Source organism: Schistocerca cancellata, chromosome 8 (assembly GCF_023864275.1).
Source record: "Schistocerca cancellata isolate TAMUIC-IGC-003103 chromosome 8, iqSchCanc2.1, whole genome shotgun sequence".
NCBI lineage: Eukaryota > Metazoa > Arthropoda > Insecta > Orthoptera > Acrididae > Schistocerca > Schistocerca cancellata.
In genome coordinates, this window is record NC_064633.1 from 240,608,235 (window position 1) to 240,723,736 (window position 115,502).

At 45.0% G+C, this 115,502-nt stretch overlaps 1 protein-coding gene across 1 annotated transcript; it reads left to right on the forward strand.

Moving 5' to 3' along the window:
- Positions 1 to 586: 586 nt before the first annotated feature.
- On the forward strand, positions 587 to 68,186 carry LOC126095098 (myrosinase 1-like). The gene is made up of 11 exons (XM_049909794.1): positions 587 to 732; positions 953 to 1,083; positions 12,260 to 12,394; positions 25,336 to 25,458; positions 25,542 to 25,722; positions 38,759 to 38,853; positions 39,017 to 39,164; positions 48,669 to 48,784; positions 63,482 to 63,616; positions 63,705 to 63,811; positions 67,930 to 68,186. The coding sequence occupies exons 1-11, from the start codon at positions 597 to 599 to the stop codon at positions 68,054 to 68,056; spliced, it is 1,434 nt and encodes a 477-aa protein (XP_049765751.1). The 5' UTR covers positions 587 to 596; the 3' UTR covers positions 68,057 to 68,186.
- Positions 68,187 to 115,502: the final 47,316 nt, after the last annotated feature.

Consider the following 115,502-nt stretch of genomic DNA (forward strand, 5'->3'; position numbering starts at 1 on the left):
ACACTCAAGATTCCTTAGGAGAAAAAATTTCAGTTAGAATATTACTACACAAAAGTGTCCAATTTATAAAAAAATAATGGTTCCTTATTAAGTTACAATTTGTTTTTGATGAGAGTTTATTTATTTTTAGGATCGTTCCAAAACATGTAAACAATTACTGTTTTTGTAATTTGGAGTTAGTGTTTAGCTAAGCGATGAGTCACTTCATTGTAATGGACGACGATTGTCCTTTCCTCCAGGACCGACTTGGCTAAACATCGGACTCATGCGATTACAGAACCGTCGAGGTGTAACTCACCCGAGTATCCAAACGCAACTGATAAGAAAGCCTGTACTGATATCACTGCAAATCACAGAGATACGAGTTTTTCTCCAGAAATCTTCGATAACTTCAGCGAGAAGCACTTGTATGTCACGTCATGGTCTATTCCTAAAGCGATCTTTTAATTAAATGATGAGTACAGAAATCAAACAGATTTAATCTATTTCGTGATTTGCGACGTCTTACGAAACTACAACTTAATCACATTATATATATATATGTGTGTGTGTGTGGCTCATGGTAGCTCACGATCAGGCACTGAAAATTTCCAGTAATGAGTTTGCTGATCGCCTTCACGGCTGTATTGGCCGTAGCTTCGGCACAGACAGTCACTAATAGATTCCCTGATGACTTTCTGTTTGGAGCTGTAACATCCGCATATCAGGTAGAAGGAGCCTGGAATGAAGATGGTAAGTTTAGAAACATTAATTGTACTCCGTAGCAAAGTAGCAAAGGACAAAAGAAAACTGTGTATTCAAAGACGTTAAATTATATTTATTGTTTATAATAATATACGCGTTCAGTATCTTCCATATTGTTGTTTTCCCAATACAAAATCAATAACAAATTTCCATGAGAATAATTAATAGGTTTCGTCAAATACCACGACGTTCTTGCCTGTCTGTACAGGCAAAGGAGAGAGCATTCAGGACTACTTTTTCCACAATCATCCGGAATATACCACAGGAGACACCGGGGACGTCGCCTGCGATTCTTACCACAAGTACCAGGAAGACGTGCAGATGTTGAAGGCACTCAATGTAAGTACACTTTCCAAAGCGGAAAAGACTAATTTCTGCTTATGAGTACTTCAACTCAGCATCTACCTTATTTTCTCTTCAAGTCATTCGACATAAAATGGTCATATTTTAGTTACCCATTTTGCTTGGGGTACAAAGTGCTCTAAAACGTCCGTTTAGTTTCAAGCATAATTTGCTTTGGGTAAACATCTAAGAGCAAATCAAAGGGTTAACCACAGTTACGCGGAAATTGGTTAAATCTAGGATTTGGGGAGACAACAGTGACAGACTGACGTAGCGTTCTCTCGAGCTACAGAAGAATGAATGTGTCCGTCTTAGCCAACAATTAGACGAATCAAATAAAATACAACGAACATTCCAGCAGCAGATGAAGAACAAAGTATAAGAATTTCGGGAATATAAAAAAGAAAGGAAGGGAGAGTACTGTATAAAGTCCCATCAATGAGACGTTCATTATACATGGAAATAAGACCCGAAACAGACAAGATGAAGTCGTATAACTTCGATGTTGCTTGCATTGAAATCTCTCTATGATTCGAGTTAATACACTCCTGGAAATGGAAAAAAGAACACATTGACACCGGTGTGTCAGACCCACCATACTTGCTCCGGACACTGCGAGAGGGCTGTACAAGCAATGATCACACGCACGGCACAGCGGACACACCAGGAACCGCGGTGTTGGCCGTCGAATGGCGCTAGCTGCGCAGCATTTGTGCACCGCCGCCGTCAGTGTCAGTCAGTTTGCCGTGGCATACGAAGCTCCATCGCAGTCTTTAACACTGGTAGCATGCCGCGACAGCGTGGACGTGAACCGTATGTGCAGTTGACGGACTTTGAGCGAGGGCGTATAGTGGGCATGCGGGAGGCCGGGTGGACGTACCGCCGAATTGCTCAACACGTAGGGCGTGAGGTCTCCACAGTACATCGATGTTGTCGCCAGTGGTCGGCGGAAGGTGCACGTGCCCGTCGACCTGGGACCGGACCACAGCGACGCACGGATGCACGCCAAGACCGTAGGATCCTACGCAGTGCCGTAGGGGACCGCACCGCCACTTCCCAGCAAATTAGGGACACTGTTGCTCCTGGGGTATCGGCGAGGACCATTCGCAACCGTCTCCATGAAGCTGGGCTACGGTCCCGCACACCGTTAGGCCGTCTTCCGCTCACGCCCCAACATCGTGCAGCCCGCCTCCAGAGGTGTCGCGACAGGCGTGAATGGAGGGACGAATGGAGACGTGTCGTCTTCAGCGATGAGAGTCGCTTCTGCCTTGGTGCCAATGATGGTCGTATGCGCCGTGCAGGTGAGCGCCACAATCAGGACTGCATACGACCGAGGCACACAGGGCCAACACCCGGCATCATGGTGTGGGGAGCGATCTCCTACACTGGCCGTACACCACTGGTGATCGTCGAGGTGACACTGAATAGTGCACGGTACATCCAAACCGTCATCGAACCCATCGTTCTACCATTCCTAGACCGGCAAGGGAACTTGCTGTTCCAACAGGACAATACACGTCCGCATGTATCCTGTGCCACCCAACGTGCCCTAGAAGGTGTAAGTCAACTACCCTGGCCAGCAAGATCTCCGGATCTGTGCCCCATTGAGCATGTTTGGGACTGGATGAAGCGTCGTCTCACGCGGTCTGCACGTCCAGCACGAACGCTGGTCCAACTGAGGCGCCAGGTGGAAATGGCATGGCAAGCCGTTCCACAGGACTACATCCAGCATCTCTACGATCGTCTCCATGGGAGAATAGCAGCCTGCATTGCTGCGAAAGGTGGATATACACTGTACTAGTGCCGACATTGTGCATGCTCTGTTGCCTGTGTCTATGTGCCTGTGGTTCTGTCAGTGTGATCATGTGATGTATCTGACCCCAGAAATGTGACAATAAAGTTTCCCCTTCCTGGGACAATGAATTCACGGTGTTCTTATTTCAATTTCCAGAAGTGTAGATTTAGGAAAACCAGGGAAAACACTATTGTGATCTAAGGTCATCTGAGCCTCGCTCTTCCCATATGCGTGTCAGTGGTTTAAGCAGTTATCCACATACAAAATTGTTGAGGCTTTCGTGGCCACTTGTTGACAAACTGCCTATTGGCTTCCGTCTCGGGTTCTTCGGCCGACGTTCATCTAATGATTTTTCTGACGTTTCGCCAGCACGAGTGGCTGGCATTGTCAAAGCTTCACCCTCCATTGCCGGTGGTGAACTGGAGGCGAGCTCGCGGCCGCAGACTATATGTACCTGGCGCGCCAACGTCCGAGGGCTTCTCCACGGTCATTTCCGGTGCGGTTCTCCTCTTGCTACCTGCGACGGTCGTTCGCTGCAGTACGGGAAGCCAGGATCCGTTTACCTTAAGGCTTTCCTCCTTCTTGTTGAAACTGTTCGCGTGTTTTTGGATTTCTACAGCTTCTCTGAACAAGCGCGTGTGATAGTGCTTCTCTACAGCCAGAACTTCCGTGTCGGCGAATTTTATTGCGTGGTCGGTCTCATTCAGTGCGTGCTCTGCCACGGCCGATTTCTCCACCTGCCCCAACCTGCAATGTCGCTTATGCTCTTTGATCCTGGTGTTAATGGATCGTCCAGTCATTCCGACATAAACTTTTCCGCATGTGCAAGGTATACGGTATATTCCCGACATTGCAAGTGGGTCTCTTTTCTCCTTCGCCGATCTAAGACACTCTTTGATCTTCCTTGTCGGTTTGAAAATCGTCTTTACGCCGTGTTTGCGCAATATACGGCCGATTCTGTCCGTCACTCTGGGAATGTATGGCAGAAAGGCCGTACCCGACATTTCTTTTTCTGGTTCCTTACTTCGCCGAGTGTTTGGCTCTGTTACACTTCTAATGTAATTTGTGGAGTACCCATTGCTCCTCAGAACAGTTTCCAGGTGTTGCATTTCTCGTTTGAGGTGTTGAGGCTCACATATTCGTCCTGCTCTCTTTACGAGCGTACTAATCATGCCTCTTTTCTGGCTCGGGTGGTGGTTTGACAGTTTGTGCAGGTATCGGTCCGTGTGTGTCGGTTTTCGATACACGCTGTGTCCCAGGTTTTCGCCGTCCCTTGTGACCAGCACATCTAGAAATGGCAGTTTCTTGTCCTTTTCTACTTCCATGGTAAATGTTATGTTGGCATGGAGGCTGTTCAAGTGTCTCAGGAATTCACCGAGCTGTTCTTCACCATGGCTCCACACCACGAAAGTATCATCGACGTACCTGTACCACACCTTAGGTTTGCAAGTCGCCGAGTCCAGTGCCTGTGCTTCGAATTGTTCCATGAAGAAGTTGGCCACCACTGGACTGAGAGGACTACCCATGGCGACGCCTTCCAGCTGTTCGTAGAAATCGCCATTCCACGTGAAATAGCTCGTGGTGAGACATGCATGGAAGAGCTTTTTGATGTCTTGCGGGAACATGGAACCGATGTGCTCCAGAGCGTCGCTGAGTGGCACTTTCGTAAATAACGAAACAACATCAAAACTGACCAGGATGTCGTTTGGCGCAAGTTTCAGTTTCTTCAGCTTCTCAATGAAGTGTCCTGAGTCCTTAATGTATGTGTCGGTCTTTCCCACGTGTGGCTGGAGCAGAGAGGCCGAGTGTTTCGCCAGTTTATACGTTGGTGAGCCAGGAGCGCTAACGATCGGTCTCAGTGGAACGTTGTTCTTATGGATCTTGGGTAATCCATACAGCCGAGGTGGTAGGGCTTCTGTGTTGCGCAGGTTTCTCTGTATGTCCGCCGGCAGAGAAGACGCCTTGATTAATCGATTCGTATTCCGAGTGATACGCTGCGTCGGATCTGCGCTTAGTTTTCGGTACGTCGTCGGATCTAATAGGTCTCGGATCTTTTGCTCATAATCTTCGGTCTTCATTACGACGGTCGCATTCCCCTTATCGGCAGGCAGTACCAATATACTCTTGTCGGCGTTGAGCTTCTTAATGGCTTGTACCTCTTCTTTCTTCAGGTTGCAAGCTGGTGGTTTTGCTCGGCGCAGTATCCTGGATGTTTCAGTGCGTATTTCCTCTGCCCTTTCACAAGGAAGGGTCCGAATGGCTGCTTCGGTGTTGGCAATGATGTCCTCCATAGGTATAGTTCTCGGAATGATAGCGAAATTCCCTCCTTTTTGAAGAACAGACACTTCCTCTTCGGTAAGTTGTCGTTCAGTGAGGTTGACCACTGTGTGTGACATGTCGGGAATCGCCTTGTCGGTCTGCTTCCGGCATCTTTCAAACTTTTTCTTTTGCCGCTCGGTGCAGCGCTCGAGTTCGTTCTGCATGCTCCTGTGAGTGATGCTGTCGATCTTGTACCAGTCGTCTCGATGCATTCTGCTACTTAGTTGATAGAAAATGTCCAGAAGTTCCTGATCCGTTCTTGCCAAGTCTCTCCGTGTTGTATGTATTCGCTCACGAAGAAAAGCTCGTTCCATATGTGAGCCTCAACACCTCAAACGAGAAATGCAACACCTGGAAACTGTTCTGAGGAGCAATGGGTACTCCACAAATTACATTAGAAGTGTAACAGAGCCAAACACTCGGCGAAGTAAGGAACCAGAAAAAGAAATGTCGGGTACGGCCTTTCTGCCATACATTCCCAGAGTGACGGACAGAATCGGCCGTATATTGCGCAAACACGGCGTAAAGACGATTTTCAAACCGACAAGGAAGATCAAAGAGTGTCTTAGATCGGCGAAGGAGAAAAGAGACCCACTTGCAATGTCGGGAATATACCGTATACCTTGCACATGCGGAAAAGTTTATGTCGGAATGACTGGACGATCCATTAACACCAGGATCAAAGAGCATAAGCGACATTGCAGGTTGGGGCAGGTGGAGAAATCGGCCGTGGCAGAGCACGCACTGAATGAGACCGACCACGCAATAAAATTCGCCGACACGGAAGTTCTGGCTGTAGAGAAGCACTATCACACGCGCTTGTTCAGAGAAGCTGTAGAAATCCAAAAACACGCGAACAGTTTCAACAAGAAGGAGGAAAGCCTTAAGGTAAACGGATCCTGGCTTCCCGTACTGCAGCGTACGACCGTCGCAGGTAGCAAGAGGAGAACCGCACCGGAAATGACCGTGGAGAAGCCCTCGGACGTTGGCGCGCCAGGTACATATAGTCTGCGGCCGCGAGCTCGCCTCCAGTTCACCACCGGCAATGGAGGGTGAAGCTTTGACAATGCCAGCCACTCGTGCTGGCGAAACGTCAGAAAAATCATTAGATGAACGTCGGCCGAAGAACCCGAGACGGAAGCCAATAGGCAGTTTGTCAGTTATCCACATGTCCTTTCTTCCGCTACTTGTCACTTATTTTCATAGGTATTAATGTAATGTACAGAAACATGGGTATACAATGTATCTCTGTTCCTCTGTTGATCACAAGTGTCTTTGTGGCGAGACAGTCACAGTGCTGAGAGCTTGTAGGGATTCTTGGTGTGACCGTGATATTACGGACGACTGTGGAAATGAAGAAAAGAGAGCCGAATAAATCCAACACAGCCGCATAGCTTGCTTTTATTCCATACAGTCGAAAAACCTTACGATAGTAACTTTTCCGTGTGAATGTTATACGCCACAGGGGTCTACTGGCAAAAACTCACCAAATTAAAAAGAAAATGCTTCCATAGGAAACGAATTCAAGACAGCCGTTCATATCAGAAAGTTATTCGAACACAGAATTTCTTTTGAGGCGTTAAGGTAACTTGTTTTCGCGAAGAGAGAAATTTATTCTGAATGTATTCAATAATACATGAGAAGAGGTAGTTTTATAGTCAACAAATTTCAGCAGTGTGCCTGAAACGGATTGGGAGATTGACGAATGTTGATTTTTCAGGAATAACGTGAATGCCAAGAGCCAGCCTTGGAGTAACAAGCGCGAAGACAGTAATTGCAGACGATTTCCTGTGATTCTGTTTATTCTGAGATCAAGCACTAAAATATAGTTTTAAAGCTACTATCAGAATTTCTGTCCGCTAATGCTTACCTTAACAATATGAAAAGACCTAATAGAACTATAATTAGTATTATACAGGTATACCGAAACACCCATTTACACTGATCAGCCAGAACATTATGACCACCGACATACTATCGATATAAACCCGCTCAGGCAATAGCAGCGTCACCTGACAAGCAATGACTGCTGATCAGCCACGGGAACGGCACATGTAGTATCAGTAAGCGTGTTGTCTGTGGATAGAATGGGAAAGGCGAGTGATCTATATGAGTTTGACTGAGGGCAGATTGTGATGGCCCAGAGGCTCGGCAACAGCATTTTGGAAACTGCACGACTTGTCAGGTGATCGAGGAGTGCTGCGGTGGGTGTCTTCAACGCGTGGTGAAACCGAAGTGAAACCACATCCAGACGTCTTGGCGTTCGGCGGCCAACCCTCATTTACAGACGCCGGCCGTTGTAGGCCGGGCAGACTGGAAAAACGGGACAGGCGGCGAAATGTGGGAGAATTAACATCAGACTTTAATGCTGGACAGAGTACAAGTGTGTCTAAAGACACATGGCCCCTTGCGCTCTTAACGATAGGACTCCTCAGCTATTAACACACAACATCGGAAACGACGACCGAAATGGGCACTGACTATCGGCACTGGACATTCACAGTAGCAGAGCGTGGCGTAGTCTTACAATCCCGACACATTCTTCATTATGCCGACGGGACGTCGCGAATACGTCGGCTTCCGAGAGAACAGCTCGTTGACACCTGTTTTGCGGGACGAAGACAAGCTTGAGGCGGCTCGTTATGCTCTGGGGAACGCTCACGTGGGCATCCATGGTTCCAGTGGAGCTCGTGAAGGGAACCATGACGGACATATAGTATTGTAAACCGGTTGCATATTTCAACAAGATAACGGGTCACGTTTCAAGGTCAGGAGTGTGATGGAGTAGTTCGAGGAACACAGTGGCGTATTCTAATTGATGTACTGCCCCCCCCCCCCCCAACTTTCTAGATCTGAGCACGATCGAATACATCTAGGATGTGTTTGAACGTGGCGTCAGAGATCATCATCTCCGAATTTACTGGAATTACGTGACTTCTGTGTGCAGATGTGGTAACAGTGCCTTCCAGCGACCTACCGAGGCCGCATTGCTTCCACGCCACGATGCGTAGCCGCTGTTATCCGCGCTAAAGGTGGACTTACCGGCTATTAGGCAAGTGGTCATAATGTTCTGCCTGATCAGTGTAAATTCATTAGGTCTATAAACTGAAACACCTACTTACACGATTTAACTGCCAAATATGCAAATTAATTCTTCATCCTCTTTTCGGCATAATCATCATAGTAGGCTGCACAAAATTTCACGTTCTTATTACCTTGTAGTTCCTTTCAAATTAGTGTTGGTCGTCCGTCCTGTTGACCTTCGTCCATCGTACGATACTTACAGTTCTTTTGGAGATCACGAGGGAGATGCATTCTACATAATAAAAATTATTCATTTTCTTCTGTAGCTGTGTATGTGTTCTAGCGGCATTAATATTTTTGTGTGTATTTTCAGAGATAACTGTAACCAGTCACCTTTTGAGATAGTTCAGATTTTAGAAACTGATCTATCACAGAACGAGACTGGTTGCAGTTATCTCTGGAAACCTCTACTCATCACATTCATAGTGTTTCACATTAATAATGGATAAAGTTAGGTTACGTTTGTACCTGCAGTCCGGCCCTTTCCCCGTTTCTTCCGACTATCACACATTCCTGTGTCTTCCCCTGGAATCAAAATCTCACTTTTTACAGCATGATATGACTAGTCATTACTTTGTCCAGTTTCATAATAGCCTTGCTTCTCACTTAACTTTACAAATGTGAGCAAAGTGTTTCATTAAGCAACTAGATCACATTATTTTATTTCCAAAGTGAGTTTTTTCCCAGAAAAGTAAATTTTACGCCAGAAAGTTCAATGAATTTACCTATTTCGCTTATTTCCACTTACTACGTTTCGCCAAATTAGTTCTCGTTCTCTAGCTAACATGTTTGGGTTACGTTTGTCGAAACAGCAACAGGTACTCTGAACAATATTCTTCTTCTATTGGAACCGGTTGACGAGTTATAGTGTCGGTAGTACTACGTGATTTGTGTGTGCAGAACAGAAGATGTACTTCAGTTGGTCATTGAAAAAATAAAGTACAAAGTTATTCGGTGAAATTCACGAATACAGAAGAAATACCAGTCACTTGTGGATGAAGTAAATGTGAAGTGCAGGGAAGTTTAAGACGAAATGGTTGCGTAAGAAATGTGAAGAAATCACGAAAGAAATGACCGTCGGAAGGACTGGCTCAGAATGTTGAATAGTCAAAACAACATTCGATGAAATTAAAAGCAAGGCTGGTAACAACAGTCCAATGAGATTTCCACAGCTAAATGCAGAAGTGAGAGCGGACAGGTGGAAAGAGTACACTGAGGGCCCATTTGAGGGGGACCACTTGTCCGATGACGTGATAGAAGAAGAAACAAGAGTCGGTAAACAAGAGGTAGGGCATCCAGTATTAGAATCAGAATTTGAAGGAGATTCGGAAGCCTTAAAATCGAATAACACAGAAGGAGTAGATAACCTAAAATCATTGGGGGAAATGGCAAAAAAAACAACTATTTACGTTGGTGTAGAGATTCTATGAATCTGGCTGTATACCATCTAACTTTCAGGATAACATCATCTACACAATACCGAACATTGCACGAGCCGACAGATGAGAGAATTATTGAACAGTCACCTTAACAGCGCATGCATCCAAGTTGCTGACAAGAATAATAAACAGAAAAACGGAAAAGAAAATTGAGGATCGGTTAGTTGACAACCAGTTTGGCTTTAGGAAAGATAAAGGCATCCGACAGGCAGTTCTGACGTTGCGTTTAATAATGGAAGCCAAGTTCATAGGATTTGTCGACCTGGAAAAAGCGCTAGACAATGTAGAACGGGGCACGGCATTCTAAGTTTTGAGAAAAATAGGGATAAGCCATAAGGGAAAACTACGAATATACACTCCTGGAAATTGAAATAAGAACACAGTGAATTCATTGTCCCAGGAAGGGGAAACTTTATTGACACATTCCTGGGGTCAGATACATCACATGATCACACTGACAGAACCACAGGCACATAGACACAGGCAACAGAGCATGCACAATGTCGGCACTAGTACAGTGTATATCCACCTTTCGCAGCAATGCAGGCTGCTATTCTCCCATGGAGACGATCGTAGAGATGCTGGATGTAGTCCTGTGGAACGGCTTGCCATGCCATTTCCACCTGGCGCCTCAGTTGGACCAGCGTTCGTGCTGGACGTGCATACCGCGTGAGACGACGCTTCATCCAGTCCCAAACATGCTCAATGGGGGACAGATCCGGAGATCTTGCTGGCCAGGGTAGTTGACTTACACCTTCTAGAGCACGTTGGGTGGCACGGGATACATGCGGACGTGCATTGTCCTGTTGGAACAGCAAGTTCCCTTGCCGGTCTAGGAATGGTAGAACGATGGGTTCGATGACGGTTTGGATGTACCGTGCACTATTCAGTGTCCCCTCGACGATCATCAGTGGTGTACGGCCAGTGTAGGAGATTGCTCCCCACACCATGATGCCGGGTGTTGGCCCTGTGTGCCTCGGTCGTATGCAGTCCTGATTGTGGCGCTCACCTGCACGGCGCCAAACACGCATACGACCATCATTGGCACCAAGGCAGAAGCGACTCTCAACCCTGAAGACGACACGTCTCCATTCGCCTCTCCATTCACGCCTGTCGCGACACCACTGGAGGCGGGCTGCACGATGTTGGGGCGTGAGCGGAAGACGGCCTAATGGTGTGCGGGACCGTAGCCCAGCTTCATGGGGACGGTTGCGAATGGTCCTCGCCGATACCCCAGGAGCAACAGTGTCCCTAATTTGCTGGGAAGTGGCGGTGCGGTCCCCTACGGCACTGCGTAGGATCCTACGGTCTTGGCGTGCATCCGTGCGTCGCTGCGGTCCGGTCCCAGGTCGACGGGCACGTGCACCTTCCGCCGACCACTGGCGATAACATCCATGTACTGTGGAGACCTCACGCCCCACGTGTTGAGCAATTCGGCGGTACGTCCACCCGGCCTCCCGCATGCCCACTATACGCCCTCGCTCAAAGTCCGTCAACTGCACATACGGCTCACGTCCACGCTGTCGCGGCATGCTACCAGTGTTAAAGACTGCGATGGAGCTCCGTATGCCACGGCAAACTGGCTGACAGTGACGGCGGCGGTGCACAAATGCTGCGCAGCTAGCGCCATTCGACGGCCAACACCGCGGTTCCTGGTTTGTCCGCTGTGCCGTGCGTGTGATCATTGCTTGTACAGCCCTCTCGCAGTGTCCGGAGCAAGTATGGTGGGTCTGACACACCGGTGTCAATGTGTTCTTTTTTCCATTTCCAGGAGTGTACAATATGTACAAGAGCGAAGACAGAATAATAAGTGTGGAAGACCAAGAATTAAGTGCTCGCATTAAAAAGGGTGTAAAACGGGAGGTACTAGAGGGAGCTGTGGAGGGTAGAAACTGTAGAGGAAAACAGAGATTAAATACATCCAGCAAATAATGGAAGACGTAGTTTGCAAATGCCACTCTGGGAGGAAGAGAATGACGCAAGAGAGGAATTCGTGGCGGGTTGCATCAAACCCGTCAGGAGATTGGTGGCTCAAAAAATAAAAAAAAGGAAAACAGTTCTTAATTTTTAATGTCTGCTGTCGTATCCAGTCATCTGCCTAAGAAAATGCGAGGTCGTCTTGTTTCTCATTACAGAAATTTCCCTCTCGCATCCTTCGTACCTGTCATTGTCTATTTCTAAATATCTATTCATTGTACTTTTAACTTTTCAGAAGTGAAATAAATAATTTCAGCATCGTTTCCCACAGTATTTTCTTGTATTTTCCAAAGACAAGGTGGTTCAATTTTAAATATTCTCATTTTTTGATTTGTTAGTCAGAACGTAAAACTATTTATCTAATAATAGCCATCATCTGTGATACATTGTTTGATCTTCTATCAAGTGTCTTGTAATATACTGGCCAGTCAGGTGATTATAGCTTTAAATGTATATATCATTCTCTGAGTTCTGCATTACTACATAAATTGAAAACCAAATATCAGGTATCAGTCCCCAACCCTTTTGTTGCAACTGTTAATACTTCGTTGTCGAACAGGCGGACATGTATCGATTTTCGATTTCCTGGTCACGTGTACTGCCTACCGGGGACCTCGATGTTATCAACCAGGCTGGTATCGATTATTACAACAACCTCATCAATGAACTACTCGCCAACGGAATTCAGCCTCTGGTAAGTATTCACAGGTTTTTTCCTCTCGTACAGTAAATGTCTCTCATATTTGAAACACCTATAAATAAAATATGGGTTCCTTGGGAATTATGTCAAGATGAAAAAATATACAACACTGCTTTTGCGGAACTATAATTAAATTAGTTGTTCGTTCCTAACATATCAGAAAAGTGTGCGAATTTTCCACTAGTATTGTATAGGTATTATTGACCGAAACTCCTTATCGAGTCGGATTACCTAGTTGACTGCCAAACTGACCATAGCCCATACACAGTTCATTTGTTTCAAATGAATACCGACGAACGATAGTTTTGATCGTGATATTTCAGGCAGTCCGAACCATACATTGTGAAGGGAACACCCCACAAATGTGAACTGGGTCATGGTAGAAATTAAGGGCTACTGTGGCCTAAACTAATCCGAGAAGCTAATATTTCTGCGCGTGTTTGGCAGTACGACGGGCATAGTGTCCAGGGAGACAAGGAAAGGCATTACAAATGATTTATCTATGCGATTGTGTGTTCCTTTCTCTGTACATCTACATCTACGTGATTACTCTGCTATTTACAATAAAGTGCCTGGCAGAGGGTTCAATGAACCTCCTTCAAGCTGTCTCTCTGCCGTTCCACTCTCGAAGTGCCTCAGTGGTTAGCACACTGGACTCGCATTCGGGAGGACGACGGTTCAATCCCGCGTCCGGCCATTCTGATTTAGGTTTTCCGTGATTTCCCTAAATGTCTTGGCAAATGCCGGGATGGTTCCTTTGAAAACGGCACGGCCGACTTCCTTACCCATCCTTCCCTAATCCGATGAGACCGATGACCTCGCAGTTTGGTCTCCTCCCCCAAAGCAACCCAACCCAGCCACTGTCGAACGGCGCGCGGGAAAAACTTAAATTTCTCTGTGCGAGCCTTGATTTCTCTTATTTTATCGTGATGATCATTTCTCACTATGTAAGTGGGTGCCAACAGAATGTTTTCGCAATCGGAGGAGAAAACTGGTGATTGAAATTTTACGAGAAGATTTCGTCACAACGAAGAACGCCTTTCTTTTAATGATTGCCACTCCAATTCACGTATCATGTCTGTGGCACTATCTCCCCTATGTCGCGATAATACAAAACGAGCTACCCTTCTTTGTACTCAACGTTCCGTGAAGAACTGAATTGAATGCATATGAGGTTGGCTGATAGCGGAGAAAACCATAACTAAATACAGAATTGTGTTAGAGTGGTATCAAAAAAGTAATTTATGTGAAGGTGCAGACGTTCGTACGCTATAACGAAACGTCTCTGAGTAGCAGTACTGTATTAAAGGGCATTGCTGCTGACTGGTTTAGTCTCAGGAAAAAAACGACCAGCAAAATTCTATACACATTAGACCCAGAAGGTAGCGACGCGCACAGTTAGTTAACAATGAGACGAAGCAAAATTGATGGTACACTGTACGTTAGGTATCGTCGACGTCGAGATGTGTACAGATAGAACACGAGATTTAAGTAAGGTAGGATTGCGAAAGAAATCCCCTCTATCCTTTTCAATCGAATAAATCAGTATTGATGATTTAGGGAAACGCCGCAAATTTAAATCTGGATAACCTAAAGGAGAGTTGTATCTCTGTCTTGCATCCTGAATCCGGTATCTTAAGCAGTGTGCCACTTCCCACGGCAAGAGACAAAGCAGTGTTAACAGTAAGACAAATATTACTAGTTCCATAATGGGTGTGAGAGGTCAATAGTTGTTCTGCAATAGTAGGAAATATATTTATGTAATATGAGTCGTAATATCAAACAAGCAGTAATAATTAAGATACACAAAAATATGGTATTACTAGTTTATCATCTGCTGCTTCGCTCGATTGTATTGTCTGCACAGATTTTTTCTTTTTTTAATCTTTTTTTATATTTTTCACAAATTTTCAACACCTTCTAAGCTTTTCGCCCTAATTAACACAAGAGGCATGGTCTTCTCTGAAAGTACATCTGTCCAAAAATCCTTTCTGATAGCCAGAGTTCAGGGATTTTGTTAATCATGCCGTTTGCGTTCTTCTGGTGATATTTCTACAGAAACATTTTCCCCTAACACATATTTCGTTACATTTAACCAAGAAGTGAAAATCCAGTTTTCTTAGATGTCACTTCAAAAATTTTTTGATATTAGGAAATATTTTCTTAAAAATTTTAACACCTATTTCACTCCGTAGGGGTTGAATTTCCAAAAACAGTGGAAGATGTGTCTTTCTACTCCTAACAAAAGAGCAAAATACGAATTTCAATGATTGGCTTTAAAAATGCTTTCATAAATAAATAATTTCCTAAAATGTTTCATCTTGTTTTTCAGTTTGAATTTCCAAAGACACTGAAACATGTATTTCTTTCTACATCTACATCTACATCTATACTCCGCGAGCCACCTTACGGTGTGTGGCGGAGGGTACTTATTGTACCACTATCTGATCCCCCCTTCCCTGTTCCATTCACGAATTGTGCGTGGGAAGAACGACTGCTTGTAAGTCTCCGTATTTGCTCTAATTTCTCGGATCTTTTCGTTGTGATCATTACGCGAGATATATGTGGGCGGTAGTAATATGTTGCCCATCTCTTCCCGGAATGTGCTCTCTCGTAATTTCGATAATAAACCTCTCCGTATTGCGTAACGCCTTTCTTGAAGTGTCCGCCACTGGAGCTTGTTCAGCATCTCCGTAACGCTCTCGCGCTGACTAAATGTCCCCATGACGAATCGCGCTGCTTTTCGCTGGATCATGTCTATCTCTTCTATTAATCCAACCTGGTAAGGGTCCCATACTGATGAGCAATACTCAAGAATCGGACGAACAAGCGTTTTGTAAGCCACCTCTTTCGTCGATTTTATTTCTAAGCGAGAAGTCAAATATCAGTTTTCATAGATGTACCATTAAAAATGTTTTAGTGGTACTTCAATAATGCTTTATTTTCAAAAACCCTTTCACTCATTACTTTACCCCATTAGTAGTCGAATCTCAAATCCGAGGTTTTTTTTTATTTCTGACTTAGAAGCCAGACATCGGTCTTCGTAGTTCTGACTTCAAAATTTTCTTAATAGCAACATATTTTCAAAAAGCTTTAATCCCCTGTTTCATCCCTCGGGAGTAGAAGTCCGAAAAGTCCCTTCATAAACTATGCCTGCAGTATAAGATCAACAGCCTCTACAAATTTCAAGTTTGGTTTGGACTCAGTGATGATGTGTAAGTGAATCAGTCTTGGCCTATTTTACCCTCTTATCGCCTGAATTTTCTACAGAACTGCAGCGTGTATTTTTTATTGAAATATTTCAATAACAACTTTTATCCATTATTTCCCTCATCTAGGGCCTGAGTTTCCACTTTCCAGTTAATACTTCTAACAGCGAAGCCTAATTCAAAGTTTTATAGATTTAGATTTAAAAATGCTGTCATAATAGAAATTATAGAGATGTATACATACTCTATACCCACCTTCCACTGTGGAAGTGAAACTGAACTTGAGATAGTTATTGGTAGTCTGGTCAAAGCAATACACCAACACTTCTTCTCCCATTCTGGCCAATCGTGAATTTTACAAATTTCTTCCACAGTTAAATTCCAACAGAAACCCCTGTTCGACTACAGAACATAACCTCCATCCAGTCTGTGGAGACCAGAGACTATAATCGAACCAAGAGTTCTTGGTACCTGTTACCTGGTCTTCACATTGTTAGAAATCATCCGGAAAGAATAGTGAAAAATGTTAGAAATAGAGCTAATATTACATATTCTGGATATGACCTGTAAGTCGACCAGCGAATACTTCGATTCTGAAACATGTATACTATAGCGACACTAGGGCAAATTTCACTTTTGACCATGGGTTGTCTACATTCTGGTGAAGGCTAAATGATCTTTGACCTCTGACCTTGATCTTCACTCATCCTTATTACTGACATTATCAAGCAATAAAATCAAACAATGAACAAAATAAATAAAATAGTATTAAAAATCCAACTAGGTCAGTTGTGTATCATATTCCTCAGCGCCATCTGTCAGCAACGGATAAGTAGATAACATTGAAATGGGAAAATATATGGAGTAAAAATTTCTTAACCTTCATTTGAAATCGAAAATATTTGTTATTTCCGTAAAACCGAAAGATATTTATTATTTCCTAGAGATATTTAGTTACTTCCGCTGTTATATTAAAATGATGCATAAAAATTAAATTAATTTGGAAACAATGCATAATGTAGGGCTTCATTTCGTCTCCTCTAATGAAAGCCTGTGTTTTATTCGCCATTGGAAAGAAACAACCGATTACAGTGTAGCACCATATTGACTTTATTCAGAAGTATTCGAACGACCTGAATTTTTGTCAAAAATTACGTGTCTCACTTAAAACATTATCAGAACTGCACAATGAACGGAAAGGTTGACAGCTATGTTTTCATTAATGATTTCAAAAATCAATTGTGGACTGACTCACCAGTCACATTGGTGAATTTCATCAGAAGCTGTGTTGTATCATTCGCTATAGAATATTGAAGTAATTATTTAACAAACACTTCATAAATGGTTAAAAATCAAATTTAACTATGAATTGTAATTAAAAAATTAGAAAAATATATATGTTGAACATGAGTTTTATTTTAAATACTATTATGCAAATCCTGAAAAATGGGACATCACTGAACTGCTGATTTATGTGCCAGTTGTATACTGTCAACAGCACAAGTCTGCACTGCTAAAAACATTAGAAGTTCGATCTCTGTAACACCCTTGGTGTATAATACAATAGAACTACAAGTAAACTAATTTCCACATTTCTGGTTCTTGTCAAATATCACAGTATTCTTTCCCAGTCTGTAAAAATGCATCAACAATCGAAAAAAGTGCATCTCAAATTGATGTCAAAACCATGGACTTTAAAGTAAGTACCCCAACACTATTTTCATGCTGAATCATATATGACCTGCTAAACAGGCTAGTGAACTTTTTAATGAAATATGAGGACGAGTATAAACCAGACTCTCTGTTAAAAAGAAGTGCTTGCTTATGCATGTAAGTAACGAATTGGTTAGTATGAACTGGTAGGGAGCTAGAATCTGGCAGTAAGGTACTGAGCGAGAATAAAATAGTATCTGAAAGAAAATTATTTCTTTAATGACCATAGAAGCCAGTTTTTAATTTACAAAAGCAAGTAATACTTCTTCATGTGCTAATTTTATCAAAGTTTCTGAAACAACATTTTCTGAAATTCACATTGCCAAACACCTGACACTGGAAATAATGTATAGATGTGTTGCAGCTGCCGTTGTGGCGTAGCGGTCCTAGGCACTTTATTAGTCTGGAACCGCACTGCTACAACGGTCGCAGGTTCGAATCCTGCCTCGGGGATGGATGTGTGTGCTGTCCTTAGGTTAGTTAAGTCTAAGTAGTTTTAAGTCTATGGGACTGATGACCTCAAATGTTAAGTCCCATAGCGCTTAGAGCCATCTGAACCATTATTGATGTGTTGCAGTATAGACCGTAGATCAACAGATACCAGCACTCAGAAATGCAATAATTAAGAGTAGTAAATTTACATAAACAGCTGTGAAGCAGAAATGGCAATCTTATTCTACCATAGTGCAGTAGAATATTTAAAGCAATTATTTATTCATTTTAACAATAATTTCCATAATATGCATTAACAGGTGTCTGAAACTTGAAATAATATCCACATCTGTAAATCAGATAATTACCAAAATGAGTATGTAGAAATACTAGCGAAATTTAAAAAAAAAAAAAAATTCATGTACAACTGTGAAGCAACCTGAAGGTACTGTTGCTCAATACTGCCACGGAAAGCAAAAAAATTTAGAATGTCTACGTCTGTGATCCAGACTTTTGCGTCAACAAATATCAACCACATAAAAAAGAAAATTAGTATTAAAACATTAACTTCGCATACACGACTGTGAAGCAGCCAATAGGAGTTACTATTTCGCTAACTTGCTAAAATGCGTAATCATAGAAAACAGAAAAGTTACAAAACTGTACACATCTACGAAGTAGACTGAAGACGTTATCAATCACTTTTATTAGGAACAGAAACTCAGCTAACTTAAAGACCTAGAGCACAGGGATTAAGAAATTACAGGAACAGCTCAGTTTCGGTCAGCCTCCCAGATAGTTTCTCGACAAATTCAGGCATATGCACACACACAGATATATAGTTATGCCATTATCAATATGGGACGGCGTTCTGGAACGTATGGTAACGAAATAAAACAACACAAGCCAAGATCGCTTAAAAAAAGAGTTTTATTGGATGACCGGCTTCGAAAGTGCTACGCTATCATCATCTGATCTTTTCCATGTGTGTGTATATGTTTGTGTGAGTGTGTGTGTGTGTGTGTGTGTGTGTGTGTGTGTGTGTGTGTGTGTGTGTTTTGGGGCTTACGGGCGCTCAACGTCGAGGTCATCAGCGCCCTGACAAACATTAAAAGAAACGAATATGTACAAATTAAGTAAAATGCAAGCATACACGCAAAGAAAGCGGGAAAAGGCGAAATATGCGTCTACGTGGCTGGAAGGAAGTACGCCAAACATGCGTTGTGGGCTTGACTAAACGGAGCTTATTGTAAGTCATTTCTAGCTACCCATCCTCCCACCGACGCATGATTCGTGAGCTTAACAGCGAGGTGAGTGCGTGCAGGAGGATGGCACACTGAAATACTTGCGGATCGAGACACGCCTCCTTGGCTGCGAGATCTGCCCTTTCGTTCCCAGCAATGTCGACGTGCCCTGGAACCGAGCAGGTCCCCAGTCGTTGTAGTTGGAGGAGGAGATCCTAAATGGTCTGGACTATTTTATCTGCTGGACACAAACATTGCAATGAGTGAAGGGCACTTACTGAATCGGAACAGACAAGAAATTTAAGACGGGAAGAGCGTCTCATCTGCTCCAGTGCCCGCAAGATCACAGACTATTCTGCATCAAAGACAGTAAATGCTCGAGACAGTCGGACCTTGAGGACACGATCCGGGAAAACAACAGAGCAACCAACGGAATTCCCCTGTTTCGACCCATCTGTAAAAACAGCAACATAGTCGTGTTGCTCAGATAAAATGGCAGAAAATGTTGCATTAAAAACGGAAGCAGGAGTGCAATTTCTCTTGTACCGCACCAAATCTAAAATCAGTCTGGGCCTCTCCAGTAACCAGGGTGGCAGGCAGTTTTAAAATCCTGAATTTGGAGCCGTACGAGCTTCACATCGAGGGACTCCAGCACACGTTGCACATTTATCCCAGACGGCATCGTGACTCGGGGACGGTGAGAAAAAAGACGGTTCAGAGGCGGATGAGCAACAATACGGTGGGCGGTTGAGATTGGAGCTGCAGGAAACTTACACACATGGCGCACCAGGAGGGGCTGCCGCCGGATGGTAAGTGGTGGTTCCCCGGCCTCAGCACAGGGGCTGAGTATGGGACTGGTCCGATAAGCACCCGCGGCCAGTCGAATCCCCGAATGGTGGACAGCGTCAAGGATCCGCAAATAAGAGGGCCTCGCTCACCCATACACCGTGCACCCGTAATCCAGCCGCGAACGCACAAAACCCCGATAAAACTGGAAGAGACGCTTCCTGTCCGCTCCCCAAAACCTGTGGTTGAGGCACTTGACGATGTTCAGTGCCTTCAGGGCTCTGGCTTTCAAGTCTCGCAAGTGTGGCAACCATGACTATCTGGAGTGAAAATTGAGGCCCAGAAACCGCACTGTCTCTCTAAAATGTAGGACAGTATCCCCAATATGCAAGGCAGGCAAAGTAAAGAGACGACGAGAACGATTAAAATGAACACACACGCACTTATCGGCAGAAAACTGAAAACCCGTCTTTGCAGCCCACTTCTCTAACTGCCGCCCTGTAAGTTGCAACTGATGGTTCACCGTTGCAACACTGTAGGAGGAACAGAAAACAGCAAAGTCGTCCACAAATAAGGAGCAGTGTACTGGACTCCTCACTGTAGACGTTATACTGTTGACGGCTATGGCAAAGAGGGTAACACTTAAAACACTGTCCTGGGGGATGCCATTCCCCTGCTCAAATCGATCAGACAGTGTGTGTGGCCACCTCAGATCAGAAAAAATAGCTGAGACAGAAAATACCGAATGAAAATTGGGATGTGGCCACGAAAGCCCCATTGATGCAGTTCTGTGAGAATACAGTTTCTCCAAGTAGTATCGTACGGCTTACTGATATCAAAGAGTATGCCGATACAGTAATGCTGAAGGAGGAAAGCCTGCTGAATAGCCACTTCTAGGAAGGTCAGCTTGTCGACCGTGGACCGACATTTTCGGAATCCACAACTGAGAGCGTCTAAGGAGTTGCTTGGTCTCTAAAAGTCAGATGACGGCTAACCATACGTTCCAGGGTCTTTCCTACACAGCTCGTCAAGACGATACTCCGATAACTACTGGGACATGTGCGGCCCTTTCATGGTTTGGGTTCAAAAATGGTTCAAATGGCTCTGAGCACTATGGGTCTTAACATCTATGGTCATCATTCCCCTAGAACTTAGAACTACTTAAACCTAACTAACCTAAGGACAGCACACAACACCCAGCCATCACGAGGCAGAGAAAATCCCTGACCCCGCCGGGAATCGAACCCGGGAACCCGAGCGTGGGAAGCGAGAACGCTATCGCACGACCACGAGATGCGGGCCATGGTTTGGGGAGAGGGATTAGAATTGCCTACCTCGATGAGTTGGGGAAGCCATCTGTCTGCCATATTAGATTAGAACATTCGAGGAGAATTTACTTTGACGCCGCTGACAGATGTCGAAGCATGGAGTACTGGATGTGGTCGTGTTCGGATGAAGTGTCAGAAGTCTCACTCAGTGCCGATGCGATCTCCCATATGGAAAAGCGGAGTTATAGGCCTCAGAACCGTTCGAACTAAAGTCCAAGTTTTCCCTCTCGGCAGTCGCACGGTAGCGACGAAACGCTCTAACCTGGCTTGCTTTGGCAGTAGTGTGTGCAAAATGCTCGGCCAGCTTACACCATGTTGTCCACCAGTGCTGCAAGTCGCTTCACATTGTATATACACTTCCCATTATCACGAAGATGAGAGTGCCTTAGCGTCGTGCCTCGTAAATCACGACCAGCACTTATCGCTCAGAAGTAATGGAGCTCACCATCGATCCTGTATCAGCACAATCATAGACAGTGTACGCGGCCATGTCCACCATCCACGGCAGCAGTAACATGCGGAAAGTTCAGCTCCACGGTATGGTCCATCATAGCGCAGGCAGGGCAAGGCTGCAACTCCTCAGTAGGTGAAGGCTTGGCCTGCGACATAAACTTTTATCGTATAGACATGATGAGCAAATGTATAAGCCGCGATATAACTCGAGGATCCACGAAAAAAATCACACACCACCAGATTCGTGTGAGCTGCGTGAACGCTTAAATCCCTTGCGAGTCGAAAAGGCTCCGCCATTCGAGAAGCAAAGGAAACGATAGCATCACTAGGCAAGGTGTTTCCTTAAGCACATTACTTTGATATAATCCTGCAGATGAAGTACAATATGTGGTTAAAAACAGTGAGTTTTACTTTAAAAACTATAGCGCAAAACTAGAAAACCGCGAAATAAATCAAGTACTAGTTTAATCCTGCGGCAGGCGCGCTGAAGTCAATTACTCCAGCGGGTGCGTGCTGCAGTCAGTGCCGCCTAACATCAAATATCATTTAACTGAATCTTTTTTTTATTTCTCTTGTAGCATTTATAGAAGAGCTTCTCAGCTACAAGTAAGATCGTTGTAACAACAGATTTCAGTGCTATTATAGGTCTTTATTGAAGCAAGTATTACAAAAATGTCTTGTGAAGAGAAACGGAAATATCGTATAGTCATAATAAAGAACAAGACATCCAACTAAGAAAAAAGTATCGGTAACACGTACCAAGAATCACACACTTTGTACCTCTGGAGAAGCTCTGCAGTCATTACAGGTTGCAGTGTTGTGGCTGTGTTGCTTGCAAACAGATCCTTTGTAACTGTTGCAAGTCACAGTACTTTTGTTATTTTTTTTACCACCACAAGGACAGCACCTTATACACGTTCGAACTACCTCTTGGTTACTTACGAGGATTGATCTATAGAGTGACAGAAATCTTTGGATGTCCCTTAGTAGATTAAAGAGATGAACCCCTTCTTTCAACTTTCTGTCTATTAGCGCCAAGGCCAGGTTTGTGAGGTACGTATTTCTTCTGAACCTTTTATCTGGGATATTTGCGAAGAGCAGCACTTGGGATTTAATTCCAGCAAAATTTTGAATTCCAGCAGTATCAAGATGCAGGAAAACAAGGTCAAGAGACATCTTTTCCTTGTCCACTGAGTGGGGTACACATGTAATCAACAGTATCAACTTCAGCTGAGATTGCATTGTAGTCCAGATTTACAACAGACCTTCCTGTACTAGTGCGTATTTCATCAGTTTCATGCATTGACGACAGAAAAAGCACAGCCTTGTTTCTTCTCGTTGGGCTCGAAACAAGATAGAAGTCATTTTGAAATATGAAAAGCCAGTTTTCAGTTTCTCGCGATCTCTTTGGCAAAAATTCGGGAGGAATTCCATTCTTGTTCTTTCTCAATGTCCCTATGAAGATTAGCCCATTTTCTAGAAGGTACTGTCCTAAAGGGTAAATACTATAATAGTTAGTTAATTCCTGTGAGTACCCTCCATTGTTTTAACTAATCACTTGACAATTTCCACAGGCTGGTTAGCTGCAAGATATGACCCAGGATTCTGTCTGCCACAGTATTTCCATTCGAGAAGTTTTTTGTTCTTCTGTAAGCATCAGTGGGACCCATCTCGCACAGACTTTGCGATAACCAAGATCTTTCCAAAGCATTACAGCCGACATTCGGCCTTGCACACAATTCTCTGGTCGTTATCCGCCGATTGGCGCGGACGAGTTGATCAGGACGCTCTTCATTGCTGTGCAGAATCGACCGGGCAGCGGCTTGCCATGCACGCTGTTTCCACCACCTTGAAAATGCCGCACCCATGGCCTCACACTGCCCACGTCTGTTTAACGTCTCCAGTCACCATTAGCAAGCGTCGATGCGTCGATGGATTTCAATCGGCGCAGTTTCTTCAGCAGTGAGTAATTCAGTCACACATCGCTGTTTCATATGCGTATCCATGTCAGACTCCATTTTGGAACAGTCCTGTGCTGGCACAAACTACCACAGAACAACGGAACCACCTGAAAGTGAAAGAGGAAGGTTCAAGCATTAGTACTACACCAACGGCATCTGGTGTGGACCTCCTACGTCACAACATAAAAATAGGAGGTTTTACTTTCGAAACGATCCTCGTATTCAAAGTAAAACTCATCTTAAGTAGCTGCTCATTACTAATTTATTTGTTACGTACTGCGATCAAATGTTGATTTTGAACCATTTATGGAAATATGTCACATATTCCAGTATTCCAGATTGACTGATACATAGCTTCCGATGAAATTTTCTGATACAACAAACAATTTTTGAAGTCAGTAATCAAATCGATATTTTTTACATAATTAAGGAAATACTTCAGACGTAATATTTTTGATAAATGCTTCTGACTCTTTAGAGCACAGTCAAGATTGTGCTTCATTTTCATGGGCTCTTTCATTTTAATAACAGCTTAAATACTAGCCTCTCACTGTGTTTTTACGCGATTTTGTGTAAATATCGCAGAAATAATGAAATTTTGTCCAATTTTACCAATCATTAATATTACTCTCTGATTGGTTGTAAAAGCAGTGAAACGGCATGCGGTGTAAGACCCAATTAAGCTATCTTGGATATTTTTTAATTTATGTATGGAAGCTACATTCTGATTTGATTTTCACACAATATTTCAAAAATATGCTGTGATCGGTTTGAGTGAAGAGAAGGGTGTGTGACTGTGGGGAGGGAGGAGTAATAAGCACAATTCAGCCAGTTGGATATTTAAAACCTGTTTCATTACTTTATTGCTTGATTGATGGGTTTTATTCACTGATAATGTCACTAATAAGGACATGTCAATTTCAAGGTCAAAGGCAAACGTCATTGACCCTTGCCCCTGAATACAGGCAACACAAAGGTCAAAGGCTGAATTTGTCCTAGGGTCGCCATTGTATTCCAGCTCACATTGTACGATGTAATGACATCTGTGGTAAACCATTGCTAATGTCCAACTCTATCCTTGTTGCAAGTAACCAACCGCTCCTCTCTCACACTATTGTTTTTTCAATGGGCCCCACAACCTAGATTTACAGTGGTTTACTGGTTGAAATCCCCTTTTCTAATTGATCTTCATCCTTAATTGATGATGAAAAATCGACAAAGAAGTCAGAGTGCAACGTCATCATAGGCTTAAGGTTGCTGCCGTAAGAACAGCTGTAGTTAACATATCAAGCAATATGCGAAGCGCTGAAGCACAGAATTATCGTCCCAGCCAGTTATGAATACCTCGCAGAAACTTGATGACCACGCAAAGCTTCATTCCGCATGTCAAAGCAGCGTCTGTCCGCCTATCATTCGTCCGCCTATCATTCCATTGATATCATCGTTCGACCATTTTTCCCACCTGTCCACCTCTGCTTTCAATTCCACATTCTGCAACAATTCCAGAATTGGATTCCGAGAAATTCCAGCTAAGAAACTAATTGTAAATGCTTTAAATGATCACATATCTATTTCTTATCAAAGTCAGTTCTCTCGTTGTGATTATAATATCAAGTAAGAATCATCGTAAATCTCTGTAACACCAGTTACAAAAGCAAAATTACAGAATTTCTCTAAGAATTACCAGCCTGTGTCACTTAGTAGACTCCCACAACACCTCTAGGCATAATTAGACGTTCCTAATTGCTTCACCAAAAATATTTTCTCCATCTCGAATGACAAAGTGTGACTGTAGTATGTCGCTTGCAGGTAACAATATACCACTGGGACCTCCCTCAAGCATTGCAGTACATCGGAGGCTGGTCCAACGAGTTGCTGGTCGACTACTTCGTTGAATACGCCAGGGTACTATTCGAAAACTTCGGTGACAGGGTAAGTAAATGTTTGAAAGTAGTTATAAGCTTGTCTCACATTCACGCTACCTAGGAGCATAATTATGGGTTATGGTTCCACAGGTGAAATGGTGGATCACAATCAATGCTCCAGCTGGTTTGGTAAACGGCTATGCGATGAACGAGGTCGCCCCCTCTCAGCCAGCATCGGGAATTGGCGACTACCTGGCGACTCACACCGTCATCAAAGCCCACGCGCGGGTCTGGCATCTGTACGATGAGCAGTTCAGAGCCTCGCAGAATGGTCAGTGGTTCGTGGCAGCTTGGCGAGAATTCCTTATGCTAAAAAGAGTTCAGTCAGATAAGTAGACATATTAACCAAAATACTGCGAGCTCTGCTCAGTCAATAACGGCTGAGGTCGTGACAAGTGACGTGACAAGGGACACGTGAAAGTGGATCAGAGATGACTAGGGAAACATTCGAGCGACGATATGGACTAAAAATGAAGAAATCCATTGACATAAGTGACTTGTACAAAGGACACACTGTTTTTGCCCAGTGGTTGGAAACAAACAGTTTCTAAATGGCGAATATGGTGGGCTGTGTACGTGCTACCGTCTTTAGTAGCTATGGAAAGTGGTTGACTAGTTGCATAACAGAGGGGCGTGATCTGCAGCATCATGAAGTTCACTCAGGATTGAATAGTAATATTCGTAGGTTCTCCGAAATTCTCGCGCTTTGGCAGCAACAGAAAAGTATCAAAGTTTGCCTGAGCCTCGTTCTTGCTAGCTGTGTCCACTAAACAAGGATGGAAGAGTACTTCCCGGTGGACCGTACACTACACTCCAACACGGCTCGCATCACGTCATCTAGAAATGGGTTAGCTAGGTGAGCGACGTTTAACATAGGAGTACGAAACAATTTGACTGGTTGCCGTTCAAGATAAGAGTTGCAGTCACAGCACAGTGACGCGTAAATGAAACTGGTGGACTTCAATATTAAGAATACAATCGAGCAAGGAAACTGCGATGACTCCAATATTAATAATACAATCGAGCAGGCAGTCTGATAAGTAAAACCTATCTAACGTGCTACTAGAAGTCGCAGTTAAGTGGGTCAGTTCAACTAACGTCGGGTCTTCACAGATACAGAGATCTTTCAGGCGTAAGGAGCGGACGAATTCATGCCATTCACGACAGAAAATACAATTTAGAGATTTATCTGCAGGACGCAACACACAATTAAAATCACCATCCAACAGAATACCAGGAGGATTCTTAAGCAACAGATACACAGTTTCCTCTTTAAAGAAACGCGAATGATTCACTGCGTGACCAGTGCCAGAAGGGCATATAAAAGAACCAAAGTAAGTTAAAAAGTTGACAATCTATGCCCCGCCAGAATTCAACATCTCAACTTCAGCAGTAGGAATGCCTTCGCAGAAGAATAAGGTGGTTCCCGTAGAATTCGGGTGCTACATTAAAGATCACTCGAAAACCAGGAAAGGGAAATTGCCAAAATAACTTCTTCTGTAAGAAGACTATGTTCGCACATGAACTGACGCAGTGATGTCAATCGAAATAATAATTCCATACGATTAACATTAGGAAAGGAACGTGTAGACTTGTGTCATTGATCACACCTAAACAGTGATGTACGGAACGTACCGAGCAGAAATAGGTAGACAGCTGAGAGTCAAGGTCCATTGCAGAGTCCACAGATGAATCAGGCATCGGGGGTCCGGAACCCCCATCATCGCAACCTTTTTTCTTATGTTGCTTACGTGCCACTGCACGGTCAGGTTGAACATGCTGTTTCTGTCGGCTACGTCACATGGTGGCCTCTGCCGAGAGAGGTGTAGGAGGGCTCATAGGCATAACTTGGTGCCCCTCAGAACAGGGGTCTAATAACGCAGGACCAGTCATTAAGGCGGAAGCATTCTGTCGAGATACCAATGCAACAGGTGATACTTGGTGGCACATTTTTATTCTTCTTTGGATTTGCACTAGGCGGCAACTTCAGGAAACCGTCGGCGGCTTAAGACGAAGGAGCACGAGGACATAGCGTTGTATCAGATTGTAACGGAGGACACAAAGACGAAGGGGGCTGGACTCCCCTCCTTCTCTACACACAGGCAACTCAGAAGGAGCCACTTCGCGAGCAGGAGGGATGCAGGATCGCAGCACCGAGAGGAGCAGGGGACACAATCGATGCGGAGGAGTTTTGGGCAGAAGGCACAGTCAAATCCTTACAATCTCCATCTTGAGTGCTACGTCGCTTGTTTGTCCCTGTTGCAGGTTCCATCTCTGGGGGCCATAGGATTCTGAACCTGTCATGGAGGTAAAGACGGATATTCATTTACATGATTATCAGAACTGACTTTTTCATTATGATCTGAAGCAGAAGTAGATCTCCGACGTTAGGAGTGGAAGGAACAAGATCAACAACCGTCAATTTGTGATGCTCCGCTAATGACGGCGTTAACACAAAAATCCTCCGTGGGCAATTAGACCGAACGTGGTCCAAATGGCTCGACGCTCTATGGAACTTAACATCTGAAGTCATCAGTCCCCTAGACCTAGAACTACTTAAACCTAACTAACCCAAGGACATCACACACGTCCATGCCCGAGGCATGATTCGAACCTGCGATCGTAGCAGCCCCATGGTTCAGGACTGAAGCGCCTAGAACCACTCGACCACAACGGCCTGCAGACATAACGTGTCCAGTTCCATTACAGAGGTAGCAGGTTCCCACTTGACCAGAATGCATGACACGAGCGCGGTAAATATACACCTGTAAATGTGATGGAATATTGAGTTTGACATGCATTTCCACGGAACGAATTCCACTATAACACTGTAATCTGTGTTGAGTAGACCAACGTTCACGACGGACGTTTTTCACGTTACCTTAAGTAGCCAATATGTCCTTTAGAAAGTTGTCATCAACCTCCGACGGGAGGTTGAACACTCTGACATTGATATAGTTAATTTCACCATTTACGAGTGACACCATACTAGCGGAATTATCGCGATGCTTGAACGGAACTTGAGAACCATGTCGCAACAGTAATCTTTCAACGTGAAGGGGACCCATATATTTTACGAAAACACATACTCGTCTATGTCAAAATAAGCGTTGTGGACCTGATCAGAGTTAACATGAATGATATCGACATACCAATCGTGGATTTCTAGAAAGTAAGTTCCTAAGGGGCCAGACTGCTGAGGTCATGGGTCGAATTTCTAGAGACCCGGGCTGCACGCGTCACTTTGATTCACCGAAAGTAAAGCTCACAGTACCTTTTCGTTGAGTACACGTGGAATCATGGTAGCCATAACGGAGCAGCCGACGCCGCTGCAAATAAACGAACACAGACAGACAGTAAGGCGAAGTGGAGGCGCTACGACTCACTCGGCAGATAGAACAACACTAACGAGGAAAACTCCTCACGAGCGACGCTGCGGCAGGTGAAATAAACAAGAACCTTCCCGCTCGGCGCTTGAAGCAGAACTACTACTCTGGTAGTCCCGAGAAAATCGCAAAAGAAGTTTTCGTCCAACGGGAACAATATGTATTGTTAGTTCACAGATACGCTTTTTCAGTGCTCTGGTAGTTCCGGTGTTACTTTTAATTAACGTTTACGCTCGTTCTGCTGGGCGACAGTACATAGTACTAACTAACTCGGAATTTCGGTTGATACTCTGTCGATATAAGTCGTTTGGTACAGAGCTTAAGTGTCTGACATCTGGAGGTTTGGGTGTTATCTAATATGTTGCAGTTTTCCTTCTACCAGTATCAGAATTTAACTGGAAATTTCAGCCTATGTAATTGTCGTTTGACTGCAATTTGTAGTCAGGGAGGAATCAGCATCAGAAACCCATCCTTTCCTTTCCTCTGAAAGTCAGAGTTAATCGATACGCAGACGGTAGGTATCTTTCTTGATTTAACAACGCTTATCTTATACTTTGTGTATAATGGGTAATTTAAAAAAAAGGCAAAAGTTCCCTAGTGATTCATTATACTTCTAGCAACCTAGAAGCAGAAGAGTGTCCTTGGCATTTGTGCAACAAGTCTGCTTGGAAGTTAGTGAATTCGCAGATGCCATAGACTCACTTCATACGCCCTCTACTTTCTTTAATGCATATCAGTGATATAGCCCTGAATATGAGAGACGGCTACATTTGTGTTTTCTTTTCGCACTTGACACAAGTATCATTCTCAAAGATGTGAAAAGTAACAGGTTGTGTCAATAATGTATCACGTGCTGTAACAATTTGGAGTGACTAAATTTTTCCTTGCATGCAGCAGCACTCACTGAAGACAGTTTCAGTCACGACAGTCTAGAAAAAGTGAAACGTTGTTATACAGGGCGGTCCATTGATAGTGACCGGGCCAAATATCTCACGAAGCGAAAAAAGTGGTCCAACTAAAACATTCATATTTCTTTACGTACTACAAAAAATGGTTCAAATGGCTCTGAGCACTGTGCGACTTAACTTCTGAGGTCATCAGTCCCCTAGAACTTAGAACTACTTAAACCTAACTAACCTAAGGACCTCACACATATCAATGCCCTAGGCAGGATTCGAACCTGCGACCGTAGCGGTCACGCGGTTCCAGACTGTAGCGCCTAGAACCGCTCGGCCACCCCGGCCGGCCTTACGTACTACACGAATATGTAATAAAAAATGGGTGCTCCTTTTTAAAAAAAAAAACGCAGTTGATACCTGTTTGACCTATGGCAGCGCCATCTAGCGCGCCGAGGCTCTGAGCACTATGGGACTTAACATCTATGGTCATCAGTCCCCTAGAACTACTTAAACCTGGGAACCCGGGCGTGGGAAGAGAGAACTCTACCGCACGACCACGAGATGCGGGCTAGCGCGCCGACCGTAGCGCAATTTAGTTTCCGCCTTCAAGCTAGACAAGTTTTGTTCTTTGTAGTTTTTTCGTTTGATGCTTACTTCGTGAGATATTTGGCCTGCTCACGATCAATGGAGCACCCTGCATACTAGAGGATGTAAGTGAAACTGAAAATTTAAATTTCCTTTAGTTTCTAAATTTAAATTTATATTAAGAGCTTTTGAATTATCCTTGATCAGCCGAAACATTATGGCCCCAGGCCACTGCGAGGCTGGAGCCTCCGACTCCTCAAACTCCTCTCTGGCCGGACATGGGGGTTGCACCCCTCTACCATCCTCCACACCTACAAATCCTTAATCCGTCCCATCCTCTGTTATGCGAGTCTATAAGTCCCTCCAGATCCTTGAGCGTCATGCACTCCGCCTCGCCTTCCGTATACGCCTCCCGTCCCCCACACGGATCCTCTATGATCTCATAGCTTTCCCCCATCTGCTCCTATTCCTCGAACATATCCGCATCCTCTACACCTCCCACTGCCTTGAACCACCTCACCCCCTGGTTGCTCCTCTCCTCTCCCATCCCCCCCCCTACCCTCCATCTCTACACCCTACATCTCCTTTGCCAAGGTGGCTTCCATCAACTCCCCCTCTCGGATGATGCCCTCTCTACCTCCATTTATCCCTCCTATCAACTCTGATCCTCATTTCCCCTCCTTTCCTCTGTCCTTTTCCCGGGCTCCCTCCCCCCCTTCCATCCTCTTTCTTCCCCACCTCCCCTCTCTTTGCCCCCTTCTCTCCCCCGAGTCCTTTTACATTTCCCTCCTCTGCCTCCTCTCATTCCCTCTCGCGTCTGCCCTTCTCCCCGTTTATTAGTCCTCTCCCTTCTTGGTTGCCCCCCCCCCTTCTTTTCGTTTTTTTTCCTCTCCTCCCTCCTTGTTTTTCCCCCTCCTCCAGGTCCCCCCCCCCATCTGCCTTTGGCTCGGGAGTGCCATATTTGTGCCGCCATTTTCGTGCAGTGTTTTACAGTGTGTTTTTCGAGTGAGTGTTCCGTGTTATGTCTTTTGGGAAGTGTAGCGAACAGCCATATACTGTCGCTGGGTGTGATTTTTTATCTCTTGCGAACAGAAACCAGACTGTCGCCATGTTTTTTAATTGTGTGTCTACTATGTTACTTGTCTGATTCCTGTATATTTTATCAACATTGCCAAACCCTTTCGCTATCTGTTTTAACTTTCCGAATTTTTACGCCATTTTACACTGTAAGTCACCATTTTATCGCCTGTTTTTCCTTGTTTCATTCTTCTTCCTTTTATTTAAAAAAAAAGTCCGTAGGTTGTAGAGCAGCGTACTAAGCTGCTGCCAGCCCGCCCCCTTTGGGGGGAATTGAAAATCAATAAAAAAAAAAAAAAGAAAACGAGGCTGGATGTTGCTTGGTGGCATTGCGGGAACGTGACGCGGTGAATAAAGTACACTCCTGGAAATTGAAATAAGAACACAGTGAATTCATTGTCCCAGGAAGGGGAAACTTTATTGACACATTCCTGGGGTCAGATACATCACATGATCACACTGACAGAACCACAGGCACATAGACACAGGCAACAGAGCATGCACAATGTCGGCACTAGTACAGTGTATATCCACCTTTCGCAGCAATGCAGGCTGCTATTCTCCCATGGAGACGATCGTAGAGATGCTGGATGTAGTCCTGTGGAACGGCTTGCCATGCCATTTCCACCTGGCGCCTCAGTTGGACCAGCGTTCGTGCTGGACGTGCAGACCGCGTGAGACGACGCTTCATCCAGTCCCAAACATGCTCAATGGGGGACAGATCCGGAGATCTTGCTGGCCAGGGTAGTTGACTTACACCTTCTAGAGCACGTTGGGTGGCACGGGATACATGCGGACGTGCATTGTCCTGTTGGAACAGCAAGTTCCCTTGCCGGTCTAGGAATGGTAGAACGATGGGTTCGATGACGGTTTGGATGTACCGTGCGCTATTCAGTGTCCCCTCGACGATCACCAGTGGTGTACGGCCAGTGTAGGAGATCGCTCCCCACACCATGATGCCGGATGTTGGCCCTGTGTGCCTCGGTCGTATGCAGTCCTGATTGTGGCGCTCACCTGCACGGCGCCAAACACGCATACGACCATCATTGGCACCAAGGCAGAAGCGACTCTCATCGCTGAAGACGACACGTCTCCATTCGTCCCTCCATTCACGCCTGTCGCGACACCACTGGAGGCGGGCTGCACGATGTTGGGGCGTGAGCGGAAGACGGCCTAACGGTGTGCGGGACCGTAGCCCAGCTTCATGGAGACGGTTGCGAATGGTCCTCGCCGATACCCCAGGAGCAACAGTGTCCCTAATTTGCTGGGAAGTGGCGGTGCGGTCCCCTACGGCACTGCGTAGGATCCTACGGTCTTGGCGTGCATCCGTGCGTCGCTGCGGTCCCTTCCCAGGTCGACGGTCACGTGCACCTTCCGCCGACCACTGGCGACAACATCGATGTACTGTGGAGACCTCACGCCCCACGTGTTGAGCAATTCGGCGGTACGTCCACCCGGCCTCCCGCATGCCCACTATACGCCCTCGCTCAAAGTCCGTCAACTGCACATACGGTTCACGTCCACGCTGTCGCGGCATGCTACCAGTGTTAAAGACTGCGATGGAGCTCCGTATGCCACGGCAAACTCGCTGACACTGACGGCGGTGGTGCACAAATACTGCGCAGCCAGCGCCATTCGACGGCCAACACCGTGGTTCCTGGTGTGTCCGCTGTGCCGTGCGTGTGATCATTGCTTGTACAGCCTTCTCGCAGTGTCCGGAGCAAGTATGGTGGGTCTGAAACACCGGTGTCAATGTGTTCTTTTTTCCATTTCCAGGAGTGTATATAAGTGGGTCGAAGACGGGTGATAAAATGATTCTAGTGACAACACGGGCCGCAGATGGAGAATTCGACTTTGACAAAGGTGACATTATTATTCCCCAGAGCGTGTGAACGTGTATCTCTAAAACGTAACTTGTCGGATGCTGCAGTGAGCATCTACGATAGAACGACCACTGGGCGCTAAGTGGTGGGACGTCCATGACACTGCTCAGAACGAGGGATGAGGGGACTCGCCTACTCTGTAAAGCTGGGCAGGTGGCGATTCGTCACATCTCTGCCTAAAGAGCATACTGCTAGTGCACGCATAAGTGTTTCGGAGCGTACGGTTCATCGTACATTGTTGAACGTGGGGCTCAGTAGCAGACGACCCCCACGTGTCCATATGTTGGCCCAACGACATGATCAAGTAAGATTGCAGTGGCCACGGGATCGTCGAGATTGGACCGTGGATCAGGGGCAACGTATCGCCTCGTCGCGTGAATCACATTGGTGCTACTTCAGGTCAATGGCCGTCTCCACGAACGCCGTCATCTACGCGAACGGCAAGTCGATATGAGCACCTCGCCAAGGATGGGAGCAGTATTATGCCGTGGGAGACGTTCTGCTGCGCTCTCGTGTGAGTATGGTAGTGATCGAAGACTCGCTCACAGCTGTGGACCACCTGCACCCCCTGCATGCTTGATGTCTTCTCCACCGGCGATATCATCTTCCAGCAGGATTTTATTTATTTATTTTTTATTTTGCGTATGGTAATACAGCGATAATATTTTATGTAAGTACAACAATATGTAAACCAAATGTAGAAAACAAAACAATGTGCATATAGTACATGTGTAAAAAAAACAAGCAATAGCACAAAAGGATAAAGTACAAAGACTTAAGACAAAATTACTACACGTTGAAAGCTTGGTAAGCCTGATTAGAAACTAATTCATATACTTAAAGCTCAATATCTAGATTGCATAGCCAATCCAAAGCAGAGGGTTTCACATATATAACCTCAGAGACACGTCCGGCGTATCTTCTTAAGGGACATTACTAAATAATATGGCGGACGTTCTGTTCTGGTGCTCCACAGTCACAGGTTGGTGAGTCGCATAGACCCTTCTTCTTCATGTGCCGTCTCCTCTAAGAAGGTTGGCTGTCATCATGGCAATTTCTGATCTTGATTTGGCTGATCTAAGGAGTTCTGACGTTGAGCAGTTGTACCAATTTTTTAAATTATCAATCCAGGATGTTCGTCTTCTACCCCTCGTTCTCTTCCCACAAATTTTCCCTTCTAGTATTATTTGCAATATTTTGTAATTTACTCCCCTAATAACATGGCCTAAATATTGTAGCTTCCTTACTTTAATAGTTTTAATTAATTCTTTTTCCTTTCCCATTCTTCTTAGGACATCTTGATTAGTAATCCTCGACACCCAACTAATTCTAAGTATTCTTCTATATGCCCACATTTCAAAAGCTTCTAAACTGTTCATGTCCTTCTTTTTCAATATCCACGCTTCCATTCCGTATAGTAATTTTGAGAATACATAGCATCTTAGCAACCTCATTTTTGTGTTTAAACAAATGTCTCTCGAACAGAATGCATTTTTCATCTTATTAAAGATACTTCTGGCCTGTCCTATTCTCGATTTAATTTCTTCTGAGCTTTCAATCTCCTCATTTACAATTGTTCCGAGATATTTAAATTTACGTACTTGATCGACTCTTTCCCTATTGATTGTAAGATTTTCTTGTTGGTGTGTTTTAGATATCACCATGAACTTAGTCTTGCTTACGTTAAGAGTCAAGCCAAATTCTTCACTTTTTTCTGCGACTTTGTCAAGAAGTAATTGTAGATCTTTGAGGTTTCCAGCTAGTAGTGCAGTGTCATCAGCAAACCTAACATTGTTAATGTTTAGCCCATTCACTTTAATGCCAGCTATTTCATCTGATAGAGCTGCCTGGAATATGTCTTCTGAATACATATTAAACAATAAGGGTGAGAGAACGCAACCTTGTCTCACACCCCTCTTTATTTCTATATCATTCGATAACTCATTTTCTATCTTCACGGTTGCGGTTTGATTGTAGTAGAGGTTATATATAATGCGGATGTCTTTCTTATCAAGTGTTTTCTTTTCTAACAATTCTATGAGATGATCATGACGAACATTGTCAAATGCTTTATTATAATCCAGGAAGCACACATATAGTGGCTGATTAACCTCCATACATCGTTGCGCTAATATGTTAAAAGCAAACAATGCTTCTCTTGTACCGAGGGAACTTCTAAAACCGAATTGTGTTTCACTTATACCCTACTTGTACTTATATGCATTGCTTCTTGCATGGCCCGTTCTGAAACGGTATAATTTAGTCCATGTACATCTCTTCAGGTCAAAGCCCGGTAATTCTAGAGTAGGATCTTGGATACCTTGTTTATTAATTCCAGAATCATTCCGAAAGTGCCGTCATTGCTCCATGATGTCAGGTTGATGTTCTTGTGTATTAACCCATATAGGCTTTCGTGACTTCAAGCAGGTCGATGGTATTTCGTTCAAAACATCATGGATTGGTAGATTCTGTGGGTAATCTGAGTCATGAATTTTTGACCACTCTCTTGCTGCTGCTTCTTGCTTTCTCAATTGTGGAGGTGGGATATTGCTTAGAGTATGCAGCCAAGGGACTGAGGTGGATTTAATAGTACCCGACATTGTCCTCGTACACTCATTCGACTGGACGTCGATTTTCTTAGTATGAGTGCTCGAATGCCAGACAGCAGAGAAATATTCGGCAACAGGATATACTAGGGCAATTGCTGCAGTACGTAAGGTGGATGCTTGAGCTCCCCAAGTCGAGCCAGGCAATTTTCTCACGATGTTGTTGCGACTCTTTAGCTTTTGGCTTACGTTTTCTAGATGTTTTTTGTAAGTCATGGAGGGGTCTAGTGTTATGCCAAGGTATTTGGGGTTCTACATCTACATCTACATCTACATTTATACTCCGCAAGCCACCCAACGGTGTGTGGCGGAGGGCACTTTACGTGCCACTGTCATTATCTCCCTTTCCTGTTCCAGTCGCGTATGGTTCGCGGGAAGAACGACTGTCTGAAAGCCTCTGTGCGCGCTCTAATCTCTCTAATTTTACATTCGTGATCTCCTCGGGAGGTATAAGTAGGGGGAAGCAATATATTCGATACCTCATCCAGAAACGCACCCTCTCGAAACCTGGCGAGCAAGCTACACCGCGATGCAGAGCGCCTCTCTTGCAGAGTCTGCCACTTGAGTTTGTTAAACATCTCCGTAACGCTATCACGGTTACCAAATAACCCTGTGACGAAACGCGCCGCTCTTCTTTGGATCTTCTCTATCTCCTCCGTCAACCCGATCTGGTACGGATCCCACACTGATGAGCAATACTCAAGTATAGGTCGAACGAGTGTTTTGTAAGCCACCTCCTTTGTTGATGGACTACATTTTCTAAGGACTCTCCCAATGAATCTCAACCTGGTACCCGCCTTACCAACAATTAATTTTATATGATCATTCCACTTCAAATCGTTCCGCACGCATACTCCCAGATATTTTACAGAAGTAACTGCTACCAGTGTTTGTTCCGCTATCATATAATCATACAATAAAGGATCCTTCTTTCTATGTATTCGCAATACATTACATTTGTCTATGTTAAGGGTCAGTTGCCACTCCCTGCACCAAGTGCCTATCCGCTGCAGATCTTCCTGCATTTCGCTACAATTTTCTAATGCTGCAACTTCTCTGTATACTACAGCATCATCCGCGAAAAGCCGCATGGAACTTTCGACCCTATCTACTAGGTCATTTATATATATTATGTAAATCAATGGTCCCATAACACTCCCCTGTGGCACGCCAGAGGTTACTTTAACGTCTGTAGATGTCTCTCCATTGAGAACAACATGCTGTGTTCTGTTTGCTAAAAACTCTTCAATCCAGCCACACAGCTGGTCTGATATTCCGTAGGCTCTTACTTTGTTTATCAGACGACAGTGCGGAACTGTATCGAACGCCTTCCGGAAGTCAAGGAAAATGGCATCTACCTGGGAGCCTGTATCTAATATTTTCTGGGTTTCATGAACAAATAATGCGAGTTGGGTTTCACACGATCGCTGTTTCCGGAATCCATGTTGATTCCTACATAGTAGATTCTGAGTTTCCAAAAACGACATGATACTCGAGCAAAAGACATGTTCTAAAATTCTACAACAGATCGACGTCAGAGAGAAGTTGTGTTTGACTGTTTGTTCACAGAAGTTCACATTCAGTTCCTGGTGGGCCATTTTATTGTTCAAGTGGAAAGCACACACCTCAGTCTTGGTTGGATTAGGGCAGAGTCGCCATTTTTTATAATAGGAATTTAAGGACTCCAGATCTTCTGTGAATACGTTCGCTCCTTCCCCAAGTGTTTTAGTTTGTACAACTAGTGCCAAATCATCGGCGTAGCAAAATTTCCTGCTGACTGTATTTGGCAAGTCACTAATATACAAATTAAAAAGGGTTGGAGTCAACACAGATCCTTGAGGAAGGCCATTTTTTATTTTATACGATCTGCTGGTGTTGTGGCCGATGCTCACTTTGAAAGACCTGTTCGTCAGCATGTTGTTCATTAAGGCTGCCAATTTTAAACTAGGTATGTGTCTCTTGAACTTAATCATAAGACTCTGGAGCCATACAATGCCATATGCCGACGACAGATCAACAGAAGCGACACTTGACTTCATCCTGTTCTGGAATCCGCTTTCTATATATCATTTTAGGGCTAAAACTTGTTCGCAACAGCTGCGTTTGTTTCTGAAACCTGCCTGATATGGAGGGGTTATTCCATCCACGGTATCCTGAATTCTATTAAGTAATTATCCAACACGATAATTGTCCATATATCAATGCCAGAACAGTGCTACAGTGGTTTGAGGAGCGTGAAAATGTACTCACGTTGAAGTTTTTGCTACGAGATTAGCTTGATATTAATCCAATAGAGCCTTTTAGGTCGGTATCAAGCACCATTACCGCGTACACAAATCAGCTTCCCGCCGTTTAAAGAAATTACATGACTTGTGCGTGGACATCTGGTGAGACTTCGTCCACAAACCTATTACCAAACTGTCGAGGCCATTACACTCAGTATCGGTGACGTGTTGCGTTCCGAAGATGGACCAGTAAGTTATTAAGCTGGTGGTCATGTCGTCTTGGCTCGTAGGTGTACGTATAGTGATAGATGTGATGTGCTTTTCTAAGGCATGAATCGAAAATATGTAGTAAGTGTAGTGCTTACGGAGTTTTTTTGATCTACCGTATAAAACGTTTATGCAACGATATAAAAGTTTTGGTAGCCATATAAATAAATGCATAAGAATACAATATTTTTTCTGATATCAGAAAACTTCAAATTCTCTGATCATTCGATGTTATTTCGGGTAGCATTTCAATTGCTGTACAATGTGATCTAATTAGTTTACCCTTTTCATAAAATTACAGTACAGTGTATAATGCAAGTTGGTTTCTGACCAACCTTATGTAACTAATCTGTAATCGTTGTTCTGATATATTGTACAGGTAGCGTGGGAATTACTTTTGAAATGGATGGACTTGAACCGCTGACTAATTCGACAGAGGATGGCGAGGCTGCTGAAAGGGCACGACAGTTTCAGGTGGGTGCTGCAGCTCAGCTGTCACCCAATTGGAGCTCCTATAACATTTCATTGTATTGCTCGTTGCTTGGAGAGTGCAACTGGTCATAATCTCGTGACATGTAAGGCCTATATATGGGAGACGAATGACTGGGGAAAACTAATCTGTCACTGTGTTCTGCAGGTGGGTATCTTCGCACATCCTATCTACAGTCAGGATGGGGACTATCCTGCTGTGGTGCGACAGCTAGTGGATGCCAACAGTAAGGCTGAGGGACGACCCCGATCAAGGTTACCAACTTTCACACAGGAAGAGATTGAGTACATTAGGGGTGAGTATGGAAATATATTGGCAGACCATTACGATTCAGCAACTGAGGGCATAGCGTAATCCAATACTGTCCAGACGTGACTGTACCATGAACTGTTCTTCTCCTATATTCATCCATCAGCGATCTTTGTTTTTATGATACGAGGGCAGTTGAATAAGTAATGCAACACATTTTTTTTCTCGGCCAATTTTGGTTGAAAAAACCGGAAATTTCTTGTGGAATATTTTCAAACATTCCCGCTTCGTCTCGTATAGTTTCACTGACTTCCGACAGGTGGCAGCGCTGTACAGAGCTGTTAAAATGGCGTCTGCAACGGATGTGCGTTGCAAACAACGGGCAGTGATCGAGTTTCTTTTGGCGGAAAACCAGGGCATCTCAGATATTCATAGGCGCTTGCAGAATGTCTACGGTGATCTGGCAATGGACAAAAGCACGGTGAGTCGTTGGGCAAAGCGTGTGTCATCATCGCCGCAAGGTCAAGCAAGACTGTCTGATCTCTCGCGTGCGGGCCGGCCGTGCACAGCAGTGATTCCTCCAATGGCGGAGCATGTGAACACACTCGTTCGAGATGATCGACGGATCACCATCAAACAACTCAGTGCTCAACTTGACATCTCTGTTGGTAGTGCTGTCACAATTGTTCACCAGTTGGGATATTCAAAGGTTTGTTCCCGCTGGGTCCTTCGTTGTCTAACTGAACACCATAAAGGGCAAAGGAGAACCATCTGTGCGGAATTGCTTGCTCGTCATGTGGCTGAGGGTGACAAGTTCTTGTCAAAGATTGTTACAGGCGATGAAACATGGGTTCATCACTTCGAACCTGAAACAAAACGGCAATTAATGGAATGGCGCCACACCCACTCCCCTACCAAGAAAAAGTTTAAAGCCATACCCTCAGCCGGTAAAGTCATGGTTACAGTCTTCTGGGCCGCTGAAGGGGTTATTCTGTTCGATGTCCTTCCCCACCGTCAAACGATCAACTCTGAAGTGTATTGTGCTACTCTTCAGAAATTGAAGAAACGACTTCAGCGTGTTCGTAGGCACAAAAATCTGAACGAACTTCTCCTTCTTCATGACAACGCAAGACCTCACACAAGTCTTCACACCCGAGAGGAGCTCACAAAACTTCAGTGGACTGTTCTTCCTCATGCACCCTACAGCCCCGATCTCGCACCGTCGGATTTCCATATGTTTGGCCCAATGAAGGACGCAATCCGTGGGAGGCACTACGCGACCAGTGGAATGGTACCGTGCAGGCATACAGGCCCTCATTTCAAGGTGGCGTAAGGCCGTAGCATTGAATGGGGATTACGTTGAAAAATATTGTTGTGTAGCTAAAAGATTGGGGAATAACCTGGTGTATTTCAATGCTGAATAAAACAACCCCTGTTTCAGAAAAAAAATGTGTTGCATTACTTATTGAACTGCCCTCGTATTTTGTGAGTAAATCATGTCAGCAGCCGGAAATAAATGGCGATGGATGTTGAACTCTGTCTCACAAGAATATCCCGGCATTCAGCGATAAGTTTTGTTGCTTATGCATAGAGCAGAACCAGAGATCTAGCTAAGTCGCACACCCGGAACGAATGAAAACAGATCAGTTACTTTAAGAAAGCGTTCGTGATTAAACTTGAAGCGTTAAGTAAGTTCTAACAGACGATCCTTTAAAATATCCGTCTGTTATGACATGCAATATCTCTACCACAAGGGCGACATAGTTTTTGGAGGCTCTACTGGTTGTAATGGCCATACGACGTTTCCAACATTATCATTCTTCTCGAAATATTGAGCAGACCCAAAACAAAAATTTTCTCTAAATTCTTTCACTGTGCTAAATATCATTATTTGCAGTCAACTTTGTCGTGGACAGTCATTTTTAGCATATATATTCAGCATTTTTGCGGGGACTGGTCTTTTGCAGCCTCTTTTCCCCTGAAGGTGTAACTAGTGATACTGAGTATAGCTGATAAAACGTTTTACATGAGTATGATTGTAAACAATGTAGTTTCGAAGAAACTGACGCTCTGTCATCATACGGAAGTCCTTCCACTTCGGTTTCTGACAGATGCTCAGTTACTAATAAGCATATTTTTCAGTGCCAACGGCTTTGCCGCAGTCGTAACACCGGTTCCCGTCACATTATCGAAGTTAAGCGCTGGTCGGGCTGGGCTAGCACTTGGATGGGTGACCACCCGGTCTGCCGAGCGCTGTTGGCAAGCAGGGTGCACTCAGCCCTTGTGAGGCAATCCGCCTAACTATTTGAAAGAGAAGTAGCGGCTCTGGTCTCGTAAACAGACATGCGGCCGGGAGAGCTGTGTGCTCACCACATGCTCCTCCATATCCGCATCCAGTGACGCGTGTGGGCTGATGACACGGCGGCCGGTCGGTTATGTAGTTGCATCCAAGGCCTGTTCGGAGGGAGCTTAGATTTCTTATTAAATATTTTCCAGTACGTCTCTGATAGTTCGGGCCGTGTAGTAAAAGGATCGTAGTAGAAGGAAACACTTTGTTATTTTCCGCTAAAAATGCAAGTTACAGCCTAAAGTTTCCGCATGCACCCCCTATATTACATATTTTGTAAAGCCTTGTCGCCAGGTTTGTAAGGCCTCAATGCTACTTCTCTGGAGACCAAGTTGCCGCAGTTGTTACGGTAGGCTGAGTTCGTGAAACGGCTTCTGGTGCAGTACACCGCTAAGACAATTTCTCCCTGCCACGATTACGCAGCTGTGCCCCAGGATTAGGTAATAGAATAGAAAAACGAAGGTTCTACAACTCTCCAACAAATTAGTAGCAGAGTCACACAAATGAGTTAAAACGGTTTACTTGTCTTTGTGACTAGTTGATAAGAAAGTCTGCAACACTGCTTGCAATGTAACACAAAAAAGGTCCTCAATAGCCAAGTGCAAATAATAGTAGGTAAGGTTCACAGTACATAGCAAATGCAATTACAACTGTCTGTTCAACTCTAAAAGTTCGCTAAACGACGTTCCCTGTCTAAGTGAGCCTTGGATGATGATCTGTAACCAAGTGGGCGACAGCTGCTCTTCTGTCTTCCGAGTAGGCTTCTGTCGGTTGTCGTCCGGTATTTGGCGGATTGTACTCAGCCGGTAATTAGCCGAGGCGAAGTCGATATCTTCATTCTCAGCGCCGCCCGTAGCGCTGGTGGAACTCCTGCAAGTGAAGAGTCTCTATGTCACTGGCGCCAGCTCGCATCTTTGCACCTGTGGTGCTTTTTGCCCTGGCTGTGTCTTATTCGGACGACACAGCAACATATATCCATCTCTCATTGGTACTGATTCACACGATGGTGGAGCATGGCCATTCAATTCATTCAACATGGATTGGTCGCTTGTTGTTGCCCTTCAACTGCGGAAAACGTACTACCGCACGATGCTCCACTTTATTACTGGGCTGCGACATATCGTTTTGTCTCCTGCACCGTCGTGCTATTGTAAAAAATGGTTCAAATGGCTCTGAGCACTATGGGACTTAACATCTGTGGTCATCAGTCCCCTAGAACTTAGAACTACTTAAACCTAACTAACCTAAGGACATCACACACATCCATGCCCGAGGCAGGATTCGAACCTGCGACCGTAGCAGTTGCGCGGTTCCGGACTGAGCGCCTAGAACCGCTAGACCACCGCGGCCGGCCGTGCTATTGTAGTGCGTCACGCTGATTTCAGTGTGTATCGGTATTGCAGGCTTAAACCAGCTAACAGGCGCAAAGTAGATTTAACAACTTCATCTTTTTTTCGATACGAAAATTAAACTTTTATGACTACCCCAAGTGTCAAACACCTGATGTCACACCATTTGATCTGTTCCCTTATACGTCTGCCTCTGTTGCCAAAAATGTAAGGTAAGTATCTAAAGGAAGTATAGCCATTGACTGCGACTGGTCTCTGGTTTAAATCGATGGGGAAAGTTGACATATTTGTGCAAGACCGAGATTCCAACCCGAGTGTCTTGTTTACTAGGCAGACGCGCTGACCGCTTGGCCTTTCGGACACAGTGGTCACCGGAATGCACGGATTGAATTAGTGCGCCTTCCATCACATCACAATTCTCAGCGTATCAATACACTAGTAATGTAGAGCCCCTTGCTCATTATCCTCATTACTCGCGGCATTTCACCTATTCCTGTAAGAGTTCGAACCTGCTGCGCATCTGCACAGAGGAGACTACTGGCCATCTCATATACACTCCTGGAAATTGAAATAAGAACACCGTGAATTCATTGTCCCAGGAAGGGGAAACTTTATTGACACATTCCTGGGGTCAGATACATCACATGATCACACTGAAAGAACCACAGGCACATAGACACAGGCAACAGAGCATGCACAATGTCGGCACTAGTACAGTGTATATCCACCTTTCGCAGCAATGCAGGCTGCTATTCTCCCATGGAGACGATCGTAGAGATGCTGGATGTAGTCCTGTGGAACGGCTTGCCATGCCATTTCCATCTGGCGCCTCAGTTGGACCAGCGTTCGTGCTGGACGTGCAGACCGCGTGAGACGACGCTTCATCCAGCCCCAAACATGCTCAATGGGGGACAGATCCGGAGATCTTGCTGGCCAGGGTAGTTGACTTACACCTTCTAGAGCACGTTGGGTGGCACGGGATACATGCGGACGTGCATTGTCCTGTTGGAACAGCAAGTTCCCTTGCCGGTCTAGGAATGGTAGAACGATGGGTTCGATGACGGTTTGGATGTACCGTGCACTATTCAGTGTCCCCTCGACGATCACCAGTGGTGTACGGCCAGTGTAGGAGATCGCTCCCCACACCATGACGCCGGGTGTTGGCCCTGTGTGCCTCGGTCGTATGCAGTCCTGATTGTGGCGCTCACCTGCACGGCGCCAAACACGCATACGACCATCATTGGCACCAAGGCAGAAGCGACTCTCATCGCTGAAGACGACACGTCTCCATTCGTCCCTCCATTCACGCCTGTCGCGACACCACTGGAGGCGGGCTGCACGATGTTGGGGCGTGAGCGGAAGACGGCCTAACGGTGTGCGGGACCGTAGCCCAGCTTCATGGAGACGATTGCGAATGGTCCTCGCCGATACCCCAGGAGCAACAGTGTCCCTAATTTGCTGGGAAGTGGCGGTGCGGTCCCCTACGGCACTGCGTAGGATCCTACGGTCTTGGCGTGCATCCGTGCGTCGCTGCGGTCCGGTCCCAGGTCGACGGGCACGTGCACCTTCCGCCGGCCACTGGCGACAACATCGATGTACTGTGGAGACCTCACGCCCCACGTGTTGAGCAATTCGGCGGTACGTCCACCCGGCCTCCCGCATGCCCACTATACGCCCTCGCTCAAAGTCCGTCAACTGCACATACGGTTCACGTCCACGCTGTCGCGGCATGCTACCAGTGTTAAAGACTGCGATGGAGCTCCGTATGCCACGGCAAACTGGCTGACACTGACGGCGGCGGTGCACAAATGCTGCGCAGCTAGCGCCATTCGACGGCCAACACCGCGGTTCCTGTTGTGTCCGCTGTGCCGTGCGTGTAATCATTGCTTGTACAGCCCTCTCGCAGTGTCCGGAGCAAGTATGGTGGGTCTGACACACCGGTGTCAATGTGTTCTTTTTTCCATTTCCAGGAGTGTATATATCAGACGACATCCTCTGTGTACATATACAGGGTGGTCCATTGATAGTGACCGGGCCAAATATCTCACGAAATAAAAATCAAACAAAAAACTGCAAAGAACGAAACTCGTCTAGCTTGAAGGGGCAAACCAGATGGCGCTATGGTTGGCCCGATAGATGGCGCTGCCACAGGTGAAACGGATATCAACTGCTTTTTTTAAATAGGAACCTCATTTTTTGTTACATATTCGTTTAGTACGTAAAGAAAATATATAAATGTGTGTGTGTGGGGGGGTGGGGGGGCGGGCGGCATTCAGACATGTCGGTGATAATGTCACACTTTTTTACTTTTTACTTTACATTTTCGTGTCTGGAAACCAGGTCTCAACCCTTCATTCCACTATACGGCCACGTCCAGGGCTTCTTCCAAGGTTTCCGGTGGTGGAAAGATTGTCCGTTATCGTTATTGGTAACATTTTCATGTGACGCCGGAATGCTATAGTCTGATGATGTTGCTATAGAATGTTCTCGCGGAGGCTCCTTCCTTGCCCCGCTGATGATGATGATGATGATGTTACAAACTTTCTAGGATGGTGGAGAAGGATAAACGTATCAATTTGAGGGAAGGGGTCCCTATACTGGAAATCAACGTGTCGAAATTTATAAGTGAAAACCCTTCTTATACCTCTGACAGTGGAATACATGTACTGTACTACTGTTGCTAAGCCTGTACTGTTGGCCACTTCCAGAGATCATCCTTGGGCCGAATCAAGAAAAACTATTTAGTAAAAATGAGTCTAAAATGCATACCTCAAGAACTATGAGAACTCGTTCAATACGGCAGCGAAAATGAGTAACTGCTAATGACCCCTCATGTACGCATTTTTGAGCACACATTGACTCGACATTTTTTCCTCGTTTTGGTCCGTACTATCATCACTTAAAGTCGCCTACCCTACAATCTTAGGAACAACCCTACCAGTACATGTATTTCAGTGTCATAGATATCAGAACTGTTTTCGCTTATGACTTACGACTCTTACGTTGCTGGTACAGAGACTCTTTATCTTCATCATCCTAGAAACACCCTGTGTACATATATTTACAGGCGCCGGAGTCCATAACTTTGACGCTCTGTAGCGCCGCCGGATGACGTTTCGGGACTAGGGTTCCTACGTAGAAATTGATCTACTAAGTCTCCTCTACAACCTCTAGAAATGTGTAATATGAGTTCTGAAACCCCTATATATACATATATTCTAGGTTCGAAAGAAACAAAGATTGTTCATGTGGATGAGGACACCGCTATCAACACTATCAGCTGAACGTTAATTGGAAATTGCATATAGATTTGTACAACAAGTAATTGCGGGAACAGCAGCTTCTACCCTATTATTTATCCTTCTCGTGACTTCGGACCTTTTGTCCTGTAGAGCCAGGGGATTCTGCAACGTTATAATATGTTACATTCTCGCTTTCGTGAGTTTGTTCTCTTCTCGTATGAAACTTATTTCACTAGAAACGACATACTCCATTGTCTCAGTATTCAGGTACGTGCTGCTGGGGATCCTCATACTACAGATGTGAAGAACCACCAACACAGATTTTCAGTGAACTCGTGGGTGTTAGGAGCCCCAATTAATTGCATCAGCGTATACTCTATTTGTGCGAGACCAACTCCCTCGGTTCCTCTAAGATAGCACATTGGAGCCTCGTGCGCCATGTCGTTATGCACAATTATTGAAAGTGTGCAACATCATTACGGGGGCACGCTGTACGGATCATTTTCATACCTTCGTCTAGCGGAAGTGCAAAGCTGTTTTGTGGCAGCGTTAAATCTCGGTACACCACTGAAACGTTATTTCTTTTTTCAATGTAGTCTCCTTGTACATTAATTCAATTGTCCAACGATGTTCCTGTGCCTTGATCCCATCTCGAAAATGATTTTCCTTCAGGCCTGCAAAATAGTTGTCAACTCCGGCTATCAATTCTTCGTTTGAGGTGAATCTTCGTCCATCAAGAAAAATTTTCAATTTTGGGAAGAGAGTCTGAAGGAGCCATTTCAGGTGAATAAGGCGAGTGTGGCAACAATTCATATCTTATTTCGTGTAATTTTGCCATGGGTACGGCGCATGTGTGCGGGCGCACGTCAAGAGTCGTGGCATCCATCTTGCAGATAATTTTTTCATATATAATTCTTCAGTTAAAATGTGATATACCCTTTCAGATGACATCTGGCAAGCGCGAGCAATTTCACGCACTTCCAATCGGTGATCCTCCATGCTCATTTTGTGCACTTTGTCAATGATTTCTGGAGTAGTGACACATCTTGGCCGCCAACTGCGCGGATCATCATCTAAGCTCTCCCGACCAAATTTAAATTCATTTGTCCACTTGACAACAGTTGAATATGAAGGAGCAGAGTTCCCCAGTGTATTCTGGAAATCGGCATGAATGTCCTTAGCTTTCATACCTTTCTTTACGAAGTACTTAATCACTGCTCGAATCTCGATTTTTTCCATATTCGCAAATAACTACGCGGGAACGACAGCTCGCTTTCAAGAACACTGACGTGGCACGTGTTTACAGGCAACAGTCCAATGAATATCACGTGAACAACTCGTTGCGCTAGAGCTGACCTCTCGTGGTGATTCCTAGAACTTTTCAAACCACACTCGTATAATAAGCATGAGTGTGGCAACAATAAAATTCACTCAACGTCGAGGTATGAGTAGTTTGTCTCTTATTTTCTCTGCCTACGAGTTCTGGTAAAAGTGTGAAATCACCAGTAGCGTCTTTGAAATCGTTTTAACAAGTGATTCTTCTCCACAAGTGGTAACACTTTGAAGTCTAACAAATTGTATACTAGCAAGACAGTACTCTGCACACAAAGAAAGACTCATTTCATCGTGTTTCCGAGAAAGTCAGCTGAGTTAGATAGAGTGATTTTATTGAAGCCTCACAAACTACCCTTTGCAATAAACTGTTACATAGGTTGCGCAGAACATTTGTTCCCTCCGAACAACACGATAGCTTCCCACCTTTCATCACGAAGAACGAAACAAGCTCCACAGTCAGTATCCTAGAAATCTATGGAAGCCTTCTCGATGATTAAACAATGTAGTAGTAGCAATTTTATTTCTGTATTTTGAACTAATAGTAATGGTTGTCCAGAAACTGAAGTGGTGGGTTTCGAGAAAGTTCCTGGCAAAACTGAACCATCAGAAATTTGCATTCAACCTTGTTGTAACAAATAGCTAATGACCGTTGTAACAGAAGTGTTCTCTACTAGTTTATGCATATCACTTACCAAGCGTTATTTCTAACGTAGCAAACGGTTGCTAGAAGCTACAATGCGTAGTGACACCTTTTAATTTGGGCCCTTTGAATTTGGTAAGCTATTTTTTTTAACTGGGTCTTTGCAATACACTCTTATTAAAAAATACGAAATTCAAATGTTTTCTGTAAGCATTAGCAGGCTTTGTTTTATTATTAATTGCTTACGGAGAGAAGCAGGCGCTGTTTTAATAATTATTGAAAACGCAAAACATCTACTACACATTTTCTGTAGTTAAACATGCTGTAACTTCTATGTGACAACGTAAAATTGTGATTCGGACCAAATCTCGGGCTATTATCACAACCTTAAGCATCACGCTTTCAGAACCTATCTCAGACACCGTCTAGAAGCTTTAACTCGGCACTGGTTTCTTCTTCATGTGTTTTGACACACATTCTCGTGGATCATTACTTGTGCTGAGTTTCCACAGTATCACCGTTACACAGTGGAAGAATTCCTTACTTGAGGGGAAGTCAAACAAAATTTGTTTTAAGGTTGGAGCTGTCGTTTCAGTTTATCATTTAACTGAAACAGAGGGAACAAATCTTGTTACAGGGTCGGCCGACTTTCTCGGAGTGATACACTTCGAAACGACTTTCGTGACCTCAGGTGTGACAGGCGAATCACCTTCAAAAACGCGGGACTCTGCTGTAATTACGTCGTCTGCTGAGGTAAGCTGAACCCGCTGCTTGTACAGCCTTGTAAGTGTGCTAATGAACTGATCTTCAACGGCGACAGTGTACACATACTTTTGATCACAAAGATATTAAAACTGTAACAGCGCCCTTTTACTGCCGAGCGGAGTGGCCGCGCGATTAGAGACGCCATGTCACTGAATGTGCAGCCTCTCCCACCGGAGGTTCGAGTCCTCCTTGGGGCATGGGTGTGTGTGTGTGTGTGTGTGTGTGTTGCTCTTAGTATAATTTAGTTTGAGTTAGTTTAAATAGTGTGTAAGGCTAGGGACCGATGGCCTCAGTAGTTTGGTCCCTTAGGAATTGAGACACATTTGAGCATTTTTATTAATTGCTTATGGAGAGAAACAGGTGGTATTGTAATAATTATTGAAGACACAGAACTACTATTATACATTTTCTGCGGTTAAATACGCTGTAATTTATATGTAACAGCTGCCCAGCCAGCTTCAAACGTACCAGTCAATTTCTAACTATCGTCTGTTAGCACACGTTTCTATTGATAAATTTTCAATAGTGCAGATGACTGCTGTGTTGAAATATTGTAGGACGTCTTAGGAAAACGTGAGTTACAAACAGAAACAGTATAGGTCTTAATCCCTGTTGCTCATGATCATGACGTATTGTGGTGCGGTTCGTGGGGTAATTTAGAGTTGAATAACATTCGCTGGTTTGTTGACATCTTTAGTAAAAAGAATTGTGTGGGCCTTGACTTTTACGAGTACACCAATTGAATCACACTATAATAGATGGCTGCGAACGTATCTAATGTGCACGATGTTATTAGAGGGGCCACACATAAAATTCTGTATAGTGTGTGATTAAACGATCCATCTAATTTCGTGGTCGTGCGGTAGCGTTCTCGGTTCCCACGCCCGGGTTCCCGGGTTCGATTCCCGGCGTGGTCAGGGATTTTCTCTGCCTCGTGATGACTGGGTGTTGCGTGCTGTCCTTAGGTTAGTTAGGTTTAAGTGGTTCTGAGTTCTGGGAGACTGATGACCATAGATGTTAAGTCCCATAGTGCTCAGAGCCATTTGAACATTTTTTTTTAGCCATCTAATACAGAGTTTCGGTATTTCGTGTACATTCAGCCATCCGTATGACATCTAGTTGCAGTTCCTTTTTTTCTCGCCTGTGCTGACTCGTATCTGAAATAATAGGACCAATCACGAAATAATTGATCCAGAATAATTTTTGAATCTCAATACACTATATTTTAAAATACGGCCTACAGCATACATTCACGAGAGCAACACTACTGTTTCTCTCTCATTAAATCCAGGTAACCGCAGAATGATCAGAAATGAGACGAACTACACTCCTGGAAATGGAAAAAAGAACACATTGACACCGGTGTGTCAGACCCACCATACTTGCTCCGGACACTGCGAGAGGGCTGTACAAACAATGATCACACGCACGGCACAGCGGACACACCAGGAACCGCGGTGTTGGCCGTCGAATGGCGCTAGCTGCGCAGCATTTGTGCACCGCCGCCGTCAGTGTCAGCCAGTTTGCCGTGGCATACGGAGCTCCATCGCAGTCTTTAACACTGGTAGCATGCCGCGACAGCGTGGACGTGAACCGTATGTGCAGTTGACGGACTTTGAGCGAGGGCGTATAGTGGGCATGCGGGAGGCCGGGTGGACGTACCGCCGAATTGCTCAACACGTGGGGCGTGAGGTCTCCACAGTACATCGATGTTGTCGCCAGTGGCCGGCGGAAGGTGCACGTGCCCGTCGACCTGGGACCGGACCGCAGCGACGCACGGATGCACGCCAAGACCGTAGGATCCTACGCAGTGCCGTAGGGGACCGCACCGCCACTTCCCAGCAAATTAGGGACACTGTTGCTCCTGGGGTATCGGCGAGGACCATTCGCAATCGTCTCCATGAAGCTGGGCTACGGTCCCGCACACCGTTAGGCCGTCTTCCGCTCACGCCCCAACATCGTGCAGCCCGCCTCCAGTGGTGTTGCGACAGGCGTGAATGGAGGGACGAAAGGAGACGTGTCGTCTTCAGCGATGAGAGTCGCTTCTGCCTTGGTGCCAATGATGGTCGTATGCGTGTTTGGCGCCGTGCAGGTGAGCGCCACAATCAGGACTGCATACGACCGAGGCACACAGGGCCAACACCCGGCATCATGGTGTGGGGAGCGATCTCCTACACTGGCCGTACACCACTGGTGATCGTCGAGGGGACACTGAATAGTGCACGGTACATCCAAACCGTCATCAAACCCATCGTTCTACCATTCCTAGACCGGCAAGGGAACTTGCTGTTCCAACAGGACAATGCACGTCCGCATGTATCCTGTGCCACCCAACGTGCTCTAGAAGGTGTAAGTCAACTACCCTGGCCAGCAAGATCTCCGGATCTGTCCCCAATTGAGCATGTTTGGGACTGGATGAAGCGTCGTCTCACGCGGTCTGCACGTCCAGCACGAACGCTGGTCCAACTGAGGGGCCAGGTGGAAATGGCATGGCAAGCCGTTCCACAGGACTACATCCAGCATCTCTACGATCGTCTCCATGGGAGAATAGCAGCCTGCATTGCTGCGAAAGGTGGATATACACTGTACTAGTGCCGACATTGTGCATGCTCTGTTGCCTGAGTCTATGTGTCTGTGGTTCTGTCAGTGTGATCATGTGATGTATCTGACCCCAGGAATGTGTCAATAAAGTTTCCCCTTCCTGGGACAATGAATTCACGGTGTTCTTATTTCAATTTCCAGGAGTGTATTTCTCATTAAAAAGAATGTGTCACTTCCAGTTGATTGCATCAAGGAGTGTATCTTTTCCAGTTCGAGGCGTATTCATGAATTAACTTATCTATGAGATCACACGAAATTAAAAAATATTGGAAGCTGTTTACTATAAAGAATAAAGAGTAATAAAATTCTTCCATGAGCAAAGAAAAAAAGAAAAAAATTTTTCCTTACTGACTATTTCTTTGTTACACCATAATGTCCCCAATGGCTGTTGGGAAAAGAAATTTGTCAGTGGATGGTCAGAAGCCAGTCTTGTGCAAAGTTATTTACAGTGTTTATCACATATTAACGTAGAATATGGGGAAATAGTTTCTTTGCATCTTGTTTTTCACTTTCTTACTTATCCTTTGTAACAATTTTACAAAATTATACATATACGTCATTCACGTGACTTTTACATTTCATAATCCCAATCATGCATTTCAAAACACTTTTTACAGTGCAAGTAAGCGTGAAACTTGTTGAAGTATTTACATCCAAATGCTTAATCTCTTTAATTTGATTTTGTGTTCACCGGCAAATGTAGCTACATTTATAAAAGTCATACAAAAAACTCCTTTCACATAGAAAAATTCTACTTACAGAAACGTCCAATATTTTCAATTATTTCGACTCATTTCATGGATTCATTAATCCGCTTAAGTCCCATTGTATTTGGCGATCGTCCATAGTGCGATACTTTTATTTGGCGGGATTGGTACCAGTAGACAGTGTAGAGGGAAAGACGTCGCTGTTGTTTGACGCAGCAGCAACCGTATTGTGAAATACGTCAATTTGTAACTTTTTGCATCACCTTCAATTGTTTGTGGCCCCTGTCGACAGTCACAGATTCTCCAACAATGTTTCGTATACTTTTGTCATTACCAAGGTCCACCGTCTCACTCTCGGGTTCGTGCGTTACATTGCACTCCGTCTTCACGCCGCAAGTGGCCCATCGGGACCATCCGACTGCCGTGTCATCCTCAGCTGAGGATGCGAATAGGAGGGGAGTGTGGTCAGCACACCGCTCTCCCAGCCGTTTTGATGGTTTTCTTTGACCGGAGTCCCTATTATTCGGTCGAGTAGCTCCTCAGTTGGCATCACGAGGCTGAGTGCACCCCGAAAAATGGCAACAGCGCCTGGTGACCTGTATGGTCACCCATCAAAGTGCCGGCCACGCCCGACAGCGCTTAACTTCGGTGATCTGACGGGAACTGGTGTATCCACTACGGCAAGGCCGTTGTTTGTTATTATTGTTATAAGTTCATTGCACTGAATGTTGCCTTTTGAACGGCAAGTTACTTTGTTGACCAGGCTGACATCTCCCACAGCCCAACACGCAGTACCACACTGTTATTAGTTTCGTAAAGTCTAGCGTTCGCACATCTACAGGGTGACAAGTATTGAACTATATGAAATACAATCGTCATAACTTCTTAACGGTTTGCTTTAGGACGTTCAAACTGCACGGTTGGCTGCGGGCATGATGGGAATTAGTATGCGCATGCATGGTTTGGTGTAGCGACGAAGCGCTCCTTCATTTGGATGAGTACGTCAATAAGCAAAATTGGCGCATTTGGGGGACTGAGAACCCGCATTTCGCGTTCGAAAAGTCTCTTCACTCTCAACGGGTGACTGTGTGGTGTGCAATGTTCAGTCATGGAATAATCGATGCAGTAGTCCTTGAAGGCACGGTGGCTGCCGAACGAAATGTGAAGGTTTTGGAAGATGATTTCATCCCCATTATCCCAAGTAGCCTTGATTTCGACAAGATGTGGTTCATGCAATACGGAGCTCGACTCATCGAAGCAGGGGAGTGTTTGATGTCGTGGAGGAGCATTCTGGCTCATGGATACGCAGAGGCCACTGGCATGGGCCTCGATTAGCGGTCATATACTCTAGATCTGAACACATGGGGCTATAATAAAAACGAGGTGTACAGTAATAACCCCCCAAGCCACTGCTGAGCTGAAAATAGCCATTCAGGAGGTCATCGATAGCATCGATGTATCGAAACTTCAGCGGGCTATGCAGAATTTCGCTATTCGTCTGCGCCACATTATCGCCAATGATGGCAGGCATATCGAACATGTCATAATCTCAACCCGAATATCTGTAGTGACGTTTACATGTTGAATAAAGTGTGTTCAAGCCGTAGTTTTTATCTAATTTACGCTTTTTTCATATAGTTCAATAATTGTAACTTGTACATAATGTTTTATATAGTTACTTTTTATAAAGTCACATTTTCAACCTACCTAGGCCCTACAGTATTCCACATGTCCGGTCTCATTGTTACGTAACGTCCGTTCGTTACCTTTTTGTAGCATAGTTCTTTGTATTTGGTAAGAAATAATTATTTTTCGCTCAGACGAGATATATATATATATATATATATATATATATATATATATATATATATATATATATATATATATATATATAGTCACAGACAAATACGTGCTTTCTTTTATAGATTTGTTAGTTCCAGCTGAGTAAATCTATTTATTAGGCAAAGATATCCAAGCAATTTCTTTCTCGTGTAAAGGTAGGGTTCAAAGTTCGTAGCCCGACAAGCTCGAATATTTTAGCGCAATTCACTGAATCTGTCAAGCAATTTGCAGCTCCCAAGAAAGGTCCTTCAAGTGTATACAATTTTGAGGCTAAGTTCTACTTGTGATGCAACGAGCAAGAAAAGAATAGGCATATCAATTCTCCACGAAGGAAATCAATCCCACTTACATATCAGAGAAGAAATACGAGTATTAGCTCGCTTACATGCTCATCACCATTCATTGCTACTGGGTCGTATGACAATTTAAAATGGACTTCTATCATCTTGGAAATGTATGTTAGCATTCAATCAACATAACCCGCTGGTAATTTCGGATTTGTTTAAGTAGAGCGCAATTTATGCTGTCAAGAATTCATGTACTAGAGACGTTCACATTTAAAAGTGTGTTCATTCCTCCGTTTTACTTTCTTTAGTTCTTTCTTCAAGATCTTAACTCTGAACTCACAACTGTTTTGAGATGCGAGGACACGCTATTTAGTTCGCATTCATTATTTTTACGGAACTATAATTGTTTCACTTGCCCACTTCTGTGACATTTGCTACGAGTGGATGTCACATTTCCATGCAGCTTATTACAAATAAATCTTCTCATACACACACTCTCACAACATGACTGCGTGGCCTTTTACTCGGTACTAACCACCCTATTCCTTAAATAAACCTTAACTAGCTTTCATGACATGCTCTCTCATCATTCGCCACATGTGTTCTAAATTATTTAAAACTAACAAGGGGACCCTCTATACTGTAGATCACGGATTTTGATGCGCTTCAAATATGTTGAGAGGCTCTTACCCCGAGTACCTGGCTATCCGGTTTTTTACACACGGGCCTTGGTTTTTGGGAAAATCGATTTTGAAGTTCATTGCCTACTTTGTATACCGGTAACATAACGTATGTTTCGAGCAAGTGCAAGTGAGTTTAGCGCAGCGGTAAAGGTTCACGGATATCGCGTTGGAGGCACTGTGTTGGAATCCTGCTCGTGTAATTTTTTTTTTTTTTGTTTGAAAATCGACCGAATTTTTCAGTTTTATTTCGAAGAATATCAACAAACAGTGTAAGGTGTGCGAAATTATAAAGATATATTCAGTTATTAATTTTTTCAAGTATTCATTCCGTTTTTGGTTTGCAGTTAGAGTTCCAAATGTTCGTACAACCGTCGCTTCTTGTATTACTTGAAATCGATCTCCGCCTATTATCGTCCCCTCTCCCGTGAATACCGTTAGCTGTAACGGGAACTCAAGCTCCTAGTTGCGGCCAATGAGGATGCGTTCGCATCTAACTACAGCGTCAGTTGTTCGCAAAGCGTCTCTAATGCCGTGAGTTAGAAAAATTCTGTGAATTGGAAGAACCGAGTGTTTCTGCAGTAGTGCAGCCAGAAGAAGATCCACAAGTAGAGAAGTTGAACGAAGAATCAAAAGGCGAAATCAGAAATGCCATTAAATACCCCGAAAATCTACTCCGCGATTTGAATCTCGCAACGAATAAACCGCCTAGAGTGATCTGTGCCAATTCCGTTGCATTTGGCGATGAGATATGTATCGCAATACAGGATCTCTTAACCAAAAGACAGATCCTTACTGATGTGAATTGATAGATTACAACGAAGAAGATGAATTGGGAGAATATGATGAGAACCACAGACGGAATGAATATTTGAAAAAATTAATAACTGAATATTTCTTTATAGTTTCGCACATCTTACACTGTTTGTTGATATTATTTGAAATAAAACTGAAAAATTCGGTCGATTTAAAAAAAAAATTTCAAGATCAGGAATCGAACACAGTACCTCCAGTACAGTAGCTGTGAACCTTTACCACTGAGTTACACTGACTTCCTCGAAATATATCTTATGTTACGGGTATACGAAGCCCACAATGAACTTCAAAAGCCGGCCGGGGTGGCCGAGCGGTTCTAGGAGCTACAGTCTGGAACTACGCGACCGCTACGGTCGCAGGTTCGAATCCTGCCACGGGCATGGATGTGTGTGATGTTAGGTTAGTTAGGTTTAAGTAGTTCTAAGTTCTGGGTGACTGATGACCTCAGAAGTTAAGTCCCATAGTGCTCAGAGCCATTTGAACCATTTTTTAACTTCAAAATCGATTTTTTTCAAAAACCAAGGTCATCGGTAGAAAACCGGATAGCCAGGTACTCAGGGTAAGTGCCACTACAACATATCTGAAGCTCATCAAAATCCGTGATTTATAGTATGGAGGGTCCCCTTGTAAGATTTATATGGGACAATCATACCACAACCACAACGTTGCATAGTATTTTTGAAACGTCATGTTGTATCACGAATCACACATTGTGAAATATGTTCCTCACTTATAATTATTTTCTTTTGCTAACGCTAAGTTTAGCCACACCTTTTAGATGGCTCAAGGTAGTACTCTGTTCAGCGTTTTCTCGTGAACACAATTTTTCCTTAAACATGTCACGTTGGCCAATCTTTATTTCTTACCTGGAACTTTCTATTCTGTATCCTCATCTGTTTTTTTTTTATGTAGATTTAGATTTCTACGTACTTTCTCCATGTGTCTGTGTGTTCAGATTCCCTTTTTTGTGCATATTTGTACATATTCCTGTAGCGTAGTGTCCTTACTTGAAAATACACATTTTGTTGTAAATATTCGTAGTTTTCAAGTAGTCTTTTATTCAATAAATGTAGAGAAATTTTCTGACTTAATGGTAGTATTTAGCTGTTTTGCATTCGTAGGTTAGATTCTTCGTGTTCGGTTTATTCTCAAATGTAGGTAGCTATTTCATTTTAAATTGGTACTGGCGACAGGAGGGGGGATGGCGCTGTTCGCTGTTGCTGTCTGCAACTACAATTATACAAGGTACTGCATGCCGGCTACTACGCCAGTTGGTGTCCCTGTTGGGGGGAGCTTCGCTGAGTGCGATTCGCCACCAAATAGTGCGTTGGCGGAGCATTTCTCAGTCCTCCATTATCATTCACGTTATTGTTACCACATGTTCCACATTTTCCCAACTATTTCCATGGCCATTACTGTTGTTGTTATGGCGTGCCGTATTCCGAGATCCGGGCTTCTACCTACGTTTTCCCTTACCCCTATAATTATTATTAATCGCGCGGTAACTCGCGCTTCCACGCTTATTACTGTTGTTCTCTATCTGGGAAGTAGGAGGGTGCCAACAGCCGGAATTGTGGTTACCGTTATTACCGTTTTTACGGTTCCCATTACCTCTTGGTTTTCATTGCTAATTCAAGTTGTTAGTTTGTACGTTTGTACCTTCATGGATAAGACCAGTGGAATCTGAGACTGACCATAAATACTCCAAATCCGGCTCAGGCACTGTGGCTAGTTTTTCACGGACAATTAACGGTAATTTTGCCTTTAGCGTTTTTGAAACGCCTGCTTATACTTTGTTCAACACCCTTGTTTACTATTATAGGATTCCATACAGAACACTTGATGTCTCAATCTTTCCTGCACCGAATTTGACCAAAATATGTCAAGAAAAGCTTGCTCGAAGTGAGCATTCATTTGACACTTTTCTGCTGCATTCGTTGCCCTCAGAAACGTATCACCTTGAAAGTAATCTTCCGTGTACTGTATCTTTTGACTCTCCGTCCACTTACATTGTAGCACATATTGAAAATCTTTTATAGGCGACATAGTTAGCACTTTCTTTAATTCCACCCGAAATACTTGGAAATGATGATGTTTGAACAAGCCTTTATCCAGCAGTACAGATGACAGTGACGTACTCCGTAACGCATATGATCATTAGTGGAAACTGGTAGTTGAGTGACCTTACTACAGAGTGGGGCAAATAAAAGTGGCCCGGACGAGTGGATGCCACTGGACGTGAATTAGTGGCAGCAGTAACGGAGGAAGAAAACATCTTCAGTTAATTCCAACTGGTTGGAACTGTTCATACAGACGGCACAACATTGGTGCCCACTTAAAAAATCTCCTCTCCTGACAGTGTTGTTAGCAGAGGTCAGTCTGGCAGCGGCCCTAGCTGGCCAACCACGTCACTTTGTCAATGTGCGAGTACTTTGCTTTGGGAGCCGCCACGGCTAAGGTGTATCGCAACAGTCCTCATAGTCTTCAAGAGCTGCAGCAGAACATTTCGGATGAGAATGGAGCAATTTCAGCAGTCCAGCTTCGATGCACCTTGAGAAACTTGCTGACCAGGACCCAGAAGTGCCAAGAGATCGATGGTGGTCACTTTTTGTAGTCAGGATAGTATTTCCTTTCCTCTGTTGTGTTTCTTTGTACCCTGGAACTCTGTTCTCCGGCCACTTTTACTTACGCCACCCTATATAATCTGCCCCACGGCGTAGAGCATAGCAGAAGGAGGATACGCATTTTCACCCCCTCGAGGCAAACTCAGGTATGCGTTACCGGAATCTTACCTAATGCCAACAGCATTTGCATTTTCTGGGCCATGGCTTTGACGCTCACGTGAACCGTCAGAACGATTTCGGATTCTTTTTCCTTGTCTGATGTAAATTTTTCTGTTTGTTAACAAATTCGATGCTAGGGTGGTGTCACTGTCAATTGCAACTAGCTTTGAGCGCTCATTTATTTTTTCAACTTTGGAATTTACTCGACTTTGCTCTAACTTGACAAAACCAACTTCCTCAGACAGATTTTGCACTTCATCTGCAAGATCATTATTGATTGCCTGTAAGTCCAGTGCTTTCGTCAGAAAAGAAAACACAATTTCCTCTAATTCATTATGTGCTACTTGCAAGACATCTTGTTGAGTTGTGACTTCATCTAACCTGCCTGGTGCTTTCTGTTGTTCCGACAATTGTTGTGAAAATTAATTATAAACGTTCGCGTCAATTTGTCCACAAATTTTGTACATTTTATTATTTATTTGACTATTCATTTGAATAAGTTGTTATTTGTGTGAGCATTGCTACGTTGTGCTAACGCGATTACGCTTTTGGTATCATTTAATGCCATACCGTTAATTATTGGTGACGCGAAGTATGTGTTGGAGCTAGTATGGCTTCCCAATATGGCACTTGTAAGACGTCGTGGTCTCCTGACCTTCATTACTTACATATTCCGCACTCGCAATCATATTCCGCACATCAAGACGCTTCATTCATACCCAAACTCGATAAAATAAAGTCAATGTTGTATGAATTCACGTAAATGATATGCAAATAACTAGTAAATCGCAAGTGCTCACCGAGATTGAAATACTCGAGGCTGGCGTACACACACACATTCAAGACACGGCGGTCACAGGGGCTTTTAGTTTGGGAGAGGCAAACTGCACGCCTGGGGGCTGGTCCCTTCAGAGGATGAGTCAACCTATCTATGTTGGCCGACGACCACCCGTAGAGCAGACAGCATTTGCCTGAGTGAAAGGCAGAACAAACCCCGTGTTCGGCTGAAAAGAAAATTCCGCTACACTGTGTGAGAGTGCCCAGCCTGCGCATTCTTTACAAACATAGCACGCAGTTTCAGAGGTTTTCACAGGGAGACAGCAAATGCCAAATGCCGATGCTACAGATTTCCGGATTGGTCGTCTTAAACGAAAAGTCATTCCCCATTTTAAAAGAGCGATGCTGATTGAAAGACGATATTCCTGATGCCTTGAGCTGAAGGAGTAATGGAAGAGACCAAAAGACATACCCCTTCATGTCTGGCGTGGAGAGGTGCCGTTCTGTTGTCGCTCTTGGAGTGAGAACACGTAACGAGAGCGTGTGCGCTCGTACATGTACTCAAAGAACGAAGAACAAGTCTCTCCTCAGTACTTCACTGGGACAGCACCTCTGTCGAGAGCAAATCGGAGTATGACTCTATATTGAGTCCTTGCAATTAAGTGTTGTTCACTGTGTTGGCCGCCACACTTACTGTATGCTGTCAACGGACAGAGTTATAGTTAAACGCCTGCGAGAAAAGTTTTGAGTAGCATCGCAGTGGACTGGTTATCTGTCCGGTGTACCACGCCAATAGTTAGACTAGGGGAAATGGGAGTCCTTGACATCATCAAGGTGTAGGGAGAGTTTGATTGGCGAAGGTGAATCCAGATAGAACGAGAGTTATCTTATTTTTCAACAGCAAGTGGCGCTGACAGCAGTCATTGCAGCTTACAGTATTGTGTGCTACAGCTCTTGCGAGCCCCATATTTTCTCCACAACAGTATGCTTCACTGCATTTCACACACGACAGCCTCGACTGTACCTAGCAACATTCTAACAGATAATTATTCAAGTTGAGTAGGCACGGCTCTCAGCCATTCTGCCAAGTCAATAACAATCTTAAACTTAGTATAGAAATTTCTTTAGCGGATCCTGTCCTCAAGAGGTAAGTTCACATTCCAAAAAGGAACCCGGAAATAACTTTTTCAGTTCATAACTAAAAGTGTCATTGTGATTTCTCAGAATTTTTGCAAATAAATAATAATTGTCGTTAGTTTCATGTTTTTCTTACACTAACTAGCACTACTCCAATACCCAAGTATACCACTAGTTATATAAGAAATTTTGTGAATTTTTGTGTAATTTCCTTACAGCGGATGACTCCAGAAGATATTTATTGATGAAAGTTTTTCAGGCATTTCTCTTTAGAACGTTAGGAGCGTCCGTCTGACTTCTGTAGTAGTGTGGCGGTGGAAATTGCATCTTGCAGGAGCCACAGGGAAAAGGGTACATCTCAGATTAATCCGTTGCGCAGAATGACACAATAGCACCCACACGCTCACACACTTACAGGAATATCCAGTCCTATAGCCACTTCACTTTCCAAATGATTCTGCATATTTGAGATGCCATCATATGGCTGGATCACTACGTCATCTGCTGAACCCATAGAAAAAGCACTCCATCTTCAGGCCACGAGTAGCCTACCAGGACCATCTGACCGCCGGGTCATTCTCTGAGGAGGATGCAGATAGGAGGGGTATGGGGTCAGCACACCGCTCTCCCCGTCGTTATGATGTTCGGTCAAGTAGCACCTCAATTGGCATCACGAGGCTGAGTGCACCCCAAAAAATGGCAGCTGCACATGACGGCAGGATGGTCACCCATCCAAGTGGAAGCCACACCCAACAGCCCTTAACTTCGGTGATCTGACGGGAACCGGTGTATCCACTGCAGCAAGGCGGTTGCCGCTGAAGCAATAGAGTTTCCCAGTAATCGATGTTCTGTAGTAGTTTCTTGCGCTGCATTGGGCCCTCATTTACGTACGAGGTGTTATCGCACTCAAACGTTTCATTTGCATTTTCAATTATTATATTGTTTTCTCCCTTCGTGGGGTTTTCTCGACTTTGCTACACACTTTCATCTACAACGCTGTTCACTTCTCTATTGGTTTCCGATATTTTGCTCGATGATTTTTGTATTGTTAATTGGAAAACAAAATTAAATTCCGTTGTATAACATTACTCACAACTATTATTACGAAGCTTCTTTTCTTTGGAGTTGGTAGAAAAAACATTTTACCTACCTGAATGCTACGAGCAAAGCAATCTAATCAACAGTGAAAGCTGGTATTAACGAACGTACTGGAAATGAACTTTCGGCTTCTAGTGAAATGGTAATGGTATGCAAGAAAGATTATTAAAGACTTTTAAAACTGCTGCAAAATCATCTGGCAGACCAATCGTTTGATCCCTCATTAAGCCCAGATAACAGCATAACGATAAAAAATGAGATGAACTCTCTCTCATGAAAAAGTGAAGGTGTCACTTTCAATTGATTGCTCCGAGGACTGCCTATTTTCGTTTCGAGGCGTACATCATGAGATCACACGAAATCAAAGTATTATGACCTGTTTACTATAAAGAATAATGATTAATAAAATACTGCCATAAGCAAAACAGTTGTCTTCCCTTTTTGACTGCTTCCTTATTACACCACAGTATAGTAATTATGTCTCGTTAATGAACAAAGCTATATTTTCGAGTCAGTTTTCTCAGTTTGGTAATTGACGTTCAGACTCAGTTTCTGTAGGCAGTTTATTTGCAGATCTTCTCTATATTCAAAAGGCAATGTCCTGACTGACTGACTCATGATGTGTCCAGTGTCCAGCCCAAAACGCTAAGGACAGAAACTTGAAATTTGGAAAAGGTGTGGATCTTATGCTGTTGTTTGAGAAGGAAACCGGGGGGGGGGGGGGGGCGAACCAGGGGAGAAGGGCTCTTACGACAATTTAGAAGCTAGACTTAGGAAAATTGGTGTTTGTTTCTCGATCAAAAATAAAGAAATATGTGTCCTAGAATTTTTGGAAATTTAACCTTATGCAGGTGAAATAGTGGGTGAAAGCTTTTTAAAAGCATATAATTACTAAAGGACTACTAAGATGTTTTCAAATCTACATCCATGAACACCGGTTTTTTACTTCTCGGTTGGAAATAAAAATTACTTGTTTAGTGTTTTTTTTTTAATCTGACCACTAAGGGAGTGATATAGGGGACGAGGTTTTATATGAAATCATATTGTTATGAAATCAGGCGATAAAAATAGACCTATATGAAATTTTTAGAATTCATACTGCCTTATGTTCTGAGGAACCGCTCCAGATTCTGAGGCTGCTAATGCACACTTGGTGGTGGCGCTGAATGGAGGTGCCTGTTAGAAGGCTGGGGGTAGAAGAAATTTTCCCAGCCAGTTTAACGCTTCTAATGGAAGAGAGTTGGTGGCGTTAAGTTCCTCATGAGCAGACATACACCAATGTGATGAGTTAAATTCCAACTCAATTTCCAGTGAGGGAATGTGACATTGCTGTCGGTGATCCGTAGCTCAGATGGGGAAGTTAAGTTGACAGCCACTTGGTGCTTTCCGAGAGAGCAGCAGCCTATGTGTAGCGTTGGTTTCCTCGCCTTGCCCTTCTTTTATCTACAACGACAAACAGATCGCCACACTACGCAAACACTCCTTACTTTCAGCACAGGATACTTGATACTTCACAATAGTTCAGAAGAAGGCAATGGCAAATAACCTCTAGCAACATGCTCTGGTTGGTAATAACGGGATTCTCTGATCGGAGCCTGTGTCTCATTTCCTTTTTATGAAACCGATTTTGACATTTTCTTCGGGGAAATGCGCCGCGTACGTATACAGCCTAGTTATTCTATGGAAGTGCAACAGACCGAGAAAAGGCAGGTGTTTCAACTACGACACAGTATTAATTCCTTTAAGAATATGCAAAGGAATTTTTACACAAAGGATAGATTCCTGTCATTTTCCTTTCATATAAAGATTGGAATAATTGGACATTAGTAACTGGGTAATGCCAGGTAGTAACTAGTGAAGAGATGAATTTTTCAACAAACTAAATATTATACTTGCACATCCATCTTTAAGGGGCAGATGGAATTAGAAATAACATCTATGATATCTTAATTTCCAGACTGTTCCTTGGGGATTGCGGAGTCAACTGAACTGGATAGCCAACGAGTACCCAGGTTTCCCAGTCTTTATAACAGAGAACGGCGTATCCAATTCTGGAGGGCGAAACGACAGCGACCGCATTGAATTCTATACTGTAAGTAGGATTTTACACACAGATATAGAAACCATTTTCATCTTCCTAAAGTCATTTCATTACCTGCAATGTGCTGTATTATTTCTAGGGATATCTCGGAGCTGTTCTAGAGTCGATACACGAAGACGGTGTTCCGGTTATCGGATACTTGGCATGGAGTCTCATGGACACTCTAGAATGGAACTCAGGATTTACGTAAGTAACTGTCCACAATGTGAGGTATTCATCTGTTGAATTAAACAATACAGAAAATCCATACATGTTATAAAAGTAGATGTACGTATATATGTGTATAAGTATGTTCTACAGTTCCTCCTAAACCATCCTACCAATTTCAACCAAACTAGGAATACGTATCACTTACTGTCAGGAATGAATCGCTGTTGGAGAAAAAACGCCTTCGTATCAAAGTGAAGTGAGTGGTATGAAAAAGCAGTGTACACTAAGATGGGCGAATAACCGTACTTATTCATCGAGTCTTTGACAATGACAGCATTTAGTGACTTGTAGCAAACCTTATAAACAATTTAAAATCCTAACGAAACTTAAGCCGCTGAAAACACCCACAAAATAATGAAAGGAAAAAACCACTTACTACTTTTTCTTGTTCACGCAGTAAAACTGCCGCACGAAACATGACATTTTCCTTTATTTCTACTTTACCTGCTGACTCTACTTACGACACATTTTGATTACAGTATTCGCATATAGCACCGAATGTACCTACAAAATTATACCATAGTACAACACACAGTTTAGGAGATAAGGCATCATTACACTGAGATGCGTGAAAAACTGCCACATCATGGTAGGCCTTTTTAATTTATTACTTCTTCACTAATAACTATTCACAACACATCGCGCAGACGGGAGCCATATATATCACTGGAGGTACGTGCTAATCTTTGCTGTAGAGCCTTGTGTTTAGTAATATGCAGAGAAAGATGTGCTTAGAAACGCTTTTGCTTCAACCGGCACTGTTATCTGGCGACAGATCTATCACATAATCTAGCATATAAAGCTTTACACACCGGGAAGTAATCCGACGTCCGAGTTCTTGGATGTGACAAGGACGTCATTTTTTAAGAATTTCTTTACCATACAAACATATTAAGTAAAGACATGAAAACGAATTTACAACAGATTACCTGCGAAGAGAAAACAATGTACTTGCGAAACGAGAAGATTAATTCTAATTATACGAGGGCACACTGAAAACTAATGTTTACGAATTATTTAATGTGGAAAGTTAATGTTTTTTTTAAGTAAAACAAACGTTACTACCAGTCTACATCTATACTCTTCACATCTACATTGTGGAACGTTTGACTTTCTTGACGGAGCCAAAAGCAGGCCATTTCTCTCACCGCTTCATCGCTATCCAAGTGAAATCTTCGAAGACGTTCTTTAAATTTTGTAAACAGATGAAAATCGCAGAGGGACAAGTCGGGACCGAATGTATGATGATCCATTACAGCGAACCCAAGGCGTCGGATTATTGCTGATGTCGCAGTGCTTATGTGCGGTCTAGGCATTTTAATGCTCAAGGAGAGGGTGCAGCAGAACATAACAGCACGGAGTTTCCCACGCGACGACATAGTGTCTCTTCACACCGTCATGTTACACGCTGGTAATTAATTCTATTCACAAAACATTTCGCAGACAGTATATGCATATGTCGTTGAACATACCCTTTATCTACAAAACACGTTGCGCAGAGGGTAGCCATATATGCCACTGGATGTAACTGCTATATTGTACCATTGCGCCACACATAGTTCAGGCGGTGCTTCGTAAGGATTCAGCTGCGACAAAATTAAACAGCAAGGCAGATGAAATATGTGTACAAATATGTGTGAAATACGTTAGATGTATGTTAAATGTATTTGACATGCGCATCATTCTAAACCCCTGCGACGATTTAACAAATTTGGTACACACATTAGTAACGACCTGGACAGAAATACTGCGGGGGTAAGAGCCACCAGCCTCCTATTGGGATGGAGGTGATAACGTGGAGAGTGAAAGCAAAGACTACAGACAGATAGGCAGGAAGGAGGAAGGAGGAGATGTGTAGGGAGAGGGGGATGGGCAGATGGAATAAAAGATAAGGAGGAGAAGGGTGTGGAATTTGACGGGTAGGAGGAGATAGACAAAGGAGAATGGACACAAGTGGGTGGTGCAGATGGATAAAGAGGGGGAGGGAGGGAATGGACAGAGTGGGGTAGTAGCAGATGGACAGAGAGAGGGGCAGGAAGAGATTGACAAAGAGTGGAGGGTGGAGAAGGGATGGAGAAAGGGGTTGGAGGAGATGGACGGAGAGGAGGAAATCAATTTGTTGAAAATGTCAACCAGGAGATCCACGATCTGTTTTAAATTTTTTATTTATTTTAGGGATTGAAAAACCAAAAGTCAAGATCGCACATGAAATCTTATTCATTTGGATTGATTAAAAATTTCGGCTAACAATCCAGCTGTCTTCAGATCATTAGTGTTGATGCCACTGCGGCTTCATACATCATTAAAATCTTCCCTAAAATTACATCCATACGTGACATAATTAAAAACAGCTCTTCATCGTTCGCGGCCCAAGGCATTAAGCTGTTACAACTTAATAACAGACACAGTCAGTGTTTTCACCATTTTGTAACTGCTGTTATGCTGTTATGTAAATACAGATTGCGTCAGTTACTAAGGTGTAACAGTTCAACGCCTTTCTTTTATCACAATCGTTCAATTATACGGTCCGCAAAAGATAAATAGCTGTTTTTAATTATGTCATGTATGGATGTCGTCTTTTTAGGGAAGATTTTAATGAATTCTGAAGCCGAAATGTCAGTAACAATAATCAAGAGTGTTTCATGATCTGAAGACGGCTAGATTCTAATCCGAAACTAGTAATCAATCCAAATAAAGAAGATTTCATGTGCGATACTCACTTCGTGGGTTTTCAGTTGCCAATATAATAAAGAATTCAGAGATTTACACGAGAAGAGATGTACCAACAAAAAGTTGGAAAAAAACACTTACCTTGACACTGCCGGGTGTGAGACGCATTTCCATGCTCTAGGGGATGGTGCTCTATGTGTGGACGAACTCTTCGAAGTCGAAACTGGATTATAGCACATTGTTTCTCACGCACCGACAGTTACTCTACACACCGCCTTGTTACACGCTGGTAACAAGTAGTTCCGTTTGTACCTCCAGCAAACACTTTCCACTACATGAAATGTTTTTTTCTGGTAGTAATTATGTTCTTGAGTTAGAACTGAGTCGATCATACAAGATTCAGTACCACAAAATTCGCTCTTGTAGCTTATCACTTTCTTCCACTATCCTTTGAATTAACAAGGAAATCTCGAAATATGGGGCAATTACTCTAGAATACAATGGCATCATGATTTACAGCAATCTAAAAATGAATTTATTACTTTCATCAGATGGGCAAGTATTGCATTTCAGATTTTTTCCTACATGTACTGTAGTTCTCACCTTGCTGATTAGTTCTGGTACAAAATCGGCAACATGTTTAGCCTTGGGCTGAGGCGTAGTGGATTGCAAGCAACTGACGAATTTCGAGATTACATTCCGATTTCGGCATTTCGCAGTTTCTCTAAATCAGTCGAAGTGATTATTTCAGTCTAGCCATAAGTAAGTCTAGCCGAGTACATGCCCCGTTCTTGTGCAGTGTCAACTTGTGATCCGCGTTTAGTTATCTGAGCTCAACGTGACGCGAAACTTTACCATTTCTTCCTTGCTAGTGTATTCCTCGCACTTTCACTACTTGTTGTCTTACGTTTCAGTCTACTGGCATATCGTATTGTACCTACCGATTTCTGTCGATCGATGAAAATGATACGAACTCTTCAAGGACTTAAGCATGCTTATACCAACTCACTGCGATGCAGCTAGTAATAAATCTGTCCGCTTATCCCATTATCCACGCAACCAAGACACAAAATTGAGAAAAATATCAATTTATGCTTTGCATGACATAGCAGGATTCAGTGTGAAACTGTATGCGCTTGTACAAACCTCTTTAAGTAAGCTACCCACTGTGGAACGATAAGCAGTTTGAAAGGCAACATGTTATTACACTGAACAGAATTCTTCCTTTATTAGTCACTCTTGTCTAGTGTCTGAATATGTTTGTTGGTACTATATCCAATAATATTCGCAGTTACTGTCTTATTCAGTATAACATTGCCAAATGTAATAGATTGTCTGCTCTGTCACATCCCATATTATTTATAGTACCATTCTATCGTCGATCATGACAATTTATTATATGAACACTCTTTTTTTTTCTGCAGGGCTAAGTATGGGCTGTACGAGGTGGATTTCAGCAGTCCAAACAGGACAAGGACTCCCAAGGACTCGGCTGGCTTCATGGCAGAAATCTTCAGCAGTAATCAGCTGCCCAACCAGTACAACCAATAGGATGTTCTTAGCTCACCAAACAAGACTTGTTCATCTGCTTGTCAACGCAGTTTTTAATATGATCTTTTGCCAAATACAGCACAGTTAAATGAAGTACTACAAGTGCTGTATGCAAGCATTAAATGTAGATATTTCCACGCACTGCATGTACAAATAAATTTCTGAAAATAAACGTTAGTACTTTTATATCTTTGTCCTTTCCACTTCAGTAGGTAGGACGTCGCAAGAAAAGCTCCACTGTATTTCTGTCGTAGCCTCGCTTGAAGCAAAAAATACTAAAAACGGAAGACAACATTACAACAGGCGCAGGACTGGTTACACAAAGGAAATCTACACACACACACACACACACACACACACACACACACACACACACTAATCTTCACATATTTCCGTAAAGTTTCTATGAAAATATAAGTACACACATAACTTTCACCCAGTTTTTCCTTTTAAACACTGAAGTAAGTGGACAGTAAGAGTAGACATATTTTTTGATAATTTTATGAACTGAAACTAGCGCTATAAACGTACAAGGCTTATGTTGGAAAAGCCATAGTTCATCTGGTTATATCCAAGGTGGCCTGTGTATGCAACTACTGACAAGCAACGAAATGAAACTGGCTGACAGTATAACAAGTAAATAAAAATTCATATTATGAGTGCGTCTCACGGTAATAAAACATGAGGTTTTATACATTGAAGTTTATTCCATCTACGTTATCAATGATTTTACAGCAGCATACGGTTACAAATATTAGCACGTCTAATACAATTCTGATTTTAACACATCATTCAAAGTAATTCTATATACAATAAAAAAAAACTTTGAAATAGTCTGTAAAAATGATCAGCCTTATTTAAATTTGAAGGATTCTCTACTGAAAATCTTTTGAGACAAAAATTATTGCAACTCTTTTGCATTTCCGTGAATAAATGATAGAAATATATCAAGGCCACAAAATAGCAGAGGGCATGGTCTACATACTCTGACAGACAAATATCCTCTACTGTTCCTCAAAAGACTGAGTTAAACATTGAACTGTTAACTCTGAATCCTCACCTCATTTGCTGTACAGGACTTCGAGTATAATTCAAGGACGCTTCAAATGTGCGTCTTGTCACGTTTCGCGCGGCTCCCCCCTTCGAAGGTTCGAGACCTCGCTCGGGCATGGGTGTGTCAATTGTCCTTAGCGTAAGTTAGTTTAAGTTAGATTAAGTAGTGCGTAAGCCTAGAGACCGATGACCTCAGCAGGTTTTTTCCATAGTCCTTACTACAAATTTCCAGTTTCTGTGCTTTAAATGTCCTGAATTTAATACCTGATTCCAAGGAAGGCATTTTTGACAATATCACGTCAATATCACAAATATCACGTCAAGATATAGGCCTCGTAGAGACGACTGTTTGATATTTCGTCTACGTTGCTAGCTGCAGCTGCATGTGTAATATTTGAGTTTTCCCTCAAATCCCTAATTAAGTTTTTCGTGGTTACCTCAATTAGACACGGGTTCACAGGTATATGCCGTGTTTCTTGACTTCTGCAAGGCATTCGATACAGTTCCCCACAGTCGTTTAATGAACAAAGTAAGAGCATATGGACTATCAGACCAATTGTGTGATTGGATTGAGGAGTTCCTACATAACAGGACGCAGCATGTCATTCTCAATGGAGAGAAGTCTTCCGAAGTAAGAGTGATTTCAGGTGTGCCGCAAGGGAGTGTCATAGGACCGTTGCTATTCACAATATACATAAATGACCTGGTGGATGACATCGGAAGTTCACTGAGGCTTTTTGCAGATGATGCTGTGGTGTATCTAGAGGTTGTAACAATGGAAAATTGTACTGAAATGCAGGAGGATCTGCAGCGAATTGACACATGGTGCAGGGAATGGCAATTGAATCTCAATGTAGAAAAGTGTAATGTGCTGCGAATACACAGAAAGATAGATCCTTTATCATTTAGCTACAAAATAGCAGGTCAGCAATTGGAAGCAGTTAATACCATAAATTATCTGGGAGTACGCATTAAGAGTGATTTAAAATGGAATGATCATATAATGTCGATCGTCGGTAAAGCAGATGCCAGACTGAGATTCATTGGAAGAATCCTAAGGAAATGCAATCCGAAAACAAAGGACGTAGGTTACAGTACGCTTGTTCGCCCACTGCTTGAATACTGCTCAGCAGTGTGGGATCCGTACCAGATAGGGTTGATAGAAGATATAGAGAAGATCCAACGGAGAGCAGCGTGCTTCGTTACAGGATCATTTAGTAATCGCGAAAGCGTTACGGAGATGATAGATAAACTCCAGTGGAAGACTCTGCAGGAGAGACGCTCAGTAGCTCGGAACGGGCTTTTGTCAAAGTTTCGAGAACATACCTTCACCGAAGAGTCAAGCAGTATATTGCTCCCTCCTACGTATATCTCGCGAAGAGACCAGGAGGATAAAATCAGAGAGATTAGAGCCCACACAGAGGCATACCGACAATCCTTCTTTCCACGAACAATACGAGACTGGAATAGAAGGGAGAACCGATAGAGGTACTCAAGGTACCCTCCGCCACACACCGTCAGGTGGCTTGCGGAGTATGGATGTAGATGTAGATGTAGATGTACTTTCAAGCAATTAAATATGTTTTTCCAAAGCTATACCTCACGCTTGTCAATTTGATGCCCCATTTGACCATTTCGCTATCTGTTTGAGAAAGAAAATTTGGACAAAAAACCATTGTGCTCGACGACCTCCAGTCGCTCATTGATAAATGAGTATTGGGCAACGGTGTTTTACCGGCCACAAAGACTTCTGTTTCACCTTTATTAACTTTCATATTACAGGTAGAGATGAGGGTGGTTTCAGTCTGGGCCTGCATCCGTTCTTATCATTCCGCTCTTTACTTAAAACTGCGATATCATCAGCAAATGCCAACATGTCTATTTTCTTACCATGAAATTTAATTCCTTGTATAGCTCCTAGTTTCTCCCTAACCACATCTATTGCCCTCTGTATGTGCCCATTGAAGAAGACAGGAGAGAGTGAGCAGCCCTGTCGTATATCCTGCTTAACAGCAGCTTATTATTGATGTTCTGCACATTTTCTCAACGCCAGCTCTTCTCTATGGTCCTATGTCTGCCAGTCTCTTTATCAGCATCTCAAATAGCTGCCTCCAGTATATCTTGTTAAATGATTTTGCTAAGCCGACGATATCTATATATGTGTCAAGAGCCTTCCATAGTCCTTTAACAAGAATTCTCCAGTATTCCTTTTCTTCTTGGTCATCCGTGATCATTGCCTCTATCCTACCTTCGAAGAGACTTCCAGTGATACAGGTGGCGCGGATCTTGGTGGCGCGTGTTACCAAACTGAGATTCCTGCATTGTTATCATATTTTCTTTGGCATTGGCACTGTAAAACGTTTCTTAAATATATTCAGACTAAAATACGAATGAAAATATGTATCAAGGCCGGGGTTCGAGCGCAGGTCTCGTATCGACTAGCAGATTCGCTAACGACTACACCACCCTGGCAAGGTGGCTATGTGCTTCTGCACGGAGTACCATAGTACGCCTCCCTACTCAGTCCAAATTCCCACTGACGCCTCAGACCCACTTGGTATTCCCCATAATCTGGAACAGCATTGCAAAGGCTCTCCATCGGTACCTTAGTTTCGAACATAAAGGGAGCCCTGCCTGATGGCTTAAATGCTTTAATCAAATGGAACTACATTGTTACAGAGAACTTTCCAAACATCTATGACGATGAATACATTCAGGCTGAAGCGACGAATAAAATTTTGTGCCAAGAACAGGCTTTCGCATAAATTTTCAATCATCGCTGCAGCCTGCATCTATACATCATAAATGTTTGGCACTTAGAAAAGGTCTCTGGAACCATAAGCCTTCATTCGACATTTCTTAAAGTTGGAGCTCTCCCGCTTCGTATATAAATTGTATGAAAGGGAGCTGATATTCTTGTAGCTGGTTTTTAGCAACCTTGAAGATTTCTGCTGGTGTATCATCGTATAAAGTGGCTTTCCCTAGCTTTAGCTGCCTAACTGCAAAGTCGGACTCATTGTGCAAGATAGTCACCTTCTTTTAAATCGACTTCCTCAGCGATCTTCTGCTTCAGATCTTCACTATTTACTGCATGCTGCTTTTCGAGGCATTTTTTGTACTACTTTTTCCGCTCACATGATACTATTCCGTCTTCATTTTGGAGTCGAATGCATTTTATTCGTCTATTTCGAAATAACTGTTTAAGTGATTTATAGGCACATTCCAACGTTCCTACGTTGATCATTTCATTCTCCTCTTTACACCGGTCCTGTAGAATTGCTGTTTAGTCCTTTTCGACTCTGTTGATTTCATTCCCCAACGCCCCGTATTATTATGACACAAACATTTACCTATATCTACAACGACGATAGCAGACGTATTTACCACTGTTTACTGATGAAGGTTTAGGACGGCCCAATTTTGACTTGGAATTCCTATGTTTTGGTGTTACTAATGTTATTGTCCCTTACAATGCGCCCAGTAGTTTGTAATTTGTTTGTGTGTCTTAATATTCACGCCCATGAACGTCCTAGTAGTGACGGTAAATAGATTCCCACGTCACATGTTCGTAAATTTTAAGTAAAGATAGTGCAGTTTACTGAAGATAAGCCCTTCGTGGGTATTCAACAGCTAGCCGGCTTGTGTATTACGTCATAATATTACTTTTGCTGCGTAAGTTTGTAGCGTTTTTCGATACTTTCAATAAACACAACAGTTGCACATAACAGAGATTAGTCATCAGTAGGATATTCTCCTTCACTGTTTACAACAGTCTGCAAACGCTGGGGTAACTTTTCAATTCCACGACTGTAGAAATCACTTCGTTTTGAGGGGAAGAACTCGTCATGCTCGGATCTCATTTTTACACGGGAATTAAGTTCCTTGAAGATTGTACGATAGAGAGCACAAAATGGAAAAATCTGAGGCTGCAAGAACAAGTAACTTAGGTGGGTCGGGAATGATCTGCCAACTCAACCCCTGTGTAGTGTTTGTCAGACTAGCAGAATGCACGTGGACGTCATCGTAGAATAACACCACTTCATGCAGCCTGCCTGGTCGTTGTTCTTGGATTGAGTCTGAAAGGTGTCTCAATTGTTGGCGACAAATGTCGCCAGCGATGGTTACACATCGGAGAAGCAATTCTTAGTGCACCACACCGTCGCTGTTCCACCATATGTACAACACTATCTCATGAGGATCCGCGCATGTCTTTATACGGGGAGTTTCTGCTTTGTTTGGGCTGAAACATTCATTTTCTTTCCCTTACGTTACTCATGACTAGCAACGATACAGGAGAGGAGTGGTAGGTGTTGTTCAAAGCGAACTGATGACGATCAGTTCGCCACCGGCTAATTTTTGTGATTTTGGCGTAGAGCATGCGTTAGACCTACATCTGATTTTTGAACCTCCCCCGATGCATGCAACGATAGAATAACCCCAGTTCATCACATCTGCAAGTTCTCGAGTAAAATGAGATGGATCATTGTGGATTAATGCGTGTAAACTATTTTAATCAAACTCCGAAGGTCTTTCTGAATAACAAGAGTCACTGCCGTCGAAACGATCCCCCTTAAAGTGAGAAAATTATTTTCTTTACGTGCTCTGTCCAATGGCATTTAACCCTATACAAGGTGCCCATGTTTCTGGCTGTCTCCGCTACTGTACTGAACTCAAAACAGGAGAATATGTGGCAGATGTTCCGTTTTCTTCACGTGGCACTCTATTTTCTAGCGCCCAGACCTCCACTCACTAGGAGAAAATTATTTTTAAAACGATAATATGTAAGAAATAGCAACAGCTAACTACAAATAGAAAATGACAATCGATAAATAAAACTATAGCAACCGGAATACACATGCAAAACATAGACACTACGAACGTATGCGTCAGCCTAATAATAAATGAACAGGCACCTGCGTGAAATAGTGTATATAAATATGTATATCACCCAATGTAGGTATACTTAGATAGTATACTACTGCTTTGATTCTACCTCATAATACATTATCTTCCACTCAGAATTATCTGTGGACCTTACTTTTTATGCAGAAGATATATGCAGTATTGCTTCAAGCCTATTTACACAGATGCCTCACTTAACAGGGAGCCCTTTTTACAAAAATTAAGAAAATCTACGCCACTGTCTGACATACTGTTTTACGGGTCTCAATACGATTTCAAACAAATGCATAAGCCGATCATCGTGCTGACGGGTTCTAGCTCACCGTTTACTCTCTTCAGGCAATTATGGGGTGGTGCTCCAGGCATAGCGTCTTCTACCCAAAATCCAAATCTCCTGAGTCCTGGTTTCGATCACAGTTACTATTGCTGCGGCGGTCGAATGTTTCCGTTATAAGGAGAAACCGTTATTGTGAAATCTGAGTTGTCAAAAGACGGTGAAAGAGTAGATGAGTTTCAGGGCAACTTCCCGCTCGTGGCAATGGAAACTGCACGTTAAGGCGGAAGAATCAGCAGGAACGAACTATGAGGAAACTAATGAGTCAAGGAGATGCTATTTTGTAGAATGCTGACATGGTGAGTCCATGGCTGCGTGAAAGTACGGGTAGATTTTTACAATAAAATGAAAGCAGCAAGCAGTCACTCTTAATTATCTACTTACGAAGAACAATCTTCCCCAAATAATGTCAGGTGACTATTTCCTTTGAAGAGAATGTCGGATATACACTTGTTGTCTTTCCTAAACTCTGCATATCGCCTTCCCAGGTGGTTTTTCTTTCGGTAAGATGATTAATAAATTTGGAATTCTACTATTCAGAGCGTAGGAATTTATAAATCTGGATCTTGTGCGGTTGCTAGATAACCCGAAAAATAGATGAGCAGCCTGAAGTTGGTTGCAAACAGAATTACTTTTCTGACTGTGAAGAATCTATATTTGTTATGATTCTTATGTAGGAAAGTGACAGAAAAAATCGGGACGTTGCCTATGATTTACCACTAAAACTTTCCAATATTGTACCGGTACAACTTAAGACACTTTCAACTGTAGCGAGCTTTAAAAAATGTGTTTAACATCGACAGCGCAACGTAATGCCTAGAAAGGATGCGATGAATTTTCTGATGCTTCCTTTATGGTTCAAATGGCTCTGAGCAGTATGGGACTTAACTTCTGAGGCCATCAGTACCCTAGAATTTAGACCTACTTAAACCTAACTAACCTAAGGACATCACATACATCCATGCCCGAGGCAGGATTCGAACCTGCGACCGTAGCGGTCTCGCGGTTCCAGACTGTAGCGCCTAGAACCGCTCGGCCACCCTGGCCGGCCTTCCTTTATGCAAAGGTATAAATTGCAAGATTATTTTGCATAATAGTGAGGGAACAGAAAGGCATTATGGAAAATAGAGCACAGATGAACAGCATTTAGATGTAACAATATGTCCAACAGTAGGTGATTGATTAAATGAACCTGAATGTACATAAAATACGTCTAAGGCAGCAATTAAGAGACATTCTGGGAAAAAAATTGAAATGCTCACTGGGATACAAAAATTTTGGTCACAGAAAAAGTTGTTTCCACTTGAAAACGAGTTAGAAGAGCATATTCTTACATTTAACACGCTGAGAACCACAAGGTCACAAAGTATAGATACAAACTTTTGAGAGAAATGGATGTTTGTGAAAGTCGAGATTGTAGGCAAATTACCAATCTCGTAGGTTCGGTCTGTTTTTTCAGCCAAGTCTCAACTTCCTGTATTTAGTATGAAAATATAATGTACCACTTTATGTCATGAAATTTTAGTAAATGCTTATGATTACTGTTATTACGATTTTGATATATAGGCTAGTGGCAGTAGTGCCTTTTGACTGATCTATGTTTTGTAACTGATGTGAATCAGAACATAAAGAAGAGACACTAAATGAACCGCACACACAATTATGCCCCACCCCAACACTGAAGGATCCTCGCTATCACCGTTTTAACATTATTTCTCGAGCAGTCATCGGCCACTCACAACAAGCGTATCATTTTTCATGGAATATGAAGGATCAACAGTCGTAATTACAATTACTTTCCTTAGATTCTTAGAACTATTATTTCAAATTACTTTCTATAGATTATAACAAGTTCTTACACAGACGGTAAAATAAACGGTAAAATAATGTAAATATTCATATGGACTATCTGACGACTATCTAAAAATGAAATACAAGTATTTATGAAGTATTCAGTCTGTTTTTGGATAGAGATATATTAAAAGCTTCGATACACATGATCAATGTTCCACAATAATATTTATTTAAAAGTTCATCATGAAACGGCTTTCAGCTTCTTAGGCCAACGTCAGATAAATTAATAATAAACAGAAAGTCTGCACAACTTAAGCGAGAGCTCATAACTTGCGAAATGGTTGTGCATAGAATTACATTTTATGACTATCTATAGACCATAGATAAAAGACTGCGCATGAAGTCATTTTACTGAAACCAGTATCTAAGCCACGTGACTCGGGCATGGAGCATGTCATTACGCATTTATAGTGCACAATTTTTTGACATTTTTGTTAGAGATTAAATATTGTGTTTGTTACTAGATGCAAAAGAAAGACATTCACATAGACTCATTAGATTGTTTTGTATGCTACAGTTCAGTTAAAGTGACGAAAATCTCAGCTGTGTACGCGAATTACTTCACGATACTTGCACAAGTATTTCCATAAGTTTAAAGTTAGTATGGATGTTGGTCCTTGGATGTAAAACTTCGTCAATGACTAAGATTTTGAGACCACATATTGTTAATATCTAGATCACTACACCAGTAGAATCAACTTTTGTAATATATTACGATTCTTATCTTGATTTCGTTTCTGTATCTGTACTGGATTAAGCAAAAGTCAGAAAATATACGTGCTTATTTTGTGTAAATACCTCACACTACGCAAATAAACGAATTTCCTTTCTTACAAAAGCTTACTAAAACATCTCACTCATTCTTGTGGAATAGTTAGAGAACTAATGGTACGATCGAAATTATTATAGTCTTCCACTTCTATGGAAGCGGCTAACTACAAGAATTCGCAGTGAAAAAAAAAATTACTGAAGAACATTCATTCTATCGCTTGTCACAAGAACTGTCAAAACGTTTCAACGTGACCACATGTAAAAACGATAACCACTAATTCATTATCCGGAATTTCGGAGAAACTAGGTTAACTGCACTGCAACATAGGTAAGAGTAGTACTACAGTTTGTTGATTGTCAAATTCAATGCTTTATTTCAGCTGTAAATGAGAGACTGCAACTGTCAGCTCCACTTCACGCAGCGCGTAATGACAGGAACTCGGCTTTCTGCCCCGTGTCACGAGCCAGATGTCGGTTTCAAGCGTTAACGCGGCAGACATAGTGACATGCGCTGTCTATTTTATATATGGTCTGTGACTATATCGAAACAAAAGAAGCATAACGTAATACCTAAACAGACACCGAAAAGCGGCTATGAACTCTCTAAAGTTTTTGTACCATCTGATTAGTACTAAGTTTTCTGACGATGGTCCAAGAAGTCGAAAGCCAGTTCATAAAAAGCTATAAAGTAAATATAATTGCGGAACGTTAATTCTGTGTCTTCAAGTTTTTAACATATAATATGAATAACTGCGTGGGTAGATAAGACTGAAATAATCTTTGGAAAAACTCACCATGATGTAGACTCGCAAATTTAATTAGATGAATAACCAAGGAATGAGCGTTCAACGTCTCGTTTAGCTTTATCGTCACACACACACACACACACACACACACACATTATATATATATATATATATATATATATATATATATATATATATATATACACTCCTGGAAATTGAAATAAGAACACCGTGAATTCATTGTCCCAGGAAGGGGAAACTTTATTGACACATCCCTGGGGTCAGATACATCACATGATCACACTGACAGAACCACAGGCACATAGACACAGGCAACAGAGCATGCACAATGTCGGCACTAGTACAGTGTATATCCACCTTTCGCAGCAATGCAGGCTGCTATTCTCCCATGGAGACGATCGTAGAGATGCTGGATGTAGTCCTGTGGAACGGCTTGCCATGCCATTTCCACCTGGTGCCTCAGTTGGACCAGCGTTCGTGCTGGACGTGCAGACCGCGTGAGACGACACTTCATCCAGTCCCAAACATGCTCAATGGGGGACAGATCCGGAGATCTTGCTGGCCAGGGTAGTTGACTTACACCTTCTAGAGCACGTTGGGTGGCACGGGATACATGCGGACGTGCATTGTCCTGTTGGAACAGCAAGTTCCCTTGCCGGTCTAGGAATGGTAGAACGATGGGTTCGATGACGGTTTGGATGTACCGTGCACTATTCAGTGTCCCCTCGACGATCACCAGTGGTGTACGGCCAGTGTAGGAGATCGCTCCCCACACCATGATGCCGGGTGTTGGCCCTGTGTGCCTCGGTCGTATGCAGTCCTGATTGTGGCGCTCATCTGCACGGCGCCAAACACACATACGACCATCATTGGCACCAAGGCAGAAGCGACTCTCATCGCTGAAGACGACACGTCTCCATTCGTCCCTCCATTCACGCCTGTCGCGACACCATTGGATGCGGGCTGCACGATGTTGGGGCGTGAGCGGAAGACGGCCTAACGGTGTGCGGGACCGTAGCCCAGCTTCATGGAGACGGTTGCGAATGGTCCTCGCCGATACCCCAGGAGCAACAGTGTCCCTAATTTGCTGGGAAGTGGCGGTGCGGTCCCCTACGGCACTGCGTAGGATCCTACGGTCTTGGCGTGCATCCGTGCGTCGCTGCGGTCCGGTCCCAGGTCGACGGGCACGTGCACCTTCCGCCGACCACTGGCGACAACATCGATGTACTGTGGAGACCTCACGCCCCACGTGTTGAGCAATTCGGCGGTACGTCCACCCGGCCTCCCGCATGCCCACTATACGCCCTCGCCCAAAGTCCGTCAACTGCACATACGGTTCACGTCCACGCTGTCGCGGCATGCTACCAGTGTTAAAGACTGCGATGGAGCTCCGTATGCCACGGCAAACTGGCTGACACTGACGGCGGCGGTGCGCAAATGCTGCGCTGCTAGCGCCATTCGACGGCCAACACCGCGGTTCCTGGTGTGTCCGCTGTGCCGTGCGTGTGATCATTGCTTGTACAGCCCTCTCGCAGTGTCCGGAGCAAGTATGGTTGGTCTGACACACCGGTGTCAATGTGTTCTTTTTTCCATTTCCAGGAGTGTATATTACACCACGAGTACTTTGTAAGTCAACCATGAAACATAATCCAGAATGAGATTTTCACTCTGCAGCGGAGTGTGCGCTGATATGAAACTTCCTGGCAGATTAAAACTGTGTGCCCGACCGAGACTCGAACGCGGGACCTTTGCCTTTCGCGGGCAAGTGCTCTACCAACTGAGCTACCGAAGCACGACTCACGCCCGGTACTCACAGCTTTACTTCTGCCAGTACCTCGTCTCCTACCTTCCAAACTTTACAGAAGCTCTCCTGCGAACCTTGCAGAACTAGCACTCCTGAAAGAAAGGATATTGCGGAGACATGGCTTAGCCACAGCCTGGGGGATGTAATGCCTTTCGCGGGCAAGTGCTCTACCAACTGAGCTACCGAAGCACGACTCACGCCCGGTACTCACAGCTTTACTTCTGCCAGTACCTCGTCTCCTACCTTCCAAACTTTACAGAAGCTCTCCTGCGAACCTTGCAGAACTAGCACTCCTGAAAGAAAGGATATTGCGGAGACATGGCTTAGCCACAGCCTGGGGGATGTGAGTACCGGGCGTGAGTCGTGCTTCGGTAGCTCAGTTGGTAGAGCACTTGCCCGCGAAAGGCAAAGGTCCCGAGTTCGAGTCTCGGTCGGGCACACAGTTTTAATCTGCCAGGAAGTTTCATGAAACATAATATTGGTACAATGCACGATATAATATATCGTATAGAGGTAGCAGTCGTGTATAAATCTATCAGTTCTATCATGGATGCATAATTATAGTTTCTTTCTCAATCATTTTACATTTATAATTTCACAATAGTGTGAGGAAAAGTAGGCTGACAGGCATTCTAAGCTCACGTGCAGAGGTCTTTCGATTATTACGATCTTAATGGTAAGGATTATTATCAGAGTAAGAGTACAAAATTTAACTCAAGTGATCTTACCACCAATCTAATTCATCACCTCATTATTTATCTCATCTGTCCAACTTAAATCTTCCAGATACCTACAAACTCCACATTCCCAGGCACATCTCGACAGAGTTTCATTATGAGCATTGAAGAAAACAAATTATAGTTGTAAGCGGAGGACTTGTGGCTTACAAAGGTGCAACGGCTGACAAGGCACCTGAGTTACTTTAGAAGTGCTGTCCTACTGCTTCAACAAATTAGTAACAATAATATGACATAAGCGATAGGCTACAATCCAACGTAGAATTATTGTATCCCGCAAAACCTTTTCACTTCGAAACACCAACATTTCTATTTTCAAAACTTGTCATAACCACACTACTGTCCATTAAAATTTCTACACCAAGAAAAAATGCAAATGGTAAACGGGTATTCACTGGACAAATATATTATACTAGAACTGACATGTGATTAAGTTTCACGCATTTCGGTGCATAGATCCTGAGAAATCAGTACCCAGAACAACCACCTCTGGCCCAAATAACGGCCTTGATGCGCCTGGGCATTGAGTCAAACAGGACTTGGATGGTTTGTACAGGTACAGCTGCCCATGCAGCTTCAACACGATATCACACTTCATCAAGAGTAGTGACTGGCGTATTGTGACGAGCCTGTTGCTCGGTCACCATTGGCCAGACGTTTTCAATTGGTGAGAGATCTGGAGAATGTGTTGGCCAGGGCAGCATTCGAATATTTTCTGTATCCAGAAAGGCCCGTACAGGACCTGCAACCTGCGGTCGTGCACTAACCTGCTGAAATGTAGGGTTTTCCAGGGATCTAATGAAAGGTACAGCCACGGGTAGTAACACATCTGGAACGTAACGTCCACCGTTCAAAGTGCCATCAATGCGAACAAGAGGTGGCCGAGACGCGTAATCAATGGCACCCCATACCGTCACGACAGGTGATACCCCAATATGGCGATGACGAATACACGCTTCCAAGGTGCGTTCACCGCGATGTCGCCAAACACGGATGCGACCATCATGATGCTGTAAACAGATCCTGGATTCATCCGAAAAAATGACGTTTTGCCATTCGTGCACAAAGGTTCGTCGTTGAGTACACCTTCGCAGGCGCTCCTGTCTGTGATGCAGCATCAAGGGTAACCGCAGCCATGGTCTCTGAGCTGATAGTCCATGCTGCTGCAAACATCGTCGAACTGTTCGTGCAGACGGATGTTGTCTTGCAAACATTCCCATCTGTTGACTCAGGGACTTCGACACACACATAGACGAAAATTGTCACACGTGAACGTAGGTGCACAAAACGAAGAACGCTGAAACACTTAAGAACAAAACGACAGCACACACAGAACACGGGGCGTTGATCTCCGGCGCGCGAATGTTCACTAACCGTGTACGAGTCCGGGGACCTGCCAAGAGAGTAGGAGGGGGGGTGGGAGAGGAAGAAGGGAGAGCAGATGCCACGGGCAGGGGAGATAGGGGGAAGGGAGGAAGGGGGAGGGAAAGCCCGGGGAAAGAGGGGTGGAGGGAGGGGACGGAGGAAAAGGAAAGAGAAGGGAGGGAGGATACCTAAAGGAAAGGACACAGGAAGTGGGGGGGAGGATCAAAGTTGATAGAAGGGGTAGATGGAGGGAAGGAGGACATCATCAGGGAGGGGGAGCTGGCGGAAGCCACCTTGGGAGAAGGTAGGGAGGGTGGAGAGATGGAGACCGGGTGGGACATGGGAATACAGGCACGGCAGCGGGCGAGGGTAGGAGCGGATGGGCGAGATAAGCGGATGAGGAGGATCAAGTTTGCGGGAGGTGTACAGGATCTGTATCCTTTTGAGGAAAAGAAGGAGGTGGGGGAAGGGGATGAGATCATACAGGATCCGCATGGGGGAGGGGGGACGGATGCGATAGGCGAGGCGGAGAGCATGGCGTTCAAGGATTTGGAAGGATTTATAAAAGGTAGGGGGGCGGAGATCCAGGCCGGATGGGCATAACAAAGGATAGGGCGGATGAGGGATTTATAGGTGTGGAGGATGGTGAGGGGTCCAGACCTGACGTACCGCTGGAAAGGAGCTTGAGGAGATGGAGTCAGGAGTGTGCCTTGGCTTGGATTGTCCGGAGATGGGGAGTCCAGGAGAGGCAACGGTTGAGGGTGACGTCAAGGTACTTAAGGATGGGAGTGAGGCCGAATGGACGGCCATAGATGGTGAGATAGAAATCAACGAGGCGGAAGGAAGGGGTGGTTTTGCCTACAATGATCGCCTGGGTTTTGGAGGGATTGACCTTGAGCAACCACTGGTTGCACCAAGCCGTGAACCGGTCAAGATGGGATTGGAGAAGGTGTTGGGAGCGCTGCAGGATAGGGGCAAGGGCAAGGAAGGTGGTGTCATCAGCAAATTGGAGAAGGTGGACGGGGGGTGACGGCGGCGGCATGTCCACCATGTACAAAAGGTACAGAAGGGGGGAGAGGACGGAGCCTTGGGGCTCACCGGCAGAGGGGAAAAAGGTGTAGGACTCTGTGTTATGGATGGTGACATAGGAAGGACGGCGGGAGAGAAAGGAGCCGATCAGACGGATGTAGTTAATGGGAAGGGCAAAGGTTTGGAGCTTGAAGAGGAGACCGGAATGCCATACACGGTCATAAGCTCGTTCGAGGTCCAGGGAGATGAAGATTGCGGAGCGACAGGAATTAAGCTGGTTGGGAAGGAGATGTGAAGGAGAAGGTCGTCAGAAGAGAAGGACGGCCGAAAGCCACACTGCGTAACAGGAAGGAGGCGGTGCTGGCGGAGATGCTGGTGGATGCATCGGGTGAGGATGGATTCCAGGACCTTGCTGAAGACCGAGGTAAGGCTGATGGGACGGTAGGAGGAGACGGCGGACGGCGAATTGCCGGGTTTAAGGAGCATCATGATACAGGAGGTTTTCCACAGGTCGGGGTATTAATCGGTGGACAGGACTACATTGTAGAGCCTGGCCAGGGTGGAGAGGAAAGAGACAGGAGCTTCACGAAGGTGACGGTAGGTGACACGATCGTGACCAGGAACGGTGTTGCGTTATGTGCGGAGTGTAGCAATGAGATCCTGTGTAGTGATAGGGCATTGAGTTCCATGTGTGCAATGGTGTCCAAGTACTGGAAACCAGGAGCGACGGGAGGGTCAGAGGTGTCAGTTCGATCGCGGACATCCGGGAAGAGGGAGTAATCGAACTGGGTATCATCGGGGATGGAAAATACATCAGACAGGTAGGAGGCAAAGTGATTGGCCTTACTAAGGGCGTCAAGGAAGGGGTGATCATCATGGAGAAGAGGATAGTAGAGGGAGGGTTTAGTTCCGGTAAGGCGACGGAAGGCTGACCAGAACTTGGACGAGTTGATAGGTAGGGTAGCATTTAAACAGGTGCATGTCTGTCGCCAGTCCCGGCGTTTCTTAGCCGCGAGTAAATTACGAATGTGTCGCTGGAGTGGCCGGTGGCGTTGCAGTGTGTCCGGGTCACACGTGCGGAGGAAGGCACGGTAGAGACGGTGGGATTCACAGAGGAGGAGGATGGCCTGTGGGGGTAAGGTAGGATGGTGGGGGTGGATGGCGACAGTAGGGACGTGGGCCTCCATGGCCTCAGACAAGGTCTGCTGGAGAAAGGAGGCGGCATGGGTGACATCGTCAGGGTGGCGGTAGGTGAAGGGGTGGCTATCGACCTGGGTGGAGAGGGTATCCCGGTAGGCATTCCAGTTGGCACGGGAATAGTCATGGACGCACTTAGGGGGAGGGTCATTACGAGGGTCGGGGCGGGGGCGACGACCGTCTGAAACGGAGAGGAGGACAGGGAGATGGTCGCTACCAATAGGCTCCAGGACATCCACCGTTATGCGGCCAAGGAGGTTGGGGGAGGAGAGGATAACATCGGGAATGGAGTTGGATTCAGGACGGGTGTGCTGGGAGATGGGGATGAGGTCGCCTTGAAGGGATGAGAGGAACCGATGCCACCTCCGTAACTGGGCAGCAGAACGACTATGGATGTTGAGGTCGGCGGCGATCACATAGGAGGAGAAGGTATGGTCATTGTGGGAGAGGAAGTCGAAGGGAAGAGGGGCGTTAGGGCGGACATAGATGGTGGCGCAGGTAATGGTAAGGCCGGGGAAGAAGAGACTAAGGATCAGGTTTTCGGTGGGGTCAGGAAGGAGAGGTTGGAGCCGAACGGGGATCTGGCGGTGGTGACCAATGGCAACTCCGCCACGCGCAATTGGGAGGGGATTATCGGAGTGGTGGAGGAGATAGGGCGAAGTGTGGACGGTGTAGTGGGGTTGGAGGAAGGTTTCATTGAGGAGGAAGGCATCCACACGGTGGGTGGCAAGGGTGTGCAGGAAGAGGTTCTTGTTGGCAGGAAGGGAGCGGATATTGTTGAAAAGGATACGCTGCTGTCGCGCCATGATAGGTATTTAGACGAGGGTGTCAAGATGGAAGAAGGTGAAATGGGCCTGGTTGTTGGAGTAGGTGGCGTACATTTTGAGTTGGAAAATGGAACGGGCGGCGAGGGATATCTGTTGGAGCGTGTGGGGGCGCTGAAAAGGATGAACATTCTGAAGGACGATGGTGAGGAATCTGATGATGTCCTCAGTGGTAGGGGGCTGGCGAAGGGAATTGCTGGGAGGGGTGGGGGCGTCCAGAGGACGTACAGGGACGGTGAGTTCTGGAGTGGTCGGAGGGGGTCAGGCTTTATACTTTTGGGAGTAGGTGGGATGGGGGAGATTGCAGGTATTGCAGGAGGGAGGGGATTGAAGGTTAGGGCACTGCCGGAGAATGCACTTGCCTACAATGCGGGCAGGTGGCGGCCTCGTGGCACTCGGCTGTTGGGTGTGCATTATAGCACAGACACCTCTGGCAGTGCAGGGATTGAGGAGGGGAACGGGAGGGGTCGACCTTGTAGCGCTGGTTGAAGAGGAGGGCACCCTCCTTCAGGAGACGGTCAATGGAGGGGGCGTCCTCAGAGAAAACCCACATAAGGCGGGTGGGGACGACTGAGTTGAAAATGCAGCGGACCGCCCGCACCTCCAGTGTGGGATACGCCTTGAGCTCTGCCAACACCTCCTCCTCCATGATCGATGGCCTGAGCCGAGTGATCACAGCAGTGAGGGTCGGCGGGCGATGCGGGAGTTGGGGTTGGTGGGTAGGAGATGGAGAAGGAGCAGGGGTGAGGGAAGTGTTGAGGCCAAAACAGGTGATGGGGAGGCGGGAGAGGATGTCAGTATGGAGGGTTGGGCTGAAGGAGGAGATGAGAACGGATTCCCATCTGGGAGTGAGGAGAGAGATGGGGGTACCAGGGAAGTGTTGGCGGAGGAGGAGGGAGTGATTCCAGGCCTCGAGAAGGGAAGGATCAGAATGGGAGAGGAGGTATTTGTATAGAGAGGGGGAGGGGGAGGAGGAGGAGGCGGAGGGAGCAGGGCCAGGCGGGGAGACATCCATGGCACCCTTGGGGGGGGGGGGGAGGAGGACGGGGCGGGGCCTTTTTGGGAGCGGAGGAGGTAGTGGTGCCACTAGGGCGTTTAATGGCGGCAGAAGGGTGGATGGTGATATGAGGGACAGGAGCTATAGGGAGGTGGTGGGAAGGGACAGGTCCCGGCGTGGACGCAGCAGCCGGCGCCGGAGATGGTGAAGGCGACAGCGACGGCAACAGTGGCGGCGGTGATGGCGAAGGCGATGGGGAGAGTTGGGCATGGGCAGTGGCCCGACGGGCCACCACCCTAGCTACAGCTGCAGTGACAGGCTGGGGAGTGGGGGGGGGGGAAGGATCAGAGGGAGAGGAGCGGGAGGAAGAAGCTGGAGAGGGGGCGACAAAGAGCGAGGGCGAAGGGAGAGTGAGAAGAGGCGGGATGGAAAGAGGGGGTGTGACTGGGCACACCATGTTATGGTGGTGGTAGCAGCGGAGGGGGAAGTATAAAATATGGCTGTGGTGGTAGTGGTGGTGGGGGCTGACATGACGATAGGGAGTAACAAAAACGCACAGAACGAAAAAGAAAGGACAAAAACTGGGGACAGACGAAGACGGATGAAGACGAAGACGGATGAAGACCAGAGTCCCACGCTGCTGGCGCTGGCGCTGACTCGACGACTGGTCGCAGAAATGCCGCTGCTGCTGTCGCGGACGGGGCCGGGGCCACTGCTGCTGCTTCTGCTGCTGCTGCTGCTGCTGGAGGGCTGGCTGGCTGGACCGCTGCTGCTGCTGGAGGGCTGGCTGGCTGTTGCCGGCTGGACCGCTGCTGCTGGCCGGGACCGCTGCTGCCGGCCGGGACCGCTGCTGCTGCTGCTGCTCGGCTGGACCGCTGTTGCTGGACGGCTGGCTGGCTAGCTGGCTGGCTGGCTCCTGAAACACCTAGCACTTCGATTAGTGCTGGAATGGCACAATCGAATGGCGATATCATTGCGGAGTACCGCCGGAGATGCACCTTGGCCCAGTAACCGATACTTATCTAATGCATATATCTGAGCTTCGAGCGCCAAGCAGATGCAGAAACGAGCGCCGTAGACAACAGGTAGCGTGGATGACTGCCAGTTTTGCCGTTCGACCAACAATTGTACGCCCGACCAGTAGTGCGAGGTATACCGGGTGGTCCATTGATGGTGACCGGGTCAAATATCTCACGAAATAAGCAGCAAACGAAAATACTACAAAGAACGAAACTCGTGTAGCTTGAAGGGGGAAACCAGATGGCGCTATGGTTGGCCCGCTAGATGGCGCTGCTGTAGGTCAAACGGATATCAACTGAGGGTTTTTTTTTATAGGAACCCCCATTTTTATTACATATTCGTGTAGTACGTAACGAAATATGAATGTTTCAGTTGGACCACTTTTTTCGCTTTATGATAGATGTGTATAAGTACGTGGTATCACCAACATTCCGCCAGTGCGGACGGTATTTACTTCGTGATACAATGGACCGTTTACCAATTGCGGAAAATGTCGATATGTGTTGATGTGCCACACACCGTCAGGTGACTTGCGGAGCATGGATGTAGATGTAGATGTAGACGTATGGCTGTTGTCATCAAAATGCCCAATGGGCGTGTGCTAGGTATGCTGCTAGCTATCCTAGACGACATCATTCAACTGTCCGGACTGTTCATCGGATAGTTACGTTATTTAAGGAAACAGGAAGTTTTCAGCCACATGTGAAACGTCAACCACGACCTGCAACAAATGCTGATGCCCAAATAGGTGTTTTAGCTGCTGTTTCGGCTAATCCGCACATCAGTAGCAGACAAATTGCGCGAGAATCGGGAATCTCAAAAATATCGCTACATCAAAATCGATTGCAAAAAAGTGGTTCAAATGGCTCTGAGCACTATGGGTCTTAACTTCTAAGGTCATCAGTCCCCTAAAACGTAGAACTACTTAGAACTACTTAGAACCTAACTAACCTAAGGACATCACACACATCGATGCCCGAGGCAGGATTCGAACCTGTGGCCGTAGCGGTCACACGGTTCCAGACTGTAGCGGCTAGAACCCCTCGGCCACCACGGCTGCAACATCGATTGTACCCGTACTATAATGCTATGCACCAGGAATTGCATGGCAACAACTTTGAACGTCGTGTACAGTTCTGCCAATGGACACAAGAGAAATTACAGGACGATGACAGATTTTTTGCATGCGTTCTATTCAGCGACGAAGCGTCATTCACCAGCAGCGGTAACGTAAACCGGCATAATATGCACTATTGGGCAACGGAAAATCCACGATGGCTGCGATAAGTGGAACATCACCGACCACGGCGGGTTAATGTATGGAGCGGCATTATAGGAAGAAGGATAACTGACCCCCATTTTATCGATGGCAATCTAAATGGTGCAATGTATGCTGATTTCTTACATAATGCTCTACCGATGTCACTACAAGATGTTTCACTGCATGGCAGGATGGCCATGTACTTCCAAGACCATGGATGTCCGGCACTTCGCTTGCGTGCGGTTGAAGCGGTATTGAATATCATATTCATGACAGGTGGATTGGTCGTCGAAGCACCATACCATGGCCCGCACGTTCACCGGATCAGACGTCCCCGGATTTCTTTCTGTGGGGAAAGTTGAATGATATTTGCTATCGTCATCCACCGACAACGCCTGACAACATGCGTCAGCGCATTGTCAATGCATGTGCGAACATTACGGAAGGCGAACTACCGCTGTTGAGAGGAATGTCGTTACACGTATTGCCAAATGCCTTGAGGTTGACGGACATCATTTTGAGCATTAATTGCATTAGTGTGGTATTTACAGGTAATCACGCTGTAACTGCATGTGTTCTCAGGAATGATAAGTTCATAAAGGTACCTGTATCACACTGGAACAACCGAAATAACATGTTCAAACGTACCTACGTTCTGTATTTTAGTTTAGAAAACCTACCTGTTACCAACTGTTCGTCGAAAACTGTGAGCCTACTGTTTGTGACTATTACAGCACCATCTACCACAAAGCGAAAAAAGTGGTCCAACCAAACCATTCATATTTCCTTATGATCTACAAGAATATGTAATAAAAATGGGGGTTTCCGTTTGACCTATGGCAGCGCCATCTACTGGGCCAACCATAGCACCATCTGGTTTCCCCCTTCAAGCTAGACGAGTTTCGTTCTTTCTAGTATTTTCGTTTGATACTTATTTCGTGAGATATTTGACCCAGTCACTATGAATGGACCACCCAGTATACCTCGCACTACTGGTCAGGCCACAATTGTTGGTCGAACGGCACAAGTGGCAGTCGTCCACGCTGTCTGTTGTCTACCGCGTTCGTGTCTGCATCTGATTGGCGCCTGAAGCTCAGATATATTCATAAGATAAGCGTCGTTTACTGCATAACGGTGGATGTCCTGGAGCCTATTGGTAGCGACCATCTCCCTGTCCTCCTCTCCGTTTCAGACGGTCGTCGCCCCCGCCCCGACCCTCGTAATGACCCTCCCCCTAAGTACGTCCATGACTATTCCCATGCCAACAGGAATGCCTACCGGGATACCCTCTCCACCCAGGTCGATAGCCACCCTTTCACCTACCACCACCTAGATTATGTCACCCATCCTGCCTCCTTTCTCCAGCAGATCTTGTCTGAGGCCGTGGAGGCCCAAGTCCCTACTGTCGCCATCCACCCCCACCGTCCTACCTTACCCCCACAGGCCGTCCTCCTCCTCCGTGAATCCCGCCGTCTCTACCGTGCCTTCCTCCGCACGCGTGACCCGGACACACTACGACGCCACCGGCAACTCCAGCGACACATTCGTAATTTTCTCGCGGCCAAGAAACGCCGGGACTGGCGACAGACATGCACCTGTTTAAATGCTACCCTACCTATCAACTCGTCCAACTTCTGGTCAGCCTTCCGTCGCCTTGCTGGAACTAAACCCTCCCCCTACTATCCTCTTCTCCATGATGATCACCCCTTCCCTGACCCCCTTAGTAAGGCCAATCACTTTCCCTCCTGCCTGTCCGATGTGTTTTTCATCCCCGATGATCCCCAGTTCGATTACTCCCTCTTCCCGGATATCCGCGATCGAACTGACACCTCTGCCCCTCCCCTCGCTCCTGGTTTCCAATACTTGGACAACATTGCACACACAGAACTCAATGCCCCTATCACTACACAGGATCTCATTGCTACACTCCGCACAAAACGCAACACCGCTCCTGGTCACGATCGTGTCACCTACCGTCACCTTCGTGAAGCTCCTGTCTCTTTGCTCTCCACCCTGGCCAGGCTCTACAATGTAGTCCTGTCCATCGGTACTACCCCGACATGTGGAAAACCTCCCATATCCTCATGTTCCTTAAATCTGGCAAACCGCCGTCCGCCGTCTCCTCCTACCGTCCCATCAGCCTTACCTCAGTCTTCAGCAAGGTCCTGGAATCTATCCTCACCCGACGCATCCACCAGCATCTCCGCCAGCACCGTCTCCTTCCCGTTACCCAGTGTGGCTTTCGGCCGTCCTTCTCTTCCGACGACCTTCTCTTTCACCTCACTCATCTCCTTTCCGACCAGCTTAATTCCCGTCGCTCCGCAATCTTCCTCTCCCTGGACCTCGAACGTGCTTATGACCGTGTATGGCATTCCGGTCTCCTCTTCAAGCTACAAACCTTCGCCCTTCCCATTAACTACGTCCGTCTGATCGGCTCCTTTCTCTCCCGCCGTCCTTCCTATGTCACAATCCATAACACAGATTCCTACACCTTTTTCCCCTCTGCCGGTGTGCCCCAAGGCTCCGTCCTCTCCCCCCTTCTGTACCTTTTGTACACGGCAGACATGCCGCCGCCGTCACCCCCTGTCCACCTTCTCCAGTTTGCCGATGACACCGCCTTCCTTGCCCTTGCCCCCACCCTGCAGCGCTCCCAACACCTTTTCCAATCCCATCTTGACCGGTTCACTGCTTGGTGCAACCAGTGGTTGCTCGAGGTCAATCCCTCCAAAACCCAGGCGATCATTGTAGGCAAAACCACCCCTTCCTTCCGCCTCCTTGATTTCTATCTCACCATCTATGGCCATCCTATCGCCCTCACTCCCACCCTTCAGTACCTTGGCATCACCCTTGACCGTCGCCTCTCCTGGACTCCCCACCTCCGGACAATCCAAGCCAAGGCATGCTCCCGACTCAGTCTCCTCAAGCTCCTCTCCAGCTGTATGTGGGGTCTGGACCCCTCCACCATCCTCCACACCTATAAATCCCTCATCCGCCCTATCCTTTGTTATGCCCATCTGGCTTGGATCTCCGCCCCCCTTACCTTTTACAAATCCCTCCTAGTCCTTGAACGCCATGCTCTCCGCCTCGCCTATCGCATCCGTCTCCCCTCCCCCATGCGGATCCTGTACGATCTCATCCCCTTCCCCCACCTCCTCCTTTTTCTTGAAAGGATATGGATCCTGTACACCTCCCGTAAACTCGATCCTCCTCACCCGCTAGTCTCCCCGATCCTCTCCCGCCCCCGCCCGCTGCCACGCCTGTATTCCCACATCCCACCCGGTCTCCATCTCTCCGCCCTCCTTACCCTCTCTCAAGGTGGCTTCCGCCAGCTCCCCCTCCCTGATGATGTCCTCCTCCCCTCCATCTACCCCTCCTATCAACTTTGATCCTCCCCCCCACTTCCTGTGTCCTTTCCTTTAGGCACCCTCCCTCCCTCCCTACCCTCCCTTCCCTTCCTTTCTCTTTCCTTTCCCCCCTCCCTCCTCCCTTCTTCCCCTGGGTTTCCCCTCCCCCTTCCTCCCTCCCCCTCTCTCCTCTGCCCATGGCATCTCTGCTCTCCCCTCTCCCTTTCCCCTTCCCCTTCCTCCTCCTCCTCCTCCTCCTCTCTTGGCAGGTCCCCGGACTCGTACACGCTCAGTGAACATTCGCGCGACGGAGATCATCGCCGTCAGTGTTTCGTGTGTGTGCCTTCGTTTGTGTGTAGTGTTGTTCGCCGTCACGCCACCACCGTTCACATGCCGTCGCCATCATCCATGTTATGAGCACCGTGTCGCCTAGTGTTAGTGATGTTTCTCGTCCAGCGTGAACGGCTCCATGTTTTTTCGATTTTTAGTGTCTACATTTTTTGCCCACCGTTTTGACTGTCTTCTGTGTGCCACCTTTATGTACTACTTGTTGTCAAACTCAAGGCTGAAGAGCGGCGTATTGTGCTGCTGACAGCCCGCCTTTGTATAAGGTGTTTAAAATCACAATAAAGAAAAAAAATCGTTTACTGTGCCAAGGTGCACAAAAGGAATTTCTGTATATTGTTTGTAGTTTTTTAGTTTGACGCTTAGTTCGTGAGATATTTGGCCCGGTCACGATCAATGGACCACCCTGTATAAGGTTCAGACTTTGTTTCACATATGCATAGTCAAACAGTATCAACTTCCAAAAAGGAAACTATACGTGGAGCAGAAGCGGAACTATGGATTCCACTAAATGAAATAGACACGCAAGGGGCTGAAGGCGTAGTTCAAACCCTCAACTCAGGCTCAGAAATACAACAAATCGTCAGAAATTGCGATGCAATAAATCGCGCCTTCCAATACGATAACGAGTGCGCTACAACTTAAACGCCTTAAATGAATATTCCTATCGTAATAAGACCGGGTCAGTGCATTTACAACAATATTAGATAAAACAAGATAAAATTAGTACCAAGACACATTAAACAAATTGTCATTGCCTCCTCCAAACAGTACCCAAATCACACTCACACCACTGGTATCTTAATCAAGCAATTCAAATCACACTAACATAAAATTACCTCAAGCAAAGACATAAAATGATAAATTAGCCTTACAATAATTACACGTCCTTGATGGGCCCAGACATTCAGTACTTCCCAGAAGGATCTGATGGAATGACCATACATTGGTGCATCGGCCTATTCAGCGATACATAGTGCTTTCTGAAACAGATTAAACACTGAGGTTAAGAAATAATACTCATTTAGGCCAAGATTATAAATGGTAAACCAGAATATCGACGTAATCAGGTGCCAATCCGAATTACTATAGTCAGAAAGGCACAAAACTGTAGGGACGAACCACGAGATAAATTGTGTAAAGAGTTTTGTGGGTGAGAATCAACCAGTAATTTGTCTTATGTTCATCCCACTTGCAATAAACTGTCTCAGGTTCATCGCAGTTGCAACACGGAGGGCGCAACGTGTTTTCCCAACGAACGTCGTAAATACAACGATATCACCTTAATCCGTCAGTTTAAGTCCGTGTCCAACAGCACCGGAATGATAGGTCACGAATCAGGATCCGCAACAACATTTAATCGGCTAACGACCACCACACTTCTTCCCTACGCAATCCATCCCAAAATGCGCGCAATACAGCCCGTGCCGAACAGAATGGACGTTCGCATAGCGACAGTATTGGCCGGCAAGGTTGCCACTCGTGTCCACTTTCAACCACACGCAGTTACTAACCGCTTCTCATTCCGCACGTTCACTCGGCCAATCCTTTCTCGTGCGCTCCGCGTATGCGACCACATCCCGAGCGCCGAAAGGGTACAATCTTTGGAGGAGAATCGATAGGAAGAAAGCCCGCACGGCTCAGAACACACAACTTCATCTGGTTAATATCTCAAAAGTAACAGGTATAACTATTATACATTTGTCATACTGTGAGGCAAGCCAGTCAGTGCGTTCACAGAAAATTTTTGCAATGACTATGGAAACATAATCCTCCCCAGGCATCCACATCTGCGTTCAAAGCAAACAGACGGTCACGAATGTCTTTCTTTAGGACACTAAATGTATGGAAATCACTTAGGGAGGGATCAGGACTCAATCGTGGACGTCTAAGGGCTTCTTGTAAAACTTCCGTAGCGTAGTCTAAACAAAATCTTGGCAATGTGTGGGCGGGGTGCAACGGATTCAGCATGGAAAAACCTTACATCAGACACTCTTAGGAGAACCTCGTCAGTCTTATATACCATACTGTTAATAACTTTATACGGCCTTCCTTTGTACTGATATATTCTTAAATAAACTGAAACACCCAACATTTCGCTAATTCTGAGAAAAATACACAACAAATCGCTTCCTGATTGTCAACCTAAGTGATAAAAAAATAAATGAACAAATAAAAGTAAAAAACGGTGCCAGAAGTCTGACAATGGATAGGAAATTTTTAAAAAATCATCCTCACTTCAAGAAACCACTCATTCTACGTAAGAGTGTATGGCGAATATCGTTTTAGTAACTTTGGAGATCTATGGTTCAGGGGAAAAGTTTCTAATAAAGTTGAACATTTTTTAATGAATTTTTCCACCATTAGTAAATTGGTTGACTGTTGCTACGTCTCATATGCTTAAAGCTGCCGACCCACGCACAGCATTACGGTTAAACAGTACAATCGCGCATGTCACTTGTTTTGCGCACGTCTAACAAGGAGCTAAAGGGAATATTCGTACTGGATTCAGTATGTTGAGAAATTTATTGGGTGACTCAAAAAGGCATTTTTGAAAGCCCCTTTACGTGTTGCAGTATCCAAGCTGTTAGCTCCAGATATTTCAATACCGCTATCCCTCATTCTGGCAAGATGGGATTGAAGCCTACAACTATTACTTCCAGAACTTCAACTTTCTGATAAGCACCTTCGACTGACTAGATAGTAATGAATTCGCTTCAATTCAACTATCCCAACAATTGATATCTAACACCAAATTTCAGGCAAACTTTTGTACCGAAAATAAAGTTTCGAATTTGTTCCTGCTCCAATAACGGCTTTGAAACATCTAAAAGTATAAGACCCGCCGGCCCTGTAGTGGGTCACAGCAAGCCTAGATTTACTTCTGTAGGAGGTCTGGCAGGAATGTCTATGTATTTGTTAATGTCGTTGTACTCTATAACTTTTAATACAATACAGAATGATAGTCGTTTCTCAGTGTACAACTGACTTAACTTTGATACGCAGTCCTGGCTTCTAATACAACTCGCGCTGTCTTACTCGACGACTGCAGACTGGGGCTGAGTGGCGCGGCGCTCCGAAGTATCTTCCGGTAGCGGTGACGTATGCAACAACTTGAGAGCGTGTCTACGCCAACGTCTCAAAATTCTTTGCTGTGGCGGACAGCGATTGTCCCTGATTATGGCTTCGAATTGAATTCCCGGGTTTGGTAAGGGACCTCGCCCTTCGGACGGCACCACAAAAAGTGCCAATAGAGAAGGAGATAGAATAAGTGAGAAACCTGTGACCAGTGCTTCTTCCAGACAATGAAGTTATTGCCTTTTGACTTCGATTGCCTGAAATTGTGGACATGCTATTCATAGTGTACTGCACGTCAGAGGCCACAAAATGAACCAAAAATAAGAACGTGCAAAAAAGAGACCTCCTACGTTATTAACCTTATTCTGCTGATGTTAATAAAAAGGCAACTTCAAATCAAAGTCCCTATTTTAGCTTCCTTATTATGACTATTTTATTGTTAAAAGAATAGTTCATTACCGTACACTGCCTAACTAATTTATTTCATAATAGGTATTTTGCCTCTTATTAATATTGTTCGGTCCATTTTATCTTATTGAGAGTACATTTGTAAATTTTTGCGGATGGTGCTGTGGTGTATCGAGAGGTCGTAACAATGGAAAATTCTACTGAAATGCAGGAGGATCTGCAACGAACTGACGCATGATGCAGGGAATGGCAATTGAATCTCAATGTAGACAAGTGTAATGTGCTGCGAATACATAGAAAGATACATCCCTTCTCATTTAGCTACAATATAGCAGGTCAGCAACTGGAAGCAGTTAATTCCATAAATTATCTGGGAGTACGCATCAGGAGTGATTTAAAATGGAATGATCACATAATGTTGATCGTCGGTAAAGCAGATGCAAGACTGAGATAGGATGGAAGAATCCTAAGGAAATGCAATCCGAAAACAGAGGAAGTAGGTTACAGTGCAGTTGTTCGCCCACTGCTTGAGTACTGCTCAGCAGTGTGGGATCCGTACCAGATAGGGTTGATAGTAGAGACAGAGAAGATCCAACGGAGAGCAGCGCGCTTCGTTACAGGATCATTTAGTAATCGCGAAAGCGTTACGGAGATGATAAACTCCAGTGGAAGACTTTGCAGGAGAGACGCTCAGTAGGTCGGTATGGGCTTTTGTTGCAGTTTCGAGAACACAGCTTCACTGAGGAGTCAAGCAGTATATTGCTCCCTCCTACGTGAATCTCTCTAAGAGACCATCAGGATAAAATCAGAGAGATTAGAGCCTACACAGAGGCATACCGACAATCTTTCTTACAACGAACAATACGAGACTGGAATAGAAGGGAGAACCGATAGAGGTACTCAAAGTACCCTCCACCACACACCGTCAGGTGGCTTGCGGAGTATGGATGTAGATGTAGATCAACGATATACACTCCTGGAAATGGAAAAAAGAACACATTGACACCGGTGTGTCAGACCCACCATACTTGCTCCGGACACTGCGAGAGGGCTGTACAAGCAATGATCACACGCACGGCACAGCGGACACACCAGGAACCGCGGTGTTGGCCGTCGAATGGCGCTAGCTGCGCAGCATTTGTGCACCGCCGCCGTCAGTGTCAGCCAGTTTGCCGTGGCATACGGAGCTCCATCGCAGTCTTTAACACTGGTAGCATGCCGCGACAGCGTGGACGTGAACCGTATGTGCAGTTGACGGACTTTGAGCGAGGGCGTATAGTGGGCATGCGGGAGGCCGGGTGGACGTACCGCCAAATTGCTCAACACGTGGGGCGTGGGGTCTCCACAGTACATCGATGTTGTCGCCAGTGGTCGGCGGAAGGTGCACGTGCCCGTCGACCTGGGACCGGACCGCAGCGACGCACGGATGCACGCCAAGACCGTAGGATCCTACGCAGTGCCGTAGGGGACCGCACCGCCACTTCCCAGCAAATTAGGGACACTGTTGCTCCTGGGGTATCAGCGAGGACCATTCGCAACCGTCTCCATGAAGCTGGGCTACGGTCCCGCACACCGTTAGGCCGTCTTCCGCTCACGCCTCAACATCGTGCAGCCCGCCTCCAGTGGTGTCGCGACAGGCGTGAATGGAGGGACGAATGGAGACGTGTCGTCTTCAGCGATGAGAGTCGCTTCTGCCTTGGTGCCAATGATGGTCGTATGCGTGTTTGGCGCCGTGCAGGTGAGCGCCACAATCAGGACTGCATACGACCGAGGCACACAGGGCCAACACCCGGCATCATGGTATGGGGAGCGATCTCCTACACTGGCCGTACACCACTGGTGATCGTCGAGGGGACACTGAATAGTGCACGGTACATCCAAACCGTCATCGAACCCATCGTTCTACCATTCCTAGACCGGCAAGGGAACTTGCTGTTCCAACAGGACAATACACGTCCGCATGTATCCCGTGCCACCCAACGTGCTCTAGAAGGTGTAAGTCAACTACCCTGGCCAGCAAGATCTCCGGATCTGTCCCCCATTGAGCATGTTTGGGACTGGATGAAGCGTCGTCTCACGCGGTCTGCACGTCCAGCACGAACGCTGGTCCAACTGAGGCGCCAGGTGGAAATGGCATGGCAAGCCGTTCCACAGGACTACATCCAGCATCTCTACGATCGTCTCCATGGGAGAATAGCAGCCTGCATTGCTGCGAAAGGTGGATATACACTGTACTAGTGCCGACATTGTGCATGCTCTGTTGCCTGTGTCTATGTGCCTGTGGTTCTGTCAGTGTGATCATGTGATGTATCTGACCCCAGGAATGTGTCAATAAAGTTTCCCCTTCCTGGGACAATGAATTCACGGTGTTCTTATTTCAATTTCCAGGAGTGTATTTTCGTGCATGTTATAATAACATTTAGATCATAAAAATCATGATTCTAGTAATAGATAAAAGCAAACTTATAATCTGTAAACCTATCTGCTGTATATGTAATTTTGTTACGCTACAGAAACAATTTCGTGGAAAATATACAGTCTTACAAGCAAGGCATTAAGATAACGTTAATTATTATGTACTATACCCAAGTTCTGCAGTGCTTTAAGAATGCGCACACCGATACAAAAATCAAAATGATTCAGAGAAATTTAAGGATTAAATTCACTCATACCAAATCTGTTTTTTGTCTGACTTGCTCTTCTCTTGTCGAGTAGTGTAGTATTGTAGCTCGAATATTACTGGAACATACATGCGATTATTGTATCGCTATATTATGTTTATCCTCATATCATTCAAAACCTGGGCCGGCCGCTGTGGCCGAGCGGTTCTAGGCACTTCAGTCTGGAACCGCGCCACCGCTACGGTTGCAGCTTCAAATCCTGCCTCGGGCATGGATGTGTGTGATGTCCTTAGGTTAGTTAGGTTTAAGTAGTTCTAAGTTCTAGGGGACTGATGACCTCAGATGTTTAGTCCCATAGTGCTCAGAGCTATTTCAGCCATTTTCAAAATCTGGGCACGTTTCTTGAATAAATGTAATTTCGTAAGTGATCACTGTAGTTGAATAAACAATGTGCAGGCTTTGTATGTAAAGTCTCATGTTCGAATCCATGTGATCTTTCCCGCCATAAGAGACGTGTTCTTCTGATTCAACAATTTGTTGTCTATGATGCCCTCCATTGTACTATATGAAACACTACTAGATGACATACAGCTAACTTCGTGCAGATGACGTGTAGGATTTTTTTGGCTGTAAATCAGTGAGAAACACTTGTGGTGGAGAATGAGGTCCCTGGAGTCGAAAAATTAAATTTTAGTACCTATTTTTGAGATACATTTTAAGTCATTAGTCTTCTGACTGATCTGAATCGTCCCGCCACTAATTCCTCTCCCGTGCCAACCTCTTGATCTCAGAGTAACACTTTTACGCTGCGTCATTCATTTCATCTTCATCTACATCCACATCCATACTCCGCAAGCCACCTGACGGTGTGTGGCGGAGGGTACCCTGAGTACCTCTATCGGTTCTCCCTTCTATTCCAGTCTCGTATTGTTCGTGGAAAGAAGGATTGTCAGTATGCTTCTGTGTGGGCTCTAATCTCTCTGATTTTATCCTCATGGTCTCTTCGCGAGATATACGTAGGAGGGAGCAATATACTGCTTGACCCTTCGGTGAAGATATGTTCTCGAAACTTTAACAAAAGCGCGTACCGAGCTACTGAGCGTCTCTCCTGCAAAGTCTTCCACGCGAGTTTATCTATCATCTCCGTAACACTTTCGCGATTACTAAATGATCCTGTAACGAAGCGCGCTGCACTCCGTTCGATCTTCTCTATCTTTTCTATCAACCCTATCTGGTACGGATCCCACACTGCTGAGCAGTATTCAAGCAGTGGGCGAACAAGCGTACTGTACCCTACTTCCTTTGTTTTCGGATTGCATTTCCTTAGGATTCTTCCAATGAATCTCAGTCTGGCATCTGCTTTACCGACGATCAACTTTATTTGATAATTCCATTTTAAATCACTCCTAATGCGTACTCCCAGATAATTTATGGAATTAACTGCTTCCAGTTGCTGACCTGCTATATTGTAGCTAAATGAGAAGGGATGTATCTTTCTATGTATTGGCAGTACATTACACTTGTCTACATTGAGATTCAGTTGCCATTCCCTGCACCATGTGTCAATTCGCTGCAGATCCTCCTGCATTTCAGTACAATTTTCCATTGTTACAACCTCTCGATACACCACAGCATCATCCGCAAAAAACCTCAGTGTGCTTCCGATATCATCCACCAGGTCATTTATATATATTGTGAATAGCAACGGTCCTATGACACTCCCCTGTGGCACACCTGAAATCACTCTTACTTCTGAAGACTTCTCTCTATTGAGAATGACATGCTGCGTTCTGTTATCTAGGACATCCTCAATCCAATCACACAATTGGTCTGATAGTCCATATGCTCTTACTTTGTTCATTAAACGACTGTGGGGAACTGTATCGAACGCCTTGCGGAAGTCAAGAAACACGGCATCTACCTGTGAACCCGTGTCTATGGCCCTCTAAGTCTCGTGGACGAATAGCGCAAGCTGGGTTTCACATGACCGTCTTTTTCGAAAACCATGCTGATTCCTACAGAGTAGATTTCTAGTCTCAAGAAAAGTCATTATACTCGAACATAATACGTGTTCCTAAATTCTACAACTGATCGACGTTAGATATATAGGTCTATAGTTCTGCACATCTTTTCGACGTCCCTTCTTGAAAACGGGGATGACCTGTGCCCTTTTCCAATCCTTTGGAACGCTACGCTCTTCTGGAGACCTACGGTACACCGCTGCAAGAAGGGGGGCAAGTTCCTTCGCGTACTCTGTGTAAAATCGAACTGGTATCCCATCAGGTCCAGCGGCCTTTCCTCTTTTGAGCGATTTTAATTGTTTCTCTATCCCTCTGTCGTCTATTTCGATATCTACCATTTTGTCATATGTGCGACAATCTAGAGAAGGAACTACAGTGCAGTCTTCCTCTGTGAAACAGCTTTGGAAAAAGACATTTAGTATTTCGGCCTTTAGTCTGTCATCCTCTGTTTCAGTACCATTTTGGTCACAGAGTGTCTGGACATTTTGTTTTGATCCACCTACCGCTTTTACGTAAGACCAAAATTTCTTAGGATTTTCTGCCAAGTCAGTACATAGAACTTTACTTTCGAATTCATTGAACGCCTCTCGCATAGCCCTCCTCATGCTACATTTCGCTTCGCGTAATTTTTGTTTGTCTGCAAGGCTCTGGCTATGTTTATGTTTGCTGTGAAGTTCCCTTTGCTTCCGCAGCAGTTTTCTAACTCGGTTGTTGTACCACGGTGGCTCTTTTCCATCTCTTACGATCTTGCTTGGCACATACTCATCTAACGCATATTTTACGATGGTTTTGAACTTTGTCCACTGATCCTCAACACTATCTTTACTTGAGACAAAACTTTTGTGTTGAGCCGTCAGGTACTCTGAAATCTGTTTTTTGTCGCTTTTGCTAAACAGAAAAATCTTCCTACCTTTTTTAATGTTTCCATTTACGGCTGAAATCATCGATGCCCGTAACCGCTTTATGATCGCTGGTTCCCTGTTCTGCGTTAACTGTTTCAAATAGTTCAGGTCTGTTTGTCACCAGAAGGTCTAATATGTTATCGCCACGAGTCGGTTCTCTGTTTAACTGCTCAAGGTAGTTTTCAGATAAAGCACTTAAAAAATTTCACTGGATTCTTTGTCCCTGCCACCCGTTATGAACGTTTGAGTCTCCCAGTCTATATCCGGCAAATTAAAATCTCCACCCAGAACTATAATATGGTAAAGAAATCTACTCGAAATATTTTCCAAATTATCCTTCAGGTGCTCAGCCACAACAGCTGCTGAGCCAGGGGGCCTATAGAGACATCCAATTACCATGTCTGAGCCTGCTTTAACCGTGACCTTCACCCAAATCATTTCACATTTCGGATCTCCGTCAATTTCCTTCGATACTATTGCACTTCTTATCGCTATAAACAGGCCTCCCCCTTCACTGTCCAGCCTGTCTCTGCGGTATACATTCCAATCTGAGTTTAGGATTTCATTACTGTTTACGTCTGGTTTCAGCCAACTTTCTATCGCTAGTACTATATGGGCGTTGTGACCGTTTATTAATGAGAGCAGTTCTGGGACCTTTCTATAGACGCTCCTGCAGTTTACTATTAGCACAAATAATATTGTTATTCCCTGTTGCATTTTGCCTACTCCTACCTTGCCGCGTCTCAGGAGGCGTCTTGTCGGGCCTAGGTAGGGAATTCTCTAACCTAAAAAACCCATGTGCACTCCACACGTACTCCCTACCCTTGTAGCCGCTTCCGGCGTGTAGTGCACGCCTGACCTATTCAGGGGGACCCTACATTTCTCCACCCGATAGCGGAGGTCGAGAAATTTGCACCCCAGATCTCCGCAGAATCGTCTGAGCCTCTGGTTTAAGCCTTCCACTCGGCTCCAAACCAGAGGACCGCGATCGGTTCTGGGAACGATACTACAAATAGTTAGCTCTGATTCCACCCCGCGAGCGAGGCTTTCCGCCTTCACCAATTCCGCCAACCGCCTGTACGAACTGAGGATGACCTCTGAACCCAGACGGCAGGAGTCATTGGTGCCGACATGAGCAACAATTTGCAGTCGGGTGCACCCAGTGCTCTCTATCGCCGCCGGTAGGGCCTTCCTTACATCTCGGATGAAACCCCCCAGCAAGCAGACAGAGTGAACACTGGCCTTCTTCCCCGACCTTTCCGCTATTTCCCTAAGGGGCTCCATCACCTACCTAACGTTGGAGCTCCCAATAACTAATAAACGCCTCCCCCCGCGTGCCTGCTCGGACCTTGCTGAAGGAGCAGCCACTTGTCCACCCACAGGCAGAGCGGGCGATGCCACACGGCCAGACTGCACATTTACCCTCCGCCTCGTGCGCCGCGAACGCCGCTGAACCCGCCACTCCCCTTGGGGAGAGGGTGGCCCAACCGCGCCTGGTACCCGCGAAGATGTCTCGACAGCAGGGACAGTGGGTGAAGCATGTAACACCTGGGGTGTACCTTGCGGCGCACCAGACTCCCCACTGCCGCTACACTCCGAGGCAGCAGCCTGAAGACGGCTGACCGCGGCCATTAACACGCTCAGCTGTTCGTGAACAGTGGCCAGCTCCTCCTGCGTCCGTACACAGCAGTCACACATCCTCTCCATCCTAAGGATTCAATTTACTGAAGAGAGTTAATCAACTTTTAACTAGACTGCTAATTCACTAAAGGCTAAACTGTGATTGCTAGCCACTTCTTGTAGAAAACAATGAAAATAACACTACCTGTCTCTGGACTGTATTGAAAACAAACACTAGCACTATTGGCACTATGGTTGACTAAAGGGACTCTCTCTGACTGTATTCAAAACAAACACGAGATCTATTTGGTGGATATATTCCAATCTCTGTCTCCCCCTACAGCTTTTATCCTCTACAGCTCCCTCTAGAACCATGGAGTTTAATCGTTGATGCCTTAACTGGTGTTCTATCACCCTGCCCCTTCTTCTTGAGAATGCTTTCGATACATTCCTTTCCTCGTCGATTCTGTTGAGAACCTCAGCACTCCTTGCGGTATGAATCGATCTAATTTTAGACATTCTTCTGTAGCGCCACATCTCAAATGCTTCGATTCTGTTCTCTTCTGGTTTTCCTACAGTCCATGCCTCACTACCATACAATTATGTGCTCCAAATGTAAATCCTCAGAAATTTCTTCCTCAAATTGAGGCCTATGTTCGATAGTACTAGACATCACTTGACCGTCTTTGCCAGTGGTAGTCTGCTTTTTACACCCTCTTTACTGCGTCCACCACGGGTTATTTTGCTGCCTAGGTAGCAGAATTCCTTGACACCGTCTGCTTCGTGATCCCATACTCTTGTGTTAAGTTTCTCACTGTTTTCATTTCTGCTACTTCTCATTACTTTCGTGTTTCCCATCCATATTCTGTACTCAGTAGACTGTTCATTCCATTGAACAGATCGAGTAATTCTTCTTTACATTCACTGAGGATGATAATTTCATCAGCGAATCTTATCACTATTATCCTTTCACCAGAATTTTAATGCTGCACTTGACATAATACACAAGAATTATTCGCATAATTCTCACTGATATAAAATTTTAACCTACTGACAGTCTGTCGCAGCGAGTTAGGAGTGCAAGAGCATCATTCGTTCTGCAACAGCCAATGAAAGAGCACGAGTTTGGTCAAATACCGGAACCCCACCGCCTTCAGTCCAGTTACATTATTTATGAGCCATCATTCATTGCCAGCAAATTATTAGTGACTACGTCATTGTTCCTGTGGAGGACGGGACTTTGACGTCGTCGGAGGCTATGCGGTCATTGTAAATTCTTTGAGAATACTGATGTATAGATCACCTAAAAAGTTCTGTGTAAGTACCAAAAAGGCTAAAGCTGAGGAGCGTCTGCTTAGGGAAAGGTTATATTGATGCTGACACTGAACTTTGTTCTACAATGAATGAGCACGGTATTGTGTTCCCGAGCGCACTGCACGATTATGGACAGACATTTTCAAGATACTGAAGAATCTAGAGAATCCAGTAGGCATATGGAACTGAATTTGGCCTCTAAAAACACCTGTACATAGTAATTAAGTTGTCAATACGTCACGGCAAAATACTTTTCCAAGCGTAGCGCCGTTCAAACATACTGCTGCGTTTCCCCGGGCGATAGATACCGTTCGACGTCGGTTTCGGGATATTGGAATACTTAACAAACCTGCGGTCATCAAGGACAGGATCAGGGATAATCATGACTGGCTTTATATATTAGCATCTGTCGAGGACAATATCAATCGTGTCTGGCGGAACGTGGTACTTCCCGACGAATCGGTATAGTGTTCAGTGAAAGATGTTCCAGAATGAATGTACAAGCCACAAGGTGCCCGTGTCATCCCCGGTTACATCTGTGAGTCACCTTGCACTGACTGAGTACCTGTGGCAGTTTGGAGCTGGATGTGCTCTAGTGCACTAGGAATGCTTCACAAGATACCTGGTCGACTTAATGCTGTTTAGCATATTCATATTGTGAGTAATATGCAGGTACCATCAGTCTTATAAACACGTGTCAGCGGTGGTCCAAAAGTGATTTGCAGAACAGAATGAGGTTTCCTTGTCAATTGGCCTTTTTCTGCAACCGACCTATTAGTGCTATTGAATATGTATGGGCTGAGACGAAATGGATTATGTGACGAAACTGACCTTTCCCCGAGCCAAGAATCCGTTACGACCTCTCGAAAGGCACCCTAGCTGGTTGGAAGTGTCAGAAATTGAGAGATTTATTTTCCTATAAATACGATCCCTCCCTTGCAGACTATAGATAGTCATTAAAATTGAATTTCTTTGAACGAGATACTAATTGGTAAAGAGGTCACATTCTCTGCCCTTTTGAAGGCCCAAAATATCTTGATAATTACCGTAAACTGTTCGTCTATTGTAAAACTGCAGGCTTTCATGGTCATTGCCACGGAAGGTAATGTTGCGCAGCATTATACATCTTCAACACCGATGAGCCAAAACATTATGACCGCCTACTTACAAGCGTATTCGTCCACCTCTGGAAGCAATTAGGAAATGATTCTGCGAGCCGTGGATTCGACAACTACTTGATAGATTCCCAGGGATTTGTGGCACTAGATTCCTACGCGCAGCTCACACACTTTCCGAAATTTACGGACGGTTGGTCTGTGGACGCGGAGCTGGCATCCGATAGCGTCCCAGCTGGGTTTAATCGCATTCAGATAATCCGAATTCGATGGCCAAGAAATCAACATGAGTTCACTATCAAACTCCTCAAACCATTGCAGCTCGATTCTGCCCTTGTGACACGAACAGTTATCCTACTGGAGGATACCAACGCCGTTGGGGAAGCTTAAGGTGTTGCAGGTGGTCCCTAATAACATTCACCTAGTTCACAGCTGCTGACTTCGATTACTACCACAGGTCCCCTAGAAGCCCACGTCAATGTCTCCCATAACATAATACTGACCCACTAGCCAGCGTCTGTAGCGTTCTGCGTGTTTCAATCAGCCGTTCGCATGGATGACGGCATATCTGGACACGACGCTCGACCTGGTTTAACAATAAACGGTATTCATCCGACCTGGCAACAAGATTCCATCGATTTGCGGTCCAATTACGATGATCCGTGCCCACTGTAATCATAACCGACGATGATGTTCGGTCAACATGGGAACACGTAGAAGTCCTCTGCTGCAGAACACTGTGTTGAAAACTGTGTGATGAACTGTGCGCTCGAAAACACTTGTGCGTGCTCCAGCCCTGTACTCCGTCGTCCGATCGGTCACAGATGGCCGTCTATCCTGCTTTAAAGAGCGGTCAAACCTCGGGTCCCTATGTTCAGCGATGAGGTATGACGTCCAACGTCTTGTTGCGCATTTGGTTTCGGCATTCTTCAACCACTTTCCATAAATACTCATACAGTAGTACGCTATCAATCGACCAGCTTCGCCGCCGGCCGCGGTGGCCGTGCGTTTCTAGCGCTGCAGTCCGGAACCGCGGGACTGCTACGGTCGCAGGTTCGAATCCTGCCTCGGGCATGGGTGTGTGTGATGTCCTTAGGTTAGTTAGGTTTAAGTAGTTCTAAGTTCTAGGGGACTTATGACCTACGATGTTGAGTCCCATAGTGCTCAGAGCCATTTGAACTATTTGACCAGCTTCGCCGTTTCGAAGATGCTTGCTCCCAGACACTGCGCCACAACAATGTGGTTTTTGGGAAAGTCGCTTAATTCTTCGGATTTTTGCATTTACGCCGAATCGCATCTGCTCCGCTCTTATACTTCTTATACAGCGTCACGTGCCCTCAGAGCAAACGAGCAGCATACGACCTCGCGGTATGCAAAGGTCATCATGTTTTTGCTCTTCAGTGTATACGATCGTCGTTTCGACCACCTCTGCTGGGAATTTCTTCAGGATCCTGAACAATGAACCGTGGACAGCACAACATCCTGAAGATGATCCGAGCAGAGAGATCGAAACGTCGATCGAATAGAAGAGATGTGGCGTAATAATCCAGAGGATATTACCTTCTGTTCGTCTATTAATTTCGTGATTTCTACATATCAAATACATTAATGGGGTAATGCATACGAAACAACTCTTGTGGATGGTATTTATCTACTTGATTGCTATGACTGAGATATGAGTGCACTGCTCTATAGCTGCCGACATTCCTTGTTGACGCTCTTGACTCCACATCATTAAACGAAGGTGTGTCTGCAGTGTTACAGATTACACAACGCAGTATTTTTCAGTGTGTTTAGAGGATGCGTCCTTATGCTAAGGGCCAAAAAGTTGTTAGTCCTTCTCCTACATTCGCAATTACAAGAAGTCTTATTTTAATGGGCCGATCTGTACACCCTGTGGAGATACTGACTCGAGCGTAACATGACGAGTAATTCAAATTTCACCCACGGCCATTTTTTTCGTATTGTTAAGTGTTCGCCGACAGAAAAGAGAGCTATAGATAACTGATGAAGAATATTCTGCTGTGACCCTGATTATCGCTCTCTTGACGTTATCAAACTTTACCATTGCGCCACCTGAGCGTCACGTATAAAATTTGCCAGGCGGATATCTAAGCACGTTTTATGGAAGTCAAATTACCTGTGCGAGGAGAACATTCTCAAGTCTTGTGTGAGGTCACACTACCTAATCGACTTACTGCGCTATCTCTCTGTGTGTAATACCGACGTATCGAGTGTCAACGGACATGGAAAATGATAAGACCGGCCGTACTCTACCACGTCGAGCACAGTGAACGTACTTTCCCTTGATCCCTCGGAACCCAAACCACAATTTCTACTACTCAGATGACAACTGAACATCGGTGCTCTTTTTGCAGTCAGTGTCTTAATTTCGTGTGCAAAAAGTAGAATTACATTACCAATGTGAATCGGTATGTTTGAAAAAGACGCACGCGGAAATTCTGTCACACAGGGAGTCATATCTCTTGTACTATTGACCACAGCGACAAGGTGTCATGTGTTTTGAGTAGCCCATGGCATAGCGACCATTTTCATAGCCAGTAAAAGAAAGGGAGTACGTACTATCCTATAGTACAGGGTCAAATTTTAAATATTAGAAACTTTCTCCAGCCGAGGCAGGTTCGGCCAATTGATTTTTTCTTTTGCATTAGGTGTGGTCTAGGATGGATCTTAAATGGCTCGTATATGCACCTTTTGGTCATTGGCATTTCCTGATAAAATCCCGGAAAACCATGATTTTTGGGTACGAGAAGGACCAGTTGTGGGGGGTAGTCTTCTACACTTTCTACTCATGGTATGTCATCAAAATGTTCACCATGTTTTCTTAAGATGAAAATCGTTGCATACTTTGAAACTTTTCTCAGTATCATTATGCCCTTCCGAGATTTAGAGGTTCAAAATTACCGAACAGCAGGTCGCCTCTCAGCAGCCGTATGTGGACGTGTGTTGTTTTGCTGAAAGATCACCTTCCTGGCGAATGGGGATAACAGTCTTTGCAATGTACCGGACACTGCTTACTTTACCCTGCAGGAACACCAAATGTGACCGAGATTTGTTACTGATGAACCCCCCCCCCCCCACACACACACACACACATACCTTGAAGCTAATTATAGGACCGTATGTGCAGAAAACTGCAAAAACTGGTTCTTAGCCGTTTACGCACGGCACGACGCAATTATCTAAATAACCAACCATAGCTAATGACTCTAATTTTAGCTGTACATTCCTTAGACACTCTTTTAGTAAGGCCATTTTCCTTTCTTGTCAAATCTGTATCCATTATCAAGATACACCCGAAAAACCATGATTTTTAGGTACCAAAAGTATCAGTTATGGGGTGGTCACTTCAGAAATTTCTGTTGGTGACAAATCGTCAAAATTTTTACCATCTGTCCTTAAGATGATTTTTTCGGGAACGTAAAAACTTTTTTCGGTAACATTATTCGTTACGGAGATCCAGAGGTTCAAAGTTACCGTACTTAAGCTCCTAAATACGTACGTAACATCCGGTATGAGGTGTAAATATAAATTTTACTGACATTGTTCTCTGGTCCACGCAGGGGTTCTGATGTTACTGGATTATGTTTCTTGCCAAATTTTTTTCATCAGTAAAAGTTTATGACCCACTATCTGTGTAATGATCATTTCAAGCCTCTGCAGACATTAACAAAACGATACTAAAGTGACGAAAATGGGCTAAAACGCTCTTAATTTTCTTGAAAAGAATCATGTGAAATCGGAAAGACTGAGATTAAGTCAGATATTTCAGATATCACTTTTACTCTTTCAAGACACAAATCGTAAGCTGGTCAATTCTGATGAATTACGATCAATGAACGAAGTATTCAGAAAAATAAAAAAACAAAAGATTTTGTGTTAACCTTACATTATGAGTATTTATTTCTGTTTATATGTGTCAAAGTATATAAATGTATAGAAGTATGTAAATAATATTTGAAAACTTCACTGACTTTTAGAATTCGTTTTATGTAAGCAGCGTACTCTGCTGTAGCAACGAAAAGAAGGGAAACAGCGGAATAATGCTTCTGTCGGAGCACAAAAAGGTGAATATGTGCCTCTTTAAAAGGCGCTGACAGAATCGTCGGGAACCAACTTCCTCAATCCTTACTCCGCGTTCCTAAACAAAAATTGTGGCATTCGAACGTAGCAGAGAGAAAGTGACAGTGGAAGAGAGAGGAGATAGTGTCGGAGGGCGAGAAACAGAGAGAAAACAATTATGGTGGGAGATAGAAAGTTGCAGTGAAAGAGAAAAAGAGATGAATAAGACAGTGACTGAGAGCCAAAGACATACGAGATACAGATGGTCACTGAGAGTGAGCCGTGGTAAAAGAGAAAGATCGATGGATGGAGATAGTAGTAGGAGTAAAAGGGACGAGAAACAGTAGGAATGAAAAATACATGCGAAGGGGGCCATACGTAAGCTTGGGAGGTCAGTAGCTTCGCTGACCAGCAATATTTAATACTTACGTATAGAGAGCATGCATTTTGGACCCAACTTTCAAGCACATGGATATAGGGAAAAAAATGCTGTGTAAAGGAGCACAAGTGTTTCGGAGTCCACCGTTCAGCGCACATTGTTGAACACTGGGCTCCGCAGTGGATGACATCATCAATGCATTCCCGTGCTGACCCAATGACTCACTTATGGTTGCAATGAGATGAGATAATTCAGATTGAAGCATGGATCAACAGAAACATGTCGTTTCGTCGACTTAATCGCGCTTCTTGTTACACTCGGTGGACAGTCGTTTCCTGAAAAGCCGTCAACCAGGCGGACGATGGACTTAACATGCACAACGCCACGGACGTGGGTCAGTAATGTCAGTATTATGCTTTGGGCGACAGTCTTGTATGAGACCTGAGTTAATAACCGATGACACAATGACATCTGTGTCTTCACCGACGTTGAGGACATTTTACTGCAGGTTAACAGTGTCACAAGGCCAGAATCACGCTGCAGTAGTTGGAGCAGCACCTTAATGGAATCACGCTAATTTCTGGCCCCCGAATGCGGGAGATGGAACACTCATGCTACGCTAGCGGGGGCTACCGACCCGTAATTTATATGAACTGCGTGTCCTGTGCGTGGACGTCTGGTGCCCCACATTTTCAAAAATTTACCAAGGACGTGTCGGTTCCAGGCCAAGTAGAGATGGTACCAGGTGATCATAATATTTTCACTAATAAGCGTACGTCGTATTGTGATTGACTATTTTTGAAACAATATAAAACAATATACAATTATGACAGACCCAGTTCGATACATTAAAGCTATTGCAGGTCCAGCTAAAACATTTGAAACCGATGTAGTAACAGTTTAAAAGTTTAAGGGACAGCGTACTTCCCTCAGGTGGCAAGCCAAGAGTGCATTCTTGCATGCAAACGATCATAAAGTTGCCGAATGGCATCCCGCAATAGACTCTTCCAAGCAGGTCGCACCTTTTTTTCGTCATTCGGCAATGCTTCTTGCAAGCCCTGGAGAACAAGTAAGTTCCCGCTTCATCATGCCCAATACATAATCATTTGTCAGAGACCTGGTGATCTGTCTGACCAGGGCAGTTGTGCACCACAAACTGCACGTCGCGTCGCTGCAGTCGTATGTGGACGTGTGTTATTTTGCTGAAATATTTTATTTATGCATTTATTTTACCTGGCAAGATTAGGGCATTCAGGTCCTCTCTTACACCTAACCAGGCATACTCAGATTGAACGAATTTCAGTTTCTACAGAACGTTAAAGACATATAACGTGTTTACGGTATTGATGTTAAAGAAAAAAAATTGAGATTATAACAGTAGTACAATGATAATTATAACAATCAATAAATTATTGTAACACTCAAGAATAATAACAATAATAGTAATTACTATTTATATGAATGTCAGTCCGCAGCCCGTGGTCGTGCGGTAGCGTTCTCGCTTCCCACGCCCGGGTTCCCGGGTTTGATTCCCGGCGGGGGCAGGGATTTTCTCTGTCTCGTGATGACTGGGTGTTGTGTGATGTCCTTAGGTTAGTTAGGTTTAAGTAGTTCTAAGTTCTAGGGGACTGATGACCAGAGCTATTAAGTCCCATAGTGCTCAGAGCCATTTTTATGAAAGTAAACATATTTTTCTTTTATTAATGTCAATCCTATTGCTAGTTGGGAATTTTCTCGTTATGTTCTTGCAGCTTGTGAGTTATTCTCATCGAGCAGAGACATAAGACGATAGAATGGGGTGAAAGAGATATGGAAGAGGTAGATAGGTTAGAGGAAGAGAAATAGAATGGTAAAATTCGAAGCTATGATGGAGAGGAGAAAGAAAGAGATGAGAGGGGCACAACAATGGTGGCTATACCGTCCCTCATATGTAAGTTTTGAGTTCCCTCTTGAATGTTGAGTGGTTCTGGATAAGACGCAGATCACAGGGGAGCGCCTTCCATAGTCGTATGGCTGAGATGGAGAATGATACGGAAAAAGATTTTGTGTTATGTAAAGGTACAGCCAAGATGCTAGACGTATCCGATCTGGTATTGCGGTTGTGGAATGATGATAGGTGTTTAATGTGAGAAGATAAGTACTGGGGCACCAGTGGCTAAGAAATCGATGAAGTAAGCACATCGTGTGGAGATCGCGTGCCTTATGTGGGCGTATCCAACCTAGCTGGGAGTATGAAGGACTGATATGATCATACAACCGTATATTGCACACGTATCTAACGCAAGCATTCATCACTAGCTCGAGGCATCTCGAATTTTCACTATTTGTGCCGTGTTGAACTACATCACAGTAGTAAAGATTAGGCAAGACTAGTGTTTGGACTAATTTTTGTTTAACATGGGTTGGAAATATTTTTCTAAATTTTTGAATTGCATGTAGGGAGGAGAGCGATTTCCGGCAAGCTGTGACTGTTTGTTCTTCCCAGTTTAGGTGTTCATCCAAAATTATTCCAAGGTCTTTTACCGATTTTTGGTATGGTAGTTGGGTACCATTGAGGAGTATTTGAGGGACTGTCCCGCGAAAGTATCAGCTGATTAACTTTGGATGAGATATAAGTATGACCTGGGATTTCTTGAGGTTTAGTTTCAGACCTAGGTTCTGTGCCCATCGAGAAACAGAGCAAAGATCTGCGTTCATACTCGCTACTGCGTCAGCAGTGTTCTTGGGGCTTGCACCTATGTACAGTTGGATGTCGTCGGCATATAGATGGTAGTTGCAGGAGTGAATCACTGAAGAAATATCATTAATGTACAGTGGGAAGAGTCAGGGACCTTCCAGGCGAATAATTGGAAGCAGCAATGGGATAACCGCCTTTGCAATGTAGTGGACAATGGCTACTTTACCCTACAGGAACACCAAATGTGGCCAAGAGTTGTTACTGATGACCCCTCCCCCATTCCCCACCCCCTCACAAACACCTTGAAGCCAATTGTAGGACCATGTGTGTTGAGGGCGAATGAACTAAGGAATAGGCAGCAAACCAGTCCACGTCATACAAGTGTACATCAATCATTTCATACCGATAGAAACTACTCTCATCACTGAAGACAACAGAGTGCCACTTCACTCTCCAGTTAACCAGAGTAACCATTATTGGCAGTATCGTGATGACACTCGTAGCCTGGCCGCATACACAAGTGTTCTTATTGCTGCTGCAAGCAGATGGTTTCCAAATGGTCCCTAATGACGCATTAAATACAAGATGTGACCATATTTCTCCCAAGAATGACGTTTAGACGGCCACCGCTGCTTGTAAAACGTGTGGATCTTGAGGTCCGTCTGTACTACGCGGACTACTACGCGGACGTCTACAATCTAGTCCAGAGATGTGGGTGTGTTCCAAACAGCGCTGTTGAGAGCAGCGACACGCCACCGACACACTGGGCACAACATATACTGCAATTCCTCCAAATGTCCATCCAGCTTCCTGCAGACCAACTATGTAACTTCATTCAAACGGCTGAGTTCGTGGGGCATAGTTGTACCTTAGAATGACTGTTGCAACTACTTCTTACCTCTGAACTGGACACAGTTGCTACCTGCATAGACAAAAAAGAAGGTGCACACACAAGCCTCTTGAGCGTCATCTGATCTCCGATGACCGTGACAAATAAATCACTAACTCTTCAACACCTTAGTATGCAAGTACTATAACCGAGTGCCAATGAACACGGACCTCCAGGGTGATGCACTAACCTTTAATAAGGCTCAGAAACTCGTGAGATAGATGTTTAATGCGATACGAAAAATTTTGAGGTTAATATGATGTTTTGGCTTGATGAACGTCTACTGGAAGTAAACATTATTTGACCCAACAGTGCTGAAACCTCAAGTAATAATAACTGATGAATATGTGTTGTTGTGGCGTAGCAAGAGCCACGCCACTCGGAGGTAGCCGAAAGGCACGCGATGTAATGCAGACGGGCGTGAATTCTGGAACAGGATAACTATTGAATGGTAGCAAGAAAAGTACGTAGTTGCTTTATACTTAACTTTTATTCTCTGATGAATACAGCGTTCTTCTTGAGACATTTATACTATAACTCTCAAAGTAGGTAAGGCTAATGGCGCCTTGCTAGGTCGTAGTCATGTGATTAGCTGAAGGCTATTCTAACTGTCTCTCGGCAAATGAGAGGAAGGCCTCGTACGTCTAGTCGCTAGCAATGTCGTCCGTACAACTGGGGCGAGTGCTAGTCCGCCTCTCTAGACCTGCCATGTGGTGGCGCTAGGTCTGCAAGTACTGATGGCGGCGACACGCGGGTCCGACATGTACTAATGGACCGCGGCCGATTTAAGCTACCACCTAGCAAGTGTGGTGTCTGGCGGTGACACCACATTCCTCCCCCGCAAATCGGCGAACGGTCGTGTTATAAGGCTTCCGCCCGCCGTGGGGAGGGCCCCATGTTGACGTATGCGATGAGGTGGGGAGCCTAACAACAGGCGAGGCTGTGCCACCCGCACCCGGCCATTCGGTCCGAGGGGAGCTAGGAAACGCCTGGAAACCTAGTCCAGGGTGCACGTCAACATGCGGCGCATGCGCCCGTAATGAGACAGGCGTGGCCGAAGGATCGACCTCCAATGCGTCGGGGTATCCGACACGCGATGACGCCATGTGGTCCGGAGCGGGCCGGAGGTCCAGGGCGGACGACAGCTGGTCACGGGAAGCGATCGGCGGCGCGAGACCCAGGGAGGCGGTTGGCGGCTGCAGCGAAGCGTCCTCTGCGGGCGGCAGCGGCGGCGGCTGCAGCGGCGGCTGCGGCGGCGCGACGCCATGGGGCAGAATGGAAGGCATCGTCGGTAACACCTGGGGATGAGGCGAGCCAGTAGATGGGTCCCCAGGGCGCTGACCGGACGGCTCCGTCGCTGAAAGCAGACGGGGAGCGGCAGAACCCAGGCGACGACAGAGGAGCAGCTGATTGAGATGCCGACGCACCTCACCAGAGGCCCCCATAACCAAATACATCGCGCGGCCGAGGCAGCGAAGAATGCGCCCTGCGAGCCAACGCCTTGAACCGCGATAGTTGCGATATAATACAGCGTCGCCAGGAGCAAAAGCAGGAGTCTGCCGCTGCACAGGAACCTGATGCGGCGGATGCAGCAAAGACATCAAGGTTCGATGAGGACGACCGTGAAGCAACTCAGCCGGCGAGCGACCATCGCGGGGCTGAGAGCGATAGGAAGATAAAAAGAGCAACAACGCGTCCTCCCGAGAATGCGACTCTTTCAATTTCAACATCTGGGACTTGAAAGTCCGGACCAAACGTTCAGCGGCACCGTTTGACTGAGGCGAAAACGGCGCGGATGTCAGATGTTGAATACCATTGGCCTTGCAGAATGACTGAAATTCTGCGGACATGAATTGTGGGCCATTGTCGGAAACAATAGTCTGTGGAAGACCTTCAATGCAAAAGATAGCAGACAACGCTTGGATGGTGGCAGATGACGTCGTGGAAGACATCCGGACAACAAAAGGAAAATTACTGAAGGAATCGACAACAACCAACCATCGAGCATTCCAGAATGGACCAGCAAAATCTATGTGTAAGCGTTGCCAAGGGGAAGCGGCTTTCGGCCAAGCAAAGAATTTCCGCGGCGGTGCGGATTGTTGTTCGGCACACGCCATGCAAGAAGAGCACATATTCGTAATCGCAGCATCGATTCCGAACCAAGTACAGTGCTGACGAGCAAGTTGTTTCGTACGCACTATACCCCAATGTCCTTGGTGGAGAAGCTTTAAGACAGATGACTGTAACGAACGTGGGACCACGACCCTAGACTGATCATTATCAGAACGCAACAACAAAACACCACGTCGTACAAAAAGTCTCTCCTTGTGAGCAAAAAATCTGCGAACCAACGGATCCTCGATCCGTGACTTTGACAAGGGCCATTGCGTAGCAACAAAACGCAAAACGGTAGCAAGGACAGGGTCTGCAGCTGTGGCTGTAGCTACACGACGAAAATCAATCGGAAACGATTCGACCACGTCATCGGTTTCCGCATCAATGAACATGCAAGCAAGTTCGGAAGAATCGAATGCTTTATCCTCAGCAACAGGCAAACGGGACAACGCATCTGCGTTTCCGTGCTTAGCAGTGGACCGATACAAGATATCGTAGCGGTACTGCGAGAGGAATATAGACCAGCGAATGAATTTCTGCGCTGTACGTGGAGGTACAGGCTTGTTCGGATGAAAAAGCGATGTCAAAGGTTTGTGGTCTGTGATGATGGTAAAGTGACG

Excerpts from the sequence above, each read along its gene's own strand:
- LOC126095098 (XM_049909794.1), top strand. The coding sequence starts at position 597 with ATGAGTTTGCTGATCGCCTTCACGGCTGTATTGGCCGTAGCTTCGGCA. Across the intron at positions 48,785-63,481 it reads TAATTACGTCGTCTGCTGAG|ACTGTTCCTTGGGGATTGCG; the intron begins GTAAGCTGAACC and ends CTTAATTTCCAG. Across the intron at positions 63,617-63,704 it reads ACCGCATTGAATTCTATACT|GGATATCTCGGAGCTGTTCT; the intron begins GTAAGTAGGATT and ends TATTATTTCTAG.